The 102,128-nt window shown below is 40.7% G+C and overlaps 11 protein-coding genes across 15 annotated transcripts; 5 read left to right on the top strand and 6 right to left on the bottom strand.

Moving 5' to 3' along the window:
• Positions 1-3,153: 3,153 nt before the first annotated feature.
• Positions 3,154-6,988, bottom strand: LOC124326149 (glucose-6-phosphate exchanger SLC37A2-like). 2 transcript variants are annotated; one of them, XM_046784815.1, is made up of 14 exons: positions 6,623-6,988; positions 6,399-6,540; positions 6,067-6,245; positions 5,888-5,966; positions 5,621-5,756; positions 5,377-5,458; positions 5,027-5,238; positions 4,770-4,943; positions 4,590-4,596; positions 4,108-4,259; positions 3,853-4,020; positions 3,757-3,790; positions 3,429-3,526; positions 3,154-3,289 (listed from the first exon to the last, which is right to left on the bottom strand). In XM_046784815.1, the coding sequence occupies exons 2-14, from the start codon at positions 6,494-6,496 to the stop codon at positions 3,233-3,235; spliced, it is 1,476 nt and encodes a 491-aa protein (XP_046640771.1). In that variant the 5' UTR covers positions 6,497-6,540; positions 6,623-6,988; the 3' UTR covers positions 3,154-3,232. The 2 variants fall into 2 exon arrangements, with proteins under 2 accessions (XP_046640771.1, XP_046640769.1); XM_046784813.1 differs by having other exon boundaries at positions 3,155-3,289; positions 4,590-4,680; positions 6,623-6,987.
• Positions 6,989-12,230: 5,242 nt separating this feature from the next.
• On the top strand, positions 12,231-13,752 carry LOC124326518. 2 transcript variants are annotated; one of them, XM_046785413.1, is made up of 6 exons: positions 12,231-12,425; positions 12,557-12,784; positions 12,856-12,988; positions 13,123-13,197; positions 13,310-13,377; positions 13,470-13,752. In XM_046785413.1, the coding sequence occupies exons 1-6, from the start codon at positions 12,366-12,368 to the stop codon at positions 13,554-13,556; spliced, it is 651 nt and encodes a 216-aa protein (XP_046641369.1). In that variant the 5' UTR covers positions 12,231-12,365; the 3' UTR covers positions 13,557-13,752. The 2 variants fall into 2 exon arrangements, with proteins under 2 accessions (XP_046641369.1, XP_046641370.1); XM_046785414.1 differs by having other exon boundaries at positions 12,234-12,425; positions 12,560-12,784.
• Positions 13,753-14,484: 732 nt separating this feature from the next.
• Positions 14,485-19,459, top strand: LOC124326140 (B-cell CLL/lymphoma 6 member B protein-like). Its single transcript, XM_046784803.1, has 8 exons — positions 14,485-14,805; positions 16,844-16,992; positions 17,332-17,493; positions 17,573-17,950; positions 18,247-18,426; positions 18,538-18,748; positions 18,828-18,949; positions 19,024-19,459. The coding sequence occupies exons 2-8, from the start codon at positions 16,849-16,851 to the stop codon at positions 19,423-19,425; spliced, it is 1,599 nt and encodes a 532-aa protein (XP_046640759.1). The 5' UTR covers positions 14,485-14,805; positions 16,844-16,848; the 3' UTR covers positions 19,426-19,459.
• Positions 19,460-19,999: 540 nt separating this feature from the next.
• Positions 20,000-22,927, bottom strand: LOC124326109 (integrin beta-PS-like). Its single transcript, XM_046784747.1, has 14 exons — positions 22,760-22,927; positions 22,509-22,695; positions 22,317-22,424; positions 22,119-22,224; positions 21,981-22,047; positions 21,760-21,915; positions 21,669-21,683; positions 21,340-21,600; positions 21,078-21,236; positions 20,872-21,006; positions 20,659-20,794; positions 20,543-20,591; positions 20,242-20,482; positions 20,000-20,174 (listed from the first exon to the last, which is right to left on the bottom strand). The coding sequence occupies exons 1-14, from the start codon at positions 22,892-22,894 to the stop codon at positions 20,100-20,102; spliced, it is 1,830 nt and encodes a 609-aa protein (XP_046640703.1). The 5' UTR covers positions 22,895-22,927; the 3' UTR covers positions 20,000-20,099.
• A 749-nt stretch (positions 22,928-23,676) lies between these two features.
• Positions 23,677-27,389, bottom strand: LOC124326077 (protein zer-1 homolog). The gene is made up of 12 exons (XM_046784690.1): positions 26,732-27,389; positions 26,325-26,674; positions 26,104-26,258; positions 25,855-26,042; positions 25,629-25,786; positions 25,387-25,564; positions 25,155-25,316; positions 24,929-25,090; positions 24,704-24,853; positions 24,490-24,644; positions 24,317-24,414; positions 23,677-24,252 (listed from the first exon to the last, which is right to left on the bottom strand). Exons 1-12 carry the CDS (start codon positions 27,056-27,058, stop codon positions 24,065-24,067), a joined length of 2,271 nt encoding a protein of 756 aa, XP_046640646.1. The 5' UTR covers positions 27,059-27,389; the 3' UTR covers positions 23,677-24,064.
• A 168-nt stretch (positions 27,390-27,557) lies between these two features.
• LOC124326213 (probable medium-chain specific acyl-CoA dehydrogenase, mitochondrial) lies at positions 27,558-29,875 on the bottom strand. The gene is made up of 9 exons (XM_046784924.1): positions 29,715-29,875; positions 29,413-29,548; positions 29,180-29,347; positions 29,014-29,114; positions 28,863-28,943; positions 28,546-28,785; positions 28,336-28,476; positions 27,977-28,249; positions 27,558-27,883 (listed from the first exon to the last, which is right to left on the bottom strand). The coding sequence occupies exons 1-9, from the start codon at positions 29,730-29,732 to the stop codon at positions 27,740-27,742; spliced, it is 1,302 nt and encodes a 433-aa protein (XP_046640880.1). The 5' UTR covers positions 29,733-29,875; the 3' UTR covers positions 27,558-27,739.
• Positions 29,876-34,556: 4,681 nt separating this feature from the next.
• On the bottom strand, positions 34,557-46,839 carry LOC124326242 (probable G-protein coupled receptor 21). Its single transcript, XM_046784960.1, has 3 exons — positions 46,458-46,839; positions 43,825-44,332; positions 34,557-36,032 (listed from the first exon to the last, which is right to left on the bottom strand). Exons 2-3 carry the CDS (start codon positions 44,141-44,143, stop codon positions 35,122-35,124), a joined length of 1,230 nt encoding a protein of 409 aa, XP_046640916.1. The 5' UTR covers positions 44,144-44,332; positions 46,458-46,839; the 3' UTR covers positions 34,557-35,121.
• A 2,757-nt stretch (positions 46,840-49,596) lies between these two features.
• LOC124326643 lies at positions 49,597-52,284 on the bottom strand. The gene is made up of 3 exons (XM_046785563.1): positions 51,671-52,284; positions 50,605-50,973; positions 49,597-49,849 (listed from the first exon to the last, which is right to left on the bottom strand). The coding sequence occupies exons 2-3, from the start codon at positions 50,941-50,943 to the stop codon at positions 49,802-49,804; spliced, it is 387 nt and encodes a 128-aa protein (XP_046641519.1). The 5' UTR covers positions 50,944-50,973; positions 51,671-52,284; the 3' UTR covers positions 49,597-49,801.
• A 1,695-nt stretch (positions 52,285-53,979) lies between these two features.
• LOC124326275 (chitin deacetylase 7-like) lies at positions 53,980-56,110 on the top strand. Its single transcript, XM_046785004.1, has 9 exons — positions 53,980-54,129; positions 54,216-54,289; positions 54,361-54,559; positions 54,674-54,791; positions 54,857-55,012; positions 55,130-55,189; positions 55,264-55,316; positions 55,393-55,591; positions 55,695-56,110. The coding sequence occupies exons 1-9, from the start codon at positions 54,059-54,061 to the stop codon at positions 55,896-55,898; spliced, it is 1,134 nt and encodes a 377-aa protein (XP_046640960.1). The 5' UTR covers positions 53,980-54,058; the 3' UTR covers positions 55,899-56,110.
• A 1,098-nt stretch (positions 56,111-57,208) lies between these two features.
• On the top strand, positions 57,209-59,286 carry LOC124326283 (chitin deacetylase 7-like). Its single transcript, XM_046785015.1, has 9 exons — positions 57,209-57,363; positions 57,444-57,517; positions 57,587-57,785; positions 57,897-58,014; positions 58,073-58,222; positions 58,322-58,381; positions 58,444-58,496; positions 58,573-58,771; positions 58,874-59,286. Exons 1-9 carry the CDS (start codon positions 57,293-57,295, stop codon positions 59,075-59,077), a joined length of 1,128 nt encoding a protein of 375 aa, XP_046640971.1. The 5' UTR covers positions 57,209-57,292; the 3' UTR covers positions 59,078-59,286.
• Positions 59,287-60,403: 1,117 nt separating this feature from the next.
• On the top strand, positions 60,404-66,034 carry LOC124326276 (chitin deacetylase 7-like). Of its 3 annotated transcripts, none has more exons than XM_046785006.1 (9): positions 60,404-60,561; positions 60,645-60,718; positions 60,788-60,986; positions 61,090-61,207; positions 61,275-61,430; positions 61,540-61,599; positions 61,663-61,715; positions 61,791-61,989; positions 65,622-66,034. In XM_046785006.1, the coding sequence occupies exons 1-9, from the start codon at positions 60,491-60,493 to the stop codon at positions 65,823-65,825; spliced, it is 1,134 nt and encodes a 377-aa protein (XP_046640962.1). In that variant the 5' UTR covers positions 60,404-60,490; the 3' UTR covers positions 65,826-66,034. The 3 variants fall into 3 exon arrangements, 2 of the variants coding, with proteins under 2 accessions (XP_046640962.1, XP_046640961.1); XM_046785005.1 differs by lacking the exon at positions 65,622-66,034 and adding an exon at positions 62,093-62,493; XR_006915526.1 differs by lacking the exons at positions 60,404-60,561; positions 60,645-60,718; positions 60,788-60,986; ... (3 more) ...; positions 61,663-61,715; positions 61,791-61,989 and adding exons at positions 63,920-64,073; positions 64,171-64,244; positions 64,316-64,514; ... (3 more) ...; positions 65,187-65,239; positions 65,319-65,519 and having other exon boundaries at positions 65,622-65,753.
• The last annotated feature ends 36,094 nt before the right edge of the window (positions 66,035-102,128 follow it).

The raw sequence follows: 102,128 nt of genomic DNA on the forward strand, positions 1-102,128 counted from the left end.
CAGCCGATCGTTGGCAAGGAATACAAGATTCGCAGTCGGAATGAATGTCGTTATTGATGCCTGATCAGTAAACCGTCTGGAGAGCCCGGCGCTTAGTACCGTTGATTCCCTGGTGGGCTGTGTTAATTTTTTGGCGTACATCTTTCCTCACGGCCATTGGGATGACAAGGCGATGGCCAAAAAGTATGAGGACGTCGTCTACAACTAAATTTTCTCGGATCTTCCAAAATTGTCGGGTGAACATCTCCAGGCTTCGGCTGTCGGTGGGGAATCCGTCGTCGATCAGCAATAGTAAGCGTAGATAATTGGCGTCGAGGGAGGCAACTCTGCGCAATTCCTCCAGTACAGAGTCTGGTGACGCCGTTGGATTCGCTGTATCGTCCCCGTTAAGATCAGTGACACAGATACGAATAATTTTCTGGATGTGATGGTGGATGCAGAAATCGTCCGCAATGTCACCTGGAGTTGGGGTGGAAACAGGGGCACGAGAAAGAGCGTCTGGTATGGCATGCTCACTTCCTTTCTTCCATACCACCTCAAAATTGAAATGGGAGATCCGCTCTTTCATACGTTGGAGACGAGGATTTTCGACGGCGTCTAGGGTAAACTTATTGAGAATAGGGACCAGAGCTTGATGGTCGACAACTACCGTGAAGTTTTGGAGGCCGATGAGAAATAAACGGCATGCTTTGAGCGCCCATACAACGCTATTCATCTCCAGTTCTACCATCACGTGTCGTGATTCCGCGTCCGATACGAAACGGGATCGGCATTGCACCAACCGCCATCCCTCCGGGTGATGTGGAAGGAGCGCATATCCAAGGCCATTTTGGCGCGAAGCGTCAGTGTGAAGAGCTGTTTCTAAATTTGGGTCGAATTGCTTCAAAATAGGAGGCGAAGTGAGAGCTTCTTTCACATGGTTGAAAGCCAAGTCGTGGTCGGACGTCCAAACGAAATCATGTGATAAGCTCAACAACTGGCGAAGAGGTGTCGCCGCTTTACTTATAATTGAAGAAAAATCCGATAGTTCTTCCACCATCCCCATGAAACGTCTCAGCTCCGTGATATTAGTGGGCGCTGGGAATTGAGAGATGGCGTCCAACTTTGCCGGATCCGTTGAGATTCCGTTTTCGCCAACGATGTAACCGGCCCACCGGACTTCGGCCGCTGGAAAAACAAATTTATCAAGACCGAGGGTGATATTAGCTTCACGATAGCGCTGTAGTAAAAGGCGGGTACATTTTTGCTTCAATTGAAATTACTTTTGTTTGATTTTTATTATTTATTCGGTCAAATATTTTAATTAACCCAATCAAAAGGCAATTTTGAATTGTATAATTTAAAATCCTTCCTCGGATTCATTTGAAAAGTCTTGCCTTTATCGTTTCAGGAACTCGAATTTATTTCCAATGCCTATTCTATACCAAGGAGTAGCAGTAGTGTTGGCAAGTCCAACAGCAGTGCCACCCTCGCCAGTCAATTAAACATCGATTTTCAGCACAGCCTTGACAAGTACTTCAGAGACGCGACCCAGTTGACTACAGATTACGTCTGCACGGTGGCAGTTTGCTACTTAAAAACGGGTACTGGCTTAAGTGCAAATCTACTAAAAGAATTATTTGAATACTTAAGTCGTTGTATCGGGAAAAAAAAGGGCGCGAGTACCGAATAGTCACCCTAACTCTAACTTTTCCTTTCTACCTCATCACCCACCTCCTCTCGCCTAATATTCATTCCCACCACTCGCCCACCACCCATTCCCACCACCCAACATCACCACCCACCAGTTAGTTGTTAGGAAACAAAATTTAAACTTTTTTTTCCTAAATTTATCGGCTTGATTTGATTTGAACCATATGTCCACATGATGAGAAGCTACAAGCTCAGTACGCTACTGGCTGAGCTATGGTTCCTTATATCATTCTAAATGTATCAGACTAGAAATCAATCACTAAGGGTATGGACTTAGAAAATTTTTCAGTCTCACACTAACGGTTTCGACAATTTTAGCTTAATTTAATTACTCTGATCCCAGACAGCACCATTCCGTCTTTTAGACGTCTTTTTTCCCAGTGATCGGGATCGACGGTACCGTTTTAAAGACGTCTTTCTGTGTGGTTTTATGAGGACCAAACTGGGAAACATGTCCATTTTTTCGGGGTTTAAAACGGGCCAAAGCCGGTTTTTTGGACTTCAAACAAAATTAATCAAGTTTTTGTTTAAATTTAGCCTAAAACATGCTAAAATTTCTTTTTTTATTATTTAAAAATAAAATTATGGTTAAATCACTTAAATCGTACTTTCTTAAGCCGAATTTCAATTATATAAGATCTCTACGCTCTGCGGTTTAATCGCGATTGCTACTCATATTCGATTTACTAGTCCGACACTCTAACCATTCGCGCAACTCCTGTTGCATATCAGTAGAAGTTTGAAAAACGGATTGTTAAGATAGAATTTGGACTTAGAATTTTCGCGCATTTCGTGTCTTTGTGTCATTGTTCACATAAACCCAAAACACGGAAACGAGACCAGTTTTAGACTGCTTTGGGCCAAACGGAATTTTATATTTGTGCCCATAAAAAAAACAATTTGGGACCACACGAATTGGAAGGACAAAAGCCGTCTTTTTCCGTCCTATTTTTCCCGGCACGATAGGGGCCCTTAGTTTTTAAGCGTTTCAATTAGAAGGATAAAAACCGTCTTTTTTCCGGACTGTTTGTGCGGTACGGAAGGGACGGTTTTTATACCGATTAAAAACCAGGCGTACATTTGAAATATAAAGAACAGTACCTCAGTCAGTAGCGAACTGAACTAGAATATGCCCATCATGTGGTCCCTTCGTTCAAATCTTGCCGATCACTTTAGGAAATAAAAGTTTAAATTTTTAAAATCCCTTTAAGATTTCATTCATCTTTTGAGACCGTTTGCACACCTCGCCATGGGTGAAAATAGATAGCCATGTAGAATCTCATTCAAACTATTTTTTTTTAAACATCGATAAAAGAGCTCGTTAAGATGTTTGGAACCGTTTGGCCTTAATCGGTAAGAACATCTTAAAGTTCACTTTCTATTTTATGGCTACTTCGAAGCACTCTATCACCGATAACCATAAATATAACCTAGTAATAATGGTACCTTATTAAATACTCTTGAAAACAAAATTAAACTGACAGTTTTTTATTGAATATCCTGTGGAATATCATTATGGACTATAAAATAATCAAGGCGTTTAATCATATTTTCGGCACTTCCCCTTGACTTCGTTGATCATCAAGCGCGCCAATAACTGTAATAATGAAAAAATATGAATATATATATTACAATTCCCACTTTCTCGTTTTTTCCCCCTCATTATAATGACAAGGAATCTTCGTAAAATAAATTATATTAATCAAGTTTAACTCATGAGTTCTAAATATTCTTACCAGCAACCCCATGGCGCTTGCTATCATCAAAACGTAGAATACGTAATCCCATCCTAAAGTGGACAAGGGTCCCACGAGCAGCGGACCGACGGCCGCACCTTGTGATAAAATATGACAAGAAATTGTATTTAAAAGCATTGAAAAATAACAATAAATTAATTTCGGAATCCCTAGTTTTTCGCGGTAATTCGAATTGGTAAGTGAGGGAGCGTATTGATAAATCTCGGCAAAAATCAAATGGCAATACCTGATGCGCTTTAACTATCAACTCTTAATTTTCTTTATACGATAACAAAAACGTAAACTTTGTAAATAGGTTTTAGCTCACCTATGGAACCTGTGCCGTCAATGATGGCCGTAACCTGGGAACCAATGCATCACACAATAAAATGAACTTTAGTCGAAGTCAATAAATCTTTATTACCGTAGCTAAGGCGCGTGTTGAGCCTTTCAACTTAGGATGAGTACCTAAATCAGCACACACAGCTGTAGTGATCAAAGCGTAAGGACCATTTGCCAGAAAGCCCACAAGAAACAATAAAGACATATTAAAGCCTCCACTCATGGATCCAAATGCCCGGTAAATGAACAACTGTGTAATTTAAAAAATTATATAAATATTATTATTTTTGAAACCATTGTAATGAAATAATCGTGAATGTTATTTAAAAATTATTACCGAAGGTATGGTGAGAATAAAATAACCAGCGCATGTAAAAGCGCTCATGCCAGTCAAGTCGCTCAAAAGACCGGCTAAGATTCCACCGAATATTCCGCCAATATCAAACAACGTTGACAAATCGGCCGCTTGTTGACTGCCCATCGTATCACCTTTGAATATTGAACCGCATTTGACATTCGAAATTTAATAAGCAACAGAAATGGAATTTGAAACATTTAAAAACAGTCTCTAGCTTCTAAAATTTAATTTATTGCTTTTTGCACTGAACTTACATCTAGTCTATGTCAAAAGCTTGAGAAGCCTGTAGTCGTAAACGTTCGGCCAAACCATCTCACGCAACCTCACCATGAAAAATCGCTAATTGAATTTAACATTCTAACAATAACTCTTATAGACTAATAGCAGCCCAATTCGGTTTTTCAAAGACTCTTATTAATATTATTTCGTTACTTACAAATTTAAAATTAAAAAAAACTTACTTGAATCCTTTAAATAACGAGGCAGCCAATAAAGAAATGTATAATTAATACACTTTGTGAAGAAAAGACTGAAGGAATATTCAACGACGCCCTGTAAAATTATGAACAATAATTTTTAAAAAATACTTAACAGTCATCTTCTATCTATGTGATTGACAGACATGAGAAGGAAGACATTACTGGAATTTTAACGGCTCGCCAGAAACTGATGGCTTCTTCTTTGCCATCGGGTTTAATTTCCTGTGTCTGCTCGAAACGTTCACGTAGTTCGAAATTAACCATAGTTAAATCCACACCATTATTTCTGTGATTTTCGTCTTTTGACAAATTGCTGTCACCAAGTGGACTCTCTTTCTTTTAACAGTATAAAATCCTCTGATTAATTCGGCAATTAAATATATTTCAATTAAATTATTAATGATGAATAAAATCCTCACCGACATATCGCTACCGTGTTCTGGAACAGGGCACCCCACAGCTCGTGGATCAGGAACCAGAAAGAAATAGAGAAGCAATCCAAGTCCAAAAATGATGGCAGAGGGAACAGCAAATGATAGACCCCACGAATCCTCGACAAATGCTCCAGCAATGAGGGAACCCACTATGTTACCGATGCTGTGATGAGAACGCCAAATTCCCATTATAAGCCCTGTTTGTAGAATTTATTAGTGGGCATCAATTTCTCAAATTTTTTAAGTAGGCTATACATAACCCTAATTAATTCAAGCTAAAAAAAAGACGCAATATTTCTATTCCTTATTATTACGAATAATTGCATTATTATTACCTCTTTTGCTTTTACCAAACCAATTACCCACGACTGCGACGCACCCAGGCCAACCAGTGGACTGGAATAAACCAGCTAAAATCTACGCCAATAAAATAAGATTAAAAAATACAGTATATATAAAAACAAACTACAATTGAATTGATTGAACTCCCGAATAAGTGGGGTTTAAATCTGAAATTTTTAAAAAATGTCGCAATCTCACCAATCTAAAAATAAATTACAGTCAATTACTACCACACACCTGAACGGAGAGGAAGTAGGTTAATGAGTGAATGTTAGCCCAATAGGCCAAACCCATAAGAAAGGCAAAAAATCCTGAAAGCATCATTCCGATGGAAAGAAAGTATCGGGTGTTGATACGTTCACCAAGCAAGCCCCTGAAAGAGTCTGCCGTTAGTATATACATTTTATAATCCGTGTTGATTCATACGGCCAGATTGAAATTTACTCTTTATCACTAATTTGGGGTTGTTAAATAACTGAATTTAAACTGAAGACATATACTTACATAGCATACATCCCGAAAGCATACGAAAATAGCGAAGCCGAATCCAAAGCTCCCAAAAGAGTGTCCGCATTGTCTCCATCTGATGTGCACAATCCATTGCGGGAATAGACAAAAATCGGAATAATAAGATTGTTTGCTGCATTTGAGAACGTAGAAAAATGTTATATGGGATTACTAACCAAATGGATGCCAGCTACACCAGCTATCTTCAATGCCACTGATGTTTAACTCGGATAAATGTGGTTGTAATCCGGTGCAGTTCTGTTTGAGGACATTTTTAACGACACTAGTTGGCTTACGAGCGATGTGGTAGCTGGCGTAAGACAGGAACGTCAGAAACAAAATGGTGAATTTGTGCCTTTTCAGAGAAAAAAGAAATTATGTCACGATGATTAACGATATAATAATGTGTTTTTCCATTTTGATGATATCTTAAATTTCATGACATCTTAAATATGTGTTTTTCTATTTTGATAACTAGTTTTTCTAAATTTGATTAGATTGTAATTACCAGCGATTTTTCCAGTCGTAAGAAAGTTTCCTTAACGAGGGAATTTTCTCTAATAAACGGATCCCAATTGGGACGTCGTAAACTTTTTCGAAAAACATGTCGCGTTTCAATAAATTAATAATGATACACGAAATGGAGGATGCTGTTAAACAGATGAATGGACACGATTAGTTGTACACATTCTTTGAATTCCTTCATATTCAGACTAGACGGTTGCTACTTACGTAATATGTAGGAGTATAACTGTAACTAAAAGAGAGAACTCGAGAAGTCAACGAGCGGCTCGCTATTAGTTCTCTAAACAAAGCCCCAAACAGCACGTTAGAATTTGCCAACAAAGAAGTAAATGCAAGTAGATGAAGTATGTCCAAAAGAAAATGAACAAAGTACAAGAGGGGAGGATCAAGTTTTCCGGTTAATGCCCTTTGGCCCAACATGAAAACAGTTCAACCAGCAGGTCATCAAGCAGATATGGGCTGTGGCAGCAGGGACCCGGTTCGGCTGGACCCCCCTCAAAAAATAAAAATAGTTATTTTAATAATCTTTTCTTTGCGATATGTACTTGTAAATGCGGAATTCCAAAAAATTTAATCGCAGAAATGCGCTTCCTGTTTTGAAATATTTCTACAATATTATATGGAAGCCCAAAACCGCCACTTTTTCAATATAAATTTTTTTTCAAAATATCAATATATAAAACAGAAAAGAATATAAAAACTGAAAAAAGTATTATATAAAAACCAAAAAGAGTATAATATAAAAAAAAAAAAGTTGATATTAAAAGCAAAAAAAGTCAATATAAAACCCCAAAAAAGTTCAATATATAATCCCAAAAAGTTCAATATAAAAACGGCAGCCACCTAGCGGTCAAAATAATTACTTCATATGCCACATCTCCACCCCCTTTATAGCCAGTTTGAATCCAGTAGTACAAACGGGGATTTAATCACATAATTAAAAAACGAGCAAGCGCTTAAATAACGCTACTTAATGCGCGTCGCTCTAAATTATTATTATTTTAAATGTAATGCGAAGTAAAACGACTGCGGCTGACTGCGGCGACTGGTCAGACGAGTAACGCGAGCCCGTCCGATTTTTTAAAGCGCTTATCGCTGGTCCGTCCACTATTTTAGCGCTGTCGCCCGTTCGCTGTTTTCGGCGGCTCATTATAAGCGAAAAATAAGCCATTCAAATGTTTTGCGCTAAGCGCGCGTTGCGCTAGCAATTGGTTTGCGATAAACTTGCGCGCGATGCGCTAAATATATATTTAGCGCAATTTATTTCATTGTATTATTTACGAAACGCCCAAGCGCTTCGTTAATTAAAATAATAAATGCGACAGAGAAAACGATTGCGGCGACTGGACAAGTTGCGCACATCCGTCGATAATTTTAGCGCTTGTCTCGAGTCCGTCTATAACTTACGAAACACGCGAGCGTTAAAATAAATGTTTAACGCTTCTTGCGCGATATGCGCTCTATTTGAGCGTATTATTTAATCATATATTTAAAAAAGCGCAAGCGCTTAAATAACGAGCGCTACTTAATGCGAATCGCTCTAAATTAACTTTTTGTATTTTATCCAAAGGAAAACGACTGCGCTGACTTGTTAGACGAGTAATGCGAGCCCTTTCGCTATTTCTGCTGGTCCTTTCGCTGTTTTCGGCGGATCATTATATACGTGAAAAATAATTCATTCAAATGTTTCACGCTAGATCTAGCGCTATCGAAGCGATCGTGGGACTAGCTATGTGTTTGCGATAAACTTGCGCGTGATGCGCTATATTTAGCACAATTTATTTCATTGCATTATTTAGGAAACCCGCAAGCGTTTCGTTAATTTTAATAAAAAGTTACGAAAGGGAAAACGATTACGGCAAATGGACGAGACGGGACGAGAAGCGCGCGGCCGTTCATCATATTAGCGCTTGTCGCGAGTCCGTTCGCTATACGGCTATTATACGGCTCGCTGGGCCAAACATCTTAAATGGTTCGCGCTAGATGTAGCGCTTTCTAAGCGCGCATTGCGCTAATAATTAAATAAAGATTAACTTGCGCGCAATGCGTCAAATTTAGCGCATTTAAATTCATTACATAATTTACAAACGCAAATAACTAGAAAAAATAAATATTTAGCGCGAAAAATAATGAAGTCAATATATTTTGCGCTAGATCTAGCGCTAAATATTTATTTCAACAAATTATATGCGCGCTTCGTAATTTATGTAATGAACTTAATCCGGCTATTTAGCGCATTGAGCGCAAGTTAATCTTAAGTTTATCATAAGCGAGTTTACGATTTCGCAGCGCTAAAACTTTGACATTTTTTGCGCAGCGAAACAGCCTTAAATAGCGGACGGACGACGATAAGCGCTAGGACAAGCAAACTTACTCGTGATAAGCGCTGAAATAATGGAGCCAGTCGCGCAATGGTTTTCTTTTCCTGAACCATTTAGTTAAATTAACGAAGCGCTTACGCGTTCCATAAAATGCTACGATGGAATGAATTGCGCTAAATAATTTAGCGCATCGCGCGCAAGTAAATCGCAAATACATCACTAGCGCCATGCGCGTTTAGTTAGCGCTAGATGTAGAGTGAAAATGTGTTTTAATTATTTTTCGCATAATGAGCCGCTGAAAACAGCGGACGGGCAACAGCGCTAACCCAGCTTGAAGGACCAGCGAAAAGCGCTCAAATTATTTAAGCGCAAGCCTATACGCCTAGCGCCGTTTTTTAATTAAAGATTAAATAAAATGCTCAAAATTTAGCATGTCGCGCGCAAGATGCGTATTATTTACAAAACGCGCATAACCCGTGCGCAGCAAGTCGCCTTATTAAACAGCGGACGGGCGACGAAAAGCGCTACGACAAGCAAACTGACTCATGATAAGCGCTGAAATAATGGACGGGCACGTGCTACTCGTCCAGTCGCGCAATGGTTTTCTTTTCCGAAACCATTTATTTTAATTAACCAAGCGCTTGCGCGTTTCGTTAAAAAAATGAGATGCAATAAATTGCGCTAAATATATATTTAGCGCATCGCGTGTTAGTTTATCGCAAACAAATCGCTAGCGACACGCGCGCTTAGATATAGCGCTAGATCTAGCGCAAAACATTTGAATGGATTATTTTTCGATAATAATGAGCCGCCGAAAACAGCGGACGGGCGACAGCGCTAAAATAGCGGACGGACCAGCGATAACCGCTGGAAAAAACGGACGGGCTCGCGTTACTCCTCTGACCAGTCGCCGCAGTCGTTTTCCTTCGCATTAAATTTAAAAAATAATAATTTAAAGCGATGCGCATTAAGTAGCGTTATTTAAGCGCTTACTCGTTTTTTAATTATGTAATTAAATAAAATGCTCAAATATGCGCTTATCGCGCAAGAATCCCCGTTTGTACTACTGGATTCAAACTGGCTATAAAGGGGGTGGAGATGTGGCATGAAGTAATTATTTTGACCGCTAGGTGGCTGCCGTTTTTATATTGAACTTTTTGGGATTATATATTGAACTTTTTTTGGGTTTTATATTGACTTTTTTTGCTTTTTATATCAACTTTTTTTTTTATATTATACTCTTTTTTGTTTTTATATAACACTTTTTTCAGTTTTATATTGAATTTGTTTTTTATATATTCTTTTCTGTTTTATATAATGATATTTTGAAAATCATTATTATATTGAAAAAGTGGCGGTTTTGGGCTTCCATAATATTAGATAGTAAAATGATCGAATAAAATTTAAAAAACAAGCAAAAAGCGAAGGTGTTACGTAAATTTGACATCTTTAGTTTATCGCAATTTCTTAGTCAATTTATCAGATATGCCAAAGTGCTGTAGAGTGTTAGACAACTGGTAGAAAATTCATGTATCGATTTTCTCACATTAGCGGCATTGCAGCATTTTAATTAGGAAAGCTTTGTGAAATGCGTATAATTATCAATCAAATTAATCATTTAAAAAATTTCTTTACAAGACTCGTATAGAAAAATTTACTAAATATTAAAGACTATCGCGCATTTACTTAAATTCGGAGACTTAATCGTAGTTTTTTTCAGGCTCATTTTTTTTTAAATGAACAGCAGTATTAGTTCGACGACTTCGCCATCTAGGGAAGATATTTAAAAAAAATTGTCTGAAAAAGTCGATGCGTGACGTGACTGACGCGACCTAGTCGTTAGAAAAGACAGTACTATGTATAGCCGCAGACGGGCTACAATCTTTTTGTTATCCTTTTTTTACTAAATTATTTACAATCACCACTGTGCTACTACGCTCAATATTGCGCACCGGAATTTGTTATAATCAAGTTCATTCTTCTGCTAATGGCTGCATTAGAGGCCTTTATCAAGTCACATATATCTTCTGTAACTCTTCAATATAGCTTCCATAGATGTTTGCTATTCACAAGGCCCAAAAACTTCACTCGAGTCAAAACGAGGAATTTTTGTTATTCTTCCTGTGAAGAATCTGTGCGTTTTCTTTTTTATCTGTGAATAAAATAAACTTCGCAATTTGATACACACCGAATAGTCCTGGAGACAACTATGTTGAAGTTCCAACAAAACAAATTAAAAAGTAAATGCGTCAAGATTCTCATCAGCGAGATTCCCAGCAGGTTGAACACTAGACAGAATAACTGAGGTCGCTAATAAATAATCCATGATCGACCAACACCAATCACAGACAAGTTCATCTTCATTCGTTTATTTCCAGTCATTTCTCCCGACAGCCGAATTCATGAGCACAATTATTAAAAACACTACAAAGAGTATCTGAAACAGCTTAATGAACTGAACCATCTCTGACTTGATGACGCGAGGCCACTACTACCGCTTTCTACGAAATGTATTCGCTAACTTAATCGTTTGAATCTAATCACTTTTTAAATTGAACTACTATTATTAATTGCTGTTTAATAATGCATCCAAAACTACATTATTGTTACCAGAAAAAATCACTAAGTGTTAGCGCTTTTCGTTAATAATTCCATTATTAAAAACTCTAAGCAGCTTACTGCCGCCATAATGTAAAAAAAATAATAATAATATGCGGATTAACGGGAAAAGCGCAAAAAATTGTAAACCTTTAACAATTTTCAGATTTGAATTTGATAGTGAGCAGTAATACGTTAAAAAACAACCAAGTTCTCTTTGACAAATTTTTTTAAATAAAAAAAAAGGGCAAGCAAGGAGATCAATAGAAATGCTAGAGCATTATGTAAACGTAGCTAATTTGGATGAGCTTCGATTTTTTTTTTTTTCTCAGATTTCTAGCTTCATGGAATTATTTCGATTGTTCGATCTACGAGCGATTCTGCGTCGTCGCCTCACCGTCAGCGGAACAATAGTAAAGCTGACGCCTCTTGAAGTAAAATTCATCTTTCAGTCCATCGCATTTAATTCTTTCTAAATTGTGACTGTGACGTAGCAATTGTTTAATTTCAAACTGAACCGGAGAAGAAATTTGACCGGCACAGACTGACTGATTTCTCTCAAATTTGCAAGTATAACAAGTAGACAGTGAATTTTTAAAAACGTAAAATTCTAAACCCAAATCGTATGTGAAGGACTTTGGCTACTACTAAAAAACCTTTTGCATTTCTCAAAACTCTTTTTGCACGTGAAAGCTAAAAAAAAAAGTAGCCCACATACCTGCAGAATTTGTTTGTAACCTTCACAAATTTTGGTTGCCGTTGGTAATACTTGAGTATTTTAAAAGTACTAATTTTTTAATTGGCTTGTTATACCATGCAATAGATGGCAGTAGATCCACCTCCTTTGGAAGAAGAAAAAAAACAAATGAAATGTGAATAATACCAGGAAATCAGGATGAATTTTTTGGACAGCGCTTTCAAAGATGATGACAATTTGATTCGGTGGTTACACTCCGTCAAGTGAAAGTGAACCATACGGTTGCTGTCCCTACTTTATACTGCTACTCGATTTGATTTCACTACTGAATGAGATGGCACGTGATCAATCTCCAGTCCCGGTATTAATAACCCCACAGACGTCACTGGAATCGGTAAGACATATTCAATTTCCCTATTCAATTCTTACCTGCAATTATCTGTGCCAAGTTCCTAGCAGTCTTAATTTTTTACGAAAATATCTATTTCTGACTTGTCTCAAAACCTGTTACGAAATTCTCGGAAGCAGGTGTCTAGTTCTAGCTGCAATCAAGGTAATAGTAGTAGCCAAACTGTGAAATCACCGTGGTCCCGTCTCCGTCAACGTGTTCACGAGGTGACTGGCCGTTCTAGAAACACGAAAAATCACAGCAGCAAATATGGATCACTTCTCAAATTGGCAGACGAAGAACGTCGAATCATTCACGGAGCTCGGCGATCCAACAGTCAGATTCGTCTCAATCCCACGTCCGATGTAAACTAAATTAATTGAGAAACCCACACTTTAGGTCATTTCTGAATTTTCATAATAATCCAATCTGACAGGATGGCGTCAACGCTTTGTGGCACATTATTCATCTGTTGGAGGAACGAGTGGAAGTGCTGGAAAACACGTTGGAAGTGAGTCGGGAGCACATTGCCAAAACCGAAGAGAAGTGCGATAACCTCCAGAAACAAGGTAAAAGGAACGTTTACTTTTACTTTTTGTTATTAATTGTAGTCATGTGTGTGTGTGTGTGCAGACTTATGAGTAGTTCCTGGAACCTAGTGACTTATATTTCTCTTTTTTTGTTTCCATTTAATTGGCCCAAGTTGAAAAGATAGTCGAACAACAAATCCTTGAGAAGAAGTTGTTGAATCCGCCGCTAGATGCTGAAACTCTTCCAGGTATTTACGAACGTTTTTCCCCGAAAATTGACACACACACGCACACTAAAAAGGAATAACAAACGAAACATTGATTTTCTAAACGAACGCGAAACAAAAAAACCAATTCTAGATGGTGTTAAGGCCGAAATGAGTCGCTGTTTCGAGCAGATTCGCAACAAAGAGTATCGTCTCAATCGCGTAAGGAAAATTGGATTTTCTTTTCAAAAATTTAATGATCATTTTTTTATTTTGGTCTAAAAATGTCTTGTGAAATAATTATCATATCCAAGGTGGAAGCTGCAACATTGGACCGGACGTCGGTGGTAGCGTCGAGAAATAGGAGGAAGTGCGCTGGATGCGGAAAGGGCACATTTTAATTAACTGATCCTACGCGCTCCGCATTCCTGATGAACGTTCTGAAGTCCGCTCTGCTCTCACAGTCTGCTGCGAATGATGTCGAAAAATTGTTGCTTTTGTTTTAATCGAATATTATTATTATTATTTTTGAAAGAAAAAAAAAATAGCCCGAGGGGGATTTAAAATTGATTCAAAATACACGTTTTTCTCTTTTCATTTTCTCTTTTGTTGGATTTGCATGGGGGGGAAATGATTTATTTTGCTAATGAATCTGACGAATCTGAATGCACCAAGATTGATTGCTTTCTGATGAGTTTTTTTTTTTTTTTTCGTCAACCCCCCTCCCCTCCTCTTCCCCCATTGCTGGATCGTTAAAAGGGTTGAAATTGGTTGTGTGCCGGAAATAAGCAAGAGATGGCAGCGTTTTGCGGCCGGCCATTTTCGGGCGTTTGTTCGTGAAAAAAAAAATCGACGGAGGGGAAAATAAAAAGGAAAAAAACAAAATAGGGAAAACACACACAACAAATGGAATCCAAATGCTCCGCCTTCCCTCCGGCACCGGATCTAAGAGTTGGCCAATGCGGTACGTCGTACCATTTCGGCTTTTGCGCGCAAAAAAAAAGAAAAATAAAGATTAAAAAATATTTAAAAAAAAAAGAAAATTAAAGCATTTTTCCAGCTTTATACCATAAAGATTGGTGGGAATAAAATTTCCCCGTTTTCCATCTTTTTATTTTTCGTTTTTAAAAAATAAAAATTTCTTTTATCTGAAATATTCACTCGAAAATTTTTTTTATTTATTTTCGAACGAAAAATAATTCGAAGCTCCGCCCATCTTTTCCGAGTATCCCGAGATCACGTGACCCGCGCTACTCCCCTTTCCCCAAAATTTTTTCCCCCCATTTTTTTTATTTTTATTATTTTTTCTTTTCGTTCAACTCTCCCACCATCCACCCTCTTTTTCTGTGAGAAGCTCCCCCCACCACCACCACAGGTCCCGGGGCCCAACAACACGGTGTGGGTAAAGCCAGCAGAGGAGGAGGTTTGCAGTCGAGAGTCGACACTTGAAACCGATTGCAGCTCGTTGCCGGGGCTCTCCTCAGTCTCCAACGGCTGCGCGTGTGTTGTTTTGTTGGGGTGTGTGTGTGTGTGGGTAAAAAAGAAGAAAAAAAAAGCAGACGTCCATCCACGAACGACGAACGAACGACGACCATTTCTGTTTGTTTTTGGCGCGCGCGCGCGCTCTACCCCTTTATTTTGCCTCTGCCGGTAAGTTTTTTCCGATTTTCACGCTCACGCTACTATTTTGTATTTGTTGGTTGTTGTTGACTTGTTTTTCGACTAAAATTATTTCTTACTTCCAATCATGGGGGGTAGGAAAATAAGAATTTTCGGGAAAACAATTTTCGTGTGGGAATAACGGTAAAAGTAAGCCGCAACAATATGACGTCATTAAGTGAAGGGATTTCGTGGAAAAAAAAACGGGGGGGAATTTTTTTTTAGAGGAGCTAAACAAAAACAACGAAAAAAAAGAAAAAAATAATAAATAATAATATCATCCGGGAGAGAAAAAAATAAAAATAAAAAAGCCGAGCCAAAGACGCCATATTTCCGTCTTTTTTAAGTTTTGGTTGTTTTGTTTTGCTTTTTCGTATTTCCTCCGGCTGTTCAAATTTCGAATGACCGTCATGGCTTCACATTTCTATTCATTCCTTTCTTTTTTTTTTTTTATTTTGTTCGTGTGTTAAAAAAGAAACACACACACATCTATATGGTTGAAACGTTTTCACGGAAAGAGAGAAAGGACACGAGAATTCGATTCGTCTCTTCCTGGAAATTCGCTCTCTCGCGCCATGCTCCTTTTTTTGAACATTTGAAAATTTGCCTTTCAGGTTTTTAGAAATGAGACTACTATATAATTCTCGAACGAAATTGGTCGGGGGGGAAAGACAACTGTAGATTTCAAAGTTCGTTCGTGATCTCGGACTTTGGTCGTCTGAACCATTTTTGTGTGTGTGAGAATATCGAACGAACTAGAAAAATTTTTATTATTATTTTTCGAAATCGGCGGGAATTGATTAATCCGTGAGATTGGATTGGGTGAAACAAGCTGAGCTTTTAGTTTTATTGATCGTCGAGCATTAATCATGACACGAATGCATTTTGTGTGTGTGTGTGTGTGACTCACTTTCAATTTTGATCCAATTACAATTCAATAGTAGAAATAAATAAAAAGACCTTGAAGAGATGGTCGAATCGATTTTTTCAAAATTGCTTCTCCCCGCCGAAAAATTTTCTTCAGCGACAGGGGGGAAAGAAGAATTTTTCCCCTCTTTTCTTTCTACACGTTTTCTTCGTTTATTTTTTTTTTCTATTTTTTATTATTTTCCCGCCGGCGCATGCGCTTGCGCCATCTTGGCTATTTCGGCGTGACTTTTTTTTTTTTTTAGTTTTTTTAAATTTTTTTCTTTTTTCATTTTCATATTATATTTATTTTTCCTTTCTTTTTTTCTTTTTTAGAGGGTCGCATTGTATTCCCTCCTCTTTCTATTCCACCCGTCCGGGTTCTCTCTCTATCTGGGCCATGACTTGTAGGAAAAAAAATAACACAAAAATAACGAACAGCAGACGGGTTATATTTCCCTCTTTGGTTGGGAAAAAATAAATATACTATTTTACTTTGATTATTATTCTATTTATTTTTTTCCTCGTCTTGTTTTTCGACAATTTCCGTTTTTTGCTTTTTTGTTTTTTAACGAGAAATTCATCCACCCGAAACCGGTTTTTCGAGTCCTTGCCAAAAATTCCGAGAAAAAGTGTCGGTTATATTTTCTCCACAAACTTTTTTTTTTTTAATTCTTTTCTCTTTCCGTTTTTTGTGCGTGTGACGTCGAAAAATAACAAGTTTCAGCTCGATCGATTTCGAGGCGTCCCTGCGTCGTTTTTTTTTCTTCTTTTTCTTCTTCTTCTTCTTTCTCCCGGGGAGGAGGGGCGCCGGCGGGTGGGTGGGAGGGGAGAATAAACAACCGAAAGTAGACACAACGTATATAAGAGAGAGAGAGAGAGGGAATTAAAAAAGTGGGGAAAAAGAAAAAAATATAATATCAAAATAAAAAAAAGAATGATAACAAAAGACCGGCCCTGTGTGCCTGTGCACAGCTCGGCACCCCCCAAAAATAACCCAAAAATCTACTTCGATCGGGTTGCGCATTATTGACGTCGTCTAATGACATTTGATTGCATCTCTTTTATTTTGTTTTTCTTCCCCACCAAGTCAAAATAATTTTCTTCTCTTTTCCGTTACCAGGAACCATGGAAATGTCTCATCATCAATTTTGCCTGAAATGGAACAACCACTCTAGTAACCTGCTCAAAGTCTTTGGTCGACTCTTCTCCAACGAGAGTTTCACCGATGTCACTCTGGCGGCAGAGGGCAGAAGCATCCGCGCACACAAGGTAAAATGCAGCAGCAGCTTCAATATTCCCCGTGTTTTTTTTTCTTCTTCTTCTTCTATCCACCCCTTCTCTTTTAGATCGAAAAAAAAAATATCCATTATATCCTCCACATAGTTTTTTTTTTTCTGTCCCCCCTTTTACCTCCTCCTCCTTTCCCCCTGGAGCTCTGTGAGCTCTCCGCTCCCGAACCCGTTGTTGGCGGAAAATCGATAATTTTGCTTTGCTTTTCCCCGTTTTTTTTTTCTTCTTCTTCTTCTTTCGTTTCTTTTTTATTTTGTATTTTTGTGTGCATTTCCTTTTTTTCTTTTTTCAACATTTGCTTTCTTCTTCCGACTGCAGATGGTGCTGTCGGCTTGCAGCACCTACTTCGAACAGCTCTTCTTGGAGCACGCCGAGCCGCCAGTCACGGGGCCGATGATTGTCATTATGCGGGAGACCAGCTTCGATGATTTGGCCATCATCGTCGAATTCATGTACAAGGGCGAAATCAACGTCTCCCAAGTTCGTTTTAGTTTATTGGAAAAAATTTTTAAAAATGAAAAATGGCGGTAATTATAATGAATTGAATCGATATGTGTAGGATCAATTGGGATCGTTATTGAGGACGGCGGAGAGTCTGCGGGTCAAAGGTTTGGCCCAGGCGTCGTCGGGTGGGAGCGGCGACTCGTCGTCGTCGGGCGTCGAGCACCCCGCAGCGCCACCGCCGCCGTCACAACAACAGCCCGTGTCGCTGACGGCGGCGGCGGCGTCCAACTCGTCGTCGATGGCGACGCCGTGTCAGACTAAAACGACGCCCACCCCTGCGACGACGCCGCCGCATAACAGCCAATCTCACCAGCAGCAGCCCGGCACATTCTCACCTCCTCCGTACCATCACTCGATGGGTCAAGCGCCGCCGCCGCCGGCCCTTTTGCCCCTTTTCCAGAACGCCGCCCTTTTGTCAGCTGCCATCACAACGGTATGAAATATAATGCGACCATCGAGAAAAAATGGGGTGACATGATGAACAATCGATCGATCCCACCTTTCCAAGTTTAATTTGGGCGCCCTCCTTGTCCGTTTCTTCTCCTTTCTGGTTTTCGGTGGGAAATTCAAACAACATGACAATTGTTCAGGTGGTGAAAAATCGATATCAGCTCTCCTGGCTGGCCAGCAGCTGTTGTCGTTCCCTTGTTGAATCAAACTGGAAACACTCGGACAATTTTCATCATGTCTTCTTTTATTTTATTTTTTTTTTTACCTTTGTCGATATAGGGCATCGAATCCTCTTCGTCGTCCACCGGGCGTGAATCGCCGACAAGCAAACGCCGGCGACTTCGACCGAAAATCGAGCCGGGCACCATGGCCATCCATCAAGACTATTCCAATCATTCAGACAACAGTCGCCCTTCTTCGGCCACTTTCACGCCCCGCATTGAAAATGTCGTTACCATGGTAACTTGATTATTTCCCCCCACCACCACCCTTTATTTTTTCTTCTTGACAAACCTTTCCCCCCACCGCACCATCAAACGAATTAACGCGCGTTTCTCTCATCTCATCCAGGGCCCGCCGCCGCGTAACGAGGCTTCTTCGGTCGACACGATGACACGATGTGAAACGACAGAGAACACGCCGACCTCAGCGCTCGACCTCCGCCTGACGGATCCTTCCCACCTTCAGGAGCTGACAGCTCGGCTGGAATTGCGAGGCAATTTCGCCATCCAGCCGCCCGGCGGAGACAGTGAAACGCTCCGCAAAGTCCAGCAAGAAAAAAGTAAAAAAATAGAATCATCAATAATTAATCCATATTTTTCGGTATATTATATAATTATTTGATTGAATGAAACTCACAGGTGAACCTCACTGTTTCTTTCGGGGCTTCGCCGTATACAAATTCAACGACTATATTGCACACGGAACTCGGCAGCAGTACTGGGAAGAACCGTTCACCAAAGCCGTCATGGAGGGCATTCAAGTATAATTCATTTATTTTTAATTCATTTTCCTTGCCGAAAAAAAATTCAATTTTTTGTTTTTAATTTTAATCAGGATCGTGAATTGGACTTGAAAAAAGGTGCTGAATTATTGGGCGTGTCGTACAGCACGCTTTATGGGCGGTACCGTGAGTGCCACGGTTACTTGCGTCACGCTTGGACGCGGGACTACCGCCGTTCATCGGGTTCGGGAGCCGGCGGCAACGGCGGCGAGTGGTGGGAATCCGATCCCCAAGAAGCCCATCGGCGAGGTGAAAACGGCGGGATGACGGCCGAAGAGTTGGTCGTCGAAGTCGACAGTTACATGGACGAGGACGTGATTGTCGAACGAGTGTCGGGCGAGAAATCTTCGACCGACATCGAGGCCGCCAACAAACAAGAGTCTCTCATACTCAGCATCAGACACGGCAAAGTCCAGCGGAAACTGCAAGGAGCCCATCACAAAGAATCGTCGTAAAAATAAATAAAAAAATCCAGCAGACACACAGAAGTAAAAACAAGAGATTTTTATCGTATACCCATTTTATTCAGAACGTCCGTTTGAAAAAACAAAGTCATTTTTTTTTTATTAATTTTTCCAAAATGTTGTACACACTTTGTTAGTTGTTTTATTTCTACGAAAAAAAAAAGAAACGACTCCAAAAAATAGAAAAATATTTCACCCAGAAAAACAAAAAAACAAAATAAAACAAAAAATAACGGAGTTGAGTTGATTGTCTACATACAATTCAGTCGATCTCATGGCCAATCATGTTGGACATCTCTATATGCTTCTTTCAACTTTTTGGTTTGCTCGCTCGCTCGCTATACAACATATAATCCTATATATTTATCAGATATGTTTTTCGATGTCTGAATGTCACAGTAAAAAAAAGTAAAAAACAACAAAATAATTGGGTTTTTTTTTGTGTTCGTAGTCGAGCACTTGCGCAACGGTGTCCAGTTATTTTTAATTTTGTATTTTTTGGCAAAAAAAAACTTTATATCGACCTACTGTGTTTTTTTGTTTGTGCGTGTGGTGTGTGTGTATGTGTGTGGTATTCTCATATATATTTATTGGATCTGATTTTCAAAAGATGATTACAAAAAAAAAGTTTTGACGACACATTTTGTTTTGTTTTTTTAATTTCTTCATTTATGACCTCCTTGTTGGAAGGCCGGATTATTATAATTAGTCGAGGCTTCGACGTAGAGCGGATTATTATCCTGATGGGAGAAAAAACAAATCATTTTTAATAATTGTTTTTGTTTTTCTTAATTTGAGAAGACTTACGGCCGTCCATTTTGCATTTTGGCTTTCGTTGATGAACTTGGCGTATTCTTTGCGGTCGTACATGAAGAGCAAGAGTCGCCACAAGAGCAAAAGTGCCAATCCGACGGCGACGAGAGAGCCCATCATCATGAAAGCAATGTTGGGGGTTAACTCGAATTTAAAAGCCGGCGTGCAAATTGTGTTGTTGAAGAGAACTACTTTCTCGTCGTCCGCCGTGTAGCCGTAAACGAAATCCCTTCGACTATAGATTTAACATTTTTTTAGTCAATTGAAATTATTTTGATATTATATTATGACGAACCAGTCGGTAGCGTTGTCGAAAATCTCGCACCTTCTCATAGGAAATAGATCTATGTAATTCCAAATGAATTGATTTTAAAAATGAGCGCGAAATATAAAAATTGGGAATAAATTTACCCGGCGAAGATGGGTCGTCTTTGGTCATATTGAATTTGCTACATTCCTGAGCTATTTTGTCCGATTCCAATAATTCCTTCGGGATGCGACTGGGCTCCAAACAGTAAGTAAGTTCGTCACATTGATGGGGACAACTCTGCGTTTGTTGATCGTCAAACCAATAAATGTTCGTGTCGAGGTGTCAATAACATTTTGAAATAAATAGAAACTTGCCACACTGTCAGCTCGCTCGCAAGGGCATTCGTCACATTCAATTTCCAGATCGATGACCAAAGAATCGGTCAATCCGACAGGAGAAACGACAACAGTTTGACGATGGGTGGACTTTCCAGCAGGACATTGGTCGATCTAAAATTTCAGATTTTTTTTAAAAGTCCAGTGACCCATGAATCTAACCTATAAAGGCACTAATAACCCACTTCGATAGTGATGTTATATTTGATTAGACTTCCAACTTTGAGCTGATCACAACTAGGCGTCTCTCTGACTGAAGAATCTTTGTCGAGACAGTTGGTGAAGTATCGAAGTTTGACTCCATTATTGGCGTTATCTCTCAATTCCACCGAGGAAGTAATGAGCTGTTGAGACATCAATGACGCCATCAAGTCGATCAAGATAATAGATAACACAGCGGATTATTACATAATGATTTATGACTTTTTATTTTTTAAATTTTTTAACCTTATACTGCTCTTCGACAAGGGTGACGACGTTGGACGAATCTTTACTCATAACACCCACGGACGAACCTCTGACTAGCGGTTGGAAAGCTTGGTAAGCTTTGGCCACATCTGCCGTCACGGCAAAGATGACATTCATGGATTGCTCTTGGACAAGGCGACTGATTTGGCCTAGCGAGGGGTAATCGTGTAATAATCCAAACCCGTAGTCGATTCCGTTCAAATGGCATTTGCCATCATTCGGAGTCAAAATGCCTCCCAACTAGAAAATCAAATGTTTGATCAATTTTTGACAAAATTCTAAAATAAAAATTTTAAAAATTAACAGACCCTTCCATCGCCAGCCTGTTATAATCACATAGATGAAAATAAAGATAATTGACATGAAAAAAGGGAATACAACGCTAATTTTCTCAAATACCAAATGTGAATAATTGTCGGTAATCAATAGAATGATGTGTCGGGCTTTTTCTCTCCATCCGATTTCGTTTGTACACACAATGGCTTGGACAAGAGCTTCGAACCCACCTTCAGGCTCGTCGTACGTGTTGACAATTCCTGCCTGCTGGACTTCGCTCTGAGAAATGATTGCATTAAGTTTTAACTCACTGATTTATTGTCTTCGCCGTGGGGTTCATGTACCGTAAAGAGCGCAATGTTATCAGCTATTTTCATATGGTTCTTGAATGAATACGTTTTTTGTTCTGGCCTGTTGATCAATCATAATTTAATTGGTAAATATTAATTGCACGTAAATAAACATCTAGACTGATGATTCACCAGCTGTAAGGAAAGCGATTTTTGTCGACGAACGAGCCGAAACCCATTGAGAAAAATCGGGTGATGTTGCGCATGGTGTCGGCCAGTTTGGAGCCCAGTTTCTCCACTAAAAAATTTGAATTCAGATTTTTTGAAAGTTTTTAAAAATTGTTAATGTTTAAAAAAGGAAAATTTTAAATTTTTTGAAAAATAGTGCACCTGAAGCTTTGTCGTCGGCCATTGAATTGGACAAATCCATCAAAAAGTAAAGATCAATCGGATAATCTTTAGCCTGTTTGAATTCGACCGGAATGGTGTAAGTTTGTCCTGTTGAACAAAAACGAAACAAGAAAAGAAGGTCTGACAAATCTGCTTAGAAGCTTTTCCAGTTGGTTCTTAAAAGCTCTAGACCGTTTCTGGCGTTGCTCACGGAAACCCTCTGCGGCTTCAACTGGATGGGATCATCCAATTTGGACGCTTCAGCCAACGGAACGTTTTGAACGTAGTCGATAAACACTTGAGGGTCGACTACAAATTGGGAAGAACATTGAGCTGTTTTGGCTTGATCTCTTGTCATGCAACGATCTCCGTTGAAACTCTAAATAAATACCAGGAAATGAATCGGACTCGAAACGGGAATTTTCACGTATATTTTCGCTCACCGTTTCACGACACCAGACGCAATCTGGAATGGTGGTGCATTTTCCACAATCGACTGCTGATGCGCACGAGTCCAGTTGTGACCAAGCCATCGGCCAGAAGATGGCAATTACCAGGCTAATAATCTTCAAGTCCATGTTCACCCCTGAGCTCGTGATCGTTGAATCGTCAAACTCTAACTAAAAGGAACGTTCTCGGAATGTTTTTTCGCCCACTGTGGTTTGTGTGTCAGCCGTATCTCTACCGGAATTTGCGGTTAACAATTACCCACGCAAAACCGCATTATTTATAATTGTTTATGCCATGGTAACATATCCTGCCGCTGATGAAATATTTGATATACCGATGATTGTAAGAAAAAATTCCGTCACTTTGCCAACAACCAAATGTGAAATTTTCGACAATTTTTTTTAATCGAAATTTTTTAAACTGTAAAAGAATTTGGCAAATTTTAAAAGTGCGAATAAGCGAACTTGAAAAATTCCAGTCTTATGATTCTTGGAAAAAATGTTAAACGAGATCTGTATTTTCCTGTTTTGGCATTGAATTATCTGATAGAAAAAAAAAGTGACTTCTAGAACCCATAGCCACTGCGCTGTGCGCATAATACATAATATGTAAAACAGGATGCAAATTCAAAATGATGGCGATATTCGATATTGAGGGGTTATCAACGATTTTTTTTTCTTTTAACAATTTCGAAACTCCCGGAGAGACTCTGCATCAGAGTGACGATCGAAACTGGTGTCGAAATATTTTCTTACAAAATGACGCGTAAAAAAAAAATACAAAATTTAAATAAGAAATCACAAGGTCTCCCCAGAGTTCCATAAAATAAAAATTCTTTCCAGCCATTTGACTATCAGAATTGGATAAGAAGCACTCGCTTTATTATTTTTTCCTACAAATAAAATAAGAATAAGTTCAAGAATAATTGTATTGCAACGTCGATCTGGATTAAAGAAATGTATCTTGTTTGTCGGCAACCGATATGGTGTACACAATTTACCAAGAGGCTACTCTCATTCGGCTGAATAAATTTCGTAAGAACTATATTGGTGTGACAGAAAACCCAAGACACCAAACGCGCAGTATTTTTTTGTTTCAATAACTTTCATAAATATAGATAAATCATTTTTGTGGGGGGAGAAAGGTTGGGAAGCGTGTAAAAATGAAGACGAAAGAAAACGGGCGTTTTTTTTTTAACTTAAGAAAATTTCTCTTAATCGATAATATAATCATACAGACAGCTAATGTGTACAGCTTGAAAAAGAATCGGAAAGGGTAAAATGAAAAGCGAAATTCCGTCACCCTTCTAATTCGTCTGAATGGTCATCGACGCAACCCGCCACTGCATTACGTTCGAGATATTCGATTGAACCTTCGAGCGCGTTTTTGGCGAAACGTCGCACTTTATCGTCGACCGTCCTGGCCACCAATTTTTCCAAGATTTGAAATCCATTTTCTTCTTTCAAGAGTCGACAGTATTTCTCGGCTATTCAATGAAATTAAAAAATTAAATGAGGATTTTTCAGGATGATTAGAAAACCAAATCTTACCGTAAACTCGAGTCAGATTTGCCAATGCCCAGACAGCCCAATACTGACACTGCGGTGTATGATCCATGTTCAAGAGACGGAGAATCGGTTCAAATGATCTTTTTTTGAAATGAAAATTTTCAAAGAAAAATGTAATCGACTTGGGTTTACAGCATTAATGCAGAATTTCATACCTATAATTAATATTTCGCTTGGAATCTATATCCCAGCGATCGATGGCGGTGACGATTCGGTTTAGAACGTCTTCGCGATTAGGCTCTTTGATTTTCCAGCATTCTGCACCATCAGATGCGATATGCGCCAAGACGCCGGCTGCGTTGTAGCTCACCTAAAGAGGATTGGATTTAATCAGTCTAGTTCCAAGGGCCTGCACGATAAGACTCTCACTTCAATCCCATCGCTGGTTGAATATAATAAATCCGAAAATACGGTGATGAATTCGGAAGTCATCAGTTGCGGTCTTAGCTCTTCCACTTCAGCCACATTACCCAAAAGACCCATCATATTACGAAGCAATTCGGGATGATTAGGAAAGGCCTGGAAATTACAAAAAAAAAAGGAATGGCAAGTAGAAATTTGGTTTTTTAAAAGAAAATATACAGTTCAACTTACTTTGAGACAATTAAGAAAGAACTGCATGCCGCTGTGCCTTAAAAAGCGTTTGCAGTTGAGAGCAGTTTCATCGGTAACGTTCCACATTGTGGACCACGCTACTTCCATAACGTCATCGCAGACATTGCGTCTCAGTTTCTCTTCAATCAGCTGTAGCATGGTCTGGAATAATCAAATATATCATTACTTAACTTTTCTAGTTTAAATAATGACATTTAAAATTTACCTCGATCGCTCCAAGACTACCGACCAGTTGTTTAAACTTCCCGTCAACTTGGCAGGCCAAGGAGTTTAACAAATAGATGGCGATTCGCCGGACGAAATCATCTTGATTGTGATCCCCCACGACATGCAGCAAAATCAGTATCAACCTCTCGTAACTAAATAACTAGTAAAGTCAATCATTGATTAAGAACTGATCTGTCGTGACAAAAATGAACTCAAAGTCAAATACGTACAACATCCTGAGGGATTTTAAACTGACAAAGCGTCAGACATCCATTCCGCATCATTGTAGGATCATCACAATGCATATCCATGGCTTTCAACAGTACAGATATGGTTTTTTGTTTGATTCGGACGTTGAGCAACGATCGCTCACGTTCGGGGCTTTTCACGATGTAAAACAACGACGCACTGTTAGGGGGGAAAACAAATTCTGAGTGTTGAAAGAAATTCAAAATTTAACGGATTCGATTACCTTCCAGATATTTGTATGTGACTTTCAGTCCAATGATTTTCCATCGCTTGTAATATAATATCCAAAGCCGCCAGTGGATTTTGGCATGTCTCTGGTCTTATAATGCCATACAAGTCGTTCAAAACTCCTTGCATCATCTCTGCCCTATCGATATAAGCCTGTTGCGAGAAAAATGGTAAGTCGCAACTCTTTTTCCCCCGTGATCGTATGGAATTGAATTTTATACCTTTCCAGCTGCTAGGATTTGCTCTTCACTGGCGTCTCCAGTGACACAAAGGGCAGGGATGTGATGACGATGACAGGCTTCGTGGGATGTGCCGTAAAGTCCCAACATATCCAATGGATTGGAAATCCGGCTTCGCAATCCTGGAATGTCTGTGGCTAAATTGCCACTTGGTGTTTTTTCAGCAACGCCTATCGAAAAATAATAACAACTTTAATATCACCATACTGATCACGAACAAAGAGTTTTTACCTGTTCCAGCCAAATTCGTCCCTGAAATATCTAGACATTTCAAAAACGGCAGGCTTTCGACAAGCATTGCCAAAGTCTGATTGGGTAGCTCGTATGTTCCGTTCTTTTCATTAGATCGCCCCCGAATGTCACTGCTTTGTGAAATATCTAGATGTCTAAAACATAAATGAAGCCCAATGTATTAAACTGTCCCATGACCAATTCACTTTGTTAACACTTACCTTAAACTAACCAGTTTGCAAATATACTCAATGGCATCTTGTAGACCAGATACATTATAAAGAATCAGTGTTGATAGATTAGGACAATGTAACAGGCAGGACAGATCACCAACATTATTGCAGTCTGATAGATCCAGATAGGCTAGATTAGGGAAACCCCTTAACAAGGAAGAAAAGAATTCATGCCCAGGGTCGACATGAACTGACTGAAGGACAAATTTTCTTAATTTTGGAGCTGTTATCAATAGTTCAGTGATGGGCTGTGAGAAGAAATCAATGCATTCTGAAACAGTCAACGAAATCAACTGTTGGGAATATTCATTTAAAGTTCTTCTGACTTTTGGGGCAACCTGTGCACAGAAAAAATTAGCTTGAATTGGCATGAGAAAACTTTAAGGAGAAATTACCTTCATACGAATTAGTTCTAGCTCTCTGAGTTCATGTCTGAACAAGATTTCAGCTTCATGTTCCTTGAGGGTACACAATTTGAGTGAAACACGTTTGAGACGGGTACAGCTGGTATCCTCAAATATGCTGACAAACTGGGAGTCCAAGTCTCTGTCTTCTTGAATTTGATACTGCAACAATCTCTCACAGAGCTCTGTTGGTAAGGACAAACCATCTCGTGCACCCAGAAAAAGGTTGGCTGAATTCAAGTACTTTCCCAGTGACTGCAGGCAAATGTCTTGCAAAGTGTAAGGGGTGTTATCAACAAGGATCGATTTGAAAGGCATCGCTGTAGAACATAAACGTTATCTAACTTAATGCGCGTATATCTGAGCCCGGAACTTTAAAAGGGACGATGGATTTTGACAAATATCATGAAATAGAACTTTGTGTAGGGTAAATCACATTTCAATTCTTTACGTAAACATTTGCCTAATTCTAACGTTTAAAATTTTTTCATGTCTACCATTACGATTAATTTCGATTGCTATACGTTTTCATGTCCACCAATTACTCAATTACTGGACCTGATCATCTGGCTCTTCACAATAAGAATCTTAGAAAATGTAAACACAACAGGCAAGGAGCAGGAATGGAAACCCTACAATAGCGCCACCGATGGCGGACGTGTGAACCAAACGGGCAGCAACTTTCTTTTATTCCACCCCCTTGTTCGACCTTTGTTTACTGCCAAAATAATGACGCCAAAATCGGATGACCGCACGCAAACCTCGTTTCGTCATCGTAAAACATATATACAGGAATAGAAACCAACTCATGTTCGGCTGTGCTGAACTTCTTGTATTGCAGAAATATAAATGTTCACTTAAAAACTAATTGCATTGTATCGATTTTTCGTTTTTTTTTAGGTCTTTTAAACCTTTATTATTCGGATGAGCTCAGATCGATAGATGAGATTGAATTTTTAAAAAAGTTTCACGATAAAAAGATTTCTAATTTTCTTTTCTTTAAGCAGTGAAACGAGAAACGATTTCTTTGGAGATAATAACGCGCTGGATTTGGGCAGTTCCTTCATAAATTTGATAAATCTTGGCATCTCTCATGAGTTTTTCAACGGGATACTCGGAATTGAAACCATTGCCACCAAAAATCTAAATGTCCCATTTAAAAAAGAAAAGAAGAAAAAAAAACGTGATCAGTTAAGTGGATCACCTTGGGAGCATTTCATAACTTGCAGTTATTACCTGGACAGCGTCGGTGGCACATTTGTTGGCCACATCACCAGCCAGAGCCTTGGCGATGGAAGCGTAATAGGTGTTTCGCCTTCCTTGATCAATTTCCCAGGAAGCCCTCATCCAAGCGAGACGAGATGTCTCGATACCGATGGCCATGTCAGCCAACATGAAAGCCACAGCCTGGTGTTTAAAAATGGGGACGCCGAAAGTCTTTCGCTCCATGGCATATTTCATGGCTTCATCGTAAGCTCGTTGAGCCAAACCAACGGCACCAGCAGCCACCTGGGAGGGAAACAGGTCTCGTTATTTTTTCTCCAAATATCTGATAAAACAGTGGCCAAGATTGAAAGAATTTGGTTTTAGTGTACCGGAGGGCGGGTCTGGTCGAAAGCGCCCATAGCGATTTTAAAACCGGCACCTTCACCAATCAGAACATTCTCTTTGGGTACTAAAACGTCTTCGAATGTGATTCCCCGGGTATCGGAAGCTCTTTGGCCCATATTGATTTCCTGGAAATTGTTAAAAATTTCACTTTTGAATAGACTGGTTTGCACAATTTATTACGAGGAATTTTTTACCTTTCGGCCGGGAGTGAGTCCGGGTGTATCACGGTCGACGATGAAACCAGTCAGAGCTTTATGAGGTGGGGCTTTAGGATCGGGATTTGTGCGGGCCAAGACGAAATACCAATTTGCGTGACCGCCATTGGTGATCCACATTTTCTGTCCATTCAAAACGTAATGATCGCCCTTCTTTTCCGCCTTGGTTCTGATATTGGCGACATCTGATCCTGCTCCAGGTTCGGTGACACCGTAAGCCTGTTGTTAAACACGTATTTAATGCTTTACAAGGCTGTTATATACCCTGGGATATTTTTTTTTAAAGATATACTTACACACATGAGGGGTTCCTCAACCATGCGACCCAAGTACTTCTTCTTCTGTTCCTTGTTTCCAGCCAAGATTACTGGGGATTGCTGCAGATATAGGATTCCTCATTAGACACAAGGTTCAAGAAAACTTGCAGAATTAAAGTATGTGTGATACCCCAAGACCGTTGGCTTCAATTGCAGTTCCAATACCAGTGCAACCATATGAAAGTTCTTCAGCAATGAGGCATCCTTCAAAATTGCTCAGTCCCATGCCACCTAACATGATAAGAGTAAGTTACAATGTCAAGAGATAAGGATCAAAAATTTGTTAAAAGCCATACCGAATTCAGCATCAATGTGACCATTCATGAGTCCCAGACTGTGAGCTTTCTTAATAAGCTCCCATGGGTACTCTCCAGTTCTATCGTGATGGGCTGCAACAGGGATGACATCTTCACGAGCAAACTTCCTGGCCAGCTCTTGAACTTCACGCTGTTCTGGCGTAAGCTCTGAAATCAACAAGAAGAGTAAATCAATACCAGTATGATTCAACTTAAAAACTGCAAAACATTACCGAAACAATAGCCAGTAGATGCTCCTTGCTTCTCATGTTGGGGTGCAGGGATTGACGATGTAGTTGGGTTGGTAGTGGAGGCCAAGCTCCTTTTAATGAAACCAACAGAACGAAGGGCAAGAGGGGTCTTCAATGCCTGGAAATAGCATTTCAATTCGTAGATAAAATAAAAATGGGGAACAGTTGTTATTTTCGATAAAATGGCGCAGATAAGTGAAAGTGCGTCATTGTAAAAAGGCCATCTGGGTGATAAGTCCTAAGTAGGAAAACATGAGACGTGCAAACAAACGATATCTTCTTACCTGGATTAACGAAGTCATGTTGACGGCAACTGGTATCGAAAATGGAGGGGAGTAAATGTGTATATATTTCGGACTTTGCTCTTGCAAAGTAACAAACAACGTAGTCCCGACGAGAAAGCTTTATATAATCTTTGCTTCCTGTTGTGAGAGTTTCTACGTTGTTGCCAGCGGTTCGAAAAAGAAGCCGATTTTAAAAAAATTTTGTTCTTAATTTTCTCGTTTAGCAATTATAAAAGTTGGTGGAGTAAAAGTGTGACTTGAATGAATAATGAGAAAAGGAATTGCTTTTTTTGCCAGACACGATTTTGTGATTTACGTGGCAAAGCGATCGATCATTTTACAGCCGAGTTTGCAAAGAAACAATCGACACGTCGCTAATTCAGACGAATGGCAGCATCGAAGCGTCCCCAATGAACTTGATTGGCGCTTAATGCGCACATCTGAAATATAAAAAAAAGTGACGAATTTAAAAAAGAAAAAAGAAAAACAACAAAAGAAGAAAGAGCTAGAGAAACCCGCATTTGGAAAATGAGATGCAAAGATTTTCGGTACTTTACTGACGTCGGCGTCGTCGCCTAATTGAATTGGCGGGGAAGAACTTTGAACGACGAAAAAAACTTGGGTTAAAAAAAAGGAAAAAAATAAATCGAAGGAATTGTCGAGACGACCGAACATTATGCACAAAAGTTCCTTGTTCTTAACAGAAAAGGGCCGGCCAGAAAATGTGCACCGACGGACGCAAATATATTTTATCCTGTTAGGAGAACACACAGCACTGGCTGGGCTCCTATAACATTATAATGCGTCCATTTCCTATATAGGGTCTCCCATTTATTATTCGGGAACTCCCGAACAAAATAAATATGTCTGATTTTCATATATAGCGATTATAGCTTATATATTTAAAAAGGCCAGCCCGGGCTAAATAGTCCAAATACTTTTTCGCCGACGTCGCACTTTTGGGTTTGATATCGATCTGGTTTCCCCCCTTATAGATGTGCTGGATATATTTTCTATATCCCACAGCTCTCTATATACTCTGCTCTCATGTCTACATGTCCTTAAAGGCAAGTCTCTACACACGCAGTGAGATGCTGAGAGCTGCGGGTTTGATTGAATCGCGGTCCAATAGACGACGCCACCGGGACTCCGACTCTCTCCCGAAAAATCTAAAAATGTAGTCCCAGTCATATTTCACCAGCACTTTACACAGCATATGTATATAGCTAGAGAGAGAGGAGGGATTTATGTATGTATATATATTACTTTTGTGTGTGTAAATATATAATATAGCTAAGGGAAGTTGCTGGCCCATTCAAGTGTATGCTGGGTTTGGTTCAAGTGCGCCGAAGAGAATATTGGATATGGCCAGAAATGATTTTTTCTGGAAGAAAAAAAAAAAATTGATAACGTGTAGTGAACTATTGTTTTCATCACGTCCGTCTGTGACTATTGCCTTTGCTTTAGCGTGTGCTGGCCTGGCTCATTCACTCATTTTTTGGGGGGGCTCCTTATAAATAGAGATGGCCAAGCATATATATATATAGATATAGATTGGGCAACAAATAAATATGCTGGTGTGTCTTCATTGTGTGTTGGTGATAGACGGAATCGACAAAACATATGAAAGGCCGGCGCACCATTTACAAAAAAGCTGAGACGGGCAAAAAAATAAAAAAATAAAAAAGATCCTAAGCAGATTCAGCGCATTTCCTGGGATGGCCGTCCAAATCATTTGGGAAAGAGATTACGTAACTTTGCCAACAACCCCGGGAACAAAAAAAGGAGAGACCTTCTTTTCTTTTCCGTCTGCTGGACTGAGTGAGAGACTCTTCTCAGCGTATGTGGATATAGTCGAAAGACGGAAAGAGGTTTTCCCTGTATTTACCGGCCAGATTATAACTGTGTATAGTTTCTCCGCGTTTGACTTTCTCCGGATGTGTACTACTACGTCGAAATCTATTTATCTTTTATATAAGAAAAGAATGTCAAAGTTGTCTTCCCTCTCTCTTCTATATATAAATATGACGGACAAACACGATGTGAGCTAGCTCTTTATTCATTTCGATATTATAATATCCAGCGGCCGTGCCATTTGCACCCTGGCACACACGAGGAATCCATTTGATTGCCATTTTCGACCGAGTAGAAAATATGATATATCCGACGGCACAGCAGCAGCCAGATGTTTGATATTCAAATGTCATCCGGAACAATGAAAAAAACAAATAATAATAATATAAAAAAATAAAGCCTGTTTTTAATTGAAAAATTTCGTTTTAATCGATTTAAAAAAAAATAATAAAAATATTGAATTGATATTGTTGTAGAGTTTTATGAACCAACTTTTATTTTTTTTTCCGCAACAGGTAGGACATGTACAGTACATGACATACACGCAATATCATATGTATACTTTTATCATCATCATATTTAGAGTGAGCTCTTCTTTCTTTTTTTTTCAACATCATTTTGCAGGGGGTTTGGAAAATTTTGGAAATGAATTGAAACCCAAAAAAATAATTAAAAAATGGCTGAATTGACAATAAATTGGCCGGGAAATGATAAAATAATTAATCGGGAATGTGTGGTTGTTCCAATAATTTTTTTTTGTTTTTGGCCGAGCACAAAACGACAAACATTTTTCTTAAGGATTAATTATATCGAATTACATCATAATCATCTAATTTTTTTTTTTTTTTTCTTGGTTTCAACTCTCGGTGAATGAATACACAGCAGCAAACTGGGGGGTGGAGGAGTTGACCAAACGGATAAGATAAACCATACTTTGACACATAAGAAAATTAAATTCAAAAAATTTCCTCATCCTCTCCCCTTTCCCAATCTATTACGTCTTTTATGTTAAGTTTAAGTTTTTTGTTTGTTCTTTTTGGTGGGGGGACTGTATAGGAATGTTTTATTGATTCGCTTGATTTCGTTGTCGACCGAGCTACTCTATAATTTCTATGCAATGAGAGAAAGGGTGGGGCCTTTTTTTTAAAGAATTCAAACACACACACACACACAGACATATACACGATTTGATAGGGGGGGGGGGGGAGTGACACAACACGACCAAACGATGATCAAAATTGGCCCGCCTGTATATTATATATATATAATTTTAGCCCGACTATATCTTCATTTTGAGAAAAAAGATATTATATAATATGATGGAGGGCGCGGTCATAAATCATCATCAAGACGAAAAAATGCCGGAGAAAGAGGAGCAATTTCTATAAAGTGCGGAGGATCGATGCTAATCATTTCAACAGCTCCACCAACCAAATAAAAAAAGATAAAATAAGAAACATTTGCTGGTACTAGAAACATGGAATATAATCCTTTTTTGTTTGGCCGAGGCACTGCTGCTGCTGCTCTCCACCTCTACATAGACGACTCTAGACTGGGGCTAAATGGGAGATGGAAAACGGAAGAGAGAGAAAAAAAAATCAATACCCATGTACATGTGACTGGGGCCGAGTCCGGGGTGTGTATTATAGATAGGAAAGAGAGAGAGAGCTAGAAGAAAAAAGACCCATAAGAATGATGATGAATTGATTGTTTCTTTTGCCTATATATATAGACGAAGCTTTTTCTTTTTTGAAGGGCGCCAACACGAAAATGTAATTCATATTAAAGCAGCTCTCTCTCTCAAAAAAATAATCAATAAATGTATGGCACCAGCCGACAATTTTTTGGGATGAATTTTTCTTTCTTTTTTGGGTTGGATATCTAATTGGATTCATTTGGTTGGCGCCATATGTTGCCGATGGATATGACAGCAGGTGCCAAAGGCGCGGAAAAGTCGATAACCCCCCCCCCCCTCGACAACGGATGGCCGACACACACACACACACACATTCAATTAGATTGGCCGATGTCTAAACGTAGATCATAATAATGGGGAATTATTATCGGACGTTGATAATAGATGCAAAGAAAAACAACAACAGAACAGAGCAGCGACACAAATCACCAACACGCACACAGCACACACACACATAGAACAGATGGCACACGGTTTTCGAACGAGAGAGAACATGGAGAGGCGGAGATAAGCAGCGCAGTTAATATATATAATAACAGCTCTAATCTTTTTTGTTTTTCGAATATTTGATGGAGATACAATTTTTCAAGGTGATGATGACGACGCTAAGCATATTATGATGAGCCTGATGTATACACACACATAGATATTATAGAGAGACACGACGATCGACATCCAATTGAAATTGATATTATTTTATATATAATACGCATCACGACACGCAGCACGGTATAGATGTATTTATATAGAATATTGATTTCAATTTTTTCGGGGCTGGCGGCTGCTGTTATTATATATTTGTTAAGTATGTAATAACCGCGCTCGTCCATATCATTGATTTCCAATTATTTGCCTATACTTTTTTTGTTTCAAATTTTGACTTGAAATTGACTGACTATTAGATCATAATTTTCATATATTTTTAATATGTATGCACGGAATAGAAATTGTTACATAAGCCTATACGTAGGTATTTGTGTTGACGTGGAACCATACCGATATATAAGCGTTATTGATTTGTCTCAGACGCAAAGGAGCACAAACAATTCTTTTGTTTTGTGTTTGGGAAAAATTGATGTTACAAAATAAAAATTAAATTTCTTTTTTAACCGAAAAAATTATACGGACTGGGACAGCATGTAAATATTTTGAATGACCCATACTTTTAATATTCTCATGAATTTTTTTGAAATTTTGTCTGGCGTATTACATTTAATATAATAGCAGCAGCAGAAGCTTATATTTTTTATTTTACTGTACACAGCACGAAATTACTTCTTTTTTTTTTGGGGGGGGGGGGGGGGAAATATTTAATTCTACATTTTTATTCAAAGCCTATTTTCTGGAAATATGTTTGTCGACCGTCCCTGTTTTTTCCCCGTTCTTTCATTGCAAAACAATAAAACAAAAAACATATTTGGCCTACTGGTAAAATTATTATGTATACAAATTACAAAACACCCATCATATTTATGTATAATATATATAATATATATATATATAACCTACGATACAAGATTAATTATATAGAAGTCAACCGTCTACACAAAAATAGTTGGATGCCGGCCATGGTTGTCTTTCAATTTTTTTTTTTTATTTTTAAATTTTTTGAAATTTTGGAATTAAAAAAAATTGAAAACCTGAGCAGAATCGTCTCTCGACACTGTCCATAATTTCTTATTTTTTAAAAAAACTTTTTTTTTAGCGGAAGTTATATTGTTCTGGTCTTTTTTTAAAATGTTTTCAAAATTGGATATATCATCACAATATATAGAAAATGTTCTAGCTTTTTTCTTTTTGAAATTTGCCGGGTATTATTATTATTATATAATAAATCATAAAAATATTTTTGAAAAATCACCGTCTGTAGATGATTTCATTATTGTGATGATGATGGTGGTTCCTGTTTGCCGATCCGGAAGTGAGCGGTCTCCTGTTGTTGGCGCTGTTTCTCTTGGCGGCCCCGCAACAGAGATAGGAGAGACAGAAGATTCTGAGCTTGTGCCGGAAGAGCGGGCTCATGGCCACGTAGATGAAGAGCTTGAAGAACGAGTTGCAGATGCCCAGCCAGAAGACGGTGAAGTGGAGGAATGGGATGGAGTCGATCCGGTGCTGGGCCAGGTACTCGTACAAAGTCAGGCAGATGAACGGCAGCCACGACAGCCAAAAGGTCATCACCAGGATGAAGGACATGAGGTGGGTCGGGTTGGAGAGGTTCTCGCTCAGGGCCGTCGCGTATTCCTTGTCCTGCTGCAGCAAGGAGCTCCGCATCTTGCGCATGGAGCTGAAGATGTAGAAGTAGGTGTAGGCCACGGTGGCCAGGGTCGGACAGAGGACCAGGATGACCAGCGTCACCGAGTAGGCCGACATGCCCGTCCAGTTGAGGTGGCAGACGAAGGCCTCCGGGTCGAAGTAAGGAGCCCCGCTGGCGTAGCCGGTCGAGCCCTGGAGCAATGGCGGACAGCAGGCCAGCATGGACGTCAGCCACGTGAAGATGACCCAGCACTGGCAGCGCGACGGCGTCTGCACCGTTTCGTAGCGCAAAGGCTTGCGGATGGCCAAATAGCGGTCCACCGATATCCACATGAACGAGTACACTGAGACGGCCCACAGAGTCGCTTCCACGTAGCCGGCGATCGAGCACAACACGTCACCCAGCGGCCAGCTGTCCGTCAACGCCGGGTAGATGGACAGCGGCACGACCAAAAGGCCGGCCAGCAGGTCGGCCGCCGCCAAACTGATCAGGTAATAGTTCATCACTTCGCCACCTATTTCATAATAATATAGAAAGAGATATATTAGGCTACCATCCATTTCAATTTTGAATTTCCCGCCACGCTTTGATCATTTGACATTATAGATATAGGCCTATATATAGACGGCCCGGTGCGCCCGCATATTATTAATTGGGGCTGGACATGTCGACATCTATTTATAAGCCTTGTGTGTATGGATATATATACGGTGACCGGGCTCCTAATGGCTCCTAGATAGGAGCATCAGCTGTAGCTCGCAGTCGGACGTGAATGGGCTAATCAATTTAGCCCCTACTGTGTGTGTTGTGTGATGCTCCTGGTCGTCGTTGTGGATAAAACGGACACACAAGGGCCAGCAGACGGCCATATAATTTCCCTCCATAGCCCAGCAAAAGGAGGAGGGGGGAAGAGAGGGCTTGGCTTTTGGCTGCCAACATCAGACGACGGCTCCTTGGATGAACGAGCTCCTTGATCGTCTCTTTATCTTCTTCTTTTTTGTCATCTTCATATAATCGGATGTGTGTGTGTGTGTGTGGCGGTATAACACACACAGAGGAGTCGACTGCTGGGCTGTTTCGTGTCGTGTATACACGCATATCAGTGAATTGCCGTCCGGCAAAACAAGATGCTCCTGATGCTGCTGCTGCCGGCCAGCACCAGCAAGAAATCGAGTTGGAGGGCGCGGCACGAGGTCTCTCAAGACATTCATCTTGTGCTGTGCTCTATGTGTCTCTTCGATGTATTACGTCCACTGGGATATACGGACAGGAGCAACTGTTGGTGCCCTATATATATGCATGTATACAACAAACCAGACTACAAAGGATGTATACAATTTATATAATCTATTTAAGTTGTAGCTGCATTTTAATTTGCGTGGAAAATAGTATAGCTATATAATGTGGTTTGTATTATATGTGTGCATCGGGGGTTGTATATGTGCAAGCTCCTGTGTAATAGGTTGTCAACAGGGTCCGTTTATTGCGTCAGTCAGACGTGAATGATGCGCTCCCGCAACCGACATCATCATCAGGTTATACACACACACACGACATGGTGCTGCTGCTGCTGGTGTATAGAGTATACATCAGCAATATAGAAATTATATATCTTGTCATTCCATCGGTCTCACTTGGGGGTCCATCCATTCGTTTTCGTGTCGTATCTTTTATACTGGGCGTAGTCTATTATTCTTTTTAGACTTATTTGGAATCAAAACGCGATAGTCTTTGATAATAAATATCAATTAACTTGATGTACTATAATACGAGGCTATATACATCTATTGAATGTGACCAATTGAGAGTTAGATTTTCGTGGGATGAATACTAATGTCGGTTGGCCTACATTTGATCTCAAATGGTATAAATAGATTTTTTTAGGAGCAGCAGTTGGAATAAAAGGAGCTCGTCTGCTGAAAAAAAAAGGAAACTGGAAGGGAGAAGGAGCTGCTGCTGGTTGGTGGAGAGTGATGACGGCCGAATCTGCTCCAGACAGCGGAAGAAATGAGGTGCGATTCTTCTCTGTCGTTTGCTGCCGAACAAACCGGCGACGTATTTCCTTATATGTATTTTTTGTATTTTCTATATACGACATCAGCACACACAGCCGTCACTGTCGATCCTTGTTTTTGTCTCTCTCTCTCTCTCTTTTTCTAGATGATATACATTTAACGTCCATTTATCTTGTATAGAAAAAAGCAGCTCTCACAAGGCCGGTCTTACTATATAATAAAGTTTCAACTGACGTCGAAAATTGCGGGCTGCTATAGTCGTGATGGACTCCTATTCATCCCACCCTTTTTTTTTCTTCTTTTCGACTAGATCTATCCCTTTGTCTCCTAACTTTGGAGATGGCTCCTGTTTTATTTGGAGAGAAAAAATGGGTGGTGGGGTTGGGAGGGATTTCATCGGGTGGGGCTGGGTAATATACGTCGGTCTCCCAATTCTCCAGGTTCTTTTCTTCTTTTTCTAGATATTATATTCCGTTCTTCTATAGGCTTATACTTGCTGGTTTTTGTTCCTTGCGCTCCTGAATCAGAGAGAGAGAGACGATGGGATCTATATATAATGCCATAGAAAGAGAGAGAGAGAGAGAGAGAGAGAAAGAGGGTGGAGCTAAATCTAATATTGATTTAGACAAAAAGAAAAAGAAAATGAAGGGAGAGAAAGGCTCGCGGTTTTGAAGGATGCAGAGATATTGCTCCTGTTAGGAGCCCAAGTCTCTCTCTCTCTACCGAATGTTATTATGTATACATCTGTACTGCACAAGTTTTCCGACTGTGTGTGTTTTCTTCTCGTAATCTTTGCGCCGTCGATTATTCCCTTCCATATCAAAATCAAACTCAAAAGAAATACAGGCACAGCACAGCAGCCGACGAATGTATATATAATAATAAAAGGAGCTAGTATAGGAGCCAGTCAGGAGAGATGAAAGGCCTTGTTGTGCATGCTGTAGTATATGGTGTGCTGGGCTGGGCTGGGCTGGCCGATCGATATGGATGTTTCCCGGTCGTTTCTCTCTCTCCGCTTTAGTAGTATATGGCATCCCACCGATGCTGCTGCTGTCGACAGACGCCCGCAAATTCACCAGCGCCAGCCACCGCCGCCGCAGGGGCTTGCTCTCAAGACTGGCTTCTCTCTCTCTCTCTATGTGTGTGCTGTGTGTAGGCCTATGTATAACACTGTGGCTGTTGTGGCGCCACTAGAGCAGCAGAGATTCCCTCCAACACGTCTTTTTTTCTTGTTTTCTTTTATAGAATTTCTTCTAGACATGCATATATAGGAGCCAGCTAGGAGCTTACATTTATACATATAGCAGGAGACGCGTGCTGTGTGGGCCTATTGGATTTCATTCCGGTTGAATCGTTTGTGTACGTGTAAATCGGCCAGACAACTGCCATGCGCAACACGCTCCCCCTCCCTCCCCCAGCGCACACACAACCAGCAGCAAATGGAATAAAAGTCACACGCCCCATAATTGACTAATAATGTACGACGGCACAGCAATCGAAATCCAATTCGACTTTTTTTCTTTCTTTCCTGCTTGTTATATAACGTGACCCAATTCGATATATATCTAAGATATAACGTTGCGTGCTGCTGTGTGTGGGCGGACGTGAAAGCTTTTCTTTATTATAATATCGAATCCTTAAAACTATTAGAGCTCCTTATTTCTTATTAAATGTGATAACCTCAAATATACTATTTTAAAAATGGCCTTTATATTTCGATGCCCGACACACAATTGTTCAATATCGCCGCTGCAAAGTACAGATCTAGGTGATATCGTTGTATATTATGATTATTGTTTGTTGTAAAAAAAAAAAAGAAAAAAAAAGAAAAAGAGAGATAGTACATGTTTTATGTTTCCAAATGGCCCATGTATACATATAAAAATATATCTCTATATAATACGAGAAGCTATATAATATACGGTGGCGAAGGAGAAACATTGCAGCACGGATACATCTATAATAAGAGCCTATATCTCTCCTCTATATGCTGTGGAAAGAATTTCCTGCCTTTTTTCAGGAGGGATGCTCCTTATATAATAGGAGCCGAAGCGAGCCCAGGTCTATATTATATATACGATTGAAAAGGATATATCTATAGGACCTTTCTTACAGCAGTTCGCTTGCAGACACAAGAGCTATCGTTTCTTTTCATTTCGCAATTCTCACTCGGCACAGGATTTTCCTTATACTATATATATGTACGCTCCTGCAGGAGCATTGGCGTCTCTTTCGTTGTATAGATCGGCGCTCGGTCATTGGCCAATAATACACACACAACGTCTAGCTGCTATGTGTACAGTGTGCTTCTGCTGCGGATGCTGGAGCAAAAGGAGAGCAAACAAGTCTATAACCTCCACATGCGTTCTCTCTGCTGTGTATATAGAAAGGATAGATGTGCATGTTTATAGGAAAAGGAACGAGAGTTGTTTGGGTGCTCCTGTGTACTCTCTCTCTACTATATATCGATCGTGTGTGTGCTGCTGGGCGCCCAGCATCTTATATTGCTGATGCCATCCGACAGGAAACTCTCCTATATCCTACTGAACTGCTGGTGATAGGCTATGCTCCTAGCTGTGCTGCTGCTGTGGCTCCTGGGTACGTATATATTATACATTTATTTATTTATTGATGTGTTGTGTGTGTGTGCTGCTGCTGCTGCTGTTGTGCGTTGTGTGTGTGTACTTTAGATATATATCTGTTGAGGTGTTGAGAGAGGCCAGCGGCTACACAATGCTATACTATTCAAGGAGCTATACAGCAGGGAGAGAGAGTTGGAAACTCTTTTTCTTCTTTTGATTGCCCCTCTTCTTTTTTTGTTATATATATATTATATAGAAATACTTTTTCGGTTGGAGAAAACCGCTGGGATTGCCAGACACTCTATTTCGAGAGTCTGGCATCAATTCTATATATATAATGTATATATAAGAGTTATATAATAGAGAAGGAGAGAAAAAGGGAGGATTGTTCAAAAAGTCGAAATGGTCGATTGACCAGCAACAGAGAGAAATGTTATATAAAAGAAAAGAAGAGAATGGTCTAAATCAGTCGCACATATATATAATTGAAGGGGTCTGCTGCTTCTGCTGCACTGAAGGTTATAGTATGCTGGCCTTTTTTGAAGAGGGAGAAAAAGAAGAAGAAGAAGCCCAGCAGCATCGATTTCGCATTTCTCCTTGCAGTGCACCAGACGATGCCGGTTCAACCGGGCGCTGAGAGCTCCTGACTGATGGGCCTATTTTCAACCCCCCCCCCCCAAAAAAAAAAAACTGTTTCTGCTGCTGCTGCTCCTGATGGAGGACACAAGTGCTGAAACGTATATCTTTTTCCCCTTTTCAGATGGCCAAAAAAAGAAAAACGGCCTGTTGTGAACGACGCGTGGCCGGCGGCCATTCGAGTGTAATTAGCCAAGCTATAATTGAACCGTATATACTAGATATATATTATAACAGCAGCAGCAGCAGTTGCTGCTGCTATTTGGCTGGATGTGACGGCCCGCAAAACGGACATTGATTTGCGTAATATATAAATATAAATTAAGCCCTTTTCATTTCACTGTAGAACAAATCTGGTTCGCCTATTATTATTAAAAAGGATGGAACATTTATATCGATTTATCAATTGGTTTGATGGCTATAGAATGCTGGCCACACCCAAAAAAAATGTATTTATCATTATTTTGTTGGTGTGGTCCAGGGTCAGGTCCTGGGCGTGAAGCCACGTGGCCTGGCCAGCATATCATCATCATCACACTGTAAAGCAGCAATATATATGTATAAGGCCGCTGCTGCTGCTGCTGGGCTTTTTTTGTTTTGTTTTTCTGCTGGGCGATATGGTAAATAAATGTAGTCTCTGCTCTATAGATAGTACAGCACATGTGGCGTTTTGTTTTATATTATTTGAGCTGGCCCCTGTTGGCGGACGTGCCCGGCCGATGATTTGCTGCAATGGCACATATATAAGAAGAGCTATATAGAGCCAGCAAAGAATATAATAAGGAGCAATATAGACAGTATGGGAGCCTAACGTAAGGCGTCGATCAGATCGGCTCCTATATAGGAGCCAGCAGCAGGACTAGATAGTTTGTTTTTTTGTGAAAGAAGAAGAAGAAGGAGGAGGTTTGAATTAGAGTTTGGGGCGATGTAGAGCAAATCATCATGGCTGCCACGCTCGAGTGAACCAAAGACGACAGTTGCGCGCTTCGATGGAAATTCTCTTCTCTCTTCTCTTCTCTCTCCTTTTCCTTCCAATCTAATAGGATATCCTCGCGCTCCTTCTTCTTTCCATTCTCTCCTCCATTTCTCGTTTATTTCTCCTCCGCTCTCTCTCGTCTCTTCTCGTCCGTGTAGATGAAACGAGATCGACGTCCACGACGACGACGCTATCATCTGTGTGTGTGTGTGTAGAGAGAGTAGACACATGCGGAGGGCGCCCTATTCGCGTGTCGGCGCTCTACATGGTGACGTGTCTTTTAGACATCTATGTGGAGACGCGTGTGGGTGGGGCCCAGGTTATAATATTCCAGCATAGCACAGCACACCCAAAAGGCATTTTCCAACTTGTGCAAAGAGTGTATATTTCTGTATCTTTTTTTTTCTTTCTCTCCAATTCAATTGAATACATTTTTTTTCGATACATAGCACAGCCAAAGGAGACATATAGGTCAATTATATCAAGAGAGAGAGAGACGCCATTCATCTTTTTGATCAACTGGATGTTTGTTTTTGATAGAGTTTCTCTTTGGCAATATATCGGGAATATAGAGAAAGAGCCATCAGCTTCTGTCATTCGTCCTTGTCGTCTATAAATATAGATTTATCTATAAATAGAACTGGCAATGGCGTATATATCTATCTATACTAAAATAGAGATTGGAAGTATTGCGTTATTCCATTATTATTCCGCTAGGCTAGATGGAAAAAAAGTCGTTTCGATTTTCTTCTCTTATATTTCATTTCGTGTATATATGTATGGGATTGATTGCTGTCCTATTTCTCTCTGTTGGTTGGGCTGCGCTTTATTTTTATGTATGGAAAGTATTGCGCCGTATATCTTCCGCCGTTGGATCTCTCTATTATACGAGGAATTCCGTTACATATAAATTAGCTTTTATGTACATATCTAAGAGTGGTATCTATAAATTGTGGACGAATCTAGTCCTCGTCGGAGTGAGTTGTCCATTCAGCAGTCTAGTGAAAATATATAGGCCTCGCCTAGATAGTATAGGCTATATATGTAGACTGCTGTATCAACAGACACACATATATTTATACAGAAGATGCTGTGTATAAGCCCCAGCAGCTCTCTGCTGCTTCTGCTGTGTGTATGCAGAAGAAATACACACACACACAAATATCAAAAGGAAAGAATATATCAAGTTGCCCTTTTTTTTCTTTTTTACTTCTTCTTTGGGCTGTGTACAGCATCAGCTCCTGTGTGTACAATGAGAGAGAGATCCATCTGCTCTTGTCCCAAGAAAAATAGAGAGAGAGTAAAAAAAAAAGTTTTGTTCCCTTTTGTTTTCCTGTTAGATTCGCCTTAGATATATATTTGCTGGTGGGCAGAAAAATAACTCGGACAGGCCTTCGTCTATCTTGTATTGTGTCTAACTATTTGTGTTTCATTATATTATGATTGTATATATGCTGTATATAGTATATCTATCTATATAGATCTAAAAGAATCGGATGACGTAGACACAAGCTTGAGAGGGAGGAGATAATACGATCGAAATTGCTTTCAATCGTCTCTTGTCTACTATTTTCTCGAAATCTTTTTTTTTTTCTTTTTGTGGGCTGCAATTTACGATGAGTTTTCCGCTGAAACTTCTTTTTTCTTCTTCCGAGAGAGGAGACAGTCGGCGAATGGAAGATGAGGCAAATGGGAAAAAAAGGAAAGAAGAAGAAGAAGAAGAAGAAGAGGACTTTGATTATAGATGGAGCGAGAGAAAAATCTAGACATTTCCTATCTGCTGCTGCTCTCTCTATAAGGCGTAATAGGGTCTACAGAGTATACACCGGCGATGTGACTCTGTGTATATCTATGCTAGATGTATAGAGACGAGCCATTCATTCTTGTGTCGATATATTTATAGATATTATAAAATAGATAGAAAGGTTGCTGTTTAGCCTTGTCCCGAGTAACCCCTATTTTTCCTCCCCAGCACAACCGGAGGAGCGGATGTGCAGATCAAACGATTTCCATCAAAGGAAGAATATGACGATAGAGAGAGTTGAATGAAAATCAAAAAATGGTGGAATAAAAGAATTTGATTTGATTATTATTTACCTGATCCTGTGGCGAGTGTGGCGATGATGAGGAGATTGGAGCAGATGATGACCACGTCCAGGATGAGGATGATGACCGCCTGGGTCAGATTCTCTGCCGTGAGGATGACGTCGGTGGCCCCGCTGGGCGAACCTCCGCCACCACTTGCAGCGGCTCCGATGGACGACTGGTGGGCGGCGGCCGAGACGGCGGCCACGGCCGAGACTGCGGCCGTGACGGCCTGCGAGGCCGCCGAAGAAGCTGAGGACGCTGCTGCTGCTGCTGCCGATTCTGCGACCGATGACTGCCATCCTTCGACAGATCCGAGAGAGATGAGCATTTTCTAAGGGGCCGATTTGGCTGACCAGCCCGGGCTGCCTTGCTGCTGCTGCTGCTGATGCGAAGGCAACAACCGCCGCAACACGTCGTCGTCTTCCTCTTCGTCCTCTCCGCCGACGGCCGCACAGTAGATGGCGCTCCACCGTGACGACCAACTACTAGTCAGTTGCAGCCGCCAATCAGCAATTGTCTATGATTATTATACGCGTTCGGGTCCAACACCAGCAACCACACGGGCCAGCAGCCAAAGAAAGAATATAAGACAAATCAAAAGACAAATAATAATCAAATTTGAGAATTGATAATTCAATTAGAGATTAGATATGCTGTAGGTGTATATAGTCGCTATAGCATTTATATAATATAACGCCCCCAGCATATAGCAGCTGGTTCGCCTTTGGTTGATCGATCGACCGATATCGATTGACTCTCTCTTGCCCGGCCCCAGCAGCACCAGTATAGAGAATATATTTACAAGAGGTGACTGGGCATAAAACACCAACAGGAGCCCCCCCAAGTCTATACAAAAAAGGAAGGGGGGGGGGGGGAATCGGTCGATCGGTGCAACTGTCAACGGCAGTCGGCACCTTTGGCTGACAGGTTTTTTTTTTCGTTTCTTTTTTAAATGTCCGGCCTATTTACTGAACTGTGTACACATACAAAAGATGTGATGGAACTATATACCAACTATATAGCGCGTGTGGTATAATATACACACACACATATGTAGCAAAGTTGATAATATAATTTTCTAAAGGTTGTTGAGGAAGCCCAACTGAACAACAAAGACGGACCGAACGGACCCCAGCGAAAATTGGAATCCCCGCGGGGGTGAAAAAAATGTGCAACATTTCTAAGGTTTTATCTTTTGATCGATATATGACAGACAGCACATGTCTAAATACATATGCGCCAAAAATTATAGAAGACTGGTTGGTGTTTCTCTGGAAATTTCCCTAATTCTTTCTTGTTTCTTCTGATTGACATTTGGCTGCTGGCCGGGCTGTATGTGTGTGCGTCCTATAATATATAATCGAAGAAAGCCGAAAAGGGCTAGCTGCATATAAATGCTGCTGCTGGATTGCGCAGACGCGTATGTATAGGTCCCTATATAGCCTATACACACTCACACACTCTGTGTCAAGGAAATTTCCCTTTTCTTTTCTCTATTTTTCCTTCTTCTTTTTTAAAAAAGAAGAAGAAGAAGAAGGAAGGAAAGACCTTCTTGGCTTTCTTGGCACGGATCTGCTAGCTCAACAGTGTCCGGATGAGGGAAAGCGAATGCTTCCATAGTGGTGGTGGTGGTGGATATAATATATTAGCTCCCCATTTGACTCTTATTAACAATCAATAAAAGAAAAAAAGAAAATAATTTCCCTCATTTTCTATACTAGGCCTATTACACCCAGCCGGGAAGGTTTTCACCCTCGCCAATTAAATGGAAAATAATTAAAAATCGACTATAATAATTCATATTGAACGAAGGCCTATTCGCTATTACTATTATATCAATTCGAATATAGCCGGTTAGATTTTATATATGCCGCTGGCGGGGGGTCGACGGGAGAGTTTGATGGAAACGAGACAAACAGTTTCGAGTTGAAGAGGAAGAAAAGGCAAACAGGAGCGGAGCACATCAGCGCAAGGAGAGAGCAGCAGAAGAGGAGTTTTGGCGTCGTCTGTTTGAGAAGACGCACAGCGGGAAAGAGACGTCGTCGTTCGGCGACGATTTAGTCGATTGATTTCCCCCCCCCCCTTCCTCTGCTCTCCTTCTATTCCTCGTTTTCATCCGCTCTCCTTTGCTGTCTCTCAGCGTTCCGTCGAGTTGACACAATCGATGAGCCGTGAAAAGAGTGCGGGAGCAGCAGCAGGGGGGCCACATCTCTGCTGCTGCTGCTGCTGCTGCTGCTGCTCGTCCCTGTTCTGCTGACTCCCCCTTCCAGCTCCTCCCCATTAGTCCACCCCACCACCACCACCCATCAGCTCTATATACCTTCTTCTATATACTTGTTCCTTCTTTTTTTCTTTCGTGTGGGATCTTTTAAAGGGCAAAGTCACATCCCGATGGCGTTTCGTCAAGAAATAAACGACCTGTATATAAATCTACACATAATATAAGAAAAGGGAGCGAATCGATTCGATTGAATTCATCTGATTTTCCCACATTTTTATATATTTTGTTTCATTTTGCGGGGTTTTCCCCGCTATGCTGCTGGTTTCTCCGCAATTGGATTACGTCAAAAAATAAAAGAGACGACGCACATCACTATATAGACACACACATCACTGACGGAACATGGGCGCAGCACACCTACCTGGTTCATGATGGCGGGAGACAAGTCCCGCTGTTATTCCTCCGACTCCAGCACAAAAAAAAACTGATCGAATTGCCCTTTGATTTCGCTCACTTTTCGATCGATTTTCTTTTCTTTTCCTTTTTTTTAAAATTTAAACCAATAAGAATTTCTCCCGGAAAGAAAAAGAAAAAGAAAATCTAGGAGACTGTTGCACACACACAAGAGACACTGAGCACACAGCGACACGGAAGAAAACGACGATCGAAACACACAACACACTAGAGAGTTTCTATATATATATAATATATGTATAATATATATAATAAATATATATATATAATAGGAAAAGGGGGATGTGGAAGAGCCCGAGCGAGAGCGTTGCTGCTCCTGCTGCTCCTGGTGCCTGTCTGGGAGTTCCGCCCGCCACACAGGACAGCATATATATATACGTGCCAGGGCCAGCCAGGGCCAGCCAACACAGGGGGTGTGGATATAGACTTTTGGCCATATGTTGCATCGCGCTCTATATATGTGGGGAAAGTTGGCCCACCGTTTCGGTGAGATATGAATTTTATCTTTTCTTATTTATATTATATTTATATCCAGAAATTAATTGAATTGAGTTTGGAAAATATTATAGTACAAGAGAAGACGAGTGGGTTTTTTATAATTTTTTGGGGTTCAGGTGTCCGGCGCAGAAAACGATGTGTAAGCGCGCGCAACTCAAATAATTTCAAATCGACTTTTTATTTAATTTTTCTTCACCAGAATTTTAATTTGTGCAGTGAAATAAAAATTAGATTGACATTTCCTAAATGAGCGGGACGATTTTATATGTGTCTCCCGTGATGTTGGACGACTCGGTGAACTCCCGCGACTGTACGTACGGGAGTCAGGGGCAGCAAGTCCCTCCCTCTGTGATATGTATGCACTGCCTGGAGGGTATGGTAGAGACTTGTGTGTGTACACATTTTGCCCGTTGCTTTTCACTCTCTCTCCCGAACGGAGGGAAGGTTCCACTATAGAGAGACTCCCGCACGAGAGGGGAGGAGCGAATGACGAGAGAAAGAAGAAGAAATGTATATAGGGAAAGAGAGAGAGAGCGAGAGAGCCTTTTGCCTTTGCAAGTATTGAACGACCCGCTCCCGTACACATCCCCCTCTCTCCTCCTCCCCCCTATATAATGGATAGAGAGGGGGAGGGGAATATATAAAAGCCTGTAGAACCGTATACAGGCAAATCGTGACAATTTGCAGAGCGGAGCTATATTAGAGACGAACAACACCCGACACTGAATAATTATAATTATCAAAAGTCATTTTCTGCTCTGTATTGATTCTTTTCGATGATGAAATTAATTGGAAAATAAGAATATATCTAAGGTGATTGCGGTTTATAGCATACACTCTGCCCTTTCCCGAACAGATTTCCCGGAATTATATAATAAAATAAATCATTATAATAATAATAATAGATATTTGATTTTTCGTCATTTTGGTTGTGTGTGCAATTCATTTGCCCAAGGGGTGGGTGGGTGCTCGAACCCAGGTATATACATTGGAGAGTTCACACAAGATGTGAAAGGAGGGGGTAGAAAAGTCGAGGTACAGTCGTGAGAGAGAGACTCTCCTTGTCTCTGTGTGCGATCGATCGCCGGGCGGGAGAGTTTGCTACGCTGCTGGTTAGCTCACACACAAACAACCATATACAGCGCAGAGCACAGCACAGCACAGCACACACCCTCCGCTTAAAGGAAGAGAGAGAGAAAAAACGATGATGTTTCAAGAGCTGGGTGGCCTTCACTCTCTAACGTCCCTCTTCTCTCACGTTCGTTCACTTTTCTTTTCTTTCACGACCGCAGATATGTTCCCTGCGTGCCGGCACGTTTCTCTCTATATATAACATATTACATCAAAACGGTCCCCCCTACATTCATATCGACGACCTGTGATATTTATTTTTAGAATCTATTGTCTATGACTCTATGTATAAAAAAAATTATAACAGCATCAAATTTAAAAGAAGAAAAGAAAAACAATGTCGGAAAAATAAAGGAAAAAGGAGGGCGATATCCGCTCGATTGGTTTCCAGAGTGTCTCTTGTATATATATGTATATAGTCCTGTATATATATAGACTGTGTGTGTGTGTCCACTCAGCAGCTGGACGTCCGTCCCTGTCAATACATATATTTATTGGGTAGGCTATATAGATGGGCTTCCCCTATAGCTGGTCGCTGGAGCGTGATCGACGAGCCAACACCCAACACAAGAAAATGGTGCAAGGGTTATATAAGAGACATGTTTATCGCAGCTCTTTATAGATATATTCTCGACGCTCCTCCTCTTTTCTTCTCTCGACGGATGAGAAGAAAAAAAACACAGAGGAGGCGACACTGTGTCCTATAAAAAGAGCGACCGACCTAATAATAAATGAAAATCATCATCACTTATTCACGATCTATATGTGCCCATATATTTTATGTAATCGATCAAAGCGCGCTCGCTTTGATGTTATATATCTATCTCTCTCCAGTGGAAAAAAAAAGAAAAATATTTGAAATTCTTCTGGACACTTGATCGATATTTGAGTGTTGCAATAATAAATGGATGATGGAATATTATATATAGATAGATCTAATATACTTTTTTTTATTTCACATTTTTTCTTTATTTTTCGTTGGGGAGGCCAGCAGCAACAACAGCAGATACATCGAGATATTACATGTATATATAGTATATATATAAGACTCTCCCACGTTCTTCCATGATGCGGGTTAGTTCCGGTTGTTATGGCAGACCATCTTCTTCTTTTTTGTTTGTTGACGGATCGTGTCGGTATACATGTGATGGGCCGCGGCAGCAGCATAGTCCCGCGCTGTTTCTTCTCGTATAACAACAACCACACAATCCGACTAGACATGTTATATAGTTGATATAGAGATTATATAATATATAGTTCTTCTTCTTATATATATGGCAGGGCTCTTCCATATATATAACAAAAAAATGTCGACATCAATTCAATATCACTTGCTTTTATGATAAATAATTTGAACATTGAAACGAAATTTTGGGTTGCCAACAACATCGAAAAAAATGAAAATTTCATCGATTTTTTTTTTAAATATTACGAAATATTATGAACACGAAAAAACATTTAAATTGGATGGTAATGTAATTTTCCAACCGGGCTGACACATGTTGCCGTGTATCGTAACATGGATGAAAATTTCGCACCGACTAAAACAAATAATAATAAGTCAAATACATAAACATAGATTACATAACAAACATCATGATATCTATGTGGTTTTCTGTGGAATAACTACCAAATATCAAAGTCCAAAGTCACGATGGCCTGTTATTGTTGCTGCTGTCGGTCGTATTTTTCCATCTTCTGCAATTCCGTCTGTCGATTTGAGATAAAAGAGAATAATAATAAATCAGTTAGAGGCTGTGGTGGTGCTGGTGTTATCCCCTCGCTTCTTCTTCTATTATACATAGCCACCAGCGAATCAGTGTATATACATATTTAGAAGCGCTGACGAACTCGTTAGTAATTATCCCTCCATTCCCTTTTTTCCCCCCAGTCGGTCTATACTACCTCGAAGCCACTTCTTTATTTTTTCTCCTTCTTCTTCTTCTATTTTCTCCTTTTAAATATAATACCACACGAGCGCGTATAAGTGAGTGTCTCTCTGTGGGTACAAATGAGAAAAGGGTGGTGGTGGTGGGAGGGTAGAGCAAGTGATTTGTCGTGATTGTTGGACCGTGAGCCCGCTCTGCGGATCAATTCATCTGCATCTGTCTGATAATGAAGAGAAGAGGCCATCCAAGTCCCTATGGGTGCTGTGCTGTGGGGGTGCGGCTCGGGACCCCCCCCCTTTCCTTCCTATCGCCGCCGTCCTCTCACTTCTCTCTCTTCCATCCTTCACTTTCGTCAATGATTAATTGGCTCGCTAATTGGCTTCTAACTCATTCGTAAAAAAAAAACACGTATTAAAATATATTTATTTAAAAATTATCTACGGATGTAAAGCCTACATGTCCTATTGGCAATGGGAAAGATTTTCTATTTTAAACCTATGCATCCTGCCATCTGGCGGTGAATTTTTAGACTATTTTGAGATTGTAATTTGTTTGAAATTTTAAAAGATATACTACCTCAACTATTTGATTGACCAACAAGAGAGATTTCAGAATTGATAGGCAAGGACTTGGTAGAGATATGCTGATTCGTTGCTCTTCGGCGTCGTCGTAAATCGTCGAGGAAACGGTGTCGAACGATTCGGGAAGATGCTGATTATTGGGGAGCGATTCCAGCGTCCCTGGCTCGACCTTTTTCGAGTGGAAATTTTGGCGGTAAGATGGAGCTGAAGGTGGTTCCGCTGCTTTCGTCGAAGGTGAGCGCTTGCCCCAGCTGGTCGAGAAATTCACCTGAGCGCTGGCCAGGCCGATCATCAATAGCGTCAAGATCAAAATGCGGTGATTGGCCATATCCATTCTAGAAATATTTCCGTTATTCAAAAAGTCCTGGACAAAAAAGAAATAATTGAAGTTGAGAAAAATCAAATCAAATCTGAATTCGTTTAGCGTTTAATAGCATCCATTAAGTGCCTTCAAACTGTTGCCTAATATATATAAATAGCAATGGAAATCAATGGAGTTGTAAAAGGACACCATTCGGGTCTCTCTCCTGTGCGTTTATTGGACTGGTGGTGCTGGTGGTTCGTGCTGGGCCTATATTACGTTACACAGCGGCGGCAGTTATATTGCCGTTTGCCTTTTCATGTTGCACGCGCGCTCGCTGTGCAAGCGATGAAACGAGATGTTAACGTCCACTATAATCTCTTTGTTCCGTGACCGGACGCCGGACACAGCACTCGCCATCTCTTCTTTCGCGTGCATAGTGTACCCAATAGCCTTATATATATAGTTACATGTCATATCACTAGGAAAATTGAATGCGTATACATATATAGGCTACCAAACGGCAATCACCTCGCCACACACAAATGATGATATTATTTTATGGAACTATAAACAAGGCCAAAGTTTAGACTGCTGACCAGCACTTTATATATATCCGTGCACTGTCTCCTAATATGTATAATAAGAGCACACATCAATTCTTTTTCTTATAAATATATTTATTATTCCTTTCATAAAAAAACATATTTAGAAATCCAAAGTGCGTCGCCTGAATGAATTAAAATTAATAATAGCAGACCTGCTGTGATGGTTTGATGCTGAATGTATTAGGATCCGCTTTTCGAGTTGCCGTCAAAAAAAGGGAGGATTTCCGGTGCGGATGAGAGATGAACTTGTCGGAGTGAAATGTCGGTTTCTTTGGCCGGAGAAGAAATGATTGTGAATCGAACAGTGTCAGTCTCTCTCTTTATATAGCCTACAACGGCGAGAAGTCGCCAAGTAGGTACTGATGGTTCAGCCCCGGCAAGCAAAGTACCTTTTGGAGGAGGTGCGTCCGGAATAAAAGAGAATCTTTTCCGTTTTTTGTTTTTGTTTTGTTTTTATTGTTTGGTCTATATTGGATTGCTGACATTTTCTCCTTCCGTTTCTTTGGTTTTTTTAGATGTTTGTTGCGGTCGTGGAGACACACAAATCGAGGTCGGCGGCGACAGGAGAGCCTATACACAGTCTCCAGTGGCTATATGGCCAATAAAATGAAGAAACTAAAACAACAACAAAAAGGGGGGTGTTGGAAAGAAACAATAAGATGTAATAGATATCCGTCGTCTGTTATGGCCCATGATAACTCAGTTGATCTGGGCGTTAATACACGATTTTGCTCTCTACTCACTGGCCCACCCACCACCACCTACATTAGAGCGACCGCCATAGCTCAACGTGACTGATCTTTATTAGCCCCCACAGTCAGCTCTGAATGGAATCGTTACAGATAAATACAGACGCGCTCCACACCGCGTTCAACCTGATAACGGTCGTCGTCAAATCAACAGCACCAAAAGTCCACACGGCATATCATTTATTATTTTTTTCTCTCCTTTCCATTTATGTAATTGCAGGGGCCCCTTCTGGCGGAAGCCAAAAATTGGACTATTAAAAAATATATAAGTTTCGACTCTGATACGTTAATATTCAAATCTTCCCGCTAAATTTCAAACCTAATTCAGATAAAAATAATAAACGTTATTTTATAGATGGAATTAAGCGATAAAACTTTCGCTGATGTTCGAGAAAAAAATCTGATGGTGGCATTTTTTGGCTGCCGTCATATGCGTGCGAAGTAGTCGGCAGCCTTCGCCTGAAGGTCATTTAGATAATCTGTATAGTGATCCTTCCGACGTCGGAAACGAAAGCTATACTGGCTGACGTCAGGAAAAGGAATGCCTCCATCTATCTATCGCCGGCCTTATAATATCACCAGCCTCACGAAATGTATAGAGCGAAGGCTATAAGGGTCCAGCAGCATTGCCCAGTGAATTGCAGCACTGGGCGTAGGACTCCTAAATCTGATAAAAAGACATTCGGCGTTTTGGGAGCTGCAATATTTCAGCTCGGGTCGGGGCGTTCGACGTGGGAGGACTCGCGCCCACCAAACAAGACGGGACAAGCCAATGCCGCCTCTTATCATCCCATGACGTCAATTAGACTCTTATAAATGCCACTACGTGTGGATATTGGTAGGCGACTTGGTAGGCCTATGTATAAAATCAAATGCTGCATCAATCGCAGGATTGAAAATGGGGAATATATCCGATCTTATTTGATTGGCAGAATTCGCTACACGTTATTTATTTTTTGCGTGTTATTTATTACATATAGAAATGATGAGCTCGGCGTGTTTAACGGCCGTGTAATTTCTCCTGGCGGCCGCCTTTTTTATTATTACATATAATACTCGGCTGGTTCGTAGTCATGTGAGTTATTGGTTATTAGCGGCTGATTCATCATCATCCAATCATCAAAACTATTTCTTGAAAAACCCCTGTCGTGCGGCACGAACGCATTTCGTGCCGATTATAATCATAATTCTTCGTATATATAGACCAGTCTCTAAGAGCAACTATAATAATACTATTTATAAATGCATTTAATAAATTCCCTGGGCGGCGATTTGAGTATGAAGAAAATGGTTGAATTAAAAATGTTTGTATAATATTCGACATTCGAGTCTGCCACTATAAGCATTATATCTCGGGTGAGAATTTTTCAACGGACCCAGTTACCTATTATCTTCTCGCCTTCGTTTTTTAACGAATAAGAGAGAGATTAACTCTTAACAGTAGGGGAATGTCACACAAAATGTAGATGACAAGTATCTACTTTTATGAACTTTTTCTGGACCAAATGTCGAAACGCTTGACAATTTTTGTCGACCTTTTTTTCGACATCTTCTCTTAGAGAATTAAAGCATTGCAACACGCACCGCGTAGAATGTATATACGCGCAATAAAATTATGGTGCGACGCAATTTACGATCCTACGCGCTGGAGAACATTCTATAACAATTATCAGATGGTCATTAAATATGCGTTTTTCGAGACGATAAATACGGATGGAGTAGCAGCAGCGAGGCAACAGTCACGTACAAAATCCTATAGTTGGGTCGTCTAAAACGCTAACAAGCGCCAAAATGCAACGAATTTTGGCCGTCATCTTCTTTCTCGCCGTCTTCCTTAACCAATCGCAGGCGCAATGCAATTCGTAAGTTTCGTTGTAATTATTATTGTATACAAAATATTTTTAAAATTGTACGGGTTGTATATAATCGATTTGTTGCATCACTGTAGCACGAATTGCGTAGGGCCGGCCTGCAGATGCATGTCCACGTCTTCACCAGGCGGTTTAACGAAGGCGCAAACCCGTAAGTTTGATCGTTCGCTCTATAAATACAAATTTAATTCAGTTGGAATAATGAATTGAATTGAATTTCAGCTCAATTGGTTTTTTTGGCATTTGACGGAGCCATCGCGACGACCAATTACGACAACTACACATTTCTGTTGAACAAACGCATCAATCCCAACGGCTGTCCCATTGGAATGACTTTCTTCGTCTTCCACGAGTACAACGACTACAACCTGACCCACAGTCTCTACTTCAAACGGCAGGAAATTGCAACCCACAGCATGTCGTAAGTTAATATTACCATTTATCTTTTTGTTATTTGTTGAACAAAGTTATTGTTCGAACTTTGCACACATTTTTCTTTTTCTTTTTAAATCCATTCGACTGTTCAAAACAACAGCCACTTAACTCCAGCCGCAACTTGGGCTAACAAGTCAGTCGCCGAGTGGACTGATGAAATTGGCGGAATCAGAGACGCTCTGTCCAAATTTGCCAACATTCCCAAAGCTGAAATTAGGGTATAAATCATAAATTAAATTTTTTAATAAATCTCTAATGTTCATTAATTGGATCAAAATTACAGGGTGCACGAGCGCCGTTCTTGCAGTCAAGCGGTGACGCTACTTTTACGGCCATGAAGAATCTTGGTATGTTCTACGACTGTTCCTTCCCAGAAACTAGTGTTAACCGTACTAACCCCCCTATTTGGCCTTACACTTTGGATCAGGGATTTCAACACGTAAGTGGACTATATTAATACCAGCATGATTACGTTATCTCGTTTGGGAAAAATATAAATGAATAGTATAGATTTCTTAATTCGTTTATGGTTTTTTCAAATGTGTTTTATATGTAGGAATGCGCGATCCCGCCTTGTCCCAAAGGCAAATTTCCTGGTGTTTGGACAGTCCCGATGGTAAAAAAATAACGTTTGAACTTCTTTTTTCATCTTTTATGGCCAATGCATTCACGTTCGAAATATTGGAACAGGTGGCTTTAAATCGAAATGGAACCATTTGCAGTATGGCTGATGCCTGTGACAAGTACGTGCCAGGAGTTGCAATGATTTCTTGAAGTGCTTTTTTAATTTTAGCATATACATTATTTTTTTTATTGTAGACCGAATACCTTGGATGAAACTTATCAATACTTGATGGACAATTTTCAACGTCACTATAATACAAGCAAGGCTCCATTTGGCATCTACTTGACTGCTAACGCCTGGTTCCAGGATGCCGAGTACCGTTTGCAGGGTTACAAGAAGTTCCTCGATGCGTTGAGTACAAAGGATGACGTTTACATTGTCCCAATCGCCAGAGTAAGAAAATGAATTGAGGAAAAGCTGCAAGTGTAATCATTCCTTTTTTTTTTTTTGTACTGACGGGTTATTATTTCTCGATTGGGTTTGAAAACATATTTAGGGATTGGATTGGATGAAAAATCCTAAGCCGTTGGCCGAAGTCCCAAACTTCTTCTCTTGTCCAACCATGACCCAGACTCCTTGCTCAAGTTATTCGTGCTACTATGAAGGCGATGCGTCTCCTGTCGGCTCGCGCAATATGAAAAGTTGCGTTACCTGCCCTGACGTCTACCCATGGACCGGGAATCCACTTGGCTTGCCATAATTCTTTTATTTTTTTAAATGGTGAACATCATGTATCCTTAGAGCATTTTAGATTTATTTTACTACCCTCTTGTACTAGTAGCAAGGTTTGAATTCTTAATTTTATAACATACTACGAATTTTGTCTATAACGAAATAGCTATAAAAGGCTTGCCACTGTTCCATCATCATATGCTGTTGAGTATATAACGAATAAACACGTGTAATTTGAAAGTGCTTAAAAGTCGTGTGTTGATTCGGGCTGGATTTGAGGGACATTATAATGTGTAAGCAGAAATGTTCTTGTGTTTGATTAATTTTATCATCTTTTTTTTAGTAGGGGCGACCAATGACAAATGTGGTTTTTGAAAAACAAATTATTTTATTTTAAATTTTTTTATTTATTTAAAATTAAAAGTGGTACATTAAAGTGATTTGAACCAAATCCTAAGAGTGATGTCATTGTTTTCCAGTGAAATTTCTTACTGATGGAAATATTTTTATGTATAATATCATGGGCGACTACGAGATGGCGCACGACGGAATTGGAGCTTCAAAAATCGGTTTAAAAATGTGGGAAAAAATAATAACAACACTTTTAGGATTACACGTTTATAAAGCAGTTACCATTCATCAATTTTGGGTAAAACTTTTACACTTAACATATTTGCAATTAGGCTATTTCATCTTACCTGAACAAATATACCCACTCCCAAACAAGATGGGACATGAGTCACATGATATTTCCATTTTCCCCTATCGTGCAGTGACGTCAAGAATACTCTGATAAATACCATTGTGTAATAAATGGCAATTGCGAGGTGTCAAGGCGAATTTTTCCGGGTTCATAGTATTTATAATGGAAAATTATGAGCTCGAGCTCAGCGTGTTTAACATCAGTCGTATCATTTCTCTTGACGATCGCCTTTTTATATTATACTTGACTGAGTCGCCGCCATGCGAGCTATTGATGGTTATTAGCGGCTAATTATTCATCATCAAAACCAATTATAAAATGTTGTTTGAGTCCCTCCCCACAAAAAAATTTAATAAGTGCCAATCGCGTTTCACGAAAACTGTTCGTGTTCAATGGCAATCTTCGTATCGTAGAGCAACTAATAATAATATTTTAATGAATTGATTACGTTCTCTGGGTTGTGATTTGATTGTGTACAAGAGGAAAACTGTGAACTGAACAAATAATTGCTTGACCAGTATAGCTTAGCCTGTTTGTGGTGTGTCTGTGTAGCTGTGACTGACACATGCATTATCTTAGGTGTGTCGCTTTTGATGGCTCCAGTTATCTTAAGCGTTGCAACATACGATTTCAAGACTATAAATATGGATATAGTTCAACAGTAGCGACGCACAGCAGTCAAAACATCTTTGTGGGTTTATAAGCTGAAAAGCGCCAAAATGCAACGAATTTTGGCCGTCATCTTCTTTCTCGCCGTCTTCCTCCACCAATCGCAGGCGCAATGCACTACGTGAGCTTCATTATTTTCATATGTGTTAATTGTTTCAATTGTAGCTATAGGTTGTAATCGATTTTGTTGCATCACTGTAGCGCGAATTGCGTTGAACCGGCCTGCAAATGCATGAACACGTCTCCACCAGGCGGTTTAAGCCTGGCAGATACTCGTAAGTTTTAACGTCCCTTCTATATAAATACAAAATTCAGTTGGAATAATAAATTGAATTTGATTTCAGCTCAATTGGTTTTTTTGGCGTTTGATGGGGCGATTACGACGACGAATTACGACAACTACACATTTCTGTTCAATAACACCACAAATCCCAACGGTTGTCCCATTGGAATGACTTTCTTCATCTTCCACGAGTACAACGACTACACCCTGACCCACAGTCTCTACTTCAAAGGGCAGGAAATTGCAACCCACAGCATGTCGTAAGGGATAAATTTAAGTTTTTTTTTTAAACTAGGAAATAGGTCTTGTCCAAACTGTTATTATTTAGCAAAGATGGAAAAAAAATAATTCATTTATCTGTTCAAAAACAGCCACTTAACTCCAGCCTACACTTGGGCTAACAAGTCAGTCGCCGAGTGGACTGATGAAATTGGCGGAATCAGAGACGCTCTGTCCAAATTTGCCAACATTCCCAAAACTTCAATTAGGGTACAAATTCAATTTTTGAATAAATCTCTAATGTTCATTAATTGGATCAAAATTCCAGGGTGCACGAGCGCCGTTCTTGCAGTCAAGTGGTGACGCTACTTTTACGGCCATGAAGAATCTTGGCATGTTCTACGACTGTTCTTTCCCAACTACTAATTATACTAATCCTCCTGTTTGGCCTTACACTTTGGATCAAGGATTTCAACACGTAAGTGAACTACAAAAATAATAGAATCTCAATATTTTGAAAAACTAAATTTCTAGTAGATTTTGTAATTGTTTTTGATGTTTCAAATGTGTTTTGTAGGAATGTGCAATCCCACCTTGTCCCAAAAACAAATACCCCGGTATTTGGACAGTCCCGATGGTAAAAAACAACGTTTGAACTTCTTTCGTAATTATGCATTCACGTTCGAAATATTGCAACAGGTGGCTTTAAACCGAAATGAAACCGTTTGCAGTATGGCTGATGCCTGTGACAAGTGCGTGCCAGGAGTTGCAATGAATTCTTGAAGTGCTTTTTAAATTTTAGCACATACATTATCTTTTTGATTGTAGACCGAATACCTTGGATGAAACTTATCAATACTTGATGGACAATTTTCAACGTCACTATACTACAAGCAAGGCTCCATTTGGCATCTACTTAACTGCTAACGCCTGGTTCCAGGATGCCGAGTACCGTTTGCAGGGTTACAAGAAGTTCCTCGATGCAATTGTATTAAACGATGACGTTTACGTTGTCCCCATTGCTAGAGTGAGAAAATAATTTTAGAATACCTTCAGCCGTATATATGTTCCATTTCGATTGTTTACTGACGTGTTATTATTTCTCGATTGGGTTTGAAAACATATTTAGGGATTGGACTGGATGAAAAATCCTAAGCCGTTGGCCGAAGTCCCAAACTTCTTCTCTTGTCCAACCATGACCCAGACTCCTTGCTCGGATTATTCGTGCTACTATGAAGGCGATGCGTCTCCTGTCGGCCCGCGCAATATGGAAAGTTGTGTCACCTGCCCTGACGTCTACCCATGGACCGGGAATCCACTTGGCTTGCCATAATTCTTTTTTTTTATGTCAACGTGAATCCTTAGATCATTACAGCTTTATATTACTACCCCCTTGGACTAGTAGCAAGGTTTGAATTCTTAATTTTATAACATAATACGGATTGTTTATAAGGATATAGACTATAGTTATAAAACAGCTTGCCACTGTTCCAATACCGTATGCTGTAGAGTATATAACGAATAAACACGTGTAATTTGAAAGAGCTTTAAAGACGTGTGTTGATTTGGGCTGAATTTGGGGGACATTGGGATACGTAAGCAGAAATGTTCTTGTTTTATTAATTTTATCATCTTTTCTTTTAGTAGGGGCGAGGCCAATGAAAAATATGGTTTTGTTCCAACTTCCACAACTAAGGGAAAACTTATTTTCTTTTAAATTTTTTGATTTATTTCAAGTCTCAAGTGGTACGCTAAAGTGATTTGAAAACCATATCCCTCCCCCCCCCCCCAAAAAAAAAATCCTAATAGTGTAGTGATGATTCATTGTTTTCCAGTGAAATTTCTTACTGATGGAAATATCTTATGAATAATATCACGGGCGACTACGAGATGGCGCACGACGGAATTGGAGCTTCCAAAATAGTTAAAATGTGGGAAAAAACAATAACAACAATTTTAGGATTACACGTTATTAAAGGAGTTACCATTCATCAATTTTGGGTAAAACTTTTACACTTAACATAATTTTGCAATTAGGCTATTCTATCTTACCTGAACAAATGTACCAACTCCCAAACAAGATGGGACATGAGACATTTCCACCTTCCCTATCGTGCAGTGACGTCAAGTATACCTGTGATTAAGTAGGTACCATTGTGTAACAAAAGGCAATAGCGAGGTGTGAAGGCGAATTTATCAGGGTTTATAGTATTTATAATGGAAAGTTATGAGCTCGAGCTCAGCGTGTTTTATCTTGACTATCGCCTTTTTTTATTACTTGACTGAGTCGTAGCCAAGCGAGCTGTTGATGGTTATCAGCGGCTAATTATTCGTCATCAAAACCAATTTAAGAATTTTGTTCTTCACAAAAAAAGAAACAAATTCCAATCGTGTTTCACAAACGCATTTCGTGTTCATTGGTAATAAGTCTTCGCAGAGCAACTGAAAATATTTTCAAATAAATTCATTGCATTCTCTGTGAGGTGATTCGAGTGCCTACAAAAGGAAAACTACTGTGAACTGAACAAATATATGACAGTAGCTAATTTATTGTGGTGTGTCTGTAACTGTGGCTATAACAATATAATATGCATTATCTTGGGCGTGCCGCTTTTGACGGCTCCAGTTATCTTAAAGCGTTGCAACATTGCTACGATTTCGAGACTATAAATGTGGATAATGCAACAGTAGCGAGGCACAGCAGTGGAAACATCGTTGTGGGTTTTTTTTGCTAACAAGCGCCAAAATGCAACGAATTTTGGCCATCATCTTCTTTCTCGCCGTCTTCCTCCACCAATCGCAGGCGCAATGCAATTCGTAAGTTTCATTGTTTTCATATACGAGTAATTGTTTCAATTGTAGCTTTAGGTTGTAATCGATTTTTTTGGATCACTGTATAGCACGAATTGCGTAGGGCCGGCCTGCAAATGCATGAACACGTCTCCACCAGGCGGTTTAACGAAGGCGAATACCCGTAAGTTTTAACGTCCCTTCTATATAAATACAAAATTCAGTTGGAATAATAAATTGAATTTGATTTCAGCTCAATTGGTTTTTTTGGCGTTTGATGGGGCGATTACGACGACGAATTACGACAACTACACATTTCTGTTAAATAACACCTTAAATCCCAACGGTTGTCCCATTGGAATGACTTTCTTCATTTTCCACGAGTACAACGACTACACCCTGACCCACAGTCTCTACTTCAAAGGGAATGAAATTTCAACCCACAGCATGTCGTAAGTGATAAATCGATTTTTTTTAAACTAAAAATAGGTCTTGTTACAATATTTATTTAGCAAAATTTTTTACAAATGAATTCATTCGTCTGTTCAAAATCAGCCACTTAACTCCAGCCGCAACTTGGGCTAACAAGTCAGTCGCCGAATGGACTGATGAAATTAGCGGAATCAGAGACGCTCTGTCCAAATTTGCCAACATTCCCAAAACTTCAATTAGGGTTTATTTAAATACAATTTTTAAATAAATATAGGCGTTGTCTTATGTTCATTGGATCAAAATTACAGGGTGCACGAGCGCCGTTCTTGCAGTCAAGCGGTGACGCTACTTTTACGGCCATGAAGAATCTTGGCATGTTCTACGACTGTTCCTTCCCAGAAACTAGTGTTAACCGTACTAATCCCCCTATTTGGCCTTACACTTTGGATCAAGGATTTCAACACGTAAGTGGACTACAAAAATTATAGAATCTCAATATTTTGAAAAACTAGGAAAAACTAAATTTCTAGTAAATTTTGTAATTGTTTTTGGTGTTTCAATTGTATTTTGTAGGAATGTGCAATCCCACCTTGTCCCAAAAGCAAATTTCCCGGTATTTGGACAGTTCCGATGGTAAAAAAACAACGTTTGAACTTCTTTCGTATTAATGCATTCACGTTCGAAATATTGCAACAGGTGGCTTTAAACCGAAATGAAACCGTTTGCAGTATGGCTGATGCCTGTGACAAGTACGTGCCAGGAGTTGCAATGAATTCTTGGAGTGCTTTTTAAATTTTAGCACATAATTATCTTTTTGATTGTAGACCGAATACCTTGGATGAAACTTATCAATATTTGATGAGCAATTTCGAACGCCATTATAATACAAGCAAGGCTCCATTTGGAATCTACTTGACTGCTAACGCCTGGTTCCAGGATGCCGAGTACCGTTTGCGGGGTTACAAGAAGTTCCTCGATGCGTTGAGTACAAAGGATGACGTTTACATTGTCCCCATTGCCAGAGTGAGAAAATAATTTTAGAATACCTTCAGTCGTATATATGTTCCATTTCGATTGTTTACTGACGGGTTATTATTTCTCGATTGCGTTTGAAAACAAATTTTAGGGATTGGACTGGATGAAAAATCCTAAGCCGTTGGCCGATGTCCCAAACTTCTTCAATTGTCCAACCGTGACCAAGACTCCTTGCACAAATTATACGTGCTACTATGAAGGAGAGGCGTCTCCTGTCGGCCCGCGCAATATGAAAAGTTGCGTTACCTGCCCTGACGTCTACCCATGGACCGGGAATCCACTTGGTTTGCCATAATTCTTTTTTTTTAAGGTCAACGTGTATCCTTAGCTTTAGAATGGAACCTCTCGGACTATGGTAGCAAGGTTTTAGTTTTTAGTTTTATCAAATACGAATTGTTATCAACGATGTAGCTAAAAACGGTTGCCGCTGTTTCATCACTATATCGTATGCGGTTGACTATATAACGAATAAACTGGTGTAATTTGAAAGTGCTTCAAAGTTAAAAGACATGTGTTGATTTGGGCTGGATTTGGGGGACATTGGGATATGTAAGCAGGTATGTTCTTGTGCTTGATTAATTTATCATCTTTTTTAGTAGACAGCTATGAAAAATGCGATTTTGTTCTAATTCAGGAAAAAATGATTTTCTTATAAATATTTGAATTTACTTCAAGCTTAAAAGTGGGAAAATTGATTTGAACTCTCTTCCAAAAATCCTAAGAGTGATGTCATTGTTTTGCAGCCCAAATTTTTTAATGAGAAATATCTTATGTAATATCACAGGCGAATACGAGATAGTGCACGACGGGATCGGAACTTTCGAAATGGGTCTAAAATGTGGGAAAAACAATAACTGTACTTTGAGGATTAATTCACGTCAATGGTTACCATTCATTGCCGGTTTTTCCAAATACCGAGATTTTAAATATTAGGGGCAGGGGGAGAAAAAAGACAGGCCATCTCTAGGACCTTTTTTTTAGACTTGGTTTTTGGAAAACCGGCAACTACGGGAGGGGGGAACAAAGGGAAAATAACTGAGAAATGAAAACTTTTCATTTTCACATCGAAATTAAAGTGATTTCTCAAATGGCATGGGGGTCAACATTTCAGATGAGGTTATAGAGCTAACGATGCTCTTTTTTTTAAGCCCTAAAGAACTCTCCTAGTCCTATTTTCCGTCCAGTACAAGAGAGCCAAAGTAGTACGATTTACTATTGGCCCTCTCGACTGTGCGGAAACTTTTACTTCCAATTTAAAAGGGACGTTCGCGTGAACGAAAAAATACCCAAAAAATATATGCTATAAACCTTAAGTCTAAGAACCCCCTGTCCAAAAATCGTTTTCGTCCGACGAAAACTCGATTTTTGGCGAATTTTCAAAATACCCGTTTTCCCATAAGCTTCTCTCAGCTGTGCGGAAACTTTGTGTAGCTACTGTACTTCATAGTATTTTTTATGGAAAATAATGAGCTCGAGTTCAGCGTGTTTAACATTAGTCATATAATTTCTCTTGATCACCTTTTGATTGTTTGACTGAGTCGTACCCAAACGAGTTATTGGTTATTAGCGTTTGATTATTCCTCATTAAAAAAAAAGAAAAAAAAAATGTTCTTTGAATCTCCTCTTCCCCCCCCCCCAAAAAAAAGGAAGAAACAAAATGCCTATCGCGCTTCACGAACGTATTTCGTATCCAATGGTAATAATTCTTCGTAGACAGAGCAACTAATAATAATATTTAAATGAATTTATTACATTTTCTGGGTGGTGATTTGAGTGCGCACAAGAGAAAAACTTGTAACTGAACAAATATATGACCAGTATTTGTGGTTTGTCTGTTAACTGTGATTATAATATGCATTGTCTTGCACTTTTGACAGCTCCATCAGTTATCTTAAGCGTTGCATCATACTATTTTGAGGCTATAAATTTGGATAAGTGCAATAGTAGCGAGGCACAGCAGTCAAAACATCTTTGTGGGTCTATTTGCTGAAAAGCGCCAAAATGCAACGAATTTTGGCCGTCATCTTCTTTCTCGCCGTCTTCCTCCACCAATCGCAGGCGCAATGCAATTCGTAAGTTTCGTTGTGATTACTGCATTTATATACAAGTTCAATATTTAAATTGTATATGGCCGGGTTGTATTAATCGATTTGTTGCATCACTGCATAGCACGAATTGCGTAGGGCCGGCCTGCAAATGCATGTCCACGTCTCCACCAGGCGGTTTAAGCCTGGCGAATACCCGTAAGTTTGATCGTTCGCTCTATAAATACAAATTGAATTCAGTTGGAATAATGAATTGAATCGAGTTTCAGCTCAATTGGTTTTTTTGGCGTTTGACGGTGCGATTACGGTGACCAATTACATCAACTACACATATCTGTTGAACGGCCACGTCAATCCCAACGGCTGCCCGATTGGAATGACTTTCTTCGTCTATCACGACTACAACGACTACACCCTGACCCACAGTCTCTACTTCAAAGAGAATGAAATTTCAACCCACAGCATGTCGTAAGTGATGATCGATTTTTTTTTCTTCTAAAAAATAGGTCTTTTTACAATTTTTTATTTAGCAAAAAATAAATAAATAAAAAAATTTCATTCCTCTGTTCAATAACAGCCACTCAACTCCATCGTCAGACTGGGCTTACAAGTCAGTGTCCGAGTGGACTGATGAAATTGGTGGAATCCAAGAGGCTCTGGCCAAATTTGCGAACATTCCCAAAGCTGAAATTCGGGTATAAATTCAATTTTTGAATAAATCTCTAATGTTCATTAATTGGATCAAAATTACAGGGTGCACGAGCGCCGTTCTTGCAGTCAAGTGGTGACGCTACTTTTACGGCCATGAAGAATCTTGGCATGTTCTACGACTGTTGCTTCCCAGAAACTAGTGTTAACCGTACTAATCCCCCTATTTGGCCTTACACTTTGGATCAAGGATTTCAACACGTAAGTGGACTTACATAATTACGTCATCTCAATTTTTAAAACTAAATTTCTAGTAGATTTTGTAATTGTTTTTGATGTTTCAAATGTGTTTTATAGGAGTGCACGATCCCACCTTGTCCCAAAGACAAATACCCCGGTATCTGGACAGTCCCAATGGTAAAAAAATAACGTTTCAACTTCTTTCGTCACCCTTATATTGTATATGCATTCACGTTCATTATATTTCAACAGGTTGCCTTAAATCGTAATGGGCACATTTGCAGTACGGCAGATGCCTGTGACAAGTACGTAACAGGAATTGCAATTCAATCTCCTAATTTAGCCACTTTTCAAGTTTATGCATGCATTACTTTTTTATTTTAGACCGAATACCTTGGATGAAACTTATCAATACTTAATGGACAATTTTCAACGTCACTATATAATACAAGCAAGGCTCCATTTGGCATCTACTTGACTGCTAACGCCTGGTTCCAGGATGCCGAGTACCGTTTGCAGGGTTACAAGAAGTTCCTCGATGCAATTGTATTAAACGATGACGTTTACGTTGTCCCCATTGCCAGAGTGAGAAAATAATTTTAGAATACCTTCAGCCGTATATATGTTCCATTTCGATTGTTTACTGACGGGTTATTATTTCTCGATTGGGTTTGAAAACAAATTTAGGGATTGGACTGGATGAAAAATCCTAAGCCGTTGGCCGAAGTCCCAAACTTCTTCTCTTGTCCAACCATGACCCAGACTCCTTGCTTGGATTATTCATGCTACTATGAAGACGATTTCTCTCCTGTCGGCCCGCGCAATATGAAAAGTTGTGTCATCTGCCCTGACGTCTATCCATGGACCGGGAATCCCCTTGGCTTGCCCTAATATTTTTTTTTAAATGGTGAATATCATGTATCCTTACAGTATTTTAGATTTAGAATCGGCCCTCTTGGATAAGTTATAGGGTTTTAATTCCCAGTTAAAACGTGCTTATTTTCCGATGATTGAAACGCCTTCCGCTATAATCTCCATCCCTTTATATGCTATTGATTATATAAGGAATAAAATTTTGCATGATTTAAAAGTGTTTTATTAAACATACAGTACTTATTACACAAAGTTTCCAGACATATGAGAGATGATTATGGAAAAGCATGTTTTTTTAATTTGTCAAAAATGCAGTTATCATCCGACGTAGATTTTTTTTGGAATGCTTGTTAAGGCTAAGGCTAATATCCTGTTTTTTTTCTAAAGATCTCATTGGTGGATATTCTGAAAGAGTTGCCCCAACCAACCAAACGCGAAGATTTTTTGTTGTTTTTTTTTTTTTTTTCGTTCTCATTCGATTATTTTCTGGGCATAAATATAAATTGAGTCCGAAATTTGTGTACCAGTTCATGAGTCACATGATTAGTAGCATAAAAAAAAAGAAAAAAAATCGGAAGTAGCCCCTCTTTGAATGCGCATGCAGTTGTTGGTATATCCGTTAGATGGAAATTAAGGCTCGAATGATTGTGGTGCACCCGCCATGAAGTCTTCATGGCGGATAATTCAAAAAATGTGAAGTTTTTGGTTCATAAAATAAGTGGTGCAATATTTCATTGTACATAAATAACTTGTTCGTCTCTTTATATACCGGTGATGCAACCATGAGCTAAGATGACATTTCTTTTTATCTGCAGCCATTATCTGATGCTCATCAATGTCGAACTCAAATGGGTAAAATAGACGTTGACGGGGATTGAGTGATGCATATCAGATCTGTCTGAATGGTATTTATACGATTGATATAATGTATGTCAATCAATTCTTATCGAGTTTATAAACGTGTTATTCAGAAGTGAGTTCATTTCTTTTTTAATATGCGGTACAATATATACATGTATTGCATGTAGCATTGGGTACGGTAAGATATGGTAGCGATTCTGATAACAATCTCAGCAGCAGCTTGTCCGTGTGCTTTTTTGGGTTGGGTGATCACGTAATGTAATGTAATGCAGTGGTTCATATAGTGGGGAAAGAGAGTTTTCAAGGAAGTTGGTGGACCTGATGGCAATTCGCATTTCAGTAGGACGATGTGATTGCACACAAAAACAAAGTGATGAGACGCAACACTGTATTTGTAGTGCAGCAGTGTACTGTAATACCATGGTCTAACAGGAGTCTCCTGTTAGATGTCTCATTCCGCCGTTCTTTTTCTGCAATGTTGTAAAATATTAGAACACATTGCAGCCGATATTTTCCAATATTTAACGGTCTTACCCATAAAATGAAGCGCTGTGCTTCCCTCGTCCCCTCTTTTCTTTGTATACAACCAATATTGTACCAGCCATAAGAGAAACTGTATAGGGAGCTAGAGGATGATGGAAGTTGGAGAGTAATTCAGTTACAACTACGGTAGCCGCGTATACATGAGAGCATTGGCCGCAGTATGGGATCCATTGGGAAATCTCACCCCCTCACCAGCCCACATCGACCCAAGCCACTTACGGCTGATATTTCTCTCATACTCTAGTCATCTCTCACACCCGGAAGCCCCTTCCGCAAACCATCCAACTGCTATAAGGGGAAGAGGGAGGGTCTAGTCTGCACCTTAATCCCAAATTCGCTTATGGTTTTATCGGAGAAAAGTCAGCCAGATTGACAAACAGCCAGCAGACTGCTGACGCGAATGTGTAATGAGGTTGAGGGGAGAAAATAAACATTAAACAACACACAAGCCACACAAAGGCTGTAGAGAGGTTTTTTTTTTATATGTGTGATGCAATCGCACCGGGACATATTCTCATCTGGACACTTTGATTTATGGTGAATGTTGGCAGCCTTTCGTTTGTTTATTTTTCTAAAAAAAGAAGAGAAGAAACACGCACCCAAAATTCAATCATCGTAAAATGTGGATGACATAAAAACCAATTCAACGATTAAACTAAAGACCAAGTGGGTCTATAGCGATTTAATAGCCGAGACCAACACGAATCGGCTAGCAAATAAGGAAGTTAACGAACGCGTTGATTACATTTCTTTCTTTTTTCTCTATTTCTTCGTTTTTCTTTCAAGATATTCGATCGGTCGTGAATAACCAAAGAAAACACAAAAATGCCCAAACATATGTAAAGATTCTTCGAGTCAAATAAATCTTCGAGGCACCGAACCCGGCCAACTCGGAAGGAGCGAGGCAAGAGACATGGCAACACGAATAAACAACACACGTGTCTGTCGATAACCATCAGTGGCTTTATTTCTTCTCTCTTTCTTTCTTTTTTTTCTTTATAATTTTATGTCCGGGTGGGACTTATTACTTGAATGGTCAAGTCACTATAATTAATCAACACTGTGATCCTGTTTTTGTCTTTACGCCCTCTCTTGTAAATATTTCTGGTATAGTTACTTATTTGTTATTTCGATCTCTATAAGTGCTTGTTCGAAATACTCAAAAACATCTACTCAAAAACTCTTTTCACATTACAAATTTTATAGAGATTACTGCAATGTTTCCAGTTTCCATTTCCCACACCGGACAGTCCCGCTGAAAATTTGTGTTTGCTGAACCGATGAAGAAATAACGAGCCAATCGCTCCAATTAGTTTTACGTTGGCCTCGTATTTCATTCGATTTTTGTGCGTCTAACGATTCCCAGGACAAGGCCCTTTTTCTTTCTTTGGCGTTACGTGAACTTTTCGGTCCCTAAATCACGTGAAAATATACTTAAATAAAAAGGGAAAAAGAATGGAGGATTAGAGAAGAAGATGACAAAGACGAATACAAGGAAACAAGCGATTTTGATACGGAGAGAAAATGGATGGATCAAATAGACATGGCCCCCTACCGAGAGCGATGATTGGCCTTCTCCTTTTGGATATCTAATAACGTGACCGACAGACAAAACCGAGCGCAACGATTACCGTTGAAGACATTCAAAACCAAAAGAAACTACGTTTGTCGGATATGCCCGACAATAAACGGGAAAACGACTATAACCAATTCGATAATTACAAAAACAGCACTAAGTTCAAAGATCATTCAGATTATTCATCATCTTTTACTGTATTCCTATTTTCGACACGCTTTTTTCTTCTTCTTCGTTTGTCTTTGAGTCGACGTATTTTCCTTCTTTGGTTCTTCTACATCGTTTTCATTTCATTTTCCCCGTTCCGTTCATTATCCCTTTTTTCTCGCGTTTTTCTCTGTCTGAGACTCTGAGTGGTCTGATGATTTATTTGTTTTCATTTCCTCGCTGCGGAGTGAAACGTGGAAGGGAATATGCGAGTGAACGAGCGAGCGAATCCGTGTGGGCTGTGCGTGTCGCTTGCGATAAAACTTTTTTTTCTGTTTGTTTTTCTCCCATCCATTCACATTTAAAACTTTCCGCCTATCAATAGAAAACAGCCAGCGACAACGCCGACTTTTTTTTCTCTTTCGGGACAATCGGAAGAGACTTTGCATAGGGCGATAGACTCGGAACGCTATAAAGTAGCCTCATCGTCGAGACTTTTCGACTGCGCGTTCGTTTACGCGCTCTCTGCTGTTGTTGTCTCCCTCGTCGTAAATAATATCCTGCCAGGAGGTACTGCAGACACTGTATACACATTGAAAGCCCCTCCGTTTGAATTATTGATCTCTGAGGTTCCTTCGTAGCAACCAAGAAATCTTTTTTTTTTTCCTTTACTTTTTCTTTTGAGCTTTTTTCAGAAGAGCAGCGCAGCCCGACATGCGGCGCTAACGAGGCATCGATTTAATAACACTGGGAGCTGCTTCGTAGTTGACTGCTGCGACTCTGACTGACGAGAAGAGAAGAAGTGGGGGTATAGAGACGACGATTTGAATTTACCGTAAAAGGCTTTCAAATCTTCTGTTTTCTTGTTTCGGACGGATTTCCTTTTTAACAGCACGAAAAGATCTTTTTTCTTTTTCTTTTTCAAAATTTCCTTTTTCTTTTTCTTTCTTTGCCTCTCCTTTAGTTTCTGTATGGTCGAAACAAACGAAGATGATGGCAACTCCCCGCGTCTTTTTCTTAAAACCTGCGGATGCCCCAGCCATCAGACACCAGGGGCCTTTTCCTCATTTCTTTTCTCCCCCGGTCTCTCGGTCCCTCGGAATCTCGGCTACTTTGCCCGACCTCTGGTATCGTAATAATAATAAAAGTGATACCTTGAATGAGAATGAGCCGAGAAAAAGAAAAGAAAAGAAAAGAAAAGAAAAGGGAGAAAATAATAAAAACGAAGTGTCAGCTAAATTAGGAATGCATATAGAAGCAAAACACGATGAAATAAAAGAAAATCTTTTCCAATTTTCATTCCCACCTCTTCTTGTTTTTTGTTGTTTTGCTTTTGTTTTCGTCCTAACAAACTTTCGGCGTAGCTAACCATCCATTTGGTTGTTTCTTTTCTTTTCTTTCTTTGTCTTTCCTTTCCTTTCCTCATTTCCTTTTTTTCTTTTTTCTGGGCGTTGCTTTGAGTTTTGGAATCGATGATTTTCACGACACCACAAACAATCCCCAACAGCAGCCCGGCAGCCAAGGCGAATATAAAAAAGAAAAACTAAAATTGTATATAAAACCGGAGAGAAGATTGCCTTCTCATTCCATCTAGGGCTGCCGAGTGTGAAATAATCCCTGCGCATTAGATACAGATCCGCGTGACGGATGTAGCGTCAAATTACAATCTAATTACACAGAGGGTCTCTCCGTGGCTGCTGGCTGTTTGGATGTCGTTTGATCCTACCAGCACACGCCTTTTCTCTCTTATTTTCTCTTTTTCTTCTCTTTTTCTATCTGTCTGATGCCTCCGTCTGATTTATCAAGCCCTTAATTCTTTTTCTTTTTCCCCTTTTTTTTTCTTCGTGTCGCTCCATTTCAGTCTCCGTGGATTCCCTCGTCTCTCCAACAAATTATAAACAATTTAATGGTCGCCATCGGCGATCCCTCCTCGGGGATCATTGCAATCCATTGGAGGAAAACAAGAGGAAATTCGAGTCATGTCGACGTCAAGTCCGCTGCTGCCCTTCGTCGTGACAACCAGTACCCTACGAGTTAAATCTTGATCGTCTCCTTTAATCCAGTCGTCCCTTTCGACTTATTCGCTAAATTCGATGACCGTCACTGATGGAAATCCTCCCAAAGTGCCAACTGAACCGACGACCCAACACTCGGACATCAGCGTCAGAAAGCGTCCAACTATGAAGATATTCCAACTCGTCGCTCTAATTGAACAGCTGCTTCTACCCAGAATTCGGCGATGCATTTGTTATGGTCCGACATTTCAACACAATTTCGATCGGCCGCTCTTGTCGATCGAAATTCGATTACAAGAGAATACACGCGTGTCCGTGTTTGTTTGTTTGTTGGTAGTTCCCCTTCATGTCCGCACACAGTCAGATGGGCAAGATATCACGTTGCCCATCTCCCTCGTCCACCATCAGTCGTGTTCCACCGAGCTGCTTCTGCTTTTGTTCAGACGAGACGGGATGAGGCGGATGCTCCATTGCTCGGCTGCGTGTGTCTTTTCAGGGCGTTAACTCGTATCCACCCATCGTCCACATCACAACGGGAAGAATATCGAATCGCTGCTGACTGCCAGCGACCCCTTTTCTTCAACTTGCATTTCTTTTATTTGTTTGTTCTTATCATTTACAAAACAGGGCGATCACACGGCCGTCGTGTGCTGACTTTTGTTGCTGTGCAAGTCCCTCCGCTGCCCATTTCGACACCTTCTCCTTTTCCCCTCGTCCTTGATTCTCCGTCATCTATAAAGGGAAAGGGAAACGGAATTTCAAGAGAATCGAGCCGCTCCCGTTTTATCGTTCCCTTCAACTCCACTCAACCCTACCGCCCTACCACCCCCAACTTCTTTCTGCACTATAGCACCCCCTTCTGCATTCATAATGAATCGTAATGTTACAATTGGATTTACGTGGCGACGAGATAAGAATGGGGAGTGAGTCCGGCTCGTTAATGCAGAGTGGCCGGCAGAAATCGATCCCTCCCCCCCATTCCCTGTCTAGTATCAAATCACCAAAGGACGATGCGATAGACTCTTATAGTACACTGGACAATATACTCGATGTAATGACATTAGTGTTTGATGAAATCAACTTGATGGAATTGTGGCCGGTGGACTTTTGTAAAGCCAATCGTTTCATATCTCAGAATTTTCCGCTTCCTGCTGTTCTCCAACGACGATGGATGGAAAACGCAAGATCTAATTGTTATTCATTCAACAGAAAGAAAAAGTTCTCTCCATGCCTGCCGATTCTCTCCCCATAACCCAATCAACAATTGCCTTGTTCGACACCAGACTTTCATTTCCGATTGCCTTGCGCTCGATACAAGAGAGCTAGTGGGTGGATGGGCTGATGGGGGAGACAAGCTCAATTGTATCAACGTGTGGGTCTTCAATACATTCACATCAGACCTCGCATAAAGATAAGCATAAGCCTAAACCTACAACCCCACACGGTCCCACAGCCTTGGCGAGGAAAGCCTCACGCGCGCATATTGTGGCCCAGACACCAAATCCTCGTTCGAATGAGAATTTGATTTATTCAATATCGCACACGGGTATAAATATACTCGTCTATTGCACACGTTGTACTTCACTGTAAGGTTGGGCGCTGTTGCGCCGCAGGAGGGAACCGTACAGATTTCACGGATGAGAAGAAGAAAATCCAACTCAATGCCGCCATTGTAAATAACACCAAGAGAAATAAACAAGCGGCGATGGAAGACGACGGTGATGAAGGAGGTGTTCCATCAGGCGCCTCCCAGTTTTCCCCCTGTCTGCTCAGTAAACCGAATATCCATTTTTTCCTATAAATTCGTTTAGATCCTCTCCGAGGGAATCGAATGGATCGAGGTGTTGGCATCACGCCGATCCATATCCTTTCATTCCTTTTACATGAGACTATGCGCTGTTCTTTTTTAAAAATGGTAAAAAATACATATAAAAAAGGGGAATTTTTCCGGCCAGTTTTATCAAGTGAAGCGAAGAAAAGGAAAAATACGAAACCTGGAGGCTATTATGCAAAGCAAATAACCCACACGGACAGACAGACCCCATCACCCCGTTCACGTCGAAGCGGGAAAACCTATTTTTAACGACTGTTGATCAATTTATATTTAAATGAATTTGAAAATCCAAAAAGGGGTTTCAAACTTCCAGTCCACTTTCCGTGCTGCACTTAATCGACGGTGATGGCGCTCCCGATCTCCTGTCTCGAGTCGTTTGGAAAATTTGGTGCTGATGGCTGAGCGCTGATACATATAATAACAATAGTCCATCACTCATTCACTTCTTCTTCCTCTTTTTCTCTCGGATGGGCTTCGCTTGTTGTCTGCCTGCGACTGCGTAGATTGTCTGCTGCTTTCACACGCGGAGACCACCTGATGTGGATGATGGCTCGTTCATCACTCCCGGCCTATTTAATGTTCATAATTTATACGCACCAAACTCTCTCCTTCGTTCCCCCCTATAGTCTCTGTCCTTTGCTCTTGAAGCAAAGGAATCAACATCAACCACAAAAAGAAAAGAAAAAAGAAAAAAGAAAATCAAATCCGAGGAGAAAAATGGAAGATGGAAGACTCTCCATTGTTCTTATTTATAAAAACCCAAGGGCGTTGCCGAGTTCACCGATCTCGGAAGATATTTACATGAACCACACACGGCCGTTGGACGGGATACTTGTTGGTCTCGTTTCCAAATATTTGGCTCAAAGCGCTACAAGTAAAACTAATACACGACTACACTTATGAGAAGAACCTTTGGAAATAGAAAAAGTAGGTATAACCTATGAACTAGGTCTCGTTATATTTCTCTATACTTTATCTTTTTCCCATTTTACTCGGCACTCTGTTGATCGATGGATGGATGCGACTATATCGCCGCATATTATATTTATAGTCTATTCTGTAACTTGATACACATAATAGGCGAGTGTGTTGTTCTTTTATAAAGACTGGAGGGCTTGATGCCGTCGAGCTCCCCTCTTATATCTTCTTGTTTGTATTCCATTACGCCAAGCGCAACGGGCGCCGTTAGGATCCATCCGTTCCCTGATCCCGTTGAAAAAGAAGCGACGTCGCGGTGGATGTTGTGATTGGATATAGAAATAAGGGACCCGACATAGAACACCCACTGTACATACAAGTCTCGACTTTCTTTCTTTATTGACAAGCGCACATGTAGCGCACTGCTGACACCGAGTCCAAGGGTCTAACTCGGCGGTTGTTTACTTTCGATCTTTCCCTCCTGTTCCATTGCGCCCCTTTCATCCTCTAAAGGGGTTACCTCGTCTCTTTATTTTTCTGTGGATATTTATTGTCTAAACAGAACGGGATGAGAGACAAAAAAAAAACGCCATGAAAAAATCAACCGAATTATTGGAGTGGGTCTAGAGTCGATAGAGTCGATAGAAGAGGAATAAGCTGAAAGCTGATTTTTATTATTTATTCATTTTGTGTGTCAGTAGTGCGGGGTGGGGCGATGTTTTGTGCGTGTTGCCGCCATGGACGGAACAGAATAACTGAGAGGGACTGAGGGAGGCCTCACAGGTCGGCGGTTGTCGACAATAGACTTGGTAATTGTGAACTGCTCCCTTCCTTCCTCCCTCCTTGGTTCGTTCGTTCACTCTCCTTTTCTCTTCGCCTATTGCTGCTATACTTCTCCATAATACGTGAGTGCGTAGGACATAGACAAGTTGAATATTTTCCAGTCCAGCGGCCGGAATAAACGCATCAAGAGTTGGTTGCGTCCACACCGATCACGCGTGACCCAACTGCCGAGTACTGGCCAGATTACCCCTCACTCACAGGCGAAGCCCCACGCAGCAATCACCAATCATATTCAAGCCTTGTTTCTCAAACTTTTTTTTTGTATTTACCTTATCCTTATTAACTGACTCAAATCCGAAACATCAACATAATCAGAATTTTAAAAACAATAAATTATATGAATTTCATACATTTCAGACAGATGGCTTGACGACCAAAGATAAGAAACCAGTCAGTTTGATTATTGCCTTCTCTTCCAATTCCAAAAGTCTCTATAAGCTTAAAAAGTGGGGTGTGGATCCCGCACCCTTTTTTTCAATTTTCTTTTATGCATACATTAAGTGTAATCGGATTAAAGACAAAAATATACAAAGAAGAGCCAGTTTGGATCTATGAGTCATCGATTTTCCTGGGGTTTCCAGAAGATAAAATTGAATTTTTGGAAAAAGGAGAGCCAAACAGTTTTGCTGGAGGATAAGAAGTTGAGTTGATTAAATTTGCAATTCATATTGAGGCGTCATATATCTATTGCGATTGTTTGTATACGGTATAAAGGTAAACAGATGCCTTATATATAACCTCATCTACAACAAAGAATCCTCACGACGGAGAGAAAAAAAAAGAAACGCCGGCGTCGGTTTAACCTGTTTGGATGGGTGGGATTTAGAGACCGTTGTGTAGCGACCAGCAGGGCCGGCTGTGGCGGCTGTAACGTAGCGCAATTTTTCCTACTATACGACCTAAAGGAGAATTTATTTGTAAAATCCTTCGCCTCTTTCGATTTGATGTGAAACGGCATTGCCAGCGTCGACGATGGCCGAAGTGAAACGAGCGCGTCGTATTTCATTGCTGGGCGTTTCTCACGCGCGCCTTTCCTTCTCGTTTCTTCAACATTTTGTTTGTTTCTCGTTTTGTTTATTTTTTCTTGAATCATTTTGACAGATGATGTCACACATACACACACATCACCATATATGATCACCAATGATCAAACAGCACTGTAAATAGATTTACGATCAAAAGTCTTCAGCAAACGACGATAGGCATTCACAATTCACTTGTGTGTAAACATCCCGTCGTCTCGTATTCTCTAAAAAATAAAAATAAACTTCCTTCTCGGATAATCTTTATGGCAGGGTTTGACTCGCTTGCAAACCGCCAGATGAGACGAATGGGCGCGTAACTCTTAATTGACCCTCAATTCTTGTCAGCCTCGCGACCTTTTCAGTTTTCACTTCTCGGATTTTTCTTACGGAAAGGATATACTGTTCCTCGTATATGGTCTAGAGAGAAGGGCTTGAAATATATTTCATATTTTCTGTTCTTTGATGTTTCAGACGATAGTTGACTCACTGCAGGAGGAATAAAAAGGAGCAGTGGCCCGTCCTGCTGGTGACCGTGAATGAGACACTCCTTATCGGGAGCGCAGCGTCTTTCATGCACAGCAGCACATGTGAGCTTGGCCATGTCAGTTGGTTGTTGAATAGACTCGACTGAAGAGTTTATAAAACGATAAAGTGGCAGGGAAATGAAATATCATCACAATTCAGAAGAAGCTGAGAAAGAGAGGGAAATAAGGATATGAAAAGAAATGAGGGACGAATGGGAATAAAAGAAAAGATAAGGAAGGAAATGGACACGGCCAAATTCTACAAACAGTACAAGCAAAACGTGTGGCCTGTGGGCCCTATGCGCAGTGATGGAGTGCGTCGTGTAACGCCATCCAGTCGTTTCTGTAATTATTCGACTGCTGCCATCACGACGAACGAGGAAGAAGAAAGTGGCTGACGTAATAGAAGATATTTTGCATCCCGCAGCGTCATCCTTCCAACGCCAGTACAACTCCAAATTACTATCATGTGGAATGGGGAGTCTAGTCGGTTAACAAAATTTGTCCATAGAGATTTTTCCACATTTCTTTCCTCCTCCGTCCAATTTCACTTTTACGATTTTTTTTTCGATTCAATCGAGTGTGTCTGACGGAGCATATCATCGACTATTTCGTCACACAAAAACTCAAAAATGTCTGAGGCTATATTCGGCCCAAGTTGGACGTATAATCAACGTCGAATTTTTAAACGAACTAAAAATAACGGCGACGTAGAAATTCAAAACGTTCTCTATCGTTACTCGTATTCGTTTTTTTTTTCTTGGGACGCAGACGCCAACCTTAAATAGCGGCGGGAATCAATTCAACTTTGCTGTTTCGCTCGTGAAGAGAACATTTCTTTTATTGACGCTGTCAAGAGAAACGCGCGGACTCTGTCGGAGCGTCCGCTTCGTGATGTCTTTCGTTTATCTTCATTCGAGTATCAAAATCGACACTTATCTGTCTGGAGCTCTACGGTACTGTGTCGCAAACTAAAAAAGAGTCAGGAACAGACGGACAACCTCATGCAAATGAAACGAGTCGACCCATTTTGGGAATTTTGACGAGGAAAACAAATAAAAGTCTTCGCAAATGAAATAAACAAACGTCTTGGGGGATAGTCTCATTTACCTACTTCACTGTTCAACTATTCCGTTTATATTCGTTTCATATTGTTCATTTTTGTGGTCGTAATTTCAATTGGAAAATTTAATAATAACTCGGCTACATCTTCTCCATTTGAGGTGCCCGACATTAACGGCACATTTTCCCCAGTTGAATGGCTCATCATTTTCCTGTAATTGAATTTCATTTTCTCATTTCTAAGTAGGAAAAAGTTCCAATTCACTTCCCTCCCATAACTCGTCAAGCTCCATCTCCTTTGATAATAAAAATGAAAATTTTTATTCGACCTCCTCTCGCGCTGTCTCTGCTGTTGTTTTCCTTGTCCAACATGTTCTAAGAGTATCCACATATACAATATAGCACATCTAAAAAAAAGCGACTGTTTATGTTTATGATTTTTTGTACGGTACGTCTATCGCTACGCAGACATAACTGTACACATACATTCAGCAGTCTGCTGTGACGGCTTTTCCGGTTGGACTTTTTATGACAATCGGATAACGCGAGTCTCGACTCGGAAAGAGACACACCACTGGGGTGGCATCAGAGAGAAAGAGAAAGAGGAAGGATGTGTTGTAACGTTGGGCACGTTTTTTTACACGCCTCATTAACAAAGCCGACGAGGACCGGGGATTGGAACTGCTGCGAGCATCAGAGGAAGTGATGCCACTGCATCATACAACCAAGACAAGAAAAAGTAATTTGAGCTGCCAATCGAAATAAGCATAACGACTGTGCGATACCTATTAGTAATCGATTGAAATGGTTGGGCCACTATTAAAACTCTTACCCACACGTTGCGTCAAGTCCGGTCCAGTCAGAACCAGAATCTTGTCCATTCATTAAAATAAAGAAAAAAGAAAAATTCATTTATTCAGCTACTGACTGTATAATAATCTCTTCGAGTGAAGGTTAAAAAAAAAAAAAATCTCTGAATATTAAAAAAACAAAAAAAAAACAATACGAGGTAAAGTGCTCGGTAAATTAGATTTTTTATATAGTTTCTGTTTGAGAAAAATGCTAACACGGAGTCATCAGCAATTTAAACTTGCAGTTTTTGAGGGCGACAATTATTAGAAAATCATTAGGTCCTGTATTAAAGTAAACCTTTTCTCGAATTATTCCCCTTTTTCAGAGACTTCGTAGAAGACACTCCCACCGAGAATTTAATTGACGTTCGCTGACTCGACAATTTCTTGCTTTTTATCTATTCCGACATCCTCTCATTCTACACCTCAGTGGCATCTCTTAGTCTGACTGTATCTGCTTTCTTTCTAATAACTCCCTTTTTCTGACTGGGCGGAAATCAAAATTTAAATTTCTTATCAGAAAGACCTAAACTCGGTGGCTTCGTGAATTGGCTACCGCATCAATTATTAATCATGTTCTATCGACAAGAACATTTGGTAGAGATAAAATAAAAAATTAAAGGAACGACCACTCGAGTCGTTCATTCTTCTAAATAACAATTCAATCAAGGAACTCTCCTTCCCCCCTTAGTTTCTCATTTGGAATTGCTGGACGTTGGGGCTGGCGGTCGAGTTACCTCAACCCACTTCCCTTTGGTAATGTTGTTGTTACTGTCTAGCAAGGATGGATGGATGGACGGCAATCACGATTCGAAAATCCTGCGGGATTCGGAGAGAACGGACGGGTATACGATGTACGACCATGAAGTTCACGTTCCCCCGTCTCAGTTTCTGGCTCATATCACCCAGGTTATTTCAACGAATATTGATACGCCCGCTCTGTAATGAAACTGAAACATAAACAGAAATCCTTTCCTTGTTTTTCCACTAACATAACAAAATCCAACAGTCACGACCTAAAAGTCTCCCAAACAGACAATATCTAAACAAAAGGCAATCAAAACAAAAAAAAAAGCTTCGACCACAAAATGTCGAGTATAGGTTTTCTGATAACACAACAATCGAGACGAACACTGGGCGGTCACTTGAAACTCTTCTTGTGCATTTTATTTCTGCCATGCCAAAATAATATACTGCTGTGGTTTGGTTTAGTCTTTCTCTTTACCTAGGATGAATTCTGATATTGTGTATAATACTACGTATAGAGATTGGATATTCTGTGAAACAAGAACTGCCCAGCGACCAGGGGAAATGTTGGCAGGTGCTTCACCAAAGATGTATCCATTCGTCTTCATTAATTTTATTACAGAATTAAAATGTTATCTATTTGTGTATTACACTGTGTGTACTCTTTGTCTAGGTGTTCAAATGTACTGGGGTAAGACGTTGCAGGTTGTAATCCGGAATGAAAAAAAAGTCTCGGTGTAAAAGGAACGTCATCCCTTTTGGTCCTACAGCACATAAACAAAATTGGGAATATATTCCGCCTGAAATTGAAATGAAAGCAAAGACGTTGATGTATGTGAAATAGAGCAACGTAGACGGGCAGGGATCACGGGATACATTTTTATGAAAGAACTAACGCGGGAGCGGTCGCGTTTGTCGGGCCTGTACAACTCGGAATAGAAGACTATGATAAAATGATTAAGAGTGGAATCGCCTTTAAACTAAATCTTTTAAGAAAATGATCTTCTTCGACGCATGCTTACATCACTGCAGGGCGGAGACGATGCGAGGGAGAGGGGAGTGCTGCAATTTACGACGGCGTGAACGCATTTCTTCGCCTCCCCGTCGGCGGAGCCGTTTCAATGGATAAACAACTTCGGTCTAAAGGTTCAAGGTATTGAAGTACACACCTATGAGCGCCAGTTTATACAAGTGTGTGATGAGAGCGGCAAAGTTCTGGCTCTTTCAAGACGGCGGCATTGAACTGCGAAAGGGTTTTGTGTACGTCCGCCGATGGAAGCGGCGGAAGAAGACGAAATGGACTCTGCCCATTTTCAATTTGCTGCATCAAAGAGAAACACTTAAAAGGCTAAACTCATCAAAAGACGTTGGCATTGAGTCTTCTAAATGAATTTCGATGCTCAAGTCTCATCAATTCGGCCCTTGAATCACTTGAAAAGATTCGCGCTATTCAACAGAGAATGAAAAGGGAATCAGTCAATCACGCGCAATGGATTCCGGCTTTTTTCCGATCCGTACTTTTATTTATCGCGCCAGCTATTCAGGAAGATCGGGATCTTCTTTATTAGCCATTCAAGGCTCTGCCTTTGCTTATGTATAAACATTTCTCCCCTTCGTCTTGGGCCTACATCATTGATATGGATATCTCGTCTCCTTTTATTCTTGCTCGCTATATTTACAAAGTATAAATACAGGCCAGTCTAATATAGATCGGATCCATCAACGTCCCTTGTCTGTTGATTGTGTGCGTCGAGCATCGAGTCCCGCCCGAGTCGAGGGAGTTCTCGAGTCGGAGAATCTGGCATCGCATAGCGCCATGGACGTTATACAATATATCCATGATGAGCGATGAAAACCGACTCTCTTTTTCTCGGTATACATTATTGTACTCTAATATTGGTAGTATACTGTTTGCGTAGAGTAAAAATATCTTTTTATCAACGCATTTGTTCTGGTTTTCAAGTATATTAAAAACAGAATCATTTCATTTGTTTTCTTTTACTATTATTACAGTTGGGTTTGGTTTCAAGGATCTCTTGTTGCGCCTCACTTTCCACGTTTGTTTTGTTTAGGCACATATAGCTATCTTTGTCAGACTATAGTTCCTGATTATAATGTGCATTTGCATTAAGAGTTTAGTGCATGGCAGGAATCGTGTGTATTTAAGTCGATAGACATTGGGCGATCCCGACAAGACGTCCAACAGTCAGAACGCGCTAGCTGATCCCCGCCCTGTTTTGTAATAGGAGGAATTACTTTTGGGATGTGACTTATTCCAATGTGCTATCTTTTCTCATCTCCTATCGTATTCTATGTCCATTCTAAAAAAAAGGCGGATCAAATAATTGTACATAAATTTGTAGAATTTACGGAAAAGGTTCGGTCATGCAATGCGGAAACTGATGATTGTTCATCCCAGACAAAATACGCGTTTAGTTATTTTACCGAATAATTTTTGTAAAGAAAATAATATGGATATACGTAAGATGATTTTTCAAATTTCTGGAAACAAAAATTTTATATACTATACGGGGTAAAATGATACTTCTAGTTGCCACTCAGTCAGTACCTTGAAATCAATTAGCTTGTCGTACTTCATAACCTGCGCTTATACAGTCATCCGACTCCTCTTCTGCGTCAGAGATACCGGTAATAAAAGGTTTTTGTAAATCTAAACTCTTCTCGTCTTTGTACAAAAAGAAACCATTCGTGGTCAGCACTTAAATGTCCACCCCTTTCTCTTTCCCCTTATTTTATTCATATTAGTTCTTACATAAGAAGAAGAACTGAAGTAGGTAAAGGGTCAAGGAATGAAGAGAAGAAGCGCGCAAGTCATAAATTACTTGGTGTTGAGACTGCCGACAGTTGTAAAATACTCAACTGGACGTTGTCTGGCGAACTTTCTCTCATATTTTCTTTCGTTCGACTTTGACCCCAAAATGAACAGTCCATTCATACAGGACAGAGTTCTGAGGATCAGGAAGAAAGTGCAAAGTGACCACACACCACGTCTTTCAACCAGCCAACTAGCTTTTAAAACATTTGATTCTTCATCTGCTTTGCCAGCAGAGTTTCTCTTTCAAGTCTTCAGCTCCAACTTGAGTGCAGGTCTCACACGATAATGTGAACGTGGGCATGGCGCAGTCGGATCACGTACTTCTCATTACACGCAGCATATCACGCCCGTCAGTCAAGAAAGAGACCCTGGTGTAGTACTGCGTTCATTATTCACAACCAACTATTATTTTCTCTATACGAGCCTCCATTTTTCTAAAACATTTCAGATTTTTTTTAACGCCACTTTGTCACGAATTCCCCAACTTTTAAATAGCGGCCAAGTAAATGTTGAACAAGCAAAACAACACAGCAAGTGCCTTAAATAAAAACCTAATCATAACTCTAGACAAGAAATTGAATAAAGTGGTTATCTCGTCAGACCAAACGAGTAACGGAATTACTATAGCAGCTTCCAAAAAAACAGCCAAAATGCCACCGTCGACCGTCGACATCGAGGAAAATCAAAGAAAAAAAGGGAAAGAAATCATCATCTCGCATGAGTTTCCCTGCTGCGAGAGCGAACATGTTTTTATGTTTTGCATATCAATAAAGTTAAAGGTGCGAGGCGGAGGAGAGCCATTTTTATCGTACAAAAGAGAGAAAATCATGGGAATTGTTCGCGTTATTAATAATATGGTAATCGTCTTCCATCCAATCACTGCAGGTTCAAAGGTTCAAATCGAATGTTTGTTGAAAAGGGAAACAAGTCGTGCGTAATGGATGAATCATTACAAAATGTCCCAAAATCCGGAATAAATGGAAAGTAAAAGCAAATAGATAAATTGGATGAAAGCGGCGGCGTGAAACGACGTGAACTGGATACCCAAATATAGTTCAAAGTGCTGCGTTTTTTGGCTTCATATCGTCGGCCACTAACAAAAACAGAGTAACAGACAACCTAACCACTCAATAGCAAATAATGAAAGCACAACAAAATAAAAGTGAAATAGTTTTATTTTTAAATTTCCTTTTGGCATACCTCCACGGTGTCACTAAGAGCGTGGCGAATCGATAGCAAAAACCGGTCATATGTCCATCCAAGGGTTTGATTCAGTGCAAATCAGCTGGAAAAAAACGCTGGAAAATGACAGTTCATTATTTTGACGGTATAAAAATAACCAGTTAAATTAATCGTCAAAATAATTGAGTCGTTAAAACATTTGAAAAGAGAAAGGTGCTGTTTTTTTTAGTAGTCTGCAAAAAAATTCTATTTACCTGTAAAGACTTGATGTGTCTATTCTATAGGGTCTATTAATCTCTCTCCTCCGTTTATTGCATCCATTATCTTTCTGCTTCGTTCGGTAATGACAAAACGGGTGGGTCTCAGTCGACCAATAGCGACCTGTCCTCGAAATTTTTCATTTCGCTTCCTAATACTTTTTCGTTTTCGACAGTAACCACTTGGGCGGGCTACTAAAAGACTTAGACTCCAAAATTTTATTTCCTTTTTAACCGGGACAATTGGTACCGCGATGATTATCCAAAAAAAGAAACAGGAAAAAAGAAATCGCCTGATGATGTATTTTGAAAAATCTTGGTTATTTATATAAGAAGATGAGGCAGAAAAGAGTTACGCCGCCTTACGTAAAAGAGCCGCCGCCTTGCTATCGCAGGTGGGGGAAGAAATCGGGATGAAGAAAAAAGAAAGAGTTGGACATGTCGGGCGTCTGTACTGTGATGTTTCTATCTATCTTCTACTACTGTTAGATATTTATATACATCCACAACAGAGATCTCATCCGGGCCTTGGCGATTGAGATAATAGAGAAAGAGCCGACTTTGTATCCACTTTAAGTCGGAATAGAGAGACAGCTGTGTGTGTGTAATCTTTGTTTCGTTCACTTTACCTATATAAAAAGGGCGGGTCCGTCATCATTTCAGCTCTCTCGAATTCTTTTTCTCAAAAGTCTTGAACACTTCGTGACTCGACTCGACGAGAACAGACGAGGAGAAAAGAAAAGAGGCAAAATGCCAAAAATATCCTTGAAATTACTAACGTACTTCATCTCGCCGACTTTATATTTTGTTTTTGTTTTCTTTTCTGCTGCGCTGTCTTTTTTTGTTGTTGTGCGCGATGATGTCATCTTCTTGTCTGATGATGGAAGACGTCGGCGACGACTCCGTCACTCCCGCTGCTCTTCCCTCGCTCTTTTCTCATTCTTCCCTTTTTTATTTTTTGGTCGTCTCTTTTTGGATGCACATGTCGTCGTCACGCTGTTTGTAAACAAACTCATCCACAGAATATTACGACATGCGCATCTTCCCATCATCAGAAATGATCACTCAATAAACGCCACTGCAACTAACCAACCAACCAACCAACCCTCTATTATAAATGCAAACAGACGCAAACAGGTTGCTGTAGTAAAAACCTTTTTAAAATTTCAAATTACACGTTCGATCATTGAAGATTACAACCCCTCGAAATAACGATGAGTTTAAGTTAGACTATTTTATCCAGCACTTTACAGAAGTTGTATTAAATTGAAATATCTTTTGCTTGGCAGTTTCAAATTTTTTTCTCCTCGCTCTAATCTCTTTTTTTTCTGTTCTGTTTTTTATTCTGCCCCAAATTTCAAATGAAATCGTTTCCAGCAACCGGCACACATTTGATCCGAGTATTTATTTCTTGCGTTACATTTGTGGGTATATTTTTTGTTTGTTTCTTGTCCAATTGTTTTCTTTTGCCTTGTTGTTTTCCCCTTGAAGATCACCTTTATGGATTTATAATGATACTCATCACGTATGCTGAGTTGTTGTTCTTACTGGTTGCTGCTTTGTGTGTGGTGGACTGGTGGTGCATTGCGTGCTGGTGATTCATACCTCCGGCATTTCTCGTTTTTACTTTTTTTATTTTAAAAACCTAACGACCGTTTTTTCCTAGGTGGTCTATGGACTATGTTTGGTTCGTTTTTTTTCTCTCATTTTTCAGAAGATGAATTTTCATATTTTTTTTTACACAAACTGTTGATTGTTTGTCTGTTGATTTTCCGTTGGTACGTTGTATCCATCCATCTGTTTCGTTGACTTAAAACTGAAATAAAATCTAAACGATTAAAGTCATCTGTTATTCGTTCTCCTTGCAAATTTAGAAAATCAGCAAAATAAAGCCCTTGGAACACATCAAAATATATTTTTATTAACGTTTCATTCACTCTAGCATGTTGCATCGCCTGAAATTCCTCTCTTCAAAATAATAAAAATAGTTATTGTATATCTGTAGAGTTGGATCATGAAAAGTTGGCCATTCACTGAAGACGACAATGGCCATGCAAATGGCCTCGGGATCTCCACAACAGGTATGCAGTAAATGTTGTGAATTCGAGCACTTGTTACGATAAGAAGAGACAGTCTGAGAGAATATGAGAGAGGGCAAGAGCGATATCTCGAATGCCCATCGATCAAAGTTTGTACTGGCTCACTCGTCTCTTTCACTTTCTTTCTTCTCTCTTTCTGGCTCTTTCATAAAAAATAAACCCCAAGTTGAATAGAACATTCAAACTCCACGGAGTTATGTTGATGACGGTTTCCCAGCAGGTGGAAACACAACGGACCACAACAACGAGACGAGACATGAAAGAGAAATAAAAAGAAGAAAAACGAAGAAGAAAAACGAAGAAGAGAGGAGACCTGATGAAGCCCTTGAGGGTCTTCGATGGATGTTTCGTCCATTGGTTTGACCGCTGCAGAAGATCGTTAAAGAACAAACAAGCGACTCATTAGCTGTCATTACCGTAGCCAAAGAGATGCAGTAACAACAGGACCAAACGGCAGCCAGCAGGACCCCACAATATTACGACTGTCGAATTTACGAGCCACTTGAATGAAATTCTATTTGGCTTTTTTTTTTCTCCTCTTTATCTCTCCGTTTTTCCTTTTTCTTCTTTTTTTCTCTTGCAGCAGTGTTGCGTTCGTGTTGTTCCTTCTTTCCTTCGAGAACGGGTAGTGATCGTCTTTATTTATGGCTGCGCACGGCAGTGCATCTGCTGCCGTTGCTCTTGCACTCGAACGACCGAGACATGAAAAATTCCATAATTATCAATCCATTAAGAGAGGCAGAGGCTGGACTGATGTGGTGGAATTTTACGAGAAGTCGAGAGAAAAAGAGAACAGAGGGGGATCGGGTCGGAGTCAAATGGAACCCCATTGAGATTAGCTATATACGAAGTATACATGTATCAGATCATCAAAGTTCTAGGAAAAAAAACCACAGAAAGAACTTGAGTCTGTTCTACTTGCGCTACTTCCTTCTTGCTCCTTCTTCATTTTCTATTTTTCGTTCACATTTTTTATTGCTAAATTATATGGTCATCCTCACAATTGAAAACTTATTCAATTTTGAGAAATCTGCGTAGAAATGAGAACCAAAATTTGCATAATATTTGGGTGACGTCCCAAAGACATAGCGAGTATGTGACGTTTATTGTTAGTATATTAGGATGTTTTCAATAAAAAAGGACTTTGTAAATTTTACAATAAAAGGGGAGGAATTTGGAATGCTTGAGAACTTGCTCGGACTCGGTCCTACGCTCCTATGCCGGTGTGTATGCATACTGTTTCGCCTTACTGGATCGGGACTACCGTCAACTTCTAAAGACGTAAGGCTTGGGTATGTCTGATAACACGATGTCGTCGGTCGTGGCACCTGCCAGTCGAGAGATCTACTAGCTGAGTATAGCGGGTGGGTTGGAAACATTGAGCAGCATACAGATACGGAGCAGACGAACATAGAGAGAGATTACATAGAACAGTGGGGGAGGGGGGGGGGGACGATACAATTGGAGGCACAATGGGATACACAAGGATTTGAACACGGATCTTCTTGATGAGATGCGAAGGCGATGACCGTTGATCGTTGAGTGCACATCTCGATGTGAATTCAATCCAGCCACATCGTTTTCCTTATACTATTTCCCATTAAAATAATATTTGCTTTCGCTGTGGATTCAGAGCAAATTGGAATTTGCCCGTCCGTGCAGTAATGGTGACTGGCATGGCATATTCCCGTTTGATTAATGCCAACGAATTTAAAGCGTATAGTCTAAAGCGCCGATCACCCCTTGAGATTATCTGCTGTTTCGAGAGCAAAAGGCCCTTTTCCCGAACGTCGAAGGACTCGGGAGCAGAGGCCGAATCATTTCCTCCTATACGCAACCGGGACGAGCGAAAAAAGAAATCGAAAATAAAAGATTCTCGAGAGGTTGTCGAAGAGAAAAGAATAAAAAACTCGATGCCAGACTATTGCAAGGGAGTTGAGCTATTGAATGAGAAAGAACAGAAGCCCCACTTTTCAATGTGTGGCAGAGTTGTCTATTAATCCCTTCTGGCATCAGATATGAATGAAGAACTTTTTCTTCTCTCCCATTTTCCCTTAGTGCATGCTGCTGCATCTGCTGTGTATCTTTCTCTCCATTCATTCCATTCTCTTTTACTTTTCTTTATATTTCCAGCACGGAGGTTCTGCGTCTCTGTGCAAGATATTTCCCGTGTCCGTGTACAAATAATACATAAAGTGCCGTGTTCAAATAGACCCGGGCCGGTGCTGCTGCTGGTCCAATATTTACCGAAGAACTCGAATGCGCGTTGGAGACGGACCGAGCAAACATCACGCCGACGTTCAGAACGAAATGAACTTTTTTCCCCCCGTTTTCTTCTTCTTCCTTTTCTTCCATTCTCTCACTTTCTCTTTCTGTCAGTCGACTCGATATTGAGAGATTTATCTCAATTTCACCCTGTAATATCCGTCCGTCTTCACGGCAGGCAACGATCGTCACACTGGGAACTAGACGGAGACTATACAGCCATGGTGAAATAAAAGTGAAGAAGACTCTCAAATCGATAGATCGACACATCTCGACTGCTTTGAAATGAACAGTAAAATATGCTGACTGAATGGCTGACTGCTGCTGGCCTATTGTTTTCCAATATCAACAGCTGAGGAACCAAACAAAAGAGAAAAATGAAATTTGCTGTGCAATATACTCGTTTTCCCGTTGTAGACAAGAGGTTCAATTGTCTTCTTTCTAGAGTCGCATAATAGACTTCAAGAATCAAGTCCATCAAATGGGCAAAGTGGCGACATCTTGAAACTGAGAGTTCGTTCTGATTTGACTTTTCTGCTTGTTGGCACAAAAAAGATATTAGAAGAAGGAGAAATCTGCTCGTATCAAATGCACGCAATTCAAAACTTAAACGTCGTCAAAATGTTTGGAAGAATTCAACGAACGCGGGAGACGGATAAGGAAATTTGCCTGACATTATTATTTATGCCTCGGCTCTGCACGGCCCACGCCCTCCGACCGTTTCCGAACAGCCCCGAACTGGCATGGAATGGGCCAAATGGAATGGGCCCAGCAGTCCGATCCGTCATCATCAAGTTGCGCAGTGCATTTCATGTTAGCCGACCGAGTGCGCGAAATCATTTGTCTTTTGTTGACGACGACTGCCGTGCGGGACCAGCAGCTCCTCAAAGTCTTTTTCTTCCTCCGTCCCCCCACGAGCCACGACATACCTCAACCAAATTCATGCAGCACGCAAAGAAAATGAAGGAAAATGTTATAAAAGAAAACCCGCACGAAGGAGCGCATCACGCAACGACGTTGACAACGACAACAACCGACGAACGAACCAACGAACCAACGTCACGGTGCACTTGTCTTCTTCTTCTCCCTTTTCTCCCTCCCCGCCTAATATATTCCAATCATTCCATTGACACGAGTCTGTAGACTCGGTTGGTCCGCGGGGTTTGTTCTTCTTCTTCTTGTTCCTTTAACGTCATGTTAGTAAGAGGGGGGGGAGTGAACGAGGATGCGGTGGAGGAAAGGATGAACGGGAGGCGTGTGCGTGACACGTTTTCTCAAAATAAATTTTTGTCGTGTTCAGTCGACGCGCGCGTTGCCTTCCAAATTTTTCCACCAAGAAAAACAACGAAAAACAATTTTTACCAAAATAAAATCAAAAGGAATCGAGTGGGGAAAATTGGAGAGAAATGAAATGACGACTAGCGGCCAACGCCCAGAGGAGTTTGTCGTTGTCAATTTCGTTTCATTTTGTTTCGTGTGCGTGCGTGAGTGTACACGGCTGAAATGCTTCAGCACCTTTTGACGCCGTGGCTCATCGGCCGCGCTTTCCCATCGCCACATTAAGAAAACGACAAGGAAAATGAAAGAAACGGAAAAACAGTCAGCTATAGAAAAGAGGCAGGCGCGCACCACTTTCAACTGTCTGACAAATCTTCCCCTCCCTTTAGAATCCAAGTCTCTTCAGCCGACCGGCAACCGCGTGATTCACGGAACGGTTGGAAAGGCAGAAGCCCAGAAAGAGGGCGGTGGAACAAAACGAGAACACTTTGGTGGTTGGGTTCACTGTGGGAAAAAAGGAGAAGAAGAGAAAAGGTTTGAACTTGAAACAGCAAACAAGACGGAGTGAATGGCACAATCAACACTAAAAATACAGTCCCCCCTCTACTTGAGAAAAGAAAATCGAAATGGAAAAGTCCTTCTGCTGTTGTTCATTTCTCATCGTAAATTGCAAGGAATTTTATGCGTCTAAAATAAATATAAATTGCGTAGAGACCATTCGAGGAGAGCAGGAAATGATTTGAATAGAGAAATAATGACTAGAACTCTGATTATCTGCCCGAAGAAAATCTCTCTTTAACAGCCGAATGCGAAAGTTATAACGAGATCGCCTTAAATGAACCCAAAGGTATGGAGGGCCCCCATCTGTAATCGCCTTCCTTTAAATGGATATTGTAGACGTGTAGACGCCATCGCTGGGAAACGAAATGACAATAGGAATCAATTTGATTGAAAATGAATCAACATTCCAAACTCTTTTGATCCCCATTCGAAATATAAAGGGCCTCGATTTCTCAACTTGAAAGTCCAATGGACCGTTGAGACGGCGATGATTGAATGTCGAGCCAACACAATCAGTTTCATCCGGTTTTTCATGTGGAAAACAACTTGGAGACCATCAAGTTGCAGAACGACTCGCCAAACGGCAATAACAACCAAACCAACTTATGAGATTCCCAGCAGTAGAACTCGTGTGTAGGTATTTCGTGTGTTGATCCCATCTCGCCTTTTTTGTTTTCCTCTTTTCTCTCTCGCCAGTCCCGGTGCTAACACGGACCTCGGTCTTTGCTGCTGACCAACAGTTTTGGACAAAGCCGTGCCCACTTGTAAACTTTCTCACCACACGGACACGGACTACCAGCAGGTCTCTTATTCTCCGATTCCCTTATTTCCTTTTCCTCTTATTCTGTTGTGTTCGCTTTCGCTGCCAGACCAACACAGCCAAAGAAAAGAAACGATAATAAATAACAAAAGAAAAAGAAAAAGGAAAACAAATATCGTCCGACTTCATCTGCTGGGCTCCTGCGAGCCCTGCGACTCCACTGCGAGATGGGCACCGATAAACTATGAGAATAAGAAGAGAAAGGAAGAAATATCGTCGCGGTACGTGTTTGTTGTGTCTGTTGTTGTGTTTGCGTGCCAGCGCCACACACCTCCCGCGTTTCTCTTATTATATTCCCTTCCCATCTCCTCGCTACCCACTACCACTATTGTTGTTGGAAGTAGTTGGAGGTTTGGCAGTTAAAAAGAGTAGCAGCAACTATAAGGTAGCGACTCCTATTTCAACTGCCGGACCGTTTGCGTCCGTTTGATGTGATGGGCCTTCGTGCGTCAAAATGTGGACGTGTCGGGTTGAGGCACAGTTGGCCTGCGTTGTTGTTAACACGAGGCTATATTGCCACTAGACTCAAAAGTTGTAGTTGAACAGGGCCAACATCCTAAATCCAATCAGCATTTAGTAGATCTCGTGTGGATGGGCCTCGTCTCCATACCCTGCGCCTTGTGGGCATCAACAAAAGTTGTAAACCAACGCGGCGTACTGGGCAATCAAGTCGGACGGACTTGACGACGAGTTGGACAGGTCGCACCATTCACGTTTTTCCTACACTGAAAACGTAAAATAGTCGTAAAATAGTTACAACTGTTGTTACAAGCTCCACAAAAAAAGGCCCAAATTAAAAAATAAAATCGATGGAATATTCCCAATGAACTTTGAAATTAAATTCTTCCTTTTTAATGACGGAATATCGAGCGGCCGTTTGAGTTTTGAGGGAGGAAAATTTGAAGAAAATCGAGTATTCATAAAATTGGGTTAATCGCGACACTTGTACAAACAGAGCGTCAATCTGTTCACGCCGAGTCGCTTGGCGCTCGTGTTCCTTTTTTTTTTATTTATTTTTTCTTTTCTTATTTCGTGTCTGTGCTGTTCATCCCTTTCCGACAGAACTGAAATAGAACCTCCCTGTTTCACCGAGTCATTTTTATATTTTGGTAAATAAAAAAGAAGCGCCGGAATGCCAGGCAACATTCCCTTTGCGAGGGAGATGTTTTTGCTTCATTCCTCTTCACTTCCTCCACTTCTTGTGTGGCGACACGAAAATGTTGGAAATGCAACAACATCAACTACACGGGGAATCTCATTTTTAAATGGCGAATTGCGGTTTTTACTTTGTTTTTAGTCGCCCCATACGCTCGTCCGTCTCATTAGGTGATGGATTGGCTTTTAGAAGTGACGCATTGACATTTCACCCGTCCCGAGCGCTCGGGTTCTCCGTGTCTCTCGTTCGTTCAGCCCCCAAATCTATTTTTAAGAATCGACACCTCACCCCATTTCCTTTTCTCGCAGATTCTTTAACGACGACACTAGAACCAAAACAACACCACAAATCACAAAATCACCAGCAATAGCAGGACGACGGCCCATCTCAGTTTTCTCCTCTTCTTGGTCGACATTGGAACCTTTTCATCTGCTCATGTCGGCAATAGAGACGAGGCCATTGACGCGATGCGATGCGGGAGGCTCACGCATCCAACGAATTATGTCTTCACATCACCCAGACATCACCCACACGATACTACGATATATACGGAGAACGATGATTTGTGGGTTCCCAAATTGATTCGTGAGTGAAAGCTGATAGCCAAGGCCACCGACGTCGAAATCAGAAGAAATCCAGTCAATTGTACAACACTCCTTGACCGTCCAGACCCGTGTTGTTGTTTCCCGATCAGAGAAAAAAAGTCGATTGAGCTGTTGCTGATTGCCTGAAGAGGTGTTACTGCTGCTGCTGCTGCTGCTGTTAATGTGGGTGGGGAAAGTAATGGAAACAACAGCGTAAAAGATAAAGCGAGAAAGGAAGAGGCGAGGAAGAGGGTGTCTTGAACGGGGAAGACAATTGAATCACCTGCCTCCATTTATTCTCTGGTGAACGCGGGAGAACCTTTCAATTCTTCTTCTCCGGCAATTCCCGCGGCCATAGACAAGCGCATTATTCAAGATTCGTGCCTCTTTTCTTTCTCTTTTCTCTTTTCAATTCTTCTCTTTTTCCATCACGACGACTTCACGTTCGTTGCGATTGAATTCCCGTTGAATGGACGTCGGAAGGGAAAATCGATCAGGTCCTTCTTCTTTTTATTGCAGCGGAGCGCACCACATCAAGTTGAAGATTTCGATTGGGTCTGTTGTGAGAGAGAGAAAAAGGAGACTACACGCACCTGCAACATTTTATGGCTGTAATGTAAAATGCCAAAGAATTGTATTTGAAAAAAGAAGAAAAGACATTTTTTATTCCATTTCAACATTCTGGACGCGTTCCATGTTTTCCCTTTTTCTTATTCTTGTTGTTTTGTTTTACACAAGACAAAGTTCTATGGATGATATTATGACTATTCCCATCTCGCCCAGGACGGCCATTACAGACGACGACGGAATAAGGTAGCCAGCTAGCTAGCACCGGTATAAAGTTATATGCTACTATACTGCAGTTATATACGCGTACGGTAGGCAAAGGGGACGGACGGCCATAAATTCATCAGCGCAAGACAATGCGTGCGGTCGGTCGGTCTCTGGCCAGCAGGGCCAAGAGAAATGCGCAATATATAAGGAGCGACTCTGGGCGAGAGAGAGAGAAGTGTGTCTCTGTCCGATGCAACGACCAGGAATAACCGCCGTGTATCCTCATGAATTCGTTAGATATACGGCAACCGTGTGACATGTCCCCGCCAGGTCCAATATAGTCTGGCCCGGCACAGCTAAAATGCACCGGTGCACCCACTTCTTCCGCCCTAATAGCGTCGTCGTCCTTCGTGACTGATCTACTTTTTCTCCCAACCCCAATAGGAGACACGAGCACTTTGTATTATCAAGTCTGTTGCTTGTTTTAGTGGCCGCCGCAGGAATGCGCCCATTCGTCTCTCCCCCGATCCACCTGGAGCTGTTACACGGCGACTATACTCTGCCTCTTCCAATAATGTAACGACGACGACAATAAACAATGGAGAAAACGAAAGGAATAAGGAAAGGAATCCGTCCAAATAACACTCGTGCCATTCCTTTATATTGTCACTGCGGAATGAATTTCCAGTGGCAATTCCTCCGTCGAATGAGCTCAAACAAATTGAATAAACAGCAACCGATATGAGTGCATCGAAGGAGAGGCAGCCCGTATAGAGAATAGATTTGGGATAACTGCTGGGGATGTATCCAAGCAGGACAGCGGCAGATCCGCCTCTATCAAACTCTTAATGTCTCCCACCGTTTTCTTATACGTGCCGACTATTTATTCACTTCGGTCTTCTTCTTCTTCCTCTGTGCGCTATACGGTCTGCCGCCTTTCGCTGTTGGTCTCGACGGTATCATCATTCCCGCGTGAGTTGAGCTTCGTATATACAGACCACCCGTTTTCCATCTACGGCAATAGAGCGGGACGAAAAAAGGGAAGTGTATACATACAGAGGCTTTGCGTGGGATTTCCCTGGCGACTTCCCGCCGTCTTCTTCCGTGTACATGTATAGAAATTTATTGGTTGCCCTTCTGCTCCTTTTTCTACTTTTTCTTCTTTCCTTTTTTATTCTCGCAGCGTGGGGGAGTTTGCAGGAGCAGACCATAAGGGGTTATACCGTTGTGTTATTACTCTTGATACATCCACGTATATAGAGTGGATGCTACATTGCTGCTTGCAAGTTGCAACTGGCCATAACTGGCCAACTTACACCGAGCCATTCATCCTCATTTCATAGAACAGCATCGCACACGGATGACTTTATCTTACCGCGGATCGTTCCCTTTTCTGTTACTAAATGGCTCCATTTGGAGTTGCGGTCGGCACCGCAACTTTCCGTATTCTATTAACTCGAGTTTAGTGCATCAACTCAAACGGTTCCCTTTTTTAATGCAAAGCTAAACTCGGTAATTATGCTATACTGTGTAGCATATTCCACGAAATACTTTTTCAGTCATTTAAAATTTTACCATGAAAAATAGACGATCGATTTCCACAACGCATTCCACTAAAACTCTTATAAGAAATAATTCCTCAGAAACCCCAGGCGGTTATTGCTGCAAGAGACTCGCCCAAAAAAGAGTCGAAGTAATTGATTGATACTGTTGTGTCTTTCCTATAAAGACGAGAAAATTCGATTACAGCCCTCCCCTTTACTTCAAACTCTAACCCTTCTGTTCTCTTTGGTATATGTTATCGTCAAGTTGGCGACATTGCGTGTGGTGTGGTGCAATGCAATTCCTGTTGCGAGGGAACAATGGGCTAATTTGAAAGCGAATGGGAGGCCAAAAAAGTCTCGGGATTGTCATCGTCAGGTTAATTATAGCGGCGGGAACCCCAAATGTGGTGATGGTTAGTGATGTTGTATCAGCCTAGCGGGTGGTGGTGGTGGTGGTGGGGGAGTGCAGCAGCATCGAAGGCGTTTTGTACGTAATGAAGTTCTCGGTGAATGAATCACACTACAGCATGTACCGCGGTATTTGGTTTAACGTGTGAGAAAAAGAGAAAAGTTGGCCCTCCACAATATCCGCCCAAACCAAATTGGACTGTCATTAAAATAAAAAAGGAAAGAAAATACAAAAACAAGGACGAATGAATGAAGGTAGAAAAACAAAAGGAGAAAATAAAAACGAGCAAAGAAGGAGGGGGTGATGTGGCGGACGTCATCGGTGAATTTTTTATAGGAACTATACAGGGCCATATAAGAAGAGAGGCACAATTCGTGGGAAAATAGCGAAAAAGGAGCATCGAAATCCGTCCTAGTTTTCCATATGTTCACTAATGTAATGGGACGTGGGGGTGCGCGACCCCCGCTGTTGCGTCCTATTGTTCACTTCCGCCGCGCCTAATCAAACAATTCGTACACTATTATCGTAATGCACATTCAGACAATGCCTTTCCTCCCTCCTTCTACCTTCCTCCAACCCCCCTCCAGCTCCTGTTTCATTTAAACTTTGTTACGCAAACTTTTATTTCATTTTATTATTTTCAATTTAAAATCGAAGTTTTAAATAGCCGAGAAAATTTTCCTTTCCGGTCGCTCATTAAAAAAACTACCCCTTGAATATGGAAATAGTTCCTGGCACAAGTGGGCCCTAGATTAGCAATAATTACAAGCAATTAGTAAATGTGGTAGTCTATATAAAATATTAGCCTGTTGGATAATGAAACTGAGAGCAGCAAGTGAGGTCATCATCTAGATCGTACACAGGCAGTCATGTTTCTCTTGTGTAAACGTGGGAGGAAATCTGATCGCTGGTTCAGTTGCCGGATGGCCTGCGTCTGTTGGTCTGGTCTTTTGGCTGGCCAGACTCATTCCGGCTGCTTCTTATTTCTTTCGCTCTTGCCTGCTGCCTCTTTGCTCTGCTTTATCCCTCGATCTCTGTGTGGCTTTGTGTACGTGCATGGATACGGGATGTATACACAAACATGAACCAGCCATTGACAATCCAAGCGTTGCCTAAAGCAGCAAACAAAAGAGATTTTTTAAAAAGAATCTGCCCAGCACCAAAAATGAAGAAAATAAAAAGACGCCCAGAACGCAGAACCTCCCCAAACTATCCAAGTTCCGGTTTCTTGTTCTTCTTGGCCTTTTTTTATGTTTCATCGTCGATTCAGTGTTTTGATTTTTTTTTTTTTTTTTCCTTTTTGACACGAGAAGAGAAAAAAACAGGAAGGATGTCGAGGCATTGGAACATCTTGTAGGCGAGTTCCAGCTCAATATCCAGCCGGATGCGCCTCCTATCTGCGCGGGGAGTCTAAATTTGTACCCCGGAGATAAAAAGAAAATTACAATCAATAAACATTCTGTGTACGGTCTGAAGTAGAATTGTGAAGGAAAAGTAGCCGAGACAAGTAAAACCGTTGGAGAAAAGAAAAACATCGATCCCCTTTCTCTGCTGCTGTGGGCGACACAACATTCAAAAGGCGTCGCAAAGTCAAGCAATAAGCCAAAAAGACCAATATCTTCCGGCGCTGCTGGAACGCGACGCTCCGGCGACCTGCTCATCCATCAAAGAGCAAAAGCCTCCCATCATAGATATTCATCATATAAGCGTATACTATGTGAAGCTGTAGCGCCTCTAATATGTGTTTGTGTGTGTGCGAGAGAAAAAGGAAGAAAGCGGCTTGTGCGTTTCTCCAGTTGACATGAAGGCAGGGCTCCAGTTGCCTCATTAAGAAGATTTTCCCTTTTTGGCTTCTGACTGTCGGCGAGAAGGGACGTTTGGCTTTTCTTTTTTGCAACAGTCGAGTCGAGATTTCCGCTCGTCAAAGGCCCCCCAAATAAATAAACCGGCAGATAACTTGGACGCGTCCGTGTCTAAACAAACTGTACGTCGTGAAGGTTCAATAACATCCATCATCTCATATCACGTCACCCATCTCCGTCTTCCCCTGCTGCTCATCTTCTCGCCTTTAGCAGTTTCTGTTTTCGTTAGTCACAAACAACTTGCAACATGTTGCATTTGACAGTTGCAACCAGGACTGGCCAACAGAAAATGTGGCCGAAAACAGACGCGACTGGTCCAACAGACAACGGATCCCCCCTGGGCTGCTGTTAAATTCCAAAGGTCAATATTTGTCTCTTAAACTCGGCTCTTTATTATTCCTGCAACACAGTCGCAACGTCCATTTTATCGGGTAGGCACACGCGGCTCTATAAACAACGACGACGATGAGCTGCCCGAGGAAAGTTATTAAACTTATTCATTTTCACCCAACACCTTCACTTCGAGTGTCTCCAGCGTGTGGAAGATTTTTGTGATGTGGACAATTGACCTGCTATTTTGTGCAGCACGAGCTTCACAAAGCACTTATAGCCCTTGGCATTAGATCCTCCCGTAATTTACATCCAACATCTCCAATTCCTCAGGTCGCGTGTTTGAACAAGCGGTGGGAATAAGCGCCAAAATAGCGTGGCAGCATTTCAATTTTTAAATGCCCCGTAATGAAAACGATCTGCTGGTTGTGTCCGTATAGAATTTTGCTTGCCCCAATGCCCCACAGCCACCAATTAGTTAACGATGGAACATAAATAATTAAAAGTGGGTTGTGTATATTCTCTGTGTAGTGGGGGCGGGAGGGTTATAAGTGGGCTCAACTTATTTGGGAGTGGGAGGAGAAATATGCGTCATAAACAACTCATCAACGGTCTGAATTAATGGGGAATGAGCAGCACTTGAAACTCGCAGGCACATCGCGGAAGCTCCGTCCCAAATAGCTTGTTATAGCTTATAGCCGATATAATGGCTCTCGAGTAGATCTTCCCGATGGACTTCTGGCTGTGTCTTTATGGAACGTTTGACGGCTTGATGAATGACACACCGCCGCATCCAGACATTTCGAGAGCACGAGCGCGTTTTTACAAAAAAGGAAAAGAAACAAGAAAAAGACAAGAAGAAAATGAAGAAGAAGAGTGGGTTGGAAATATACGAAAACAACCCGTCAGCTCATTCCATATTCTCAGCCCATCGTGTCGGACGTGGGGCGTCTTATAAATATATTTCCAGTAGACAGTTCTATTCTCTCTTTCGTCGTCTTTTTGTTTTTCTCTCATTTTTGGTTTTGTTTTTTCTTCTCGTCTTCTGTCCACGAGCCACGAAGAAATCCGTCACCCCAAGTTCCTTGTCGTCAGCAATGACACCAGGAATTTATGCATCGGCTATCCGCCTATGCCCAGTCCTGCAACAGATCGACATCTGATTGTTATTCAAGACATCGAGGCACTACTATTTGGGAGGAATTAAAAGAATATCCAGCCATCCGCAGTTATCCACCGAGTCTTATCTGCAAATTCCAGTTCCCGTCCGACGTCGCAGGCGCATTCGTACATTTTTGGGTTACGACAGTTCAAAAGCGCGCCAAGTTTGAAACGTCTGGATGATAACTGTTGGTCTCTTCTCGGTAATAACTGCTGGCGGCGTGTGCTGTCTCCGTAATCACAGCGACGGAAGATTTATCCGGCCGACGCCTGTGCCGCAGTCATTTCTTATTCTATTCTTACCCCACCGCATCAATCAAGGCACCCAGTCGTTCAAACCCCATCATCCTTTCCCCATTCGCTACCGTATACAATATATAAAAGACATCCAAAGAGTCTTATATAAGCAAACAGATTAATCAAAATGATTCGTTCGCTCGGATGGAATCGATCCAGGGCCAAAACACACACAAGCAAGGCGGCGGAGATCTTGATGCCACCGCTGCTTTTGTAATATTCTTTGACACAGTGTGTAGCGCACCCGACAGCAGAGCCCAGCATCGATCGTGCGCTGGCTACGTCCTACTACGATGATGATCCTCGTCAGTATCCATCTTCCAGTTCCCTCACTCCCTCTTATGTGTACGATGTACGTCCCCTTCGCTCGTAGTCTGGTAGTCGTCTAAGCATCATTACATGCATGGTCGAGTTTTGAATCATTAATCCTCGAAATGAATTTCCGTCCCTTTTCTAATGCTCGCTGGATCAGATATGATGTTTATAAATATAGGGATGAGCCCGGGAAGTACATATGAGTTATCTGCACGAAGAAGGAGCCGCTGCAAGACAACCGTGACGGCCGCTGAATTATACAATGGGGAAAAGAGCGCTGAGCCCAGCGATTCTCTGCTGCGAGAGACGGGCCGCACACACAGACGAGTATAGCGTGAAACAGCAGACTGTTGCATGATTGATTTCAAAGATTACAATTTTATTCAAATGTATCCCGGGACTCTGTTGCCTCGCTGCTGCTGTGCACTAAAGTGGAATACAATATGGCCGGCAATTTCGTCTCGAACAAGACGTGGGAGCGTCGCTATAAACGGTACGTCCCACCGGAAAAAGAGTTATTGCCCATTGTTCGTGTGTTCGTATGAAGACATTGAAACCAAATTCGGAGACCGTCACCGGATTTCACCTTCCTAATCGTAACTTATTGCAGACATTCGCCAACCGATGCGACGCGATACCATCGGGCGGCCGGCAACTTAAAACAGCGGCAACAGTTTCGGAACGCCAACGATAAGCCAACGGAATAAAAGAAGACCCGAAATTGACAACAACTGGGAACTACAAAGGAAAGAAGAAAAGAAGAAATAGAAACGAATCAACAGAGTCGATCGATCCTCGAGTCAAATGTTGTTCCTCCTGTTTCAATTAGACGGGCAGCAGGGGGACGACGACGAGAAGTTGGCCAACGACACAGTTGACAGTTTGACTTTTCCAATCAAAGATCGAGAATATAGGCCTATGGGGAGGATGAAGGGGAGGAGATGAAGAGAAAGTGGACGGCAGCAGAAGGCACCACACAGACGGACCCGACGAGTTCTGCTGTATAATAATAAGCAGCAAAGGAGCTGCTGCTGCTGGAACACCTAATGAGACGAGCTGCTGTCTTTCTTATTCCATTCTACGCATCTGCAGTCTATTGAGTCTGCCCAGTCTAATGTACACGTTGTCGGTTGTCTACGATCCGACCGGCTTTTGCCTATAAACTACCAGGACCGGCCTCCCCTTGAATAGTCCACGATTCTTGCAGACGGCAGATGGGGCGATAATATGTGGACAGAATTTGGGCGCAAAAGACTTTTGGGTCTCGAGGATTGGGAAGGGAAAGAGGCTCTCCTTGTCACACGTGCTGCCGACACACGCGGGATATTATTTTAATGAATCGGAATGAACCTATTCTTCTCGTCAGTCGCGGGCCAATGGGCATGAGTCGGGCGCGGTCTCTTTCTCTTTGACTTTGCATCACGAAAGGAACTTCAATCGGATCGCCTTTACAGTTCTCGCTTGTTCTTTTTTTATTTTTTTCTTCTTCAAAACATTTTGATTTTTCCTTTCTTTCTCATTCTTCCTCTTGCATGGAAATACAAGAATAAGATGGATGTTTCTCTTCTTTTTGTGTTCGATGTGATTATTATTTTTTTTTAATTAGACAAGTTCATCCATCATTCCGGCATCGTCGATTAAGAAAAAGCGTGCGCCCGCTCCCTCTGCTGTTCCGGCTGTTCCTATGGGATGAATCTGATGACCCGCAATCAAAGTCTCTTAATTGCAATCAACCGTCGCATACCATCGACTAGATACAATGCGCACGTCTATAAATCTTCCTTTCTTCGTGTCCACATGCCAGCGAGTAATAGAGTGAGGATAAACACAACTAATAATTTCATGGAAACTTTTCTTCCTCACAAAAAAAGTACGGCACCTTTTGCCAGGCGTAGGAGAAAAGATTTACGATCTCACGGCACAATGTGAGGGTTAACAATGTCTCATCTAGGATCTACGCAAATATAAGAATAAATGACAACAAGGATTTTTCCTATGAAAATAAAATAAGCAAATCTTTTGTATTGCATTTGAAGAGACGGAAAAGTGGTCGTTGTTGATGGAATAGTTAAACGTCAGAGATATACCTATAAATTTTGCGCTGTAAATGGAAATTGTAAAGAAAATGAATATGGCTTGAATGGAATCAAAGAAAAAGAAAAACAGCCGGCATCATCGATGTGTCAGTTGACGGGATATTTAAGAAAATAAAATGTCTTTGGCCAGCTGTGTTATTTCGATCGCAACTTTTTTTAATAATCCCTCGTTAAACGTCCAACAAAAGCGCCGCTTTCCCTTGGATTGTTCAGTGTATTGCGTCATGGTCTATGCCTTTGTATAGCTACTTACCCACAGAAGGCATACTGCTTCCTTGACGCGATGCAGGGAGGAAATCCGATTAAGGATAAAAGGTTCATCGATAATAAATAAAACGCAATAAAGACGCCACCGGGAAACTGAATAGAATTTTATTATTGAAGGTCGTCTTTTGTTACTTTCGTTCCCTTTATTATTTTTTAATAATAGATTCTACGGTTCAATGTTCAGCTTCTAGATACACACACATGTGGCATACGGAAGATATACAGTAGTGTACAGAACCTCTGACTGACTGCAAGGCATAAAAATCCCAGGTGCTACCGATCGAAAGTTAAGAGGACATAAAACCTTACCAAAAAGAATTATGTCGATTAATGCGGTTGGAAAACATGGCGAAACATTGCAATTAGATACTATATGTAGGAGCCGATGGCGATGGGTGCCAGGTATTTACAGCCGTCTCGGTACATTTCCGAATGAAACTTTATAGTTGACACTTTGCGACTACCAATCCGCATCAGTCAATCGATGGATGCGTCGCGTCGAAACAGCACAGCAGCACGCCTTTCTCCGAGAAGAGAGTGGCAATAACACATTGCGGCACTTGATGTGTTTTTCGCTGTAGAAATGCAGTTGTCATAACGTGTGAACCGTCTCTGTGCCTTTTCCCTTTCTCGTTTCTTGTTCAAAGTAAACAAATTTATAGGAAAATATTTTCAAATTTTCTCTGGAGGCGATGAAACGACTTTTCTTGAGGGGCCCAATACTTCCGCGTCGTCGTCTCTTTTTTTTTTCTTGGAGTACGTCGCCGCCCGTCAGAAAAAAACGACGAAGAACGACGAAGAGGAAAATATAAAATAAAGCTTGACAACATTGAGCTGCTACTGGCAATGTTTGGCTATATGTTGGCTGGATTTTTCCAAGTCAATATAAGTCACTCGGCGGATGGGCGCCGAGAAAAGAGGACGAAAGATACACAGACACGAAGAAAAAAAGGGAAGAAAATATAAGAAGAAATAGAAGAAAAGGAAACTTTTTTCTCGTCTCCGTCGCTCCCGTTCCATATTACATATAAATCCTTCTTTGGCTTATATAAACATATGAATACAAGCGATACAATAAGGGCGCAGACGATGTCGTCTGTATAGGCCTCTCTATACGCCTCCTATGCCCTGCCTATGTCATCCAGCTGCAGACTGAAACTGGAAAAATGGGAGTCCATAAGGATGTATTAGGGGGTTATATACCTTGCGAAGCCGTCCATTTGTACCCCTCAGTGATAGCCATCGCTGAGACTTGAGACTGCAGAAGCGACGGGGATAAAGA

Source organism: Daphnia pulicaria, chromosome 2 (genome assembly GCF_021234035.1).
Source record: "Daphnia pulicaria isolate SC F1-1A chromosome 2, SC_F0-13Bv2, whole genome shotgun sequence".
Taxonomy (NCBI): domain Eukaryota; kingdom Metazoa; phylum Arthropoda; class Branchiopoda; order Diplostraca; family Daphniidae; genus Daphnia; species Daphnia pulicaria.

What these genes read in the sequence shown, in the direction of transcription:
- LOC124326149 (XM_046784813.1), bottom strand. Translation starts at nt 6,496, where the DNA reads ATGTTTTTCGAAAAAGTTTACGACGTCCCAATTGGGATCCGTTTATTA. An exon ending in TACGACTGGAAAAATCGCTG is followed by an intron (nt 6,246 to 6,398) that starts GTAATTACAATC and finishes TTCTCTGAAAAG; the next exon opens with GCACAAATTCACCATTTTGT. An exon ending in GGCGAGCCGTTAAAATTCCA is followed by an intron (nt 4,681 to 4,769) that starts GTAATGTCTTCC and finishes ATAATTTTACAG; the next exon opens with GGCGTCGTTGAATATTCCTT.
- LOC124326518 (XM_046785413.1), top strand. Translation starts at nt 12,366, where the DNA reads ATGGCACGTGATCAATCTCCAGTCCCGGTATTAATAACCCCACAGACG. An exon ending in CGATAACCTCCAGAAACAAG is followed by an intron (nt 12,989 to 13,122) that starts GTAAAAGGAACG and finishes AATTGGCCCAAG; the next exon opens with TTGAAAAGATAGTCGAACAA. An exon ending in AAGAGTATCGTCTCAATCGC is followed by an intron (nt 13,378 to 13,469) that starts GTAAGGAAAATT and finishes ATCATATCCAAG; the next exon opens with GTGGAAGCTGCAACATTGGA.
- LOC124326140 (XM_046784803.1), top strand. Translation starts at nt 16,849, where the DNA reads ATGGAAATGTCTCATCATCAATTTTGCCTGAAATGGAACAACCACTCT. An exon ending in GAAGCATCCGCGCACACAAG is followed by an intron (nt 16,993 to 17,331) that starts GTAAAATGCAGC and finishes TTCCGACTGCAG; the next exon opens with ATGGTGCTGTCGGCTTGCAG. An exon ending in TGTCAGCTGCCATCACAACG is followed by an intron (nt 17,951 to 18,246) that starts GTATGAAATATA and finishes TTGTCGATATAG; the next exon opens with GGCATCGAATCCTCTTCGTC.
- LOC124326109 (XM_046784747.1), bottom strand. Translation starts at nt 22,894, where the DNA reads ATGGACTTGAAGATTATTAGCCTGGTAATTGCCATCTTCTGGCCGATG. An exon ending in TTGTCGAAGAGCAGTATAAG is followed by an intron (nt 21,237 to 21,339) that starts GTTAAAAAATTT and finishes ATGTCTCAACAG; the next exon opens with CTCATTACTTCCTCGGTGGA. An exon ending in TTCGACAACGCTACCGACTG is followed by an intron (nt 20,483 to 20,542) that starts GTTCGTCATAAT and finishes TTAAATCTATAG; the next exon opens with TCGAAGGGATTTCGTTTACG.
- LOC124326077 (XM_046784690.1), bottom strand. Translation starts at nt 27,058, where the DNA reads ATGCCTTTCAAATCGATCCTTGTTGATAACACCCCTTACACTTTGCAA. An exon ending in TTAAAATCCCTCAGGATGTT is followed by an intron (nt 25,317 to 25,386) that starts GTACGTATTTGA and finishes TGACTTTACTAG; the next exon opens with TTATTTAGTTACGAGAGGTT. An exon ending in TCTTTCTTAATTGTCTCAAA is followed by an intron (nt 24,854 to 24,928) that starts GTAAGTTGAACT and finishes TGTAATTTCCAG; the next exon opens with GCCTTTCCTAATCATCCCGA.
- LOC124326213 (XM_046784924.1), bottom strand. An exon ending in TTGAGGAACCCCTCATGTGT is followed by an intron (nt 28,786 to 28,862) that starts GTAAGTATATCT and finishes GTTTAACAACAG; the next exon opens with GCTTACGGTGTCACCGAACC. An exon ending in GTGCCACCGACGCTGTCCAG is followed by an intron (nt 27,884 to 27,976) that starts GTAATAACTGCA and finishes TGGGACATTTAG; the next exon opens with ATTTTTGGTGGCAATGGTTT.
- LOC124326242 (XM_046784960.1), bottom strand. Translation starts at nt 44,143, where the DNA reads ATGCTCATCTCTCTCGGATCTGTCGAAGGATGGCAGTCATCGGTCGCA. An exon ending in CACACTCGCCACAGGATCAG is followed by an intron (nt 36,033 to 43,824) that starts GTAAATAATAAT and finishes ATTATGAAATAG; the next exon opens with GTGGCGAAGTGATGAACTAT.
- LOC124326643 (XM_046785563.1), bottom strand. Translation starts at nt 50,943, where the DNA reads ATGGATATGGCCAATCACCGCATTTTGATCTTGACGCTATTGATGATC. An exon ending in TGGTCAATCAAATAGTTGAG is followed by an intron (nt 49,850 to 50,604) that starts GTAGTATATCTT and finishes TCAAATCGACAG; the next exon opens with ACGGAATTGCAGAAGATGGA.
- LOC124326275 (XM_046785004.1), top strand. Translation starts at nt 54,059, where the DNA reads ATGCAACGAATTTTGGCCGTCATCTTCTTTCTCGCCGTCTTCCTTAAC. An exon ending in TTTAACGAAGGCGCAAACCC is followed by an intron (nt 54,290 to 54,360) that starts GTAAGTTTGATC and finishes ATTGAATTTCAG; the next exon opens with CTCAATTGGTTTTTTTGGCA. An exon ending in GTGTTTGGACAGTCCCGATG is followed by an intron (nt 55,190 to 55,263) that starts GTAAAAAAATAA and finishes ATATTGGAACAG; the next exon opens with GTGGCTTTAAATCGAAATGG.
- LOC124326283 (XM_046785015.1), top strand. Translation starts at nt 57,293, where the DNA reads ATGCAACGAATTTTGGCCGTCATCTTCTTTCTCGCCGTCTTCCTCCAC. An exon ending in TGGATCAAGGATTTCAACAC is followed by an intron (nt 58,223 to 58,321) that starts GTAAGTGAACTA and finishes TGTGTTTTGTAG; the next exon opens with GAATGTGCAATCCCACCTTG. An exon ending in ACGTTGTCCCCATTGCTAGA is followed by an intron (nt 58,772 to 58,873) that starts GTGAGAAAATAA and finishes AAACATATTTAG; the next exon opens with GGATTGGACTGGATGAAAAA.
- LOC124326276 (XM_046785006.1), top strand. Translation starts at nt 60,491, where the DNA reads ATGCAACGAATTTTGGCCATCATCTTCTTTCTCGCCGTCTTCCTCCAC. An exon ending in TGGATCAAGGATTTCAACAC is followed by an intron (nt 61,431 to 61,539) that starts GTAAGTGGACTA and finishes TGTATTTTGTAG; the next exon opens with GAATGTGCAATCCCACCTTG. An exon ending in ACATTGTCCCCATTGCCAGA is followed by an intron (nt 61,990 to 65,621) that starts GTGAGAAAATAA and finishes AAACAAATTTAG; the next exon opens with GGATTGGACTGGATGAAAAA.